At 37.2% G+C, this 144,179-nt stretch overlaps 2 protein-coding genes and 1 non-coding gene across 4 annotated transcripts; 1 reads left to right on the top strand and 2 right to left on the bottom strand.

The window, feature by feature from the left end:
- Positions 1-38,316: 38,316 nt before the first annotated feature.
- Positions 38,317-54,566, top strand: KCNMB3 (potassium calcium-activated channel subfamily M regulatory beta subunit 3). Its single transcript, XM_045850796.1, has 4 exons — positions 38,317-39,391; positions 47,088-47,279; positions 50,511-50,709; positions 51,876-54,566. Exons 1-4 carry the CDS (start codon positions 39,249-39,251, stop codon positions 52,272-52,274), a joined length of 933 nt encoding a protein of 310 aa, XP_045706752.1. The 5' UTR covers positions 38,317-39,248; the 3' UTR covers positions 52,275-54,566.
- Positions 54,567-55,450: 884 nt separating this feature from the next.
- Positions 55,451-143,099, bottom strand: PIK3CA (phosphatidylinositol-4,5-bisphosphate 3-kinase catalytic subunit alpha). 2 transcript variants are annotated; one of them, XM_045850795.1, is made up of 22 exons: positions 142,670-143,099; positions 100,910-101,153; positions 91,322-91,749; positions 90,565-90,774; positions 89,002-89,252; positions 85,028-85,273; positions 84,057-84,142; positions 81,096-81,201; positions 80,436-80,588; positions 80,211-80,345; positions 74,635-74,759; positions 73,666-73,747; positions 73,197-73,361; positions 72,641-72,744; positions 71,258-71,429; positions 68,545-68,651; positions 67,778-67,899; positions 66,888-66,966; positions 63,198-63,368; positions 62,513-62,630; positions 62,254-62,405; positions 55,451-61,516 (listed from the first exon to the last, which is right to left on the bottom strand). In XM_045850795.1, the coding sequence occupies exons 3-22, from the start codon at positions 91,671-91,673 to the stop codon at positions 61,246-61,248; spliced, it is 3,207 nt and encodes a 1,068-aa protein (XP_045706751.1). In that variant the 5' UTR covers positions 91,674-91,749; positions 100,910-101,153; positions 142,670-143,099; the 3' UTR covers positions 55,451-61,245. The 2 variants fall into 2 exon arrangements, with proteins under 2 accessions (XP_045706751.1, XP_045706750.1); XM_045850794.1 differs by lacking the exon at positions 100,910-101,153 and having other exon boundaries at positions 142,670-143,098.
- On the bottom strand, positions 105,761-105,862 carry LOC123827603. The gene has a single exon (XR_006787263.1). It is a non-coding gene; the product is annotated as a U6 spliceosomal RNA (small nuclear RNA).
- Positions 143,100-144,179: the final 1,080 nt, after the last annotated feature.

Genomic DNA, 144,179 nt, shown 5'->3' with positions numbered 1-144,179 from the left:
TTTTTTTTTTAAAGCAGACCCTTTAGCATTTTTTGCAGTGTTGGTTTGGAGGAAGTGTATTATTTGAGCCTTCTTTTGTCTGGGAAACTCCTTATTTTACCTTCAATTTTAATTGAGAGCCTCGCTAGATAGAGTACTGTTGGTTGAAGGCCTTTCTTTTTCATTACTTTGAATATTTCTGGCTTATCTTTTTTGGCTTGGAGTTTTTCTAATGAGAAGTCAGCTGCTAGTCTTATTGGGGCTCCTGTGTATATTAGTTCCTGTTTTTCCCTTGCTGCCTCTAAGATACTCTCTTTGTCTTGGGATTTTGCCATTTTAATTATGATGTGTCTTGTAGTGGGCCTCTTTGGGTTCCTCCTGATTGGGACTCTCTGTGTTTCCTGGATTTGTGTGACTTTTTCTCTCTTCAAGTTAGGGAAGTTTTCTATCATTACTTTTTCAAACAGGTTTTCCATCCCTTGCTCTTCTTCTTCTCCTCCTGGTATCCCTATTATACTGATATTATTGTTTCTTGTTGTCCTGCAAGTTCCCTTAACACCTCTTCATTCTTTCTGAGTCTCTTTTTCTTTTCTTGCTCTTTCTGGGTGTTTTTTTCTACGTTGTCCTCCAGCTCGCTGATTTGATCCTCTGCTTCATCTAGCCTTCTCTTGATTCCTTCTACTTGTTCTTCAATTCAGAAATTATATTCTTCATTTCCTCTTGGCTCTTATTGATAGTTTCTATTTCCTTTTTCATGTTGATATAATTTACAGTGAGTTCATTGTAGTTTCCCTATAGTTTTGGTAATTCTCTGTAAGCTCATTGAGCTTCCTTATAATCATTGCTTTGAACTCAGTATCTGATAGTTGACTTGCCTCTATTTTACTTAGCATTCTTTCTGAGGCTTCCTCCTTTCCATTCATTTGGGGTTTGTTTCTTTGTCTTCCTATTGTTTGTGAAGCTCTTCTTGTTAGACTCAGCTTCCTAAATTGATCTGTTCTGACTCCCTGAGTTTGTGATGTGAACGTCTATGGTAGGAGACCTGTGAGATTCAGTGAGGCAGTTTCCTTGATCTCCTGAACTTGCTGCTTTTGGGATGCCATTTATGTTGGCTCTCTGGATGTAATTGGGTTTTGATTGTTAATGGGTCATTCTTTGGTGGGTCCTTCCCTCCAGCTGGTTGACTGAGGGTCACTCTGCCCACATCTTGTATGCTGTTGTGCAGGTGCTGCCAGAATAAAACCACAAAGCCTTGGGAACAAACCCACATCCACAAAAATATCTACCCTCCACAATCTCAGTATCAACAATAAATGAACCAGTATTAATGAGTGCATAAAGAGTTTACGACTATTATAAGAAAGGAGAGAAATATAATAGAAATTCTAGTGACTTAATGTACACAAACTTGCTGGACAAGAAATGAATGTTAAAAAGCTATGCAGGAAAGAAAAATATTGCTAGTCATGGAGAAGACCGCAGTGGATTTCATCTCGGTAGCCTCTTGTATTTAACACTGTTTTTTATTTCTGGATCTACCTCTGGTGATGTCAAATTTGACCCCATCTGACCTTAGGCAGCCTGCTCCGAGTCTGCCAGGGACCTGCTGTCTACGTTTGTTAGCATAGACAAACAGTCTAGATTAACAACTTCTCCTGCAGTTGTTAATCTTGTCACCCAGCACTCAGTAGTCAGGCTTAATCACCACAGAGCTGGGGTAGAGTCTCTTGCCGGTGAGGCTATTGTTTCCTCTCAAGCTGCTGCTGCTCGGGGCAGGAAGGGAGCTGTCTGCCTGAGCACAATGGCTGCTGCCGTTTGGGGGATGACTCAGTGCTGGCACCCCTGTGGCTACTCTCTCTGCTCTCTCCTCAAAGCTTCTGTCCCTAGTTTCTCCTTAAGTATCTCTAGTCCACTCTGTCCCCCCTTTGCCAGGGATCTATGTCTGTGGCTGTCTCCTTCAGTTATTAATCTAGTCACTCTGCATTCAGTAGTCAGGCATAAGTAACACAGATCCGGAGCACAGTCTTTCGGGGGTGGGGCTGTTGTTTCCCCTCAGACTGCTGGCGCTCGGAGGGGAGTGGTCTGCCTGAGCACTATGGCTGCCGCCATTTGGAGCATGCCTGAGCACCAGGAGCCTTGTGGCTACTCTCCCCACTCTCTCCCCAAAGCTTCCGTCCCCAGTCTGTCCTCAGGCATCTCTAGACCACTTTGTTCCCGCCTTTGCTGGAACCCCAGGTAAGCAAATGAAGATTTGTGTGTCGGCCCTTTAAACGGCTCTTTGCATTTCCAGCCTGCTGTCTCTGATGGAGAGCAACCCTGACGCTTTTCACCACCAGTTGTTACCTGTGTACTTTTTGGACTGTGATGTTCTGGGCTGGGGATCCCAGCTTAGGGTTTACACCCCATTCTTCTCAGGGGGATCCAACCTGCTGCTTAATTATCCCTCCGGCACTGCTGCCTGTGGGCACCCAGCCAGCCCTCTCAAGACTCCACCATGGGCACCCAGCCAGCCCTCTTGAGTCTCCACTACACTTCTTACCAGACAGGTTGTGCCAAAGCTGACTCTTCTGTGTGCCTGAAGTTATAAGGCTTCTCTCTTGCTATTGTTCAGTTGTTTGTTCTGGGTAATTTCTCCACAATTTCATTGTAATTCCAGAATGGTCCTGGGAGGAGATTAGTGTGGCTTCCATTCACTCCTCCACCATCTTGCTGACCCAATTTTGTTTATCTTTCAAAGAACTAATTCTTAGTTTTGTTAATCTTTTCTATTGTTTTCCTATTCTCTAATGTATTTCTGCTCTAATATTTATTTAATTATTGCTTCTAATTTTGGGCTTAGTTTGCTCTTTTTCCAGTTCTTTGAGGTGTAATGATACATTATTTATTTGAGATTTTTCTTTTTTCTCTTAATGTAAGCATTGATAACTATAAACTTTCCTCTTTGAATTGCTTTTGTTGCATCCCATAAGTTAGAACATTGTGTTTTCATTTTTGTTTGTCTCAAGACATTTTTGATCTCTCTTTTGATTTTTTTTTTATCCATTGGTTATTCAGGAGTATGTGTGTTCTTTAATTTCCAAATATTTGTGAATGTTTCAGCTTTCTTCCTTTTACTTATTTATAGTTTTATACCACTGTGGTTGGAAACAGATGCTTGATATAATTTCTTTTTGAATTTGTTGAGATTTGTTTTGTAGCCTAACATATGATCTATCTTTGCAAATGTTCCATGTGCACTTGGAAAGAGTGTATGTTCTGCTCCCATTGGGTGAAATGTTTTATTTAAATCTGTTAGGTCTATTTGATCTACAGTGTTGTTAAAAAATGCTATTTCCTTATAGGTTTTCCATCTAGATCTATCCATTGTTGAGAGTGGGACATTAAAGTCCACAAGTATTATTTGCTTTATATTGGTTTCTCCACTCTCTGAAAGGAGAAAGTTTCTATGAAACCTCTTGTAAACTTAACTGGTGTAAAACAAAGGGTATACCCTGCTTTCTGAAAATTTTGTTCACTTTGTCCTTATGAAAGACTTACATTAGTACCTGTTTTCACTAAGTGAAATAAATCCAAGGAGGATTTTTGTTTTTGTGGCAAAAGTCATTACTGTGCTAATATAGGTATATAGGTCCTTCAATATTGACTTTTTTTTTTTGGAAAATTGACTCCTTTATCATTATATAATGACTGTAATTGGGGTTTTTTTGGCCCATTTTTAGCTTAAAGTTTATTTTAGCTGAAGTCTACCCCTGCTTTTTTTTATTACCATTTGCTTAGAATATCTTTTTTTTGTCTCTTCATTTTCAGCCTATGTGTGTCTTAAAAGCTAAAATGAATTTCTTATAGGCAGTGTATCATTGGAGTTTTTTTTTTAAAGCAATTTATACCAGAGGGAAAAGGGAGTGGGGTAGGTAGGAAAGAGGGATAAATGGTGATGGTGTTGGAGTGGTGAACACACAAGACAATATACAGATGATGTGTTGTAGAGCTGTATACCTGAAACATGTATAATTTTATTAACCAATGTCACCCCAAAAAGTTCAATAAAAAAGCTATTCATCATTCTCTTCCTTTTGCTTGGAGAAACTTAATCCATTTATGTTTAAAGAAGTTATTGATAGGTAAGGACTTACAGATGGAGCTTTGGTTTTCAGAATTAATTTGTTCCAGAAGACTGTTCAAGAAGCAATTTGTTCAAAAAACTGAATCATTTTTTTTCCCTATTAGAAATTCAGGTATCAGCATGAAAGTGTTGTTAAGAACCAAAGTTTTTTCAACAACTGAGACATTTTTTCTGTGAACAACTTGGTCAAGAACCAGATTGTTCTAGATGGGAGATGTTTGAGACCAGAGGCTTGACTGTCCTATTTCTATCTTAATTGTTTTCTGTCTGTTTTGTAGATCCTTTGTTTCTAGCTCCCTCTCTTGCTGTCTTCCATTGTACTCTAGTGAGTTTTTATGGCAGTGTGCTTTGACTCCTTTATCAAAATCTTTTGTGTATCTACTTCAGGTTTTCCCTTTGTGGTTACCATGAAGCTTAAAATACCATAAAACATTATATAGTTATCACATTGAATTTTGAGTTGGTAACAGTTGTTTATACAATGCATATCATATATTTATGTTTATGCTACTCACTGGGGAATACAAAGTTGAATAAAAGAAAGCCCCACCCCTGAGAACCTGATAGTCTTTTGGGTTAGACAAATGTTCCCTGAGCTGGGCAGTGCAGGGTAGGAATTGCTTTTTGGAAGATTAGTAAGAATCAGCTTTGTGAAAAAGAAGATTGTTGGCCAGAGGGCATTCATATACAAAGGAAATGAGAAGCAAATATGGTTTGGTATTTCTGGAAGAAATGTTTATAATTGAAGTTGGATGTGTTTTAGACTGGAGAAATGGACAGGGACCAGGTCTGTGAGGATTTTGTTAGTCTTACTAAGGAGTTTAGACCTTTTTTCTGTAGCCAGAAAGAAGCCATTGATAACTGGTGGCATAAACATCAGATTTGTATTTTAGTGGTGACTTCTAGCAAAAATGGTGTGGTTGCTTCCCTGAAGGTAGAGAAAAGAATTAGAAGCTATTGCGTTGTCATGGATGAGAGATGGCAAGGACTTTGAAACAGGGTAGTTAGTGTTAAGGACAGAGGTACAGAAGATATTCAATAAATATTTAAGAAGTAAAATTGTCAGAACTTGGTAATAATAGGACATTTGGAGGTAAGGGAGAGGGAACAGTATAGAAAGGATTTACAGTATCTGGCTTGTGTGACCAATAAGAGATATATTAACTGGCATAGGGATTGCAGGAGAGGAGCAAATATGGTGGCAAAAGAGGATGAAATAAGTTTTGGTCTTTTTTAGTTTAACATACAGTTGGAATGTAGTAGGTGGGTCTAACATTGTGTAGAAGGGACTGGATCTGGGGATATACATTGTATTGTCCATGTTCAAATGTCATGGCTTATATGTCTAGTATAGTAGATGCTATGTCAGATTTACTCATTCATGCTTTTTACAGTGTATTTTCTGCCATTAACACTGTCAAGAACATGTTGCAAGTAATAGATATCCAATTTGAACAACCTTAGGCAAAATCATTGGTTCACAACAACAGGGAAAGAGAGAATACAATTTGTGGCAACCTCAGAGAAAGAGGTCAACAATATTACAGAACTTAAAAGTAGAGACACTAGAGTTAACTAACTTAGCAGACCACAGAAAGTGGAATTCTGTCAACATTTACCAGTCAGAGATCACCAGGAGCACACCTGGAGTTAAATAAAGTTATATCTACTTAGTTTTTCTAAGCAAGGGAGACCACACTCCAGAGGAATCTTGGAATCATCTCAGTAAAGGAGAACTGAGAAGGAATTCTTAAATGGTTGTGTTTGTGCTGCATATTTCTGAGAAGGGACTAAGGAAGCAGTGTATCATCTCTGGATGGGATATGGTTGAGAAATGGGGGAATTTCAGATATTGGATATCTCGGAAAGAATTTTGAGGAGAGACCAGAGGAATAAAACCAGACCGGGAGTGTCCTTGTCAACAAAGCAGCAATCACTTAGAAGGAAAGATTGTTAGTCGTTTTTGCAGCTGTGGTATGGCCTTGTATAAAAATGCTGTTTATGTGCCCTTGTCCATGTCCTTGGAAACATTGTTTATGTTCTGTTAGGGATATCACAGCCTGATTACCAGCAGGGCTGGTTTTTGTTTTCTCAGATCTGACTGAGAGGGTAACTCCATGAAGCAAGCCAGTTTTCACAGCAGTATCCTGGAAAGGGCCAAAAAGACGAAACAGGCATGGGTATGAGTCTGACTGAAAATTTGAGAAATTCTATGTGAAAATGAAAGTCTGTGTAAGAAAGGAGTTAGGCCTTATTATGGACTGATTGCTTATCTCCCCCACCCCCAAGTTTATGTGTTGAAATCCTAACCCCTATATAACGTGATTAGTAGGTGGATCCTTTAGGACATGATTACAAAAATGGAGCCTTCGTGTTTGGGATTAGTGAGTAACCTTATAAAAGATACCCCAGAGAGCTCCCTTGTCTGTTCCACTGTGTGAGGACCCAGTGAAAAGACAGCTTGCAGAGCAACGGGCTCCTGTTGTGTATTAGAAGCCTAATACAATGATTTAACTTAAAATATGTACATGCATTACTTTGATATTAGCAAAATGTTATTTTAAACATCCATAATAACTGAGAAAGCAAGGTAGATAGGTGGAAACAACTGGAACCATTAAATCTCCCCCTCTCTTCTGCATCTCTCTGTGCATCTGGTTAATTTTCCCTCACTATGAATCAGAGTTATTGGTGCTCTATGGGGTGGAGGAATGGGGCGGCAGTGGGCTGTGGCTACTAGCAGACACATCGTAGCTAGGGATGGCTCCTAGCAGTTCTGAACTCATTATTCTCTTAGCTTCCCTAATTGAGAGCAAAGGATTTTTCCTCTCAACTTCACTTAGTAGAATGACTTATAGGCCCTGGCCAGGTAGCTCAGTTGGTTAGAGCATCATTCTGAAATGCCAGGGTTGCAAGTTCAATCTCCTCTCAGGAAACATACAAGAAGCAGACAATGAATGCATAAATAAGTAGAACAACAAATTGATTTCCCTTTTTCTCTCTCCCTTTTTTCTTTCTCTTTCCCTTCCTATCTCTCTCTCTCTCTCAAAAAAAAAAAAAAGGACTTACACTTTTTGCTCAGTGTCTCTTTTCTGTATCTGTGAAGGCTGCTATTTTTGTCTTTAGGATCCTTCCTCCCAATGTAGATGTACTTAGTGATTATTTGTAAATAAAGATTTTACTTGCTTGTATTTGAAAATATCTCATTTTCCAGAACAACTTGGAACCTCATAATGCTTTCCAGTGGTAGCAGCTGCTATTACTATTTTGGTAAGGAGATAAAAAAAAAACCCCAAATAGATTAGTGACTAGTTTTCTTACACATGTTAACAAAAACACCTACCTCTGTAGTACTACATCCTGTCTAGGCAGGAGTTGATCTTTGTTATTCACCTGAGAACTTGTTAGAAATGCACAATCTCAGGTCCCAGAATCTGAGAATCACTGTGTCAGAATCTGATTTATTAGTTTGGAGTCTGGGTGTTTTTTAAGTTTCCCAGATGACTAAGTTGTTAACTAGCACTCTAAACAAATAAATCGTAATTCTATGCTTCCTTATTAATATTTGTGACTGAGTTAACAGTGTCAGTGTTTCTCAAAACTTTGTGTGCATATAAATCACTTGAGGCTCTTATTTTTAAAACTTTTTTATTTTGAAATAATTATAGATTCACAGGAACCAGCAAAAACAATACAGAGAAGCCCTGTGTACCTTTCATGCAGTTTCCCCCAATAATTATATTTTGTGTAACTTTAGTGCAGTGTCAAAACCTGGAAATTGATATTGGCACAATGTGTTTGTACAGTCCTATGCCATTTTATCACCTGTGGAAATTCCTATAACCATAACTGCAACCAACATACAGAACTATTTCATAACCACAAAGATCTCCCTTATGCTATTCTTTTATAGCCACATGTACCCCTTTTCCCCAATTACCATTTAACCTCTGACAACCACTAATCTCTGTATTTTTTGTCATTTTGAGAATGTTATATAAATGGAATCATACAGTATATGGCCTTTTTAAAATAAAGACTATTTATTTTTAGAGAGAGGGACGGGAAGTAGAAATAGAGGAAGGAAAACATCAAGGTATGAGAGATCAGTTGCCTCTTGCACAACCACAACCCAAGCATGTGCTCTGACCTGGAATCAAACTGGTGACCTTTGGCTCTGTGGAACAATGCAGTCAGGGCAGTATGAGGCCCTGAGGGCAGTATTGTGACTGGTTTTTCTCATTCTGCATAATGCCCTTGGGATCAATCCAAATTGCTGCATTCAGCAGTAGTTTTTTTTTCCATTTTCATTTGGAAATAATTATAGATTCACAGAATATTGCAGAAACAGTACAGAGAATCACTGTGTACCTTTTACCCAATTTTCTCTGATGGCACCATCTTACATATTTATAGTATACTATCAAACCCAGGAAATTGCCATTGGTACAATCTACAGACCTTATTCAGATTTCATCAGTCGTATGTACACTCATTTGTGTATGTGTGTGTCTGTGTGCAGTTCTATGTGTATAGATTCATGTGACCAACCCCTCAATCAAGATTCAGTACGATTTCATCCCCACAAGGATTTCTGGCTTCCCTTTTGCAGCCACACCCATCCGCTTCCCTCTTTCACTCCACCTCTAGCCCCTGGCGATCATTAATTTGTTTTTCGTCTCAATAGTTTTGTCATTTCAAGAATGTTGTGTAAAAAATTTTTTTAAAAGACCTAAAAAAGAATGTCATATAAATGAAATCATGCATATGTAACCTTTTGAGATTGACTTCTTTTTTCCACTCAATATACTGCCCTTGAGATTTATCTAAATTGTTGCATGTATTAATGGATTGTTCCTTTTTATTGCTGAGTGGTGTGCCATGATATGGAGGTACCATAGATTCCTTAATCATTTATGCATTTCAGGACATTTTACTTTTTGTTTTTTTCAGTTCGAGGCTATTAAAAAGCAATCTACTATGAATAATTATGTACAAAAATTGTGTTAAAAAAGCCTATTGTATAACCACTATGCTGTATACCTGAAACTAATACAAAATCATATTGAATGTAAACTGTAACTGAAAAAAAAACCCCCAAAAAAGAAAGAAAAAGCATAGTCTTTAGACTAAGTAAATCAGGATCTCAGGTGTGAAGCCCAGTTATAGCAACATGTTTAAAAGTTTTCCATAAAATTCTCATGTACATCAAGTATTTTAAAAACCTAATTGTGCTTTAGAAATCTGCAAATTCTGTGAAAATTATTTATTAGCAACAGTTATTATTTTGCATCTGCCAGATGATAATCACTGTACTCATTTAAACCTCTTAATAACCCTTTGGAATATTATTTCTATTTTTTATGCATCCATTGGTTGATTCTTGTATGTGCCCTGACCTAGAATCAAACCTGCAACATTAGCATATCAGGGTGACATTCTGACTGGCTGAGCTAACCCACCAGGGCTATTCTTTCTTTACACAGGAGAACACTGAGGGGCGAGCAAAATGGATGAAGGTGGTAAAAAGGCATAAACTTCCTGTTATAAAATAAGTTCTGGGGATGTAATGTACAGTGTGGTGACTACAGTTAATAATACTATATTGCGTACTTAAAAGTTACTAAGAGAGATCTTAAAGGTTCTTATCACAAAAGAAATTTGTATCTATTTCTAGTGATGGATGTTAACTAGACTTATTGTGATTAGTTCACAACATACAGGGGTGGGGAAAAGTAGATTTACAGTTGTTTGTATGGAAAAATAATAGAATAATTAATAAATAATAGTACAAAAATAAACTCTGTGTTTTGTGTATGCACAGCTGTAAACCTATTTTGCCCATCCCTGTATTCATTGAATCATTGTTGTACACCTGAAACTAATATATAATTTTCAATTATATCTCAATAAAAAATAAAACCATCTTTTTCTTAGAGATGTTGATAAGCATCCTGAATCTTAAATTACTTGTGGTTCAAGAAAAAATTTTATTAGATATTTTCTTTTTTTTTAATTCAGAAAATATTTTAGGATAAGACTGCAAAGAATTTACCAGGGGAAATGTCCCACAAATCAAGGATCATAAAGGAAAAAGGATTTTGCCTTTAAAAAATATCTTTTGGGGCTTTTGGGGCTTTTGGTCAAGATGGAGACATAGGTAAACATGCTTCACCTCCTCACCCAACTACAGAAAAAATTACAACCAGACCTTAAAACAAATACCATCCAGGGTTGTCAGAAAATCAAGCTGCATGGAAGTCCAGCAGCCAAGGATCTGAAGAAGCCACATTCACCCAGATGGGTGAGAGAGGCAGAGATGCGGAGAGGTGCAGGGATGTGGTGTGTGGGGAGGCAGTGGAATGGGCAGTCCCGAATTCATGTGTGGTGGATAAAATCAGGAGGGACACCTCCAGAGTGAGGGATCCCAGCCCCTGGCCAGACTACACTGCCCAGGGTTCATTCCACCACCAGGAAGATAAATCCCCATAACTTCTGGCTGTAAAAACTCGGGGCGGGTGGGTCTGGGCAGTGGAAGAAACTGCCAGATTTTCAGGAGACTCCTCTTAAAGGTCCCACATGGAATTAGGGCTTACACAGATCCACCCCCTCTGGGATTCAGCAGTAGGGCAATTGCTGGAAGGCCACCAGTGGCATATGGGGAGAAGATGAAGTGATGGGAAATAGGGCGAGTGCCGAGAGACGGCTTCCTCCTGGATAACCCCCAGAAGCCAGGGAGTAGCATTGCCCCCTCTCTGAGCCCTCTCCCCACACAGAACCACAATGCAGTGAGGTGGGTTACTCCCTGGACATTCCCTAAGGCTCTGTCCTACACAATTTATAGGTGGCTTTTCTACCATAGACCACACTACTAAGATAGGGAGTAAAAGTAACTCTACCTGATACTTAGAAACAAACACAGGGAGGCTGCCAAATTGAGCATACAAAGAAATATGGCCCAAATGAAAGAATAGAACAAAACCCCAGAAAGAATGAAATAAAATGGAGATGGTCAACCTATCAGATGCAGAGTTAAAAACACTGGTTATCAGGATGCTCAAGAACTCATTGAGTATAGCAACAGCATAAAAAAGACCCAGGAAGAAATGAAGCTTACATTAAGTGAAATAAAGAAAAATCTACAGGGAACCAACAATGGAGGGGATGATGCCAAGATTCAATTTAATGATTTGGAAAATGAAGAAGAAACAAGCGTTCAACCAGAACAGCAAGAAAAAAAAAGAATTAAAAAAATGAGGATAGTATAAGGAACTTCTGGACATCTCCAAAAGTACCAACATTTGAGTCATAGGGGTGCCAGAAGGGGAAGAAGAAGAGCAAGAAATTGAAAACTTATTTGAAAACATAATGAAGGAGAACTTCCCTAATTTAGTGAAGGAAATAGATATGCAAGTCTAGGAAGCACAGAGAGCTTCCTAGGCTTCCTAGACTTCCTAGACTTTGGGTCCAAAATAAGTTGGACCCAAAGAGGACCACACCAAAACACATCAGAATTAAAATACCAAAGGTTAAACATAAAAGGGAGAATATCTTAAAAGCAGCAAGAGAAAAGCAGAGAATTGCCTACAAAGGAGTCCCCATAAGAATGTCAGCAGATTTCTCAAAAGAAACTTTGCAGGCAAGAAGGGACTTGCAAAAAGTATTCAGAGTGATGATAAGCAAGGACCTACAACCTAGATTGCTCCCAGCAGCAAAGCTATCATTTAGAATGGAAGGGCAGATAAAGTGCTTTCCAGACAAGGAAAAGATAAAGGGATTCATCATCACTGAGCCATTATTATATGAAATGTTAAAGGGACTTATTTAAGAAAAAGAAGGTCAAAGCTATGAGCATTAAAATGGAACAAATTCTCAACTATCAACAATTGAATCTAAAAAACAAACTAAGCAAACAAGCAAAACAGAAACAGAATCATAGATATGGAAATCATTTGGAGGATCATTTGGGAAGAATGGGAGAAATGTGCAAGGGTTAAAAAACATAATTGGTAGGCACAATGATGTTGAGAATAGTATAGGAAACGGACAAGCTAAAGAACTCATATGCATGACCTATGGACATGACTAAGGGAAAGGATTGCTGGAGGGAATGGGGGTACTGGGAAGAAGGGGGCAAAGGGGGAAAATTGGGACAACTGTAATAGCACAATCAATAAAATATATTAAAATGTAGTAATTTCAGCTACAGTCTTCAAATCACCCTTGCAATGTGTTATGGGTTCATTATTCTTGGAATAGCTTGAACTGAAGCAGTTGTACTTGTTTTGGAGATTTTACAGTTAATTTTGGCTACTGTTTGGAAAAGGCAGGCTTTCTGTGTAGATACTAAGTATAGTTTTTCTAAAACAGGTGTTTATTTTGTCTTGAAAATACCACTGTTCCCTGGCTGGTGTGGCTAAGTGGAGTGAGCTCTAGCCTGTGAAGTGAAAGGCCACTGGTTCAATTCTCAGTCAGGGCACATGCCTGGGTTGCGGGCCAGGTCCCAGGTTGAAGGCATATGAAAGACAACTGATTAATGTATCGCTCACACATCAATGTTTCTCTCCCTCTTTTTCCTCCTCCCTTCCTTTCTCTCTATAAACAAATAAATAAAATCTTAAAAAAAAGAAAATACCACTGTACTTGTTTTACAACATTTGTATACATGTAGTGACATTAATGTTGAAATTAAAATTAAATTGTATAAACATAATCTAAATAAAGTACTCAAAAACAAAACAAAACAAAAAACCAGTATCTTATGCAGTTAGACAAGATTGGGTGCATTCAGGGTGGTAAGGTTGTAGACTATCTTATGCAGTTAGAAGCCCAGTAAACTTAATTGCCATGTGAATAATTCAGAAAGGCAAATTAACAACAGTTGGAAAATTTTTCATCCTTTATGGCCATGCAGCTCAAATGATATATGAAAAAACAATAAAGGAAATGATCTGGGACTGCAAATGGCCACATTCATTGACGAAGCTACCTATCTAAAGTGTGTGGAACAGAAGGAAGTGATGGAGACAGAAATCTCTGAGCAGATGCTTGGCAGGGCTGTTTTAATGCTTGGCAATACCAAATGCCAGAGATGGTCGGGAGCATGGAAACCCATTGAATAATTGATTACTGGCCCATCAGATGCACAGAGAAGGGGGGTGTGGGGAGAGAGAGAGAGAGAGAGAGAGAGAGGGAGAGGGAGGGAGGGGGGGGGGAAGGAGAATAATGGCATCAGCCTATGTTGTGAAGTTCAAGATTTGAGCCTGCTTGATTCTTCCCTTCTTGTCCACCTGTCCTATGGATTTCAGACTTGCTTAGATAGCCCCCATAATCTAATAAGCTAATTCCTTATAATACATCACACACCTGGGCATGCACACTCTGAAATGGGAAGGATTAGTGGAAGAAATGATTTGGGAATTGGGAATCAGGAATATTCTTTGGGACATGTTCAGTTTGAGATTGCTTAGGCCTCTAAACGGAGGGGTCAGTCAAGTAGGCACTTAGATGGCTAATGAACACAAGAGCTGGTGACAAATTTTTCAAAGTCATGATAACAGATGCTTATTTTAAACCATAGATCTCATGAAATTGGATGGGATCACCAAGAAAGAGTTTATGTAGTGAAAATGAATGGACCCTTGACTGAGCTCTGGATGGTCCAGCATTTAATGCTCCAGCTGAGTGGGGGACATCAGAAAATACACGAGAGAGGAGGGGTCCATGAAAAAAGAGGGAACCAGGGGAGTGTCATGTCATAGAAACCATGAGAAGACTCTTTCAAGAGGGGAGAGGCCAAATGAGTCTAATGCTGGTAAAAACTGTTGTGTACAATAGCTGGCCATTGGGTATAATAATAACAATAAATTAGTGTTGACACAGTTCATTTTGGAGTGCTTTTATAACATTTGGAATGTCAGTTTCTTCTCACATGAAATGTTGGGAGGTAGTTATGGTCATTACTACCCCTCTTTGCTGAATGAGGAATGTAAGCTCAGATTTCTGGGTAAAGCTCAAGATTAAATTAGCTAGTTATGGCAGACCTGGGTTAGAACCAGATTTCTTTATTCCAGCTCAATTCTCTGATTGTAAATCTTGGTTGTCATAGGGATCACCTGTGGGGCTCTCTAAGCATAAAGATACCTGAGACATACCCCAAATATTTCTATCAAGGAACTCGGGGATAAGGGCCATGGAATGAGCATTGACAAGAAAATAAATGCAACTCAACAGGTAGTTCTAATGATAGGCCAGGATTGAGGATCACCCAGTCTATATGTATTCAGAGTAACTTTTAAATTATACTTCCTAGGACTAAAGTGTATGCATGGTTTGGCTAACCTAGTTTTGTGGAAACTTTCTTGAGCCTCCTCAGGGTGGAAATGCAGGTTAACCTAATAAGTTAATGCCTTAGTTCAATGATCTAAGGTGTTTTCTTATAATTAGTCTCCTGCTTCTGAACGGAGAAAGCATTTCCCAAAAGACAATTTTTTCCTTTGTGATTCAACTTCTAAATTAAACTTAGTTGTATCATCAGGTGAATTTCCATGACCAAGTCCCCCAAGCTGAGAATCACTTAGTGTAGTGAGAGATGGAATGGATGAGAATGTGTGGAGATGGTCATCTGTGAGTGTATGAAAGGAAGATAGTGTCCAAAAATGAGCAATGTTACCTATGATGAAAGAGAAAACTGTGCTACGTAGGTAATTTATAGCAGGGATTAAAACTTATTAAATTCTGAGGGTTTTTTTTCTAAAATTTTTGCAGCCCATGCTTACTCCATGACTGGCATTCCCAGCTCTTCTCTAAGAGGTCTTGTTGTCCCTCTTTTTCCTGGGAGTACAGTCAGTCCAGACCAGAGCAACCACATGACTACCCGTGTTTAGACATGACCCCTTGGAGGGATCCTCTTGCGTTTGCCTATCATTTGTTATTTGCATTGTCTTTTCCCTTCTCTTTCTCTAAGAGCTGGCTGCACAGTAAAATTATCCATGAGCTTTAAAAAAACACAAAATGATGCCTATGTCCCTACCTCCAGGAATTTAATCTCCTCAACTGCATGAGTTTGAACTTCTACAGTAGCCTCCCCACCTTTAGTCTCTTATCAAACTAATCCATCCTACATATTCCTGACAGGTTAATCTCTCTGAAATCCACCTTGATGAATTTAAAAGATTAGAGATTAAAAATTATCTGCTTCTTCACATCACATACAAAAATTAACTCAGAATGGATCAAAGACTTAAATGTAAGAGCTAAACCTATACAATTCTTAGAAGAAAACATTAGTGTAAACTTTGTGACCTTGGGTTAGACAATGGTTTCTTAGATATGACACCAAAAACACAAGGAATAAGAAACATAGGTGAATTGGGCATCATTAAAACGAAAAACTTTTGTGCCTCAAAGGACACATCATTTTCCACAGATTGGAAGAAATTTTTTTGCAAATATTCATCTGATAAGAAACTTCTATCTAGAATATATAAAGAACTATTACAACTTAATAATATAAAAACAAATAACCCAATTTAAAATAAGCAAAGGAAGAGACATTTCTCCAAAGAAGACAGACTATGGCCATAAGCACAGGAAAAGAAATTCTTCAACATTAGTTGTTTGGGAAATGCAAATCAAAACCACAATGAAATATCACTTTATACCCCTTGCATGACTATAATAAAAAAGATAGATAATGACAAGAATTGGAAAAGATGTGAAGAAACCGGAACCTCCACACATCTAAAATAGTGCAGTAGCTTTGGAGAATAGTCTGACAGTTTCTCAAAAAGTTAAACATGGAGCCATATGACCCAGGAATTTCATTCTTGGGTAAATATACCAAGAGAATTGAAGACCTACATCTATACAAAAACTTACACCCAAATGTTCAGAGCAGTTTATTCATAATAACCAAAATGTGGAAACAATCTAAATGTCTATCAACTGATGAATGGATGAATAGAATGTGTTATAGCCACACAAGGGGATATTATTCATCTGCAAAAGTAACTGATGTACTGACACATGCTATGACATGGGTGAACTTCAAAAACATGCTAAGCAGAAGCAGCCAGTTCCAAAAGACCATACATTGTGTGATTGCATCTATCTGAAATGTCCTAAATAGGCAATTCTGTAGACATAGTAGATTTGTGGGTGTCTAGGGCTGCAGGGGGAAAGGTTATTAAGAGGATGGTAGTTAGACGTGTGGGGTTTCTTTTTAGGGTAGGAAAAATGCTTTAAAATTGATTGTCATGATGGATGCCTAACTCTGTGACTACATTAAAAGCCATTGGATTATACACTTTAAAAATGACCTTTTGAGTGTTTGAGTGCCTTAGCCTGGTTTTCATAACTATCTACCATTAAGGCTTCTCCTCTGTTCAAACTTCAGACTTACCTCCTTTTATTCTCCTCCCTGCACAGTACTCGGTGACAGCCAAACTGAACTTCTCAAGGTTTGTCCAACAAACCTGGCACTTCGTTTTCTTTTTATAATGCCCCACTTGCCCCTTCTGCCTGCCACGCCTAATCTGCAAAAGTCCAAATAGCAGGGTGAAAAAGGTGAAGAGATTAAGGAAAAAACAAAACAATAGCAACAAAAAAACCTCATAGAGTCAGACAAACAGTATGGTGATTACTAGAGGGAAATGGGTAGGGGAGGTAGAAGAAGGTAAGGAGGGATCCATAGTGATGGAAGGAGACTTGACTAGGGGTGGTGAACACCTGATGCAATATACAGATGATGTGTTATAGTAACAAATAAAATTTTTTAAAAATTTTAAAACCTGTCTAATTTTACTAACCAATGTCACCCCAGTGAATACAATAAAAAAGTTAAAATAAAGTCCAAATGAAATGCTGCCTCCTTCATGTCTACCCATCTCAATTCCCATATTTTTGCTCAATCTTCTAAGTGCTCAGGTATGATAGAATGCAGGCAAACCTGCCCCCCCATGACCTTTTATTCCTTTGGTGACCTTCACTTAATTGCTTCTTAATTATTGCAAAATATAGTTAATACTCCTTTTTGGGGGCAGAGGAACAGTTGAAGGTACAGATATACTTTTCATTTTACTTAAGCTGTTTGTAAGAATGCTCATATGTTGAATAGTGTGTATTAAGAATCTGACTATCAAGGTCAGGTTGACCCAACCAGAACACACTGAGGGTGAGAGAAAGCTTGGAGTGAGTGAATGAGCATTCCAGATGTTAACTTGTAAAAGCTCCCATTTTTTTCAAGTGAGCGGGGCAGCAGGCACACAGAAACCATTCCTGAGCTGGGAGTCCTCCCACGCCAACTGCTGCTGCCTCACGGGTGGCCTGTGCACCTGGTTGGAGGCAGCTGTGGGCAGCTCCCAGACGAGAGAGGAACCGGAGGACTCACTCCCAGATTGCTTTGCCTGCAGTGTTCTTCTCTTCCTTCCCTCCTCACTTGGAAGGGTACTTTCCAGGGAATGGTATAAAGTTCAAGAGGAACCTAATTATTTGTCCTTAGTCACGTGTTAATTTTGGAAACAGAATTCTAAGAGGGGAAGCAGAAATATAAAACCCTACCTGAGCATTAGAAAGAATAGTTGGAGTATGACAAGTATGCAGTTTTGGGGTCCCAACTTTTATCTTTTATGAAAACTTGAGAATATGAGAATTGTTTTCTTTGAATTTATCTTTCCACTCTAAATGTTCCTAAATTAAGATTTTATAAAATTATTTAAGTCTCAGGTTAAGGTAATCTAAACTGAAGTTTGCTCAATGTCCCAAAGCATTATAAGTTTTAAAAATTTAACGTTACCTAAGTAACACATGCTGTAGTAACAAATTCTAACACTAAAGAATCAAAAATTATCAGTGTCTGGGTTGTGTTACACCATTTAGCTTATCCTGTCTTGTGTTCTGTAAACAGAGAAGCAGTATATATAGCCCTGTGTAAAGGCTTTGGGTGGGATAGACAAGTTGAAACTCTAGCCAGGGTGTTTTCCTTTGGGTAAATTGCTTAATCTCTCTGAGTCAGATTCTACATCTGCAATTCTCCTTAAAGGATTGTTTATGAGGATTAAATGAGATAATAGTGACTAATGATTTAGCATATAGTGTTTTACACCAGTAAAGTTTCAACAATTGTAAGCAAACTAAAGAAGTTTATACAGATGTTCTCTTCTTTACTCAGTTATGCACTCTCTCAGGACAGCAACCATGTAACCATGTCTTCTTCAGTTCCCACAAAGCCTAACAGCAGTAGAGGCTCAACAAATGTTTGTCCAATAATGAATGAATGAATGAATGATGGTTTGTTGGAATCCTTAATATAAATGAATAATAAATTTTTCAACGGTGAGATTTTGTTTTGCACTTTTTCCTTTCTCCTATATGGTTCTTTTTTTTTTCTGAAGTCATTTTGCTTATTTGTTTTATATAAAATATGAATGAACCTTCCTATGCTCTGGATGATTCGCTTACAACTGTTTCCTCAGAGGGTAAGGTAATTACTATTTTCCCTTCCTGCCTAGTGATGGAGTCTCAGAGGACACAGGAACTGACATGTTACAGACTTTGCAGTGAAATTAGCACTAGAGTGTTTAGTCTTCACAGTAATAGAGTTAATTCTTTTTTTAAAATTCTAAGCCCTCTTTTCTTCTGCTTTTCATTCATGTGCAGGACATCTGTTAGATAAAAATCACCTCCAAAGTTCTTATTTCTTCTCAAAGAAAGCACTTCCCCCACAAGAAATGGTATTTCAAATAAGGAACATTAAAATGAATGGTCAAGGTGAAAGGCTGAGGGAGATGATTGATGGTGTTACTTAGTTTGCCATATCCCGCACTCCTTTAAAAATATTTTTATTGTAAAATATTGCACATTTGTTCAGAAGCATGCATTAACCTATTTGCACAGCTTAACAAATATTTATAAAGCAAACACCCATGTAACTGGTACCAAGATTAGGAAATTAAACATTGTGAGTACTTTGTTCCAATCCATGTATCTGTTTCTTATCCTGACCCCTGCCCAGTTATAACAGTATAACAGTGTAAAGGCAACTGTTATACTTTTGTTAAGATAGTCATTTTCTGGCTCTTTTTTTATAGTTATACCACATATGTGTGCAATATTTTTAAATATTGTGTTTGCTTGTTTTAGAACTTTGTATAAGTCATATGGTGAAGTATATTTTTTTGTATCTTGCTTGTTCTTTTGGAGAGAGACATCAATTTGTTTTTTTTTTTACTTATTTATGCATTCATTGATTGATTCTTGTATGTGCCCTGACTGGAGATTGAACCCACACCTTGGCATATTGGGATGATGCTCTAACCAACTGAGCTACCTGGCCAGGGCATAAGTTGTCCAATTGTTGCATGTAGTTGAAATTTATTAATTTTGTTGCTGGATGATACTCCTATATAAATATATATTTTTACCCGTTCTGCTGAAAATGGGTTGCATCCAATGTATATTTTTATATATGTATTCTGGTTTATATGTACACATGTTTCTCTCAGATATATGCCCAGGAACATAATTGCTGCATCACTAGGTATGTATATCTTCAACTTTGTTAGACTACAAAGTTTTTTTCCCAAAGTGGCTGTACTGATTCACAACCTTACCAGCAACGTATGAGAGTTCCAGTTGCTCTGCATCTTTATCAATAATACTTAAAAAAAAAGATTGTATTTATTTACTTTTTAGAGAGAGGAGAAGGGCGAGAGAAAGAGAAGGAGAGAAACATCGATGTGCGAGAGATACATTGATTGGTTGCCTCTTGTAGGTCCCCAACTGGGGAACTTGGGCCACAACCCAGGCATGTGCCCTGACTGGGAATTGACCTTTTATTTTATTTTTTATTTTTTTTAATATATTTTATTGATTATGCTATTACAGTTGTCCCATTTCCCCCCCTTCACTTCCCTGTACCCTGTATACCTTCTCCCACCCATATCCCCTCCTTTAGTCATGTCCATATGTCATACTTATAAGTTCTTTAGCTTCTACATTTCCCATACTATCCTTACCCTCCCCCTGTCTATTTTCTACCTACCATCTATGCTACTTATTCTCTGTACCTTTTCCCCTTCTCTCCTCCTCCCACTCCCCTGTTGCTAACCCTCCATGTGATCTCCATTTCTGTGGTTCTGTTCCTGTTCTAGTTATTTGCTTAGTTTCTTTTGGTTTTGCTTTAGGTGTGGTTGTTAATAATTGTGTTTGCTGTCCTTTTACTATACATGTTTTTTCTTTATCTTCTTTTCTTAGATAAGTCCCTTTAACATTTCATACAATAAGGGCTTGGTGATGATAAACTCCTTTAACTTGACCTTATCTGAGAAGCACTTTATCTGCCCTTCCATTCTAAATGAGAGCTTTGCTGTATAGAGTAATCTGGGATGTAGGTCCTTGCCTTTCATGACTTGGAATACTTCTTTCCAGCCTCTTCTTGCCTGTAAGGTCTTTTTTGAGAAATGAGCTGACAGTCTGATGGGAACTCCTTTGTAGGTTACTGTCCCCTTATCTCTTGCTGCTTCTAGGATTCTCTCCTTCGTTTTTACCTTGGCTAATGTAATTATGATGTGCCTTGGTATCTTTCATCTTGGGTCCAACTTCTTTGGGGCTCTCTGAGCTTCCTGGATTTCCTGGAAGTCTATTTCCTTTGCCAGAATGGGGAAGTTCTCCTTTATTATTTGTTCAAATACGTGTTTAATCCGTTGCTTTTCCTCTTCCCCTTCTGGTACCCCTATAATTCAGATGTTGGAACGTTTAAAGATATCCTGGAGGTTTCTAAGTTTCTCCTCATTTTTTTGAATTCTTATTTCTTCATTCTTTCCTGTTTGGTTGTTTTGTTTTTTTCTTCCTTCTGGTCGACTCTATTGTTTTGAGTCCGTTTCCTTCCCATCACTATTGGTTCTCTGTGCATCTTCCTTCATCTCTTTTATGGTAACCCTGCATTTTTTCATGTAATTTGCACCCAAAATCAACCAATTCTGTGTGCTTCCTGATCACCAATGTTTTGAACTGTGCATCTGATAGATTGGCTATCTCTTGGTCGCTCAAAAGGATGAGCCCTGGGGCATTGATCTGTTTTTCTGTTTGAGACATGTCTATCTCTCTCTCTCTCTCTTTTTTTTTTTTTTGGTCTGGTCGCTCCTGTTATGTATGAGGGGTGGAGCCTTAGGTGTTCACTGGGGCTGGGCACCCCAGTCGCTAGATTGTGACGTTGTATGTGGGGGCAGGGGGGGGGGGAACAATGGTGGTAGCTCCGCTCTCCTGGGACCTCAGTGTCTTCCCTGGGATCCTGGGCTGTGCGCTCTGCCCCGGTCCACAATCGCTGCCTCACCGGGTCCGCCAGCTGCCGCTCGCCTACTCAGGGTCCACCTGCTGCGATCCTGCTTGCCCTGGATGCCTTACAAGCTCCTGGTTGCCTTATGCACCCACTGCTCTCTGCTCTCCGTGCCGAGACCCATGCTGCAACCCGCGCCCAGCTGCTCCTCTCTGCCCCTTCTACCGGTCTGGATGAACGGGTCTACTTCAACTTCTTGGCTGTCCAACATCCATTCAGATAAATTCTCTATCAGTTCTGGGTATTATTCTGCCTCTAAATTGTTGTTGTTCTAATCTTGGTTGTGCGTGGAGGTACGGTGCGTCCACCTATGCCTCCATCTTGCCGGACGTCTCCAAAGTTCGGAATTGACTTTTTAATTTGCAGGCTGGTGCTCAACCCACTGAGCCACACCAGCCAGGGCACCAATACTTTTTTTCTTTTTCAGCAATTCTGGTACCAATATAGTATATATTGTTGTGGTTGGAATTTCCATTTGAATTTTCATGATAACCAGTGGGATTTAGTACCTTTTCATTGGCAATTTGGATTTCCTGTTTTGTGAAGCATTTGTTCAAATCTTACTCATTTTTAAATTGGACTGTGTGCCTTTTTCTCAAGTAATTTGTCGTGCTTTTCCTGTCATGGGTAATATAGGTGGATGTTGATAGAGAGTGGAGCTCTGTGGTCATGTTACCCAGCCTCTCAGAAAAATGCCAAACGCAGCTTGTTATCGCGCGTGCGTGCGTGTGTGTGTGTGTGTTCAGTCAGGTCTCCTTTTCAGATGTTACCTCCAGCTGTTCATGAGTTTGCTGCCCTTGAGGCTGGGCAAGAGCCTGGGTGAGATTTGAATGAGTGCCATCGAAGGAGAGCACAGGAAACACCCTCCCCTCACCTGGTACAGGAGGTCATCTCATGGAGGACACCAAAGGTCCACTGCCCTGGGGAGCCCTCCAGGTGATTATTACCTCAGAGCAGTGTGCAGAACTGGTCTCAGAAATCCCCCAAACTGGTGAGTCCCCTTCAGTCAGTGCTTTGAAGACAGTTAAATTCCCATTAAACCCATTAGTTCATCTGGAAGCTAGTGTTGACTTGGAAATGAGATAAATGAGAAGGGGATTTTCTGAAAGAATCCCCTGAAGAAATGCATTTTCCCTTCCTCCAAGTAAAGATAAAATGAAGGATTACAGAGAAAGTAGGAGAAAGTTGATTACAGTTTCTAATAAATAAGCTGCTGGAGCATTTCTGCATATCTTTAAACACTGTTTTAAAAGAGCTGCCCTGGCTGGTGTGGCTCAGTGGGTTGAGCACCAGCCTGTGAACTGAAAGGTCTCAGGTTCAATCCTTGTCAGGGCACATGCCTGCATTGCTGGTTCAATCCCAGGTCAGGGTGCATACAGGAGGCAACCAGTTGATGTTTCTCTTTCACATCAGTTTCTTCGTCTCCTTCCATCTCAATCTCTCCCCTCCCCCCCCTTCCTTTCTCTCTAAAACCAATAAACATATCCTTGGATGAGGTTTTACAGAGAGGGGAAGGGAGGGAGAAAGGGAGTTGATTGGGATGTGAGAGAGAAACATCGATTACTTGCCTTCTGTATGCACCCGGGGCAGTGAACCCACAATCCATTTTGGTTTGTGGTACATACAATGCCCAACAGTTATACCAGCTTGGGCTTGGGTGAGGATTTTTTTTTTTTAAATGGAGTTACAGCCCTTGGTAAGATCTACAGAGGCAGGGATTTGGTTGTTTTGTATTTACCCTTGTTTACCAGAGCCTAGAGCAGTGCCTGGTGCATGGCAAGAACTGAAATACTCATTGAATAAATGAATGAACAAATGCTTTTTTGGCACTGATGAGGATTAGTAACAGAAGGAAACAAAGATGATGCTTATTATTATGTGCACACATGCAAGCACACTCACTCACTACTTTAACTTGCCCGTGTTTGAAATTTTCCAAGGGAAAAGATACAAAACTTCTGCATTTTTTAAGAGTGCATGTAAATAACTAATGAGTATGAGACTAGTTTATAGTCATAAAACACAAGCAATAAACTTAAAGATCTTAGTTCTGGAGGGCAAAACTACCTTTTCCCTCTTCTATTAAGGATTCTCTGACTTATAAATGCCTAATATAGGCCCTGTACATAAAGATTTTCAAAAAAGTATGCAAAGGGTAAACATTGTTTCAACAGAGTTTATTTGGAATTATAATTTAATTCACTGCCTATCAACATATTTGCATCATTTTTTGCCTGTTGGAAATAAGCCCTGAGGTGGCAAGTGCAGGGGCGGGGCAGCATCCCAGTCATCTTTGGGTTCTCAGGGCACATCACCTGGAGTACAGTGGAACTCAGTCGTGTTGGTTCAAAGCCTGCATCAGTCCTGTAAGGAAGAGTTGAAGGAACTGAGGGTGATTAACCTGCAGAAGGAGAAGTCTTTGTAGAGGAGACAAGATTGCTCTCTTTGAATATTTAAAGGCCGTTAACCTGTGGCAGAAAGAGAGCTGAATTCAGACCCTCTGTGGCTGGTCCTAATGGGCAGATTTTTGTCATTTATCAACAGAGGAACAACTTGATCTTAAAACCAAAACAAGAAGAGAAAAAAAGTTTTATTCCTTTTCTGGTTTTATTTTTTCCAAAGCATTTAAACAAGGTATCTCATTTCCTCCTATTACTCATTCCCTTGTTTTCTCCAAGGTTCACTGTATGCATTCCCTGATTCAGCAGAAAAAAACTCCAGCTCCCTATCAGTACATCTATCAGTGTACCTTAGAGAATGACAATTCTCTCTAGATTATTACTCACATATTTCAAGGCTTTGAGTTCCATGGCTACAGTTAGTTAAGAGTAACTGACAGTTCTCCCTTTGTCTATAAAAATGAGATCTAGGAGTAGGACATGTGGTAAGACATAATCCATTTCAGGACTACCTAAACCCTCCAGAGCATGGCTCCTGATGGGGGTCACGTTGCTGAGGATGTCTTACAAATCATTGTGAAAAGTCAGTCTGTACTGACAGCGCTGCGTCTGTTGTGCTTGGTGTTATTTGTGCATAATCAATATGTGAGGTCTCTTGGATTAAAAATATTAGTTTTACCTTGATTTTTGTTTGGTTAACAACTCAATTATTGGGCTGTTATACATCAGTGTTTTCTACTTTAAATGTAGTCCTCATTTCCTGTTTGGAAAGTGCAAGTAACATAAGGCAAGGGCTATCACTTAGAGAGAGAGACCCAGCACAGGATTAGAAAGTGTTCCAACTGAGGTCTTCTTCTTATTTCTTATAGAATCTCAGGTAAATTGCTAAACTGTTAGCATCTCATTTTTTTCTCTGCACAAAATAATGTTAAAAAGAGAAATTTGGCATATTCTTCCCATTGAAAGATGGAGATATGCTAAAAATTCTTGGCATGTGGCCCTGGTCAGGTAGCTCAGTTGGTTAGAGTGCTGTCCTGATATCCCAGGATTTTGGGTTTGATCTTCTGTCAGGGCACATGCAAGAAGCAACCAGTGAGGGCATGAATGGATGGAACAGTGAGTCGACATTTCTCTCTTTGAAATCAATAAATAAAATTTAAAAACATTCTTGGCATGTAATATTAAATTGTCTCTGAAAATAAATGGTATTAAAATGACTAGCTTTGAGTCATTAAGTCATATTTTTTAAAAAGGAATCTTTATTAATACCTCTAGCTTTTCTTCTTCTTTTTTTTTTAATACAGATACAAGGTACCTGCCTGTAGGGCTCTCAGTGGCTGAGGTTTATAGAGTGAATCACAGTGGTGAACCAGGAATCATTATGGTGCACTTGTCTAAGAAGAGAGAGGGCTGGGATGGGAATGTGGTTAGTTTGAGGGATAACCCCCCAAATACCAGAAAATCCACTCAAATAGCCCATTAGTTCAGCAGTGTCTTGCTACCCATGGTATGGTAGAAAAGTCAGTGTTAAGAAGCTTGGGTTAGTTCAGGCTCAACTACCAACTGGCAGTAACCCTGAGCAACTCACTTAACCTCTTTGGGCTTCAGTTTCTTTGTAAATCTAGGGATTTGGATTAGATCTACACCATCTAGTATAGCAGCCACCAGGCATGTGTGACTATTGAGGATTTGAAACTGTACCTAATGCAATTGAGGGAGAACTGAATTTTTAACTAAACTTTAATGAATTTGAATTTAATTCAAAACTGAAGCAGTGTGAAATATTTCTCTTTTAAACACAACTTCATAACTTTGGTATGACAGTATTTCACTTTAACCACTGAGAATTTAGCATTCTTATTGAGATGTGTTAGAAATGTAAAATGTACACTGTGTTTCAAAGAACATATGCAAAAGTCTGTAAATGATCTCATTAATAGTTTTTATATTGGTCACATGTTGAAATGGTAATATTTTGGGTATATTGGATTAAATCAAATATATTATTAAAATTAATTTTACCTGTCTCTTTTTTACTTTTTAAAACATGGCTACAAGGCAAATTTGAAATATAGCTCGTATTATATTCTGCTGGTCAGTGATAGGCCCACTTGTCAGCTGTGTGATGCTGGGCAAGTTACTTAAGCACACTGGGCCTCAGTTTCCTCATTTTAGAAGTAGAGATAAACTTCATAGGGTTGTTGTAAGGGTTAGATGAAATAGTACATTTAGTGCCAAGCAAAGTACCTGTGATCATGCTGAAATAAATTCTCCCAAACGTCTCATCTCCCTGATTGCAATTTTTAATGCCCATGAGGACCAAGAAAGAAACCAGGGCATGAGGGGCTCAGCACAAGCCCCAGTTCTTATACAGAGTCAAGGTGAGAGGAGGTTTAGGTGGTCATGGGGGATGTGGCTTCGTCAACACGAGCCAGCTGTATTCCGGTTTGATCCTTGCGGTGATGCAGGTGCCCACTTTCTCCCTTTCATGTCTCTTTCTCCCTTTCCCTTTTTCTTTCTGCCCTGTCTTTGTAATGATTACAGTTGCCCCTCTGATGGACTTGGTACTGAGCTTTTCTCTCTAAAAAATAGGGAGAAATCACCAGTGGAATTTTTTAAAAAAGCATGAAATCACATTTTGGGTTAACTCCTTAGCATTAGCCGGCCCACTGCAGATTCCTGGGAAGAACACTTGCAGGTTCCTGTGGACACTTGAGTTGCCTGCCCTGTAGGTTGTGGAGCTCTAAGGCCAGCCCTGCACTTCACTACTGCCCAGGGTCTGTGTTTGGGGAGCAGATCTGGAAGCTAAGAAGTGTTCCTTTGACTTGGTAGTAATAGCTTTCCCAAAGCGTTTCCTAATGCACAGGAAAACAGCAGGCTGGAATGCCAGGGGCGTCTGGTCCTAAGTCTGCTGCTCCCATAACTGGGGGAAGCTGTGAATGGCAAGCAGGGTGGATAGAGCCACTTTATTACTTGACCAGATTCCTACAACCCCTCACATATACCTTTATTCTTGTACCTATAATACATAATTATTCCTCTACACCTCTGTCATCAGCGGGAACATGAATGCCTCTGGAAGTATTGCAAACTCCCAGGGACACCACTCACTGGGTAGCTGGTATGAATGGTATCTCCAGGAGGTGTGCAGTGCACAGGCTGAGCAGCCCCTCCACAGCAACTCTTCCTGGGTCTGGGGTGAAATGGGTGGGTAGTAGTTAGCTTTGTGCATCTTTCATCCTGGCATTGGAACAGTGGAAAATTGTAGCGGTAGGGAATTGTAACCCACCCTACCATTCTTTGATATCATTCCTGAAAGTGTGGACTCTGATTAATATGTGGCTTATAGATGAGCAGCATGTTTGTGTAAGAGTCCTAGAAACTAGTTTCAAAATATATAGACTCCAACCTTTAAACATCCCAGCTCCAGGAGATTTGCTGACCTTCACCCATGGAGCCAGGATGATGTGAAGCTGGGTTGACTAAACCAGGATGACACATTATAGGACCATTGCTTGCCTTATCAGAAGAGACTGTGCTTATCTGCACATAGAGAACTTGTCAACCCCCTCCCCTGATCTGTTTGTTCTGTTTTCCTCTTCCTCCTCATAAAAACCTCTGCCTTCACTGAGAGGTAGAGATGGGCTTTGTGACATAAGTACCTCATCTTCCAGGGGATGGGCTTTGAGATGTGAGTCCACCATCTTCCAGATGGTCTGCATCTACAGATAAACCACTTTCCTTTACATTAGTACCTGCCTCTCTAGTGTTGGCTTTCATAGTGTCAGGTAGCCCGACCTGTGATTTGTTGCAGCATCAGATGCATGATAGGTGCTCAACAACTATTTTTTGAATGAGTGACTCTGGCTTTACCACTTATTCTAAGTTTATTTGACCCATTTTCCCAATCTGTGGCTCTTTTCACCTAGTCAATTATCCTATTTTTATGAGGTTCCCCCTCTGCACTTTCATCCAGGAGAGTGCTTCAGTTAAAAGATTTATGTTATTGATGTTTCTTGTGCATCCAGGAAAACTTGCAGAGAGATGAGCTCACATGTGCAGGAAGTGGGGGTATTCAGGCTGCTTGGTGCAGTGGGGGTCTTGCCTGCTGTGGTGACTGAGCCTCGAGGGCTGGCTTGTTCCATGTTCCACCCACTTTTGGAGAAACAACTCAGTGACTTTCTGGCCTCATTTTCAATGTCACAGATGTGACTCTGGAGAAAAAACTGTTTACATCTCCAAAATGTGATAGTGCTGAGTTTGGATCACAGCTGCAGAAAACCAACCAGAAACAGATACACAGGATGTGAACAAAGTGGGAATGTATTTCAACCATTTTCCTAATTTGGAGGAGTGGGACTGTGGGTGGATTATCTGTCTTGGATTCTTCCGACTTCTAGACTTAATACTTCAATGAGGGAAAATTTAGCCCTGGATGCTAATGGTGCCAGGGTGGGAAAGCTCCCTAATGGTGCCCTCTCTCCCGAGTGTTTCCTGCCCAGGCAGATCAACAGTCATTGAGTGCTCACTGTGCGCTCAGGTTGGGCTGGCCCCCAGGATTTCTCACCCCCAGACCCTCCCGCCTCAGGCTATGAGCCTTGTGTTCTAGGGGAAAAGAAGCCACAACCTCTTACGGTTTTGAACAAGGTGAGCTGCCCAGACCTGAGTTCACCTGATCTGCTTCTAGATTACCTAAAAGTCACATAAAGGTATTTAGAAAATCTTTTTTTCTTTTTTTTTCTGACAGAACCTGGCTTTCAAGATCTACTGTGCTGCAGCAGACCCTAAGTCACACATTTGGAGATCAGAGACTGAATAGTGAGTCTTTTTCTTTTAACTTTCCTGTTGTAAAAACCCTGTATCCCCCTTCTCTTTGCCTCGGTGCCCCAGAGAGCTGTCTGACTAGAGAAAGATCACACACATGGAAATGCCACAGAGAGAAATCCATTAGTAGATTTTTTAAATGTTTTCTGTACTAACAGAATTCATGTCTAGGCAAAGTGTCTCAACATGTCCTCAACTTCCCAGAGGACAGGGATGTTTCTTAGAGAAACTGCAAAGAGACCCAGCACCAAGCGTTAGGATATGAGAATGTGTTTTCCCTCCAATTTCCCAGGCGGTCTGTGCTGTTGTCTTACACGTGACCCCTCACTTCACCCATCTCAGTTAGCTCACCCAAGACAGAAGCACAGCAGGGCACATACCAGGTTTGTGAAATCAAGCTTCTGTAGTCCTCCTCCTGACGAATCAATGAAAATAAATTGTGCTTCTTAATGAAAGGTTCGTAAGAATTGACAGGCCATGTTATAACATACCTTTTGAAAAAGGGAATACAGGATCCAGGGCTTAGGATCCAGCCCAGGATTATGACTTGAGGGGTTTCCTTTTTGAAATTGGCAGGAAAATATGGCCCAGCCATTTCAGCTTGGATCAGCCAGAGAGGGTAATCCATGACGTCACCGATCATTTTGCCCATGTGGCTGCGAAGCCAGGCACCTAACTGTGTATTTTGGAAACAGTCTACTGTAACATGTCCTGAAAGGAAGGCCTGTTTCCTTGCTGCCAAAATAATGGGTGTCTAATAATTTAAACTTGCCGATACAGGCAGATGGTTATTGGCCTCAATTTATTATTAAAAATTAGCACAAAGAGAAAATTTGCTTTCTAGATTATTTGCTCCTTTATAGATCATTAGGCATTTAAAGGTGGGTTCTGTGCTCTTTGTTATCTTTAGAAGCTTGTGACTAGGTCAGGTTTTCTGTAAAGGAAAGCAGAGAATAGAAATGTTTACTTTATTTAATATTTTCATGGAACTCCTTCCTTTTACTGAAATGGCTCAGACATCAACTCTTTTTCAGAGACAGATGGCAGAAACTCAACTATGTCTAACTAAGTAGAAAGTGCGTTCATTGACTCTGTGACAAGGAAGTATAAGCAGGAGGGGAATAGCTTCAGGCAAAGGTGGATCTCAAGGTCCAAAGGTTATCATCCAGGCAACTTTCCACCCGGTACCTTCCTGCCTGTCCCTGAGGCGGGCTCCCTTCCTGCTCTGGGTAAGATGGGTGGCAACAGCCCTAGGCCCATGCTCCCTAGCTTAGCCACCCTGAATGAAAACAGATGGCTTCTCCTCCATTGTCCCAGCATTATCCTCAGAGACAACTCTCGTTTTCTCTGCCTGGGCCATGTGTTCATCTTTAAACCAGTCCCTGTGTCTGAGCGGGGTGATGGGGGAGAGCACCTGTGAATCACACAGCCTGGGCCAAGTGCTCATCCCTGTGGTGGAAAAGGCAGGCACTAACCTCAGAAAAAATTCCTTTATGTCTAAGTAGCTTTAGTTCAGTCACATGCCTATTCCTTAATCGCACATCTGACCAAAGGATTGTGCACATCTGATCGGCCAGGCCTGAGTCACCTGTGTCATTGATGTGAAGGGGCAGCGGAGGCAGGGTGTGCCACAGCAAACCCAGGCACTGGCAGGAGGGAGAGTAGAAGTTGGCTAGCTAAAACAAAGAATATTAGGAGACTTCCATAAAGGCTGGCATTTCTCATTTAAATCTTTTGAGGTTGGATTTGTTTTTTTCTTTTATGCGACACTATATCGAGATCTCAGAAAATGTAAGTTCCCCCTAGTTACTAATGCCTATGTTTATGAAGAGTTTTTTTTTTAATCCTCACCTGAGGATATGTTTAGTGATTTTAGAGAGAGAGGAAGGGAGAGAGAGAGAGAGAGTAAAAAATATTGATGTGAGAAACATCAACTGGCTGCCTCCCATACGTGCCCCAATGGGGAATGAACCCACAACTTAGGTATGTGCTCTGATTGGGGATTGAACCTGTAATTTTTTGGTGTGTGGGCCAAAGCCCCAACTAACTGAGCCTCATGGCCAGGGCTAGAGAGAGTTTTTGATTTTATAAAGCTCTTCCACCAACCCTTATAACAACCCCACGAAGTCTGTAACTATTCTCATTTCATTGGTGAGGAAACTGAGGTACATAGAGGTTAATTATCTAACCTGATGCCAGTAACCAAGGAGCCAGTGCTCAAAGCCAGGCTGTTTGATTCTATGGTCCTCGTGTTTTCCGCTCTGCCCTGTGAGAGAGAACACTCAACAAAAGCAGTTCCAACATGAATAGGAGCAGGGCGAAGATTCAGGAGATAGTTCAGAGGAGTTAGCAACAGCCTGTAGTGACTCACTGACAGTGGGTGGAGGCAGAGGTGGTGGTGAAGGAGAGGGGATGACTCAGCCTTCCAGCCCTCTCCTTCACCGATGGGCAGGACTGATGGGGTGGATGCTGCTGCCATTAGTGACTGATGGTGTGTGTGCTGCTGCCATTCAGATAGAGCTCACAGGCAGAGATAATTCTCAGCTTCTCAACTATGTTCCCCTTCCCATTTCGGTTCTTGAGCCATTCCTGATGAGAACCAACGATAACCACCCCCTTCTTCCTATGCCGTTTGATACCTGGTGGGGTTCCTTCTTCTGGCCCTGGGATCCAGCGGTCTACCTGGATCTGGCTTCATGGTAGTCCAGGGGTCTAGCCTTTATGTCTTCTAGGACTTCCTCTAGGACTTGGGTTCTTTTGTTGCCAGTTTGGACCCAGGGCTTGATGATTTTGGTTGGGAGTCCTGGTGTTGGGGTGGCCTGAGTTTTAGTACATAGTAAGCTGCCTCAGTTTCCCTTTCTTAGTCCTAACACTTTGGTGCTGCCTTAAGGACCAGTCCAATGGCTGGGGACACCAGTGGGCCCTGGGCGTCCTACTTTACTCTCGCAGTCCCCTTCTGACTTTCTGGCAGATTGATTAGGGCCCACATGGACAAATATCCCTCAGTGATGAACTGTCATCCTGACTCCTGAAGATCAGCCACAGCCTGGATGCCCCAGAGCGTTGCTCTGCTTGACTATCTGAATGGCTGGGAACACTGGGCTCCCCTCCTCCAACACACTTAGTTTATGCTTCTCCCGCTTGGGTGTCCCTGCCGTGGTCATCAGCTCCACTCTTGTTCCCCTTGCTGATCAAACTTTTCACACCTTGGAGCTTTTGCATGGGCTGTGCTCCTGTCTGCAATGCTCTGCTCCCTAGCCTGGCTGGCTTTTTCTTACCACTCAGGTCCCAGCTTACAGGCCATGTTCCTATTCAATGTTGCCTGCCCTCTTCCCATCTCTTTCTTTGGAATCACCCCATTTCTCTTTCCTCATCACACAGATAGATTTGGAATGGTTTTATTTGGTATTTTACTGAACAATTCTTGATTGCTGGGGCCACATCATGCCTGGTTTATATCAGGGGAGAAGATGTGATGGATTGTGTGTGGGCTGAATTCGAGGGCCAGCCACTTGGGCTATCCAACTCCCTCTGCCGGAACTGTCCTCCTGGCAAAAACTCCAGACTCACGGATTCAGCTCAGAATCATCCTGTCAAAAACTTTCCCTTCCTCGACCCCCAAAGCAGTAGTAGCCATCCATTCTTCCTTGCTCTGGTAGCACTTCTTTCCAATCTTTAATTATCCATCTGTCACTTAACATTATATACTTGCTTACTGATCTTCCCCCCAGTTAAACTGTGGGCTTTTTGCCTTTGGATCTCTGCTGTCTAATACTTAGTTATGGTGATTTGTGTAGGAATATACAACTTGGTGAGTGCGTTAGTAAGCTGGATGCATGAATTTGTGATGCAAGAGATAAGTCAGGGATAGATAATTAAACCAACCAATTTAATAGCTATTTATCCAACAATCACATCACTGAAGAAAGAAGCCTTTGAAACTTTGGTCAGTCATCAGCAGAAGAGCTCACATTGTTGTGATTGTGTCAGGTTAAGTTGATCCGAACCATTCTCCTATCCACATGCTCTTATTCACAAGCCTAGGACAGAGGTCCAAAGAGTTATGTGTCCTGACCCACTTGGGATGACTCCAGAGTCATGGATCTGATGTTCTCAGCTCTTGAAAGACTCTGCTTTCATCTAGCCTGAGTTATAGTCACTAGCTTGTGTGAGGCCAGCCTCATTAATCACAAAAGTCTGTGCCGGGAGGGTGCCCACCTCACTCTGCCCACGTGTAGATTTAGTGACGCACAACATGAGGGTTAGCTCAGGATCCTTCTGTTCACTCTCAGTGCATTGATCATTTCATTCTGTGCATCCCTTGAGCCACTGTGTTATTACAGATTTGAGATCCAAAAACCCAATTCATTTGATAATTTTGTGTAATGCGATTCTGAGAATGAAATTTTAATTGTAAAAGGAAATCAGTTGTTTATTCACCAGCCATTTGTAAGTTGTGTATTATATCACAGGCTTGTGTGAGGAGCTGAGGGCAGGATGAGTAAGGTCAAGTCTTTGTCTTTGAGGAGCTGGCAGTCCTAAGGGCAATGCAAGACAAGAGGGTGAAAGACTTCAGGCTGATTTGGTGAGGGCCATGATCAGGTGAAATCTTGGGGAAATGAATGCAACCTGGTCAGGCAGAGGGTGGGCGGCTGGGAGGGCACAGCAAGAGCAAGGCAGGAAAGCATAGACAGGGAGTGGCCCAGGGCCTATCAGAGCATTGTCTGGGCCATGTAAGGTACTTGAATTTTAAGCCACAGGCCAGTATTGTTTAAATTGTATTTGGAGAAATACCTGGTCTGTGTGATAAGTACTCTTACATGGTAAAAGGGTTTCCTGGTCAGCCAAATCTGGGGAAAACTGATTTAATAAACAGTATTTTTGCTGTTCAGTTGGCACCTGTTTTATTGAGCACTGAGCTCAATAAAATAGCCACTGGCCCCTGTGATAGGCAGGGTCCAGTGAGAGGGAGGGTGAGGCAAGCTACACAGAGAGAAACAACACGCATGGTCCCATGCTCATGGGGCTTGCAGCCAATGAGGAACGTAGGAATGAAACAAATGGCCACAGGTGATTTGTTAAGAATTTATGAGTAAGAAAAGTCCCAGAAAGGAGACTGTGTTAGAGGGTATAGGATAGAGTGGCTAATAAGAATTAACATCCTTTCAGCCCATGCCATGAGTCAGATATTGGACTAAGGGGTTCACAGTCATTATGACATTTTAACAAAGCTAATCGAAGGCAATATGCTAATGTGCTTTTTGCATTTCCTAGTGTTGGACATGATACTAGGGCACTTTCCGAGTGGATCTGACCACAGGACTGTCCCCCCTCCCCCCAGAGCATCCTTTCTATTGTGTGGTAGTTTCAGCATGGGGAGCCACTGAAGGGTTCTCATCTGGGGAGAGAGAATGTTGGGTTTAATGTTCCAAATGGTAGAAAACATTTACTTTGTAATCCTGGTGACTCAAAAAGGGGCCAGAAACTTTAGAAAGAATTTAAGTGTCCTCAATCTTGCCAGTGAGTAAAAATTACCTTTACTTTTCAAAATACTGACCTCTTAAATCTGAGTTTCCTGGAAAACGGTCTGTATTTTTTAAGAGCTCCTGAATACGTGGGGAACTGGTAAAACTGTTTGCCTCTGGAGACAGGAGGAAAACACCTCATTGTCAAGTTGTGAGCCATGGTTATGCATTCCTTAATAGAAATAAAAAAGTGTAAATGTAAAAAAATCTCTGTGGGTAATCCAGATGTCCTCAGGATTGAGAGCCACTGTAGAGTTGAACAGTGGATTAAGAGAGTCACATGAGAGAAGTAATTAAAATTTTCTATTATAAGTAAGGTGTGATAGAATAGATTTGATCATTTCGAGGTTATTAACCTTAAAGAAAACAACTTTCCAGTGATGGGGTAGAAAAGTCAGACCATGAGTTGTTAAGGAGACAGAAAAAGGGGGAGCAGAGGCCAAACACTGTCAGCTGTCTCCGGTGGGCAGCAGCAGCAGGGCGGGCTCTTGGACCCATGGCCCTCTACTCCCTAGCTGACTAACTGTGGCGTTGGGATGCCCCTCTGTTCCCCGGGTTCCTTGTTGTAACGCAGGAATAATATCAGTTGCCTTAGAGGGTGACTGGGAATAGCCCCCAAATGAGCTGACTGAGATGGGCCTGCAAGTCCACTTGAGTAGACTCATCCCATTTGACCCAGGAAGGGGGCGGGCACACTCTATCGGGGGTCTGGAAAAGAATATGTGGAGTCAAGCTTGAAAAAGCTTCTTGAGTCCTAATTGTTCACTTTCTTAAGAAGGAGAGCAGTGGTGTTCAATCCCCTCAGACCCAATGTCCCTTCATACAAATACTTGACTACCCTGAAATGAGATTCGTAGATGAAATAACCTATCTACATACATTAAAAATAATATAATGCCCAAGCTATTGTATGTAGGATAAATTAAAGTAGGTTGCCATTAAATTTGCGATTTTCCATGTGAATAATTGTGCATGGTTCTATCCATAGCACCGTGAGGTACACAGGCGCTGATGTCTGTATGGACAATCAGCTTGGATGTGACAGATGGAAACCTGCTTGTCTGTGGTATTATATTAGCAACTATATCAAACACCATGAACGGCTTTGCTGGTGGTGACTTTCTAAAATGTAAAGAACTTTTGATAAAAGTTCTGAACAAAACAAGTGTACATACATTTCCCCCAATCTACACAGTAGACACATTTTTGGGAAATTCAATGGATATTGAAAACAATGCAGACTCTTGAATACAAGATATTTTGTGTGTATATGGAAAATGGAGTTAGGTTTCTGGCTCAGGTCATTATAAACAGGCTTTTCATTGAGACGACCGTCCACTGGAACACAGAAAGTTCCATGGCACTCAGGGCAGCCCTTTGTGCCGGCGCTATCCTGTGCCCTGCAGGACCTCTGCCCCAGTTGGCTGTCCACTCACTCTGCTCATGCTGGCAACCAGGAAACCCCACACACACTTCCAACATGCCCACCAGGGGGTGGCACTGTCCCCTTTGAGAACCACTGCAGTGGGACATGTGACTATAATTGCATTCTACCTTGGGAGACGCACACTGAGTGCTCATTGAGTAGAATGATTAAGAATCTTGCAGATCCTCACAGCCATGATTTTGAACTTTAGTTCACACTGTGGACAGGCTGGGGATATAAATGGAAGCTCTAGAAAGGGAAAGCCAGATGTTTTAGTCTTTCAAGCCTAACCCAGTTCCTTGGAAGTAGCTCCCTTTTAATGCTACATACCAGTGATTTTAAACCTTTTTCTCTTATGATACACATAAACTAATAACTACAATTCTGTGGCACACCAAAAAATATAATTCTTGCCGAGCTGACAAAAAAAAGGCATAATCTTGATTAATTCACACCAGACAGCTATTGTTGTGTTTGCTGTTATTTTTTAATGTGACAGTCTAAGGGAAAAGAGGTCAGTGACCCTGACTAAATAAATAGTTGGGTATTGCATGTTTTAAAAATTCATGGGGCACATTAGTTGAAAATCACTGCTATGTAGAGAAAGAACATGTAAAGACTTAGACCCATGTTTGGCTAATAATAAGAGCTGAATAAATGTTAGTCACTAGTATGGTTACTCATCAGAGCAGGAAGAACACCTGCGGGGAGGTGATGCTGGGATCTCTGACACATGCCAGTGTCGATTTGATTGGCAAAGGTGGCTGGAGATTGTCATTAAGATTAAAAAATAAAGAAAGATTCCATCAAAGACTCCGTAAGTGGGTGGCACAGATCATACTCTCTTGCTGTTTTCTTTCCCCCTGAAAAGAGAATGTAAGATCAGGTATGACTCTATTGTTGATAGTTTAAGCTATTGCTTACATCAGCAAAAACTACTCATACTGGGATGATGGTTCAGTTAGGGGTTTATTTATTCTCCACATACAAATACTCAGAGACATGTAAAGAACATGTCTCTTATATACTTTATATACTTTTTGGTTGTTGTAAATGATCTGTGCATCTGTAAACTTGGAAAGAGAAATATAGTTCTCTTGGAACGTGGAGAATTTCAGCTACAGAGGCATTCTTAGCTCTAATAAGAGTGAGTAATTGACAGAATGTGGAAAAAATGAGGAAGTAGTTTAAAGAGGTGGTTCTTGTTTTTCTTGAGTAAAGCATCTATAAAATGCAAAAGAAAATGATTGGACTGTGGAGTCAAGAATTCATGAAGCCAACATTTTGCAATAACATCCCTTTTAATCTATAAATCTCACGACAGTTTATGGGCACTAATTAAGTTTCACCATACTCATACGTCTCACACTGAGTTTTATTTACTCCCTTTTTACTGAGGCAGACCAAGGCAGAGAATGTTTAAAGAGTTACTTGAAGTTACAAAGCTGAGATTTGAACAGTGCCTGGAGACTCGGGTCCAGAAAGGGAGGAGGCCCACATGGTGGCCTGACAGTTCACCCCTGGCTGATGTTCTGTGGAGCAGGAAGTGATATCCAGCAATTCTGAGAAGGAGAAATAAGCTAGGAATTTGGGGAGGGTCTAGGAGACCATGAGTGGGGACCAGAGATCCCGATGTGCAATGATGGTACAAGTACCTGGTGGCTCTTGCCACCACATTACTGTCTTAGCTTGCCATGTTCCTGAATGGACACATGGGATTACAACTTTTAACAACCACTCTAGGTTCTTCTTGAGAGGTAGGCTTCAGCAGAGTCTGTGGGTGGATGGGGCTTGCAATAGAGGAGTGAGGGGAGTGGTCTGATATTGGTGGACAGAGAGACTAGTCAGTTACCAACCAACGGAGCACTGGGGAGAAAATCAAAGGGCAACAGGCTGTGTTCCTCCTTCTCATTTGCCATCTTGGCCTTCTTTCTTTATTTTTTTAAAATTTTATTTATTGATGAGAGAGAGACAGACAGATGGACAGACATTGATTTGTTCTTCTACTTATTTATGCATTCATTGGTTGATTCTTGTATGTGCCCTCACCGGGGATCAAACCCATAACCTTAGCATACCAGGATGATGATCTAACCTGGCCAGGTTGGCCCCTCTTTAAAAAGAAAGAAAAATAAATAAACAAAAACAAAGCACAGGCTCGGTCTGAGATCAGTTTCAGGTGGCTAATTGGAACAGCTACACCTGAGACATATCCAGGGCCAGACTTGTCCAGGACCCAAAGTAAATCCATCTGGGCCTATCAGAACTTTTGAACTGAGACTAAAATTAATTTAAAGTAATGCACTTTCTCTCTCCATACTACCTGAAGGTGACTTTTTAAAGATGATGCATGCATATTGGAACTATAAGAATCATAAGAGGGGAATGACTGGGAAGTCCCAGCAAAGGCAGGTGCAAATTCTGCGTGCCTAGTAGGGGTCTCACAGGCTCCAAAATTATTATATTTCTGAGGTTAAATCAAATACATAAAAATAGCAGTAAATCATTCATTTCTTCAAAGAGAGTTACATACCAAATTGCAAGGGAATTTATTAGCACATCTAAATCTGAAAAAGAAAAGTTATTATATATTTACAATGTTAAGTTGCAAATAGGAGGCAGAAGACAAAAAAATTCTGTTTGCAATCAGTTTTTATTCCAAATTGCATTTTATTAAAAACAAGTAGTTTACAAAGGGCCTAGTCCATAACTGTAACAGAAAAATAATACAAATCAGAAGTAGGTAAATTATATATTTCCATTAAACAACATTAAAGTAGCTGCAAGTAACAGTTAATACAGCTATATAGACAAGGATGTTTTGTAGATGAGATTATACTTAAAGTCTTGCTCATGCTGTTTAGGAAAAGGTTAAGATAATATTACCTTTACTAAAAAACATACAGCAAAAGTAGTTGAGCTAGTATTCTATCATCCACATTCCAGTAAGCTGCCATATAATGGTAATTGATGTTTATGATTTGAGGGTTATTAAAAGACCCCCAAATGCCTTTTAGGTTATCAAAGAAAGATAACATAGCATTTGATAGTTTTTAAAGCTTTGACATAGCTTTAAAGGTAAGTTATTTGATGGTCCTTTGGGCTTGAAAATTTGGGAAATCACATATGGCATAGAAACATTCTCTTCATCGGAACATGTATTAACCAGAAAAATCCATTCTCTAATCTATTGCACCTTAACAGACAACTTGTGAAAAAGGAAACGTGGCCAGGGCAACACATTTCCTCTTTTTGTAAACCTTAAACTGAGTATGTCTGTCCTCACCAATTATATAGGGTCCCTTGGGCCTCAGAACTTTCCACAAGTGGTTAGGTCTCTATGGTGATGGACCTGGCTGCTGAGGCAGAACACAGGTGACGAGGCGGGGGCCAGGCACTGGGAGACCGTGAGGAGTCTGGCTGCAGAAAACCACGGAGGGGCTTCTTGAGCTTCTAGAGCTGACTGTTCAGCCTTGTTTGGAATTTGCAGAGCCACAGGCAGGCCTGCCCTGACTTCCCACGAGTCCAGCAAAGCAGGCACCACCCACCATCAGGTGGCAGCTTTGGAGGTGGGGGTGCTTTTGATGGCTGCCCATGCGGGGCACTGGTGGCTCCCTCTGGGACCCTGCTTCCGTTGATGCTTGAGATCATCCTTCCTGCGCCCTCAGAGGCTATGATTCAGGTGGAAGGGTTCCATCTTGCCCAGCCCCTTGGTCTCATGCAGCCTTTCAGCATCCCCATTCAAATTACACTCCAGGGTGGCCGGCAGCGCCAGGGGAGGTAAGTCACCACCAGAATCTCTCAGCCTGTAATGGGAATCTCGCTCAACAAGTGGCTGGAGGAAGAACAGCCATGACAAGTCTGGTTGTTGAGTTTGGTCATCATCCTCTGAGGGTGCCCACTTGCCGCTTCCCAGGGGGCACTGGAGGCTTCCCCGGCAGCAGTGATGTCCGGGAGGCTGCATCCTTTTTCCTTGGTTTCCTCCTCCAGGTTGCACGGTCTTGGAGGCCAGTGACCTTTTAAACTCCTCTCTGGCTCCCAGGCACTAGAACATGGCCCAGCACATAGTTGGTCCTCAGTAAATATCTCTTGGTTGAGTGAAGGAATGAGGAAGTGACTGCCAGCATCTGGTCCCATTGCTGAAGCCTGCTTGGGTCTTGGAGTCACAGGCCTGGATTCACAGGCCAGAGCTTTACCTAGCTCTGCCACTTAACTAGCTGGATGGCTGTGAGCAAGTCGCTTAACTTGTCTCTGCCTCATCCCCTGGTCAGTGAAATGGAGATAGTAATAGCTTTAGCATGCTCTCTGAAGTATTTCATCATACTGTCTATATATTTTAGCCATTGTTTTTAACCATCTTAAGGGAGGAAGTGAGGTATCTTCTTAAGAGGGGAAGTGAGATAGTTATGCTATCTTAAGGACCTCTTTTCTCCCTAGGGGAATGCAAAGCACAGGGTCCGAAGGCCTTGAGCTGCACTCTCTCTGCTTGTTCCTGAGTTTGGTGAGGGGGGGGGGCAGTCAGAAGCAGGCACCAAAATTGAGAGAAGAGCAATGCCTGAGGGTATTGGAGGAATGGGACCTGAAAAACTAGCCAGCTTATTCCTGGGAGGGGTCCGTTTCACAGCCAGCTTTACTCACTCCAACCAAAAACCTGACGGTTTGTCAGCGGAGTTGGGAGCTGAGAAAGTGGAAACGATGAAGATCACCATGGTCATCACATTACCCACTTCCCCTACCCTTCAACTACACTCAAGGGTATTAGAGAGAAAGAGTGCAGGAGAGTGAGATACAGGGGTTTGGACGGATGTGGGAGCTGGAAGAGGAAGGAACAGACAGACCACAGAGGAAAGAGATACAGGCAAAAACACTTCTCTCTTAAAAAATGGAACTAAGCTTTTGTGAAAAGACAATTGAAGTGAATCACTGTATGGCAGAAGATCAAATGACAGACTTGCAATGGAACAAGTTTTAAAGCCTCGTCCTTAACACAATTAACCAGACAGACGAGCAGCTGTGTTCTCCCTGCAGCAATGGTCTCCCATTTTCATTTCTGAAGTCCATGACTGGATTATTGCTTTTTCCACTTACCAAACTCGACAAACCTCATTGACTTAGCCTCATTCACTTAGCTGTTTCAAAAGAAGATGTTAAATGATTTTATAATTAAAAAAATAGAAGGGGGTTTAAGAAAATAGAAGGGTAAAAACAATTACCCAAATCTCTTCTGCAACACAAAGTAGAGGGAAATATTAATTTAACATACACATTGCTTAGATATTACATACAGGTGTGCAATGAGTGTCAGATGAATTATCAAGCTTTGATGAACTGTGGCATCTTTCTAAGGAACACGTTTATTTATCTTTATTGTGTTTTTTCCCCCATTACCATTAAGCCCCCTTATACCCTGCTCCCCACAGCAATCACCGCACTGTTGTGTGTGTCCACGAGTCCTTTCTGGAACCCTTTTTGCTCCAGGTACAGTGTAGCAGGGAGAGGCTGCTGGAATCTGCAGGGATCACACCCCAAGAAGCATGTTCAAACCTTTGAAACTGAGTTTGCCTCAGGTTAAGCCAGGAGGCGCCTGTAGCAATGTGTAGTATCAGAGAATGCGAAAGTCAGTTCTGTCTGCAGGGGCAAGGACAGAAAAGGGGTGGGTTCTGCCTTGACTGAGTAAAACATCTCCAGGTAACACAGTGGTTACGGGAGATGTACAACTGGCAAAAAGGAATAAAAATGCTGTTTACTTATCTCTAGCTGGAGAGCAAAATTAGATCATTCTTAAGTGCTTTGAGGTCCTTGGATGAAAGGTGCTTGTAAATACCATACAGTTAATTACAGGGATGTTTATGGTCTTGGAAAACTTACTCAACAATAAGGAAATGGTTAAGGAAAGTATGGCATATCCAATTGATGGAATAGTATTATGTAGCCAACAGAAGTGTTACAAAGAATTGCTACTGACATGGGAAAGTGCTTATTAAGTTAAATGAAAAAGGCATGATTAAAAAAAAAACAACAACCCTGTATCCAATGTGATCTCATTCTATTTAAAGCAATATAGAGGAGGAGAATAACCCACTTAGTGAACAGTCATTACTTCTAAGTAGTAGAATTGTGAGTGACTTTTCTTCTCTGTTTTTTGAACTTCATAAAATGAACATAAAAACTACTATTACTTTTATGAATTCTTTGACATTTGTTGAGGCTTTTGTTATGGCTCAATTTGTGGTTAGGTTTCATAAATGTTCATACATGTCTGAGAAGAAGATATATTCTGTAGGGAACGGTATTCTACGTTATCATTGAGATACAGCTTGTTGATTGCATTGCTGAAATCTGTTTACTTCCCGATTTGTCTGGTTAAGCTGTAAGTTACTGAGGGAGTATGTGAAAATACCTCATAACCTGATAGTGGATTTTGTCTATTTCTCCCTGCAGTTCTGTTAATAAGACAATGCTATTAGGTGCATGTAGGTTAGTATTAGATTTTTCAGGTGAATTTTTAAACATTTAATTAATATTATTACCTTCTTTACTTAAAGCTTTTTGATAGACTTGGACAAATTTCAACCTTTCTGTATGTGTGTTTTAGATGCATCTTTCATAAAAATTATGTTTAAATCTAGTCTGACAATCTTTCTCTTTTAACTGGGTCATTTAATCCATTTAGATTTATTGTCATTACTGGTGTACTTTGATTTTTTCTATCACGTTTTTTGCTGTCTACTTATCCTGTCTTTTCCATGGGATTTCACCCTCTTTCTTGATGTTTGTTTTTTTTTTGGATTGATTTTTCTTCCCTTCCATTCTTTTTTCCTCTGCTAGTTTGGAAGTTAAGTCACCTATTTACACTCTCTTCGTGGATACTCCAGAAATTTTAGCACACAGCCTTGAACTTCCCAAAGAGAAGCCAGTGTCTGTGTGTTCTGTCAGAAAAGCGTCAGGCTTTCAGCACACACACTGGCACCCGCTGCACGTTATCTGCTTTTGTTACGTATTTATTTTTTCTTTTAACTCCATAATGATGGTGATAATTTTATTTTAAAATTTAAAAAGAATTTAAATTTAAATTAAATTTAGATATTATTTTATAAAGTCAATATCTTTTTTTTTAACTCCTTAATTCCTCTGCATTTCTGTTTAAATCTCCACTCTTCTATCTGAATTGTTTTCCCTGTCTCAGGTAAATACCTGACCTTTTCCTTAGTGAGGTTCGATTGGTGGTCAGCTCAGCTTTGCGTGCTTCTGAAGTGTCTTTATTTCATACTTACTCTTGAGGGATTTTTGCTCGGTGTAGAGTTCCGTAGTTACGTTCTCTCAGCATATCAACAATATTTCTGTCCTTGCTGTAGAGAAGTTTCGGCCTATCTGTCATTCCTTTGAAGTTAGTCTGTCTTTCCCTCTGGCTACTTCGAAGCTTTGAAGCTTGGGCTTGTCTCAGTGTCTGTGCAGCGTCTCTGTGATGTGTGCAGGTGCGGGCTTCTTCTGATTTTATCTCAATGGGCTTCTGGAATCTGGGGACTGTGGCCTTCATCAATTCTGGAATTTTATCATCTTTTTAGAATGCTACTTCTGACTTATTTCTCTTCTCCTCTTCCTGCAGTTCTGAAAAGGCTTTATGTTAGACATTTGCTATTTATCGTTCATGTTTCTTGACCTCTCTGCATTTGCTATTAAAGACACCTCTCTGTATTATAATCTGTTTTGCAGATCCCTCTCTCTGTTTACTAATTAATTAGCTTTTCGGATGTATCTAATGTACTGTTAGATCTTTCCACTAAGTTTTTTAATTTCAATGATTTTATTTTTTATTTCCAGAAATTCTATTTGATTTTTAAAAATACTACATTGGGCATATTTTAGAGTCCTGGGCTCTTTCTGGTATTTCTCATCCTTTCTTATTTCTTTAAGTATATTATAGATACAGTTTTACATGCTGTCTAAATATCTGAAGTGTTTGGTGGGTCTAATTCTGTTGTCTATTTTTTTTCACTCAAAGTCCCTTGCTGTGTGTGTTATGACTTTTGAGTAACAACACATACTCCTTGAAACTTTATAGGATTCCTTTGAGGTGAGTTCCTCTAAGGTATGTATTTGCTTCTGCCAGCTGCCAAGGGGACAAATACTTGTGACAACATTAAACGTAATTGTTAGGTTAGGATTTTTGAATTTCCTAGGTAGTGTGAATTCAGGCTAAAATTCTCTTGAGGATCACCTTAAAGTTACAAACTCTCAGGGGAGAGATTATAATCCTCCCCTGTCCCATTCGAGTTTCAGGGTTTGAGGTGGTTATTTCCAGTTTATTCTTACACTGAGTGTGGGGTCTTTTGAGGACCGTTCTAGCTGAGCGGTATATTAAATCCCATACCTTGGATGGGCCCAGGGCATTGTTTCCTGTCCTCCTTTGCTCTCCACACACTGTGATGCTGAAGCTCAGGGTCACCAAGTTCTGCAAATGCCCTCAAAGTAAAAGTTTCCTTCTGTCTACTTTCCTCCCTAAGTTCCTCCTTTCAGAGAGGTTTTGTCCTTTGAGTATTTCCAACTTTTTTAAAAAAGCTTTGGCCAGAATTTGTAGTTGTTAGCAGTTAGAGTGGGTGTCTAGTCCACCATCTGAGTGAAACAGCTTAATTACTTTTACAATAATAAAGATGTATCTGTGTATTCATTCTTAGTGATTATTTTATGTTATCCTTCCCCCAAACATGAATTAACTTCTTCACAAATGATCAGTGAGGTTGTTGACTTTTCATAAAGCCTTGAAACAAAGTGGGCAGAAATATTGGAAAGAGAAAATACAGTCTAGTATTATACGACCAGGTCTGTCTTATTCCTAAATTAGATCAGAATTAGGTTATGCCAGTTTTGTGTATCATACAATTATAAATGGGTTTGTTAAGGCAATGCATCGGAAATGCCAGAGAGACTTCACAATAAGCTTCTTCACACATGGCCTCCATGGTCCATACAGGAAACCTCCAGGATACCTTATGCTACAAAGCAACTGAAGTCCACTCCCAGAGCCCCAGGGAAAATGCAGGGTGCTGGGGGTGGGGTGGGGGGGCTGGGCGATACTGGGAGTGTTACCCAACAATCTATCCAAACCTTAATCTGTCATGTCTGTCGATACATTGTAAAATGTACTGGCTAAGATTTCATTAATTTTTTTTCTCCTGCTCATTCTCTGAAGGTGGAATGATAGAGAGTGACTAAAATATGAAAGGAGACTAAAAGTCCCCCAACCAGGTCCTTGATCCCTGTTGCGCGTGGGTCACCGGCCAGCAGTGACCACGGAACGCTGTGGATGGCTCGACAATACGCGAGAAAAAACAACACATGCACAGAGACAAACTAGTTTCTGTGGGGAAGTAGGGACGGAATGGCCACCCCCCCTAGTGGGGAGCGCGCTGATTTACCGTCCATACCTGCTTTTATTAGGCTCATTTTGCATAATAATTCAGGTAAAGTACAGTACTCATTAGGGGAAGTAAGGAACTATAGAAAACAAAGAACTCTGCCAGTCTATTGAGTTGGGGGTCAAAGAGCTGTAAGACTGAGGAACAAACTAACTTCCTCCTAAGACCCTTCTCATTCAACTGAGAGCATTCTAAACAAAGAAGGTTTCACAGTAATTTACATGTTCTTTCTTAGGCCTGATCACCCCGGGAAATCCGCACTTCTCAGTACTGAGCTGTACCACCCTGTCATTGTTTTAGGCTTAGGTGGAGCAAGGGAACTAGGGCAACCAAGAGATAAGGAGATTTTCTCCCAGACGCTGAGAACTCAGGCTATGTCAAAGCCGAGGAGCGAGGGTCCATCACCCCCTTTTTGCTGCAGCCCCCCAAGTCCTTCTTTTGGGGGGGCCTCCCAAAAGTGATCGTGCCTGGCTTAGGTCGTTCCCCCCGTGGGGAATCTTACCCGTCTTTGGCTAACCGACCAAGCTTTTTGGGGTTCAGCAGCAGAAGCAGCATTCCTGCCAGGAAGACAAGCTTTTGTCTCCTTGCTGGCTTACAGTTCCAAGGGCGTTCCCTTAGCCTTAGCTAGGTGGGGGTTTCAGCCTCTGATACCAGTCAGGGAGGTTCCCAACAGATCCCCAAAGTATCACTAACCACCGAGAGCTGCCATCTCCGGAGGCAGTGCCTCCAGGTGCGGGCTCCCGAAGTATCCTGGATTGTCTGACATCCCCCTTACTCTCTTTGGAGTTTGAAGATGTTGCCAGTATAGAGGGAGCCAGGGAAAAGAAGGCGAAGGGTGGGGGATCAACTATAACATACGCTCTGGGAAGAAAAAAAAAAGAACAAAAACAAACCTAGCAGTTCCCTTGACAGGGTTTTTGCTTGGCTCCAAAATTTAGATAGCATTTATGTAGCTGAATGGAGCCTGACTCTCTCCCATTATAGCTGCATTTGTTTGGCTTAAGGTTTTGCTGAGCCTCTCAAATCGGAATTACCTTCGGTCCTGAATTACTTTCTGAGTAGGGGATAGTGAATAAGTGACCGGCCGTCGGAAGTGGTGGTCCTGAGGCAAATGGGAGGACACATTGCTGTCCTCAGCAGCAGCCTCTGCTTGGGCCGGCCAGCTGTTCACAGGCAGATACGTGGACCTTGTGATGCTTTCAAAAGTCAGAAACCAGCATTTTTATGAGATTTCATGATTTTCAGAGTGTTAGTAACTAATCACACATTAAAAAAACACACACACACACAGCCAAACAAAATGCATTTATGGCCTGGATCCTGTCCATGGGTCACCAGTTTGTAACCCTTGTGTTGGACCTTACTATTCACTATACACCCCATTGTGAAAGAATTTATTACATCCTTTGCTGCAGCAGAGCAGGGAGAGGGAGGAGAGAAACGTAGGGCCACTCATGGACGGAGAAGTGGGTGAACTGGGAGAAGACAGCAGCGAAACCTTCATCCTTCTGAGGGGACTGGGCCTTGGGCCGGAAAGACCTATGGCAGCTATGCTGTCCTTCCAACAATAGCTGGATAGGAAAGATCAAGTCAAATCCTAGTTCAGGTTGCTGCTAGTTCCAAATGTGAACGTTTTGAGTCATTCTTTCCAAATGAAATTCATAAAAGAATGTTAAAAATACTTTCAGAGGCACATGCGATAACCCTGAAAGATAAGCAAGTTCATACCATTTGTTTACATAAAACAAACGAAAGCTAGTTTAACAGGTAATTCTTTCCTAGCCATTGGCTCGACAGGTCTCTGAAGACTTCCACCAGGCAAGATTCCATAGTGTTGTTTGTTCCACTCAAGAAAAAAATTTGTAACACATCATTTTAGCATGTTCAGAAAAGACTTTTCACTAAGCCCTGAATATGGGATCTCATTGTGTTGCATTAAATCTGCTCACAAACCTTAGGTGGGCAGCAAATGGGATGATCCCTCCACCCGCCATGGGCTGGTAATCGTTCCGACTTCTTTATAAGCCTATTGAAATATCTCTTTCCCATTTTCACCAAAGGACAGCCTTATCTGCCTCAGGGAGGAAGAGAAACACAGACCACAATGGTGGGGACCCACCGGATAGGCAAAAGCAGCTGCCTTCCAGTGCTGGAGAGGACCGAGCCATGCTGCTTGGGTTCACAATGATGGGCTTCTCAGTTCTAATGTTCTTCTTGTTTGGAATAACCATCCTAAAGCCCTTCATGCTCAGGTAAGAAATAGAGAAAGACAGACCCAGAGTTTCCGATTCAGATGAGATGCAGGCACAATGCGCAGGGGAGGGGAGTCTGGCTTTGGTTTCTGCAGCCCCTCTGACTGGAGCAGAGGACAGGGAAGATAGAATCACTTGTCCCTCCCTCAGTGCGGGAGACAGCTGGGTGTGGAGGAAGAGGTGGTAAGAAAGTGGAGGATATTTCTTTGCTGCTCCCCAACTCCAATCTCAAAAATACTTTCAACAACTAATCCACAAATTAGGTATGCATGTAGGCGATACATCCTTCCTTTAACACACAGGGAAGGTGCAGTGAAGCCTTCTCTACGTGAACACAACAAAAGTTTTTGAGTCTGAGTTCTTTGAGTTTGACAATGTCTACCTGGCCTGTAGTAGTTGCTCAATAAATATTAGTTTTCTTCCTTTTCTTTTAATTAATTTCCTTATTAGATACATGTAATAGTAGTTACCATTTATTAAATAGATAATACATGACAAATATACTATGTTTTATCCTATTTAAACCTACAACAAACCCATGATGGAAGCATTAGTTTAATTTTATAAATGAAAAAGCTGAGGCTCAGACAGGCCAAATAACTCACCAAGGCCACTTAGCCAGGAAAGAATCTGCCTGTCATTCTGACGTAAGATAAGAATTTCCTAATACTTAAATGAAGTTCCCTGCAATGGTGGGGGGGGCGGGGGCGGTGTTTTGATTAGGGCCGGGAGAGGAGCTGTTCAACTTTGGAGAATGGCTCACATAACAGGAAGTACTTTGGGGGAGGGCAGTGCTGGGAAAGCAAGGGCCTGGGGGAATGGGAAAAGGGAGGCCTATGAGTTCAGTGAAAAGAAGTCATAGAAGAGGAAGTGGGTGGCCTACTTGCATTATTTATTAGAGTCATCCCCCACCAATCCTGCATTAACATTATTAGGGTAATGATGTGGAAGTGACCATCCACTATAGCACACAGTGCCACTCTTAGAAGGGTCACGGGGCATTTTCTATTTGGTGTTAGCACCAGAGAATGTTCTGCTGCTGACCAACTTGCTTATGTTTATTCAATGGATACCAGCGATGCGATACCTGGTTGTGTTTCCTTTATTGCTTTTGCTGTTAAGAAGCTCAAAGCCAAGTTTCATTTCTCATAACTATAAGGGATCTTATGATCTGCAGGTTACATGTTTGAACTTCACTCTTGACTTCATTCTAGTTTTCTACTTTCCTTTTCCTGTTATTCTATTTTATCTACCTAATTTCTATCTGATCTGTATTACATATGTCTATGTAAACTGAATAAATATGTGTGTGCACACAGAGTACTTTTTAAAGAATGTGATGTATTTGGGAGATGGTTTAAGGATACTTTTTGCAAATTGGCATCAAGCTGTTGCTCATATTTAAAAAACATTTTCTAAACATTTCTGGAAATTACTTAATTTACTGAATGCTTAAGAGTGGTGAATTGTCATCTCTTGCCTTGCAATCTTGTGTCACCAGAGATAAGCTTCACTCCATAAAAGATGATAGTTAAGAGGCTTAGGTAGCTTATACCTACCCCAACTCCCTTACACCCTCATCTCTCAGTCAAATGATGGATTTTGTCTATTTGTAGACAAATGAACACACAATGCTATTGAAAGTATGCCCATTTTTTTTCAGCCCTAAATACACCCCTGGCTCCACTTGGAAGGCTCTGGCCTGGCCCCTGGGCATAGCAAAGAGTGTCCTGCTCTCTGTATTGAAGCTTCCTGAAATCTTCCAAGACGGTTTGAGTCATCCTCCATTTGTCACTTAGTTAGGATTTAGAGAGCTTAAGTTCTAACACAGATGAGCAGGCAATTCTAAATGTTTTTTTAAGACGCCCAGTCTAAATAAGTAGAGAAACTAATTTTGTGAAAAAGCAGGCCGGTGCTAAACCTGTGAAAGAACTTTATTCTCCATTTTTGCATTTTCACTTGTCCGGCATTGTCTTCTTCTAGGCCACATCCAGTGTTTTTTTTTTATTTTTAATGCCTTAAGATCGTGTTAAACTGCACCATCTGTCTCAGGTTTGTTATATTAAGAAAGCAAAATGATGACTGATGGTCAAAGATCTTAATGAGAGTGCAGTATGAACCTGGCTAAAAATGCTTTTCAAATATTGACTTTAGGATTTGCTACTCTAACTTCTTGTTTTTAAGGCAGCTGGAAATAAACATAGGGACCCACTCTGAGGTGAGTGTGCATCAGGAGCTTGCCTTACACATTCAATCAAAGCACATCCTCTTACCCCCACCTACTTCATCTTGGGCTTGTTCTCTGATTATTTTGCACCTACATGTCCTTTCTCTTCACCACCACCTCAAAGTCTTCATGGGCAGTGATTTTGTCTGCCACTTCTCATTGCTGCTGTGACATTCTGTGTATGTCATACATATGCAAATTCTCAAGGAATGTTTTCTAAGTAAAAGTTAATTCAGTCCAACATCGACTGAGACTTGACTATATGAGAGGCATTGTGCTTTAAGCTTTGAGGAACGTCAAGGTGAATAAGATATAGGTCCTGACCTCAAGACATTACCGAGAGCAAAAACATGGTAAATTTTCTAATGAGAGATTTCTTGCATGATTTGCATTTGCCTGTTTGGAAGCACAGCAGGTAAATGTAAGTGGAATGGTACTTCATTACCAGAACTTTCGGAGGCTGCATTGACTAAGAGTCTTGTGGCTGGACTGTCTGCAAAGGATGCATTTTAGGATGAGGCATGAGAGATCATTATTTCTGAGTGTATGTGAATTTTGTTGACTGCAGGATTTAGGGTAATATCAACCAAAGTATGGTTCTCCAAATACATGTTCCTTTAAAACTGTTCCATAGACAGGGATTCCTGGGCTTTAACTTATATCAAGTGAATCTGAATCTCTGCGAGTGAAGTGTGGAAAACACATTTTAAGAAATTCTTCATTCTAACACTCACTCAGATGATTTTGAAGTTTGAAAACCATTGATCTAAAGGTTGGTGTAGTGAGAAATGTGCCTGGAGGGTCATAACTGAGATGAACTTGGCCTTTGCTGCTCTTTAGCTCCTGCCCCCCATCCTCCATGCTCCCTGGTTATTTATTGTGTGCCTTCTGTGATCGTCGTCCATTACTCAACACAGACAAATGTCCCGGGTTACCACATTAGAAATACAGAACTATGTTTTCCAGAGGGTGAAGATCATTTATTTAATTTTTTCAAATTGAAGCACTCAGAGAGAAGAATCGAACTGCACTATCATCCATACATGTATCACGGATGACTGGTTGGACTGTTCTTTCACCTGTGGTGTGGATTGCCAAGGTCAGGACAAGTACCCTTGTCTTCAGGTGCTTGTGAACCTCACCCATTCAGGTCAGAAAGCTCTCCTGCATTATAATGAAGAGGCCGTCCAGGTAAATTCCAAGGTAATGTTCTAATCACAAAGTTCTGGTTACAGCAACCCTTTCACACCAGGCTGTCCCTTGCACGATGCAATACGCACAGCCATTCCTAGGGATGAATCTGTTTCCTTCCAGTTAATGTTTTGAGAGTGGTCAGATCAGGATAAATGAAGCTAAAAGCATTGCTGGAGGAAAAATGGAGTAAATAGAAACGGGAGACATTATTCCAATTTCACAAACTTGTGTCTGAAATTTACAGGCTGAAGTCATTTCTGGGAAGTCTTACTTTTGGAAGTCCCACTCCCTGTCATATCACAAATGGTAAAAGGCACCACAGTCCACTTTAAATCAAGCAAGTGATTTTTGTCCTCAGAGAAATTTAAAGGAGTACTGTAATTTTGACTTTAGCTAGTTACTCAGCTGGCTCATATAAAGTGTACATCTACATCTATTGATCAAAGCTGAGTTGTATGAGACTACTTGAAATGTGACACTTTGCTGCCTTTACTTAATCACTAATTTTAATCTGATGATTTCTGTTCTCTATTTTGGATGCAATAATTTTTAAGGTCTCCAATATTTTTATAGGCCATTGGCACACTGCCTGGAGTGCCTAGTGGAGGTCATATTAAACCTCAAGCTTTTTTTGAAAAAAGACATCAGCTGATAGAGCTCCCTTATCCCCTGGTTCTGCCTCCCAGGAACCAGAGCCCAGGCAGGGCCCCTCTCTGTGGGCCTAGGACAAAAGTCTCAATATGCTAATCCTTTAAGGAATGATTTTACTACAGGAAATCAAGACAAAGACAATAAGGAGATTGATAGGTGTTGAAAGCACATAGAAAGCTCAACCAATGTTTGTTGAATGTCAAATAGATTGAGTTATTGTCCAGGAAGAGACCCAGTACCCACATGTTAGGAGCGTGGTCCTTATGAGGTTGGTCATTGCCTATTCTGCAATGTCTTTATTCTAAAAATACTTTCCCACATCCCTGCTTCGTGCCTGGGAACGGCCTTTCCACTGTGTGCCCTCCTGACAACCCCTCCCTGTGAGCTAATAGATTTGTTTCATCATCTTCTGAGGCTGAAACTCCCCATCAATAGCTTCGCTTTGAAGCTTTCAGAATTAAAACTGGGAAGTGCTTGATATCAGGAAGAGTGTCCTCATCTTTCTTCTTTCTCCATATTCCTAGTGCTTTTACACACCGAAGTGCCACCAAGATAGGAGTGATTTGCTCAACAGCACCCTGGACATGAAGGAGTTCTTCGATCACAAAAATGGGACCCCCTTTTCATGCTTCTACAGTCCAGACAGCCAATCTAAAGATGTCATTCTCATAAAAAAGTACAGCCAAATGGCTATCTTCCACTGTTTCTTTTGGCCTTCGTTGACTCTGCTGGGTGGTGTCCTGATTGTTGGCATGGTGCGATTAACACAGTACTTGTCCCTGCTGTGTGAACAGTACAGCACTGCATTTAGGGGAGAGATAGGTGGTCAAGTACCTTACAGGGAACAGCATCGATTCAAACTGTGGAGTGTGGGGAGAAGCAAGGGGAGGAGCAGAGAAATCTTAAGGTGGTGGCCAAATTGAAGTCCTGGCCTTCAGACACCTGGGACTTCTGCACTTGATGACTTAATTATACTTGCTTGCAAATTAGCCATGAGAGGCAGTTAAGTACGAGATGGGAATGAAAAAAAAAAAACAACAACCCCTATAAAGTCTCGTATGTATTCTATTTATCTTATAAATACCTACAGATTCACCATCTTTTCTACTCCCAATCTCTTTCCACATGAACCAACTTTTTGTTCTCACGTGGTAAAATGAGCTCAAGGTAGTTGTCCCTCACCTAGTTTCAGCTCTAGCTAGAACTTGTCAATGTGGAAATAAATGATGAGGGTATCTAACCTACTGAGCACTGAACCACCAGTCTAGTTCTATGCAGTATAGTTCACATTCAAATATATCTCAAAAAAATTCCAGATGAAGAGCAGTTCATTCACTAGAGGAAGATAGTAACCTGGTAATCTAAAAACGTGGATCTGCCATTTTACTTCACCCTTCATGGTAGGGGGAAGCCCCTGCCTCGAAAATTCACTAAGTTTAGAGTTATTTGTACCTAACTTGACTATGTACCATGTGATTTTTCTTTCAGCAGTATATTTTTAGTTAATTATGCATTCTGTAAGCTCCTGCTGTTCTTTGTGCACATTCTGGTGAGAGTGGGGGACATGGCTAGAAATGTGTTGTGAAGTAGGGGTAAGCTGTATTGGATGGAATGTAAGATTCATCTCAGGTAATCTGCATTGTAGAAGAGTCTCATGTGGATCCTCAGCAACTGTCCATACATTAATTGAGGAATAAACCGTGGGTATTAAATAATGAAAGTCACAAGACTCTCCCAACAGATTCTTTCCAGATTAAGCTGAATATGAGTTTAAATCCTGTTCTGAAAACCAACATGCTTCAAAGTAGCTTTAAAATTTTACTAAAAAATTACTTCACGGACAACAGAAAGAATGGGACTTGAAGCATCTAAATGTAGTCAAACCAGAAACTTTTATCCTCAGCCAACTTGTTCCTTTTTAGAAATTAATTGTAAGTCACAAGTTACCAAATAAATAGAATAATCAAACTGAGCAACATTGACTTGACCAGTAATGAACAATTTTGGTGTTTTCTCCTCTTTCTGGTGTGGAGTGGCAGAGAGAGCACGTGTCTCAGAGTAAGAGTTACTGGAATTTTTTAGGCCATAATTACAACTTTTCAGAATGTATCCTTGGGCACTTTGGCTGAATTGTTAGAGCCTCTCTTTTCATCTCAGAGGGTTATTTTAGGGAATAAACAAGGTAGAGTATGTGAAACATCTAGTGCAGTTTCTGGCACCCAGTAGAGGTACTTAAAAATGTTAGTAGATAACAAAAATATCCTCCTAAGTTTCAATATTCAGTCAGCTTTATCCTTCTCCTGACTCTATACCCAAAGGAAATGCAATCAGTACCTCCAAAAGACAGCTGCACTCTCACGTTCATGGAAGCATTATTCACAATGGCCAAGATATGGAAATCACTTAAGTGTCCATCAGCAGACTAAAGAAATTGTGGTTCTAGATGTGTAGTGTATGTATATACACATACAAAGGAATATTATTTAGTCTTAAAAAATGAGATCCTATTTGCAACAACACAGATGAACTGGGAGGGTATTAATTAAAATAAGCCAGACACAGAAAGGAGAAAACTGCATTTCACTTGCATACACGTGGAATCTAAAGAAGTCGAATCCATAGAAACAGAGAGAAGTATGGTGGTTATTACCGGTAGGGAGGTGGGGGAGATTCGGTTAAAGGGTACAAACTTTCAGTTATAAGGGGAATAAATCTAGAGATCTAGTATACAGCATGATGACTATAGTTAATATTGTCTCAAATACTGGAAATTTGCTAAGAGTGTAGATTTCAGGCGTTTTCATCACATACACAGTAACTGTGAGATGGTATGTTAATTAGCTGGACTGTAGTAATTTCTACATATATCAAATCATTACATTGTATACCTTAAATACATACAATTCTTATTAAAAAGAAAATGTCCACAACATGCTGTATAAAAGGCTGTGGTAGCACTGGCTGGTGTGGCAGAGTGGATTGCGTGCTGGCCTATGAGCCAAAAGGTCGCTGGTCGGATTCCCTGTCAGGGCAGCTGCCTGTGCTGCGGGCCAGGTCCCTGGTTGGAGTGTGTGTGCAAGAGGCAACTGATGAACGTTTCTCTGGCACATCACTGTTTCTCTCCCTGTTTTTCTCCCTCACTGCCCCCCCCTTCCCAAATTCGTAAATACATACAGTATTTTAAAAAAAGGTTGTGGTAAACTCTTTTGTATACCAAAGACTTCCCTGTAATAAAATATATGCATGTATACAATTTTAAATCATTCTGCAAATTGAGATTCTGTAGTTTTCTTACATTAAGGGTGTATCTCTATTCCATTTCCTAATAAGTTTCGCACCCATCTAACAATATGCAGTTCTCGGGACTTTTCTGCTAAGAAATTCAAAACCACTAATTTGAAACCCAGAATGTGTAAAAGTGTGAAACGTAAAGTGTTGCAATCCTACAGTTTTCCATGAGTATGGTGGCTAGTTGGTTCATGTCAGGAAAGAGAGACATTATGCTTGGAGAACAAAGTCAATTTAGGACAATGTTAATTCAAAGGCACTCAAGTCACTTGACAAATAAAATTTAAGCAATCATTTGCTGTTAATTGCTTAGAAGTACTAAATGTCAATGTCCATGTGCATTGTGGGTCAAAGAAGAGCTCAGACTTACCTTTTGCAAGGCTTATATGAACTTAAAGCAAAACCAGTTTGCTTCTAACCTAACTTCTTTTTTAGGTTCTGTTCTTCAACTAACTTAAATAAAAAAGTCCATTTACACATACAAACACATTTATACATGTATGTGTATACATATATTTCTGCTTAAAATACAAGAATATAAATTTTTATAGTTAAAGGAAGTTAATACTTAAACAGATATTTCTCTGATATTCATCACTTTACTGGGGCAGAAAAACTGGCTTTTAAGGCATAATAGTTTCAGGTTTTCTATCAATGTTTCTTAGTCATTATTGAGAAGAACTCAAATTCAGCTAAAATCTAATTATTAGCAACACTGGTTTGCTTTTAAGCATTCAGAAGACTGCAAAATATAATTACCACGATTTTTTGTTTAAAATATATAGTACACTAAGGATTGTTTGGACACAAGTCAAAGTAATTTTTTTTTTTAATAAACAGCGTGATGTTACAGACTGCGAAGTTAAAGAAAAGGCAGACATTGACAGTTTCTGATGAGCACAAACAGTAAGTGCAGCCGCAGGCCAAACTTCTTGCTAGGAACAGCAAGACTGGGAAGAGGTCTTGAACGTAGTGACACTGTATTATTCTATAGTCTCAGCACAATAACACATGCATCTTGCTGTGTCAAATATCTTTTGGGCCCTCATTAAGTGAACATTTAAAAACACTTTTCTCCTAACTAATACAGTACACCACAGGACTTCAGTTCATTGAATGACAAAATATAGAGAAATAGATTTGCTACAGTAAATGGGGCTAAAAAGGGTGGTGGGAACTACTTTTTAAAATTTCCAAAGTCAACATTCGCCGTGTTAGTAGTCTTTTGGTTGTGCCACAATTCCCAAGATGTTAAAAGTGTTATGTTCCAACAGGATATATTCTTTTAGATTTCATTCAACCTGATTAAGTTGAAGGACTGAATCACATAAACCACTGATTGCATTTGAAACTTAGGTTCACCAAAGACATTTCTAGAAGTCAGATGAAGGCCAACTTCTCCAACCACTGTGTTCTTAGGAACATAAATGAAGTATGGTAAGGGGCTTTTCTTGTGAAATCAATGGTAATGATCATATTTAGAAATTTACACTGGAATTAACAAGTTTAGTCTTATTAAAGATATTTTGAGAAAATACCAAAGTTGGTTTTCTTCCTCCTTGCTAACCTAGAAGAATTAACAAAAATAAGAATCATATAAACATGTACATGGCTCTTAGCATAACCATAATATTATTGTAGTGGCAGATGAAATACGATTTGATAAATTCGTAGACTTAAATATCTCACAAAATGCATAAAAAAAGCCCCTTTCCATATTGACCAACATGAGAAACGGAGTCTATGGTTGGTAGTGAGTCAGTTACCCAACTACGCTAAATGTACAAGAAAATTTCCTTATGGCTCATAACTGTCACTTTATGCTAGCTAGCATGGCTGTAATGTTAACATACCTAAAATATGAACACAGCTAAGCAAAAGGAATGGTGCTGCACTGATAAAAAGAAGTGCAAAACTTGAATCAAGTGGAATACTTGAGTGAAATAAGCATATTTAAAAACTAACATCCCAACTTGGGAAACTCCTAGTAAATTCTAAACTCTTCTGAATTTTAGAACCTTGATGTTTACACCTTTTATAAAAGATGCCTCTTGACTAGAGCTAGCAAGCAGTGTGTATACAAATAGAAATGTGTGCAAATACACACACACTAATTTTACTAATGATCAAGAAAAGAGAACACAACTAATTTCAAATATCGAATTCAAGAACCTAGTACCATGAACCTCCTAGCACTATTGCCTTTTTGAAATGGCTGGAGAAATAATCAAATTTTTAACCAAATTTTTTTCTTAATGTCTCCAAAGCCATTAACAAGAAGGCATGCCAACCATGACTTTGTAAATCTAAAATACAGTGCTTTACAAATTTCTGTAATATCAGAGCCTGAAGTACTGAATTGTGACTCATCTATTTTTTTCCTTATTAACCTTCTGAGGTAGAGTTACCAATCCGATTTTATCAGGACCATAGGTATCTTGAGCTAACCACTAAATGCTTTTCAGAAAGTGAACACAACTTCTAATAGAAAAGAAAAAAGGCTTCCCAGGCCATGGCACATAAGATACATGTACAATCTTTAATGTAATAATTAAAAAAATGGTTTGTGTTTATATTTAAAAAACAAACAGCCCAGCTGTATTATTCTGTCACCAAGAATTATTATCTGAGTATCCTGTCAGTGCTGAAGTGTTTAGTTCAGCCTTCATAATCCCATCCTCGATGAAGAGATGATTCCCTCGTGGTATGCACAATATACTCTCACATCTTTGAGTCTTCTCTAGCGCCCAATCTGAGCAGGATATTAAGAATGTAATTCATTCAAACAACTCTTCCCTGTTTTGCTCCCTCCCTCCACATTCCCCTCTTCTCAATTACATCTGAAGTATGAAAGTTGTTTTTAAATAGTAGAAGCACCACAATCCATTAACACCACATATGGCCTTTAAACTGAAATACTATAGTGATGTCTTGGATGTCAAAATCAATTTTTTAAGGTGGATTCTGAGTGTGTGGGTCCAGCCCAGGTCTGCTGTTGGTGCAGACACGGAAACAAAAGAAACATAACATTCAGAAAAAGTTAACCTGCTGGCTTTAAAATAATGCTAGAAATTAAATTTCTTCAAAGAGCTGGCAAGCATGGGCTGTTGGTCAAGATATGAATTAAATGGATTTACAAAATCATTAAGAAACAAATCCAAGTTTATATGCTATGAAATTTCCATAGTGCCTTTAGAATAGATAGGCTGCTCATAATTTTTTTATAATGCCAAATCACGCACCTTTTGATGGAAAAAAAAAATACAGATGGACTGTGTTTTACCTATGTGAAAATTACCAATCCATTTAAAATAAAATCTAAGAGGGTATATACATTCTAATCAAGTCATTGATTATTTTCCTGATTAATAAGAACTACACTTTACACAAAATACTTTATCAGCAGCTGTTTTCATCAAAAAACCAATAGTCATAGTTTCACAGTTGAAAAAGTTACACATTAAAATATTTTACAATTCATTGTATATTCACCAGGTTCCCATTTCCTAAAGGGCTTATAATATAAAGCAGAGTAGAAGGGAAAACCTCAAAGTTGATTACTTTGACACTAAGTTTTACACAGGACACAAAGAACCACAAAAAGCTTAGGTTCTACCATAAAATAGATACCAAGTTCCATTCTTGATTAAAAATTCCAATTAGAAACATCTTTTGTTTAAAAAAAATCCACAATATGATTAACAGATTCAAATTAACAACAGTCTCAAAATCTTTAAAATAAACAATTTTGTATAGCTGAGAATACAACAAAAAGTTAAAGCATGATTTTCAAACAGTTATTTCTTCCTAGATGTGTTTAAAATTAGGTTTTACTTTCTTTAAACCTGTTTTCTACCCCCTCCAAAATAGTCATTGACGGAAATATTGCTGAAGTGACTAAATGAAATTGTAGAGCCGACAGTCAGTTACAGCACATTCAGTGACGGATGGTTGGCCATAGGAACTGATCAATCGGAACTGATCTCTGATACTAAAGTACCTTGAAGTGACTACACTGTCACTGATTTGAAACATACCCCGGTCACCCATGCGGCATCTAATTCAGTTTTTGGTTCTTTGCCTTCTGAGAACTACTTGTCCCTTTTTTCTTATTTTTAATGCTGTTTGCTTAAACTCTGCTTAGATTTATTTAAAATTTACTTTGCTTTTAGCTAGACCACTTAATCTATATTCTTTATAAAATTTGTCTACACTTCTCAGACAGACTTAATTTGGTTGTAATAACTCTTGAAAATAAATGTCAATGATTAAACAAAGTATGTGGCATGTGTTTTAATGGTGGAGAAGTCCCCTAGGGAATAGTCCCCTAGGGAAAGGGGACTATCTGAACTGATGTGGAAAATGCTAAAACTGTATCAATTTTATGCAAGGAAGCGCACAGATTTTTTGGCACTCGGGTAAAACATGGTTCTCTGTTAAAACTTCAGTTTCCACCATTGAAGTTTCAGATTTGTACCATTTCACTGAATTTTCCTGTAATTAATCCCTGATATAGAAGAGACTGGGATGCCAGTATGTATCATAACTGAATAGATCTAAGACACAAAATGTTAATCATGAAGTTTTAATAAGTTATGAATCTTTTATATCTGCAAAGGAATCCATTAGTTTCTTGCTTAAAACAGTTTAAATTCCTCTTAACCATTCCAAAACAGTTTAGAGAAATAAATTCTCCTAATCTTCAAATTTATTTTTCTTGTTGGCAATATTATATACATGCTTTAATGAAGTACCTAAATCTCCGGTAATTATGCCCTTTAAGGGATCTAAAATAGCCAAATATTAAGAATATTTGTATTAGAGTCCTTCTTCACTATTCAAGACTTTTACTATAGGTAACTGATTTAATAAATGAAAATTTTTTTAAGTGATGCTGTTTCACTAGAGAATACAATGTGCACTCTTTATAAAGTTGTGTTCCAATAATGTGCCTAATCTAGAAAATTGTCAGTAAATTATTGCACTTTTTCTGGTGTGGCACCTGGACATTTGCTAAAGCTATTTCCTAGGGCATTAATAATTCATTTCAAATACTGAGTGAAATACTGGATTCTGGAGTGATAACTAGCATTAGCCCCTACATCTTGGGTTAATATTTTTCAAAATGTTTAAGAATGTATCCTGTACTCAAATGCAATTTAATAAAGTTGGAGAGCGAGCCCTGATCACTTGGAAATGGGACATGATCTTAAAATGGTTTAAGGTCCTACTTTTATTGTTGAGATATTGGATAAATAGGCTAAGATGGTAAAAAGTTCACGGTTTCTATTTCCCCATATTATTCATGAGCATACCTCAGTAGAGGGTTTAAGCATCAGGAAGATACTCTAAATTTTATTAATTTTGGTAACTGATTTCATATGATTGAGGAATTCTGAACTATAAAAGAGGATGGAGGATGGGGGATTCATTTAAAAACAAAGAAAAGGAAAAAGAATAAATTTTAATCTGTTTCTTTAAGTAGTTATTCACTAGTACTGGTATAAATGAGATAGTGCCTGGCCTTACCCACAGACCAAGAGAAGAGCTGATCATGCTGATATGAACAATAAAAAATTTGGGGTGCAAAACAATGCATGACTATGGGACAGATCATGAAATAAAGAATATATATTAATGATAGTTTCTATAATATAAATAGCCTTTAATAAAAAAAATAATCTTTTTAATAACATTAATACTCACTTCTATTTTCTGGAAAACATGCATGAAAAATGTATTCAATTCATTTGCAAAAAGAGAAAAAAATCAACCTAAGGTGAATACTGTACAATTCTGGAACAAGAACTATTCCTGCTCATTCTTTCTCTATGATGACTATTTTACTTTATGGGTGCCCAGAACTTCCCTGGGAAAAAAGAATCAGATTCTTGTAAATACTGTCCAGAAAAAAAAAAAAACCCACCAAAAAACCACCCTATAACAGGTCTCATTTGTGACTGCTTCCAAAACTTTGCAGATTAAGACCCCAAATCATCAAAAGGTTTGATTTATTAAAAAAGGAAAGTCTGGTGAAATCTCAAGAGTCTCTTCCACCCCAAGCATTTTTCTTCATTAAACAAGGAGTCAAAAAACCCACTTCAAACTATAAATTGAACAGCAATGAAAAATAAGAAATTTCATTATTTCCAATCTTAATGTAATTTAACATCAAACTCCAGTTTACTTGGACCTAATGCAATACTAGACTTTGTGTGTCCACATTTCAAAACAGAATATTTGCGAGTCAAAAAAAGAACATTCTTTTTCCTTCTCTATCATTTCTATACATTTTGCGTTTTTTGTTTTGTTTTTTAAAAAAAGATACAAACAATCTTCAAAGTTTACCTTTTTGGACTTAAGGCATAACATTAAATTGCGCATTATTCTAAAGCTTAATTTTGAAATGAACTAGTTTAGTGCTATCAAACCCTGTTTGCGTTTGCATTATTTAAATTATATAGTATTTTATTTCTGTTCTTGCTGTAAATTCTAATGCTGTTCATGGATTGTGCAATTCCTATGCAATCAGTCTTTGCCTGTTGACAGTTATTAACAGTGCAGAATAGAATCCAATATTGAGCTTTCAGTTTCTTAGTTATCATTTCAGTTCAAAGCATGCTGCTTAATTGTGTGGAAGATCCAGTCCATTTTTGTTGTCCAGCCACCATGATGTGCATCATTCATTTGTTTCATGAAATATTCCAAAGCCTCTTGCTCAGTTTTATCTAAAGCTAGGGTCTTTCGAATGTATGCAATATCATCAAAAGACTGCAGTTCTGGCATTCCAGAGCCAAGCATCATGGAGAAGAGATTTATGAAGAGATTGGCATGCTGCCGAATAGCTAGATAAGCCTTGTAACACATCTCCTGAAACCTACAAGTAATAAGAACAGTTTGGTCAGTATGAAGCAAATGGCGTTAATACCTTCAGGTCTTTGCTGGAATGTCACATCATTAGAGAGGCCTTCTTGAACAAAACTATAAAAAAACAGCATGCCTCTCCCCTATCCCTTCACCCTACATGATAAAGTAAATTCCATGAGTCCATAAGGACTTTGTTTAACTGCTTTATCACCAACCTACAATAATGCCTGGCACATTAGGAGTTTAGTAGGGATTTACTAAATGTATAAATTGATCCATTTAAGGGTCAGTCTAGGGTCAGGACTGAGTTATAGATAAAAGCACTTTTAAAACCTTTTATAAAATTTATTTTACGATTTAAGATAGACTACTGATATAAGGTGGTAAGAAAAATTATGAATAAGCATGGTAATTATAGTTGACTGAATTCTTCAAATTGTATGACTAAAAATGTCTTAAGCACTATATATTATTTGTCAATATAGAGAAGGTGGAGTCCAAATATTTAAATAGCAGTATATAAAAGCTTTTAATATATTATGAAGTTTAAGAATCACTTTCCTTTAATGGACTAAATAAATTTAAAAAAATTTTTCTTTACCACATCACACAATAAAAATATATTAAAATAGTTTATGCTACAATGTTAATATAACATATATTACTTAAGTTGATTGAAAAATATCAATCATTTCTGATACAGCAGCAAGAATTCCTTATTTTGTGTTTTTAGTTTCTTGAGCTTACCTCTCGAATTCTCTTGTCTTTGTGCATTCTTGGGCTCCTTTACTGATCACTATTAAGAAATCTTGTGTCAAAACAAATGGCACACGTTCCCGTTTATAACCAAATTTTTTCTTCTTGTGATCCAAAAAGTGTCCAAAATCTATATGAAACAGCTTTCAAAAATAAGAAATTAAGTTATAGTTTGATAAATGCAGAAGTACAATATGCTGAATTACTGAATTTAAGAACACCAAAATTTTTAAAAAGAGAAAGCTATTACTTGTCCATCATCTTTAACCATGATGTTACTATTGTGACGATCTCCGATTCCCAAAATGAAGGTCGCCACACAATATCCAGCACACGAACGTGTGAACAGGTCAATGGCTGCATCGTATCTACAAAGAAGAAATAAACTCTTTATGAGTACTGTGGAAATATAGAGTGACCCAGTCCAAACTGGGAAAAGAGGGTCAAGTCTATATTAAAACAATGAAAATAATCACTGACTTTAGGGGGAAAAAGTAATTGTTTCCAAAGATATGAGAACTGTTGAGATTCCAAAGTTTTCAAATGTTTCTAAGGACATTTCTAGAATTCTCTGATCAAAGCACAATTCTTATTATAGTGAAAAATACTTTTATGCCACTAAAACGAAATTTTCCTAATTATTGTAACAATAAATTAGAAGCAAAACTTTAACATGCAATGTTAATTTTTCTTATAAAAACAAGCAATAAGAAAAACACCTTTTAGATATCTAAGTTGAATGTACAGGATTTCACTAAATTATAAGCAATTCTGATCATTTAAATATAAATAATCTCAAATATGTCAAAGGTTGAACATATTTTTTCCCAAAGTAAGTGCAGTTGTTTTCTCTTGTCTAACTCAGAAACATACTGAACCATTAAAACATTTGTCTAACAAAAACTTAAATAGGAACAAAAAAATAATAAGCTCACATTTCTCCTTTGTTCTTGTCTTTGAGCCACTGATGGAGTGTGTGGCTGTTGAACTGCAGTGCACCTTTCAGGCCCCCTTTGCACTGAATCTGCATGATAGTGTGAGAATTTCTCACCACCTCAATAAGTCCCACACAGTCACCAATTGACAGACAACCGTAAGGTAACATTCTGAAAAAGGATCGAGACACTTGCAATCAAATAATGGAAATTTAAAATAGCAAATATTTTAATAGGTTAATTCAGGAATATTCTGGTATTTGCAAATTTGTCATGTTACTCACTTAATCTAACTTTAATTTTCTTTTACTGTAGTATGACGTTCTTAGAAAAATTCTCAAAATTACCTGCCATCATTATTATAGCCTTCAATTGAGAAAGCATTTAATTATATATCAGAAAATCATTAAGAAAATTATTGTGGCAATTAAAATTTCATAAACCTTTGAAGCTGAAAAACGTGGATGAATTTAAAGATGTTTAATTGACATCTAAATATAATTGAAGGCAGCAGTTTCAAATTTTTGGTCTCAGGTCTCTTTTACACTCTTTAAACTACTGGGCATCTACTGATACTAGAAATTAAAATGGAGAAAATAAAAATTAAAATATTTATTAATTCATTTAAAAATAATAAACTATGGTAAGATAATATAAATAACATCTATTATAACACAAAAACTATATTAAAAGAGTAACACCGCTTTTCATTATTTCAAATTTCTTTAATGTGTGGCTTAACAGTACTATGCTGAGTTCTCAGGTATGCTTCTTTAATCAATCTCATGCAATATTTTAATGGAAGGAAGCATATGAAGGAAATCTGCCTCATACAGAATATACAGTATGAAAAAGGAACATTATAATAGCCTTTTCAGATAATTGTAGATATTTTTCTTTGATACTAGTGCAATACTTGACATAGTTTTTCGAGTTGCAATATGGAATCTGAAACCATGTCAATAAACTTTTCATACTGTTACATTAAAATCCATTTGTCTGTTTTGCCTGTGAATGGAACTTTTACCCATGTAGGTCTTTATATGGGTCCTTCGGAAGATATTATTGTGTTGTGGAGGTCTTTCAAATGTTGATACTTTTCATTATACCAACTAAGATCACAACTGTCAATACAGGAGTAGGCAAAAATAGGTTTACAGTTGTGAGTATGTGAAACAGAGTTTGTTCATGTATTATTATTATTATAAATTATTGTATTGTACATCCCAACAACTATAAACCTACTTTTGCCAAATCCATATTACCACTGATCTCATCAGAAAAGTCTTTTAATTTGGTGGACGGTGTTAGGCTTCTACTGGCGGATACAAAGTTGTTTGTTTTTTTTTTAAAGATTTTATTTATTTTTTATTTTTAGAGAGGGGAGGGAGGGAGGGGGAGAGAGAGAGAGAGAGAGAGAGAGAGAAACATCAATGTGAGGTTGCTGGGGGTTATGGCCTGCAACCCAGGAATGTACCCTGGCTGGGAATCGAACCTGGGACACTTTGGTTCCCAGCCCGCACTCAATCCACTGAGCTACGCCAGCCAGGGCAAAGTTTTTAAAATTCTAATATTTGCTGGAAAGCTTAAATTTGACAATTAACAACAAATACTGTAAGTTGTTCTTCTTAAAGAGAGAGGCTCATATTGTTCATTTTCAAGAAAATGTCTACCAAATACCCATGTCTGAATAACCACAGCTTGTCTATTAGTTATTCTTTAAGTAAAAATGGTATTCCTGAAAAAAGTAGCTAGTTCACCTCAAAATTCAAGTAACCCACAAATGCCTTCCTTGATACAGCCATACTTTGGTGGTATGTGGCAGAAGTACTTTATGGGTACTTCTCATTCGGTACACAGAATATTGAAAAGGACATGCACTAAAGGGTAGGGATAGGAGGGTTTAAAGAGAAAAATGAAAAAAAAAAAGCAACTGATACCCAAGTTGGCACATAAGTACTAAAGTATGGTTTTCCTTGCTTTGTTTTTCTCATAAACTACTGTCCACTCTTTTGCCCTTTCTAAATAAACAGTCTATACTTATTTTCATTTTCTGATTTAATTCCTTATAGCCTAACTTTTCCACCTACCACTTTACTTACTTAGCAATTTTTAAAGCTAACCATGAATCATCAAATTGAAGGGCATTTTCATAGTCCTCATGCTCTTAAATCCCCTGAAGTACCTGGTACTGTAAGTTGTTTGTGAATCTCTCCTCTCTTTGGGATTCTGTGAATCACTTACTCGGGTCCTCCTACTCTTTTGAACATTTCTCCTATGTAATCTTTTCTTCTAACTGCTCTGGTAATTACAGGAATTTCTTAAGGTTGTACTCCTGCTCATTCTGCCTTATTTTACATGTTATTACTGTTGAATATGCTCCTAGTTTAAAGAGTCACCTAGTCCTGTCAGGCTTGTTGGTGGGGGAGAGAAATCAAGCAGAGTTACCATAAACCTGAATTAAGTTTTGCCAAGTATACATAAAAATGTTATGATTTTATTTAAGATAAAATTTTACTTAAATTTACTTAAGTTACAAGAAAAATATTTAGAAAATATTATGGCTTAAAAACTTCCCAACGATCCAGCTTACTTTCCAATAAATAACCTAAGTTTAACTTTAGAAGCTTTTTTGCACAGTCACTGATTTACAACTAAATGCTGTAATTACCAGAGTTTTATAGTTAAATCCTTTCCTTTACTCTCTAGTTCTGTATTATCTTTTGTATTCTACTCTCTGGGCGTGGTAGTAGCAGTGGCATTTGGATGTGTTATGATACAGGAAATTGTACCATAAAAGGAAACTTGGTTTGTATAACAGGAGTAGTTTTTGGAAAGAAGCAGGGATCAAGCAAAAAGAATTTGGAGTTAAGAGTTAAAGTTGATAACTCAATTTTGTGATTTGGCAGGTTACATTAGATGTCCATTTTCCTTCTTTGCAATAAAAGGGTTCTACTACTTGTCACTGATATACTTTTATATACTAGCTATTCTTAATCTATAAGAAGCATACAAACAAACCTTCATCTACTCTGTGCTGTACCTGGAGTTGATCCCTGTCTCCTACACCCACTTACAGACAGGAATGCTTCTGGAGAATGGCCTTTGCCTGAATGACTCTAGATTTGCAACGTAAGAGAAGGACAAACCATTAGAAGCAAAAATCACTAGATGACGACCCCTGAGAGAAGCCTTGGGAGATAATACTGATTAACTGTGGAAGGCTGGCCAGAAATCAACAGAATGGTAAAAACTGTGAGATTAGTTGCTTTCATAAATTTTCCTGCAGAACTGATTCAAGATTTGAGGATGTAGAAGGTTTTAAAATTAGAAAATTTATATTATAAAAAAAACCTTTCTTCTAAACTCTTAACTTGTGAAAGAAAACAGGGGCCTTCTGTGTCTTCTATGTCCTGTTCCTAAATAGTGACACTCTGGAGGCAGGTGCAGTCTTGACCAGCTTATAGGAGATAACTCTTCTTAGCTAGCTGAATCTCATTTAGCTATTCTACGCCAAAGAAGAGGACAGCAAAGGAAAGTACCATAGTGGAATCAACTAGTGTTCATTACTACCCGATACATTTCTTTATAGATATATGGCTCTATATGCTTTGTACTTAATATTTATTAATAGTTTACTTTTTCAGGATAGGGTTCAACAACACGCATGATGCCTTACTGGTTACATACCGAAGATCAAGACCTTGATTTTGCCAGATATTTTCCATAATGCGAATAATTTGAAGTGTCAGCATGTCTTGCCGTAAATCTGAAATTCAAATAATATGTATCACCACTTAATGCCATAAGTGAAAACTTGGGCATTATGTCATCACATTATTTTCAAACGATAAATAAATAGAGCTGTATTTACTCTTCAAAATAATCTATAAGGAAGCAATATTTTGATTCTTTAACCCATTTCTAAAGTATCTGCATAAACTCGTCTATATAATGATGTAGAATAAGCTATTTTACAAACATTTTAAATTAAAATATTTAAAGTTCTTATTTTTCTGAATCCTTAACTTTGAACATGTTCATATGAAAATATCAGGCTAACAGAATTCAGTGCTGAAATGTCATTTCCCAATGGAGACCCGTAAGTGATCCTCCCACTGCTCCCCACTCAGCCTCTTCTCCAAGTAAATTAGGACTTCCTTTTATATGATTTCTTGGCAGACTACACTTTTTCTTCGTACCATGGTTGTAATTTTATGTTTATAATTATTTGTTTTACATCTCTCTTTTCCCTGTTAGGCTATAAGCTTTAAGAGGGCAAGAGCTCTTTTGTTTATGCTTACAACCCCCACTGTCTAGCACATCAAATATTTATGGAATAAATGGATGCTCTCACAGCTGAACAAGTGTTAGTCAGAAACTGATTTAAGCTTTCTGATTCTGTATCAGTACTTCTTTTCAATAATTATATATACATACTCTAAAGGTTAACATCTGCTTAATATTATCTATTTTACCACAGGCATATTCTGTAAATAGTCTTCATGGTTCATAAATAGCCAGTATATAAAAAGATAGCTAAATTTATGCATCATAAGTTCATTAATATTCTTCCTTACCATCCCCATTTTTAAAGATGATCTCATTGTTCTGAAAGAGTAACTCTGACATGATGTCTGGGTTCTCCCAATTCAACCACAGTGGCCTTTTTGCAGAAGACATAATGCGACACTCTTCGAGCCTTTAAAATAGTTAAAAACTTTACTAGGCATCTTTGCTTTGTTATTGTTTTATCCTCAAATTAACTTTAAAATACATATATAATACAGCTTTCTGAAGTGCTATGAAAATTTAAAACTTTCTATTCAATTTTATGAGCTCATTTCTAAGGGATTATAAATAGAAAATAAATATTAAGCTTAAAAATGTCTTACATAATAGCTTATGAATTTCCAACAAATATAGTGATGCATCATTAGTTTTACAGATATTACATTCCATTTCTTATCCTATGATACCAGAAATTCTGGCCCAATAGTGTTTTAAACTCTATTATTAAAGTAGTAAAACTCATTCTGAATAAATGCAGTTCTGAACTTAAGAAAATTTTACAACTCTTACTTTGCAGAGTAGGAGAATGGGAGAGGGAAGCACATACAGGGTGGGGCAAAAATAGGTTTACAGTTCATATGGAGAAGAATATAATAGTTAATAAATAACACAAGAATAAACTCTCATATTCAAAACTGTAACCCTACTTTTGCCCCACCCTGTGTAACTGAGCATTATTCTAATTACAATGGGTATTTTTGCCTTTATTAAGATTTTTCTCTCAATAGGGTACTTATTTAAATATATCAATAGAAATTCCAATAAACTACCTTACCTGAGATTTCCTAACTGATGAGCAGGATTTAGAGGAGACAGAAAGCCCTGTAGAGCATCCATGAAATCGGGTCGCCGCATTTGCTCAACTAAAAACTTCATCTGTACCTGATTGATGAGTATAATCATGGTTAGAGGCTGATTTCATAAAAAGTAAAACTAACTGCTAATTTCTCTTGTACAATAGAACCTCAGTTTTTGAATCTCTATCTTGGGCTGGTAGATTTCTAGTTGGGAGGGTTTCTGTAACACAGAGCAGCACAGCTCAGGCAGAGAGGCAAAGAGTGGCAGCACCAAGCACTTTCCTGTGACAACTCTGCATGATGACAGAGGCAATGTTTTGGCTCTAGGACAGTGTGTGGTCAACCACAGCAGGTCGGTGGCCAGTTTTTGTAAATCAAACTGCATTGAATATAGCCATGCCCATTCATTTAGACGTTGGCTGCTTTCACACTAGGATAGCAGAGTCAAGGAATTACAAGAGTCTGCATGGCCTGCAAATGTAAAGTATGTACTATCTAGCCTTTAAAGAACATCATACTCACTCTCTTCCTGTTGGGTAGAAAAGGTCAAATGAGGCTAAAAGGAACTGTCGGGAAAGGACTTGTAAAAATGTTTGTTATACTGAGCCTTACATCATACTCAGGTTCTAGTATATAGTTAGAAAAAAAAATCCCTTTTTTAATCAATTCAAACCAGAGCCCAGACTGCTGAGTTATCATGCAATAATTGCCATTTTATTTTAGAAAACCTCTATCTACTGAAAATTTAAAATGTGAGTAGGGAAAAAAAGTTTAGGACCTAGGAATTCACAATAAGTTTATTTTCATGCTGGAATTTTAGTAATAAGGTTCTCTCTCTCTCTCTCTCTCTCTCTCTCTCTCTCTCTCTCTCTCTTCTCTTTACTCTGTACAAGTGGATAAATAGAAAATGTAGTTGTCACTGGCTGGAGGAGTTCTTGATCATGTAAAGATGTTTCTTTTTCTATCTCTATAAACCCTAAGGTTAGTATGCTGCTTCCTACATTTTATCATTGTTATGATAAAACACAAAACACACAAAGTAACTGCTTTTAGTCCTATGACTGCATTTTTTTATCACTTGAGTTTCAGAGAAGAAAAAACTTTTTTAGTTTGTGTATTTTTAAAATAAATTTTTCTTTTAAAATTACAGTTGACATACAGTATTACATTCATTCAGATATACAACTCAGTGACTAGACATTTATAAAACTTATGAAGTGATTACCCTGATAAATCTCGTACCCATTTGACACCATGCATAGTTGTTACAATATTACTGACTATATTCCCTATGCTGTACTTTACATCCCCATGACTATTCTGTAACTACCAAATTGTATATTTAATCCCTTCACCCTTTTCAATCATTCCCCCAGCCCTCCCCCCTATCTGGCAACCATTAAAATGCTCTCTGTATCTATGAGCCCATTTCTGTTCTGCTCATTCATTTTTTTTTAATGATTATTTTCTTTAGGTTCCACAAATCCTACGACTGTTTTTTTAGTTCCCTATCATAATCCCATTTAAACCAATAGTAATCCGAGTAATGAACTGCATGTTCCTAATTAATCCATGGTATCACAGCCAATCTATTATATAAAAACTCCAGCTTAGAAAAAATACCTACATTTAGAAATTTAACTAATATCTAGTTTCTTTTTCTTACCTCAGTTTACAATATAAATATAACATACTTCATTCTTTCAAAGCAGTCTAGTCCCATCTTGCTCACAATTCCAGTATCAGGAATAGTACAATTATTTTTTAATAACCTATATTTAAACTTATATACCACAACTTTAATAAAATCAACTCAGTGTCATTTAGATTAAAACAGTAACTTTCTTTTTAAAGTTTTTTTTAAGCAACATTAATGAAGATTTTGGAGAAATTAATTCAGTATTGTTAATTTACATTCTCCATCCTTTGGGGACTCACTAATAAACTAATATATATTTTTTTCAGTTTCACTAGAGATGAGGTGTGATTTCACTTTTTACTATGAAATACAGTGGATTAAATAAAGGATGAAGAATAGCAAAAGGTCATAAAAAATCTTCACAATTCATATTCCTCAGTAACACTAAGCTACTGCAGATGACCAAAGAGTGTGACATATTTACTGAGTGACTAAGGGTCCATTTTAAACTTAGAAATGTAAAAACTAATTTTCATTCATTTTCAAGGTCATTACAAAAGTGTAATACATAACACAGAATAGGAAAATTATTTTTAAAAGTGAGGGTTATATGAAAAAAAAAAAGAAAGAAGAGAACTAACTTTTGGGGGCACTTTCTATGTTCTTGTGATTGTGACAGATGCTTTGCATATCTCATATAATTTAATTCTCACAACAACCCTATGAGGAAAGTATTATTCCCATTTTACAGATGAGGAAGATGAATCTCAAAGATTAAGGTGTCTAACATTACACAGCTGAGAACCAGTGAAATGGATCTAAATCCTAATATACCTGATTCTATCAATCAGGATTTGCATATACAGTGGTGAGCAAAAGTAGGTTTACAGTTGTTTGTATGGAAATAATACAAATGAAAAATACAATAATTAATAAGTATCAACTATTTGCATACTCACAACCGTAAGCCTACTTTTGCCCACGCCTGTATATTAGGCTCTCAACCCTCTTCCACTGCAACAATCTCAAAAACAAACTGAAGAGTCACATACCTTTTGTGTTTCATCCTTCTTCTCTTGCTTGAGAATGTCAGTTAAGTTGATGAGCTTTTCCATAGCCTCAACTTGCCTGTTCAGGTGCTTCAAATACATCCCACACGCACGACAATAGGATTCCAAAAGCAGGCCAAACCTCTGACTGACTGTTTTATTGTGCATCTCAGATCTAGAAGAACAGTGCAAGATTTTTTTTAAAAAAAGGAGTCTGTGTGTGTGTGTGTGTGTGTGTGTGTGTGTGTATGTATGGGCTTAAATGAGTATACATATCTTTCTTAAGAAAGTAAAAAACTAATTTTCTAATTCAATAAATATTATAATCATACTAACAATAAAATGATTTAAAACCTATCATTTAGAAGCAAAACAATCAAGGGTTTCAGGTAGTTCCTGCAAATGTTAATTTAATGAACTAGCTCCTAGGTTTATTTCAACTACTTTTTATTAACTAATCTTAGTACAAGATATATAAACATGAAAAAAGGGAAAGTAGGTACAAAAATAATAAAATGAACAGGAAAAGAGTTAAGAACTCAGTGAGTATTATTTGATTCTGCTGGCATACATACTCCTTTTCTATATTGTCTCCGAATTTAAGTTATTTTAAACCTAGCTTCGAGGTTTCACTTTTAATTTAACATTTAAAAACTCATGTTAATTTAAGTAATAGATATATCTTATTCTATAAAATATTTTCTATTCTTTTTTTAAATCCTTTTTTATCCTCCCCCAAGGGCATGCTTACTGATTTTAGAGAGAGGGGAAAGGAAGGAGTGCGAGAGCGAGAGGAACACTGATGTGAGAAACAGCTACCAGTTACCTCCTGTACGTGCGCCCTGACTGGAACCTAACTAACTGCAACCTAGACATGTGTCCTGGCCGGGAACTGAACCCACTACCTTTCTGCTTATGTTATGGGATGATGCTCCAACCAACTGAGCCACACCAGCCAGGGCTCTTAAATTCTTAATTAGTTTGTTTCTAGTAAGAAACCAGAGATTTTTTGTCATTATTCTTCTAAATTCCAAGGTAAGACTTTTCCCTTTATTTTGCAGTATTTTAATCCACACATTAAAGTGAAACCAAATATACCATTAATCAACATTAATCCAACAAATTTAACTATGTTTAAAGTAGAATAAAATCTTTAAAAATATTTCAGCTCTCATTCTTGCAGAAAATTCAATTTTGAATTTTACCACTTATTTAATGTTAAAGAGGAAAGGCTGAGGAGAAACTCACCATTGGCACAATATACTTTCAGCATGGAAGACTTTTCTAGATAAACAAAAACTATAGTATATAAGTATGTATATTTACACATATATTAAGAGAGTAATATATATCTAAAAAACTTAATTGGAAAATAATTTGACTTACTTTAAATGCCAAAAGAAAAAGTGCCCAATCCTTTGATTAGTCAATGCTTTTTTGAGTAAAAATCTCACAAGCAGATTATCCAAATACTGTTCATATTTTAGGACCTATGTGTTTAAAAACAAACAAACAAATATAAAAACAACTCTGCATAAATCGGGGCCAGTTTTTGCACAGTTGGATTTAAAAACAATTTGTTTAGAAAGAAAGTAAATACTACTGCTAACAAAACTGATTTTTAAAACTGAACGAACAAGCAAAATAAACAGACTCATAAATAGGCTGATAGCTCTGGAGGTGGGGCTCGGTGGGATTGGGGTGGATGGAGGGATTGAGAAAAAAAGAAATAAAAAGAGAAAGAACTCATGGATAGGGACGATAGTATGGTGATTGTTGGGGTAGGTGGTGGTGGAGGCAGGTCAGGTAAGATAAATGGTAAAGGAAAAAACACAATAAAAACTAAAAAAAAACTTTTTTAAAGCATAAAGCAATACTGTAGGTTTTGGAAGCTGCATGAACTTAGAATACAACATTATTTTTCTATTTTATGCTATTTTACCTGTACTAGCTGAATTAGGTACTGAGAAAGTTTGTCATCTGTTAAATATTTTTCTAGGCATCGAACAGCAAAACCTCGAACCATAGGATCTGGGTAGTTGCAGTCCAGAAGCTCCATAGCCTGTTCAGGTTTGATTGGAGGCCAATCTTTTACCAAACAGTACATCTGTGTATAAAGCAAAGAGAGTTGTGAATGAACCTTTTAAGACATTGTCTTACTTTCTTATTTTAAAATTAGTTTAGATAAAGGCCTCCCCCTGCCATGATTTCAGTACTTAAAATGTCCAATTCTAATTAATTTTATTAGTGGAAGTAGTGTGAATGGTATTTTTCTCTACTACATTACCATTATCAATTAATTTAATACAGTCCATTTCATCTCTTATGTATGCAGACTTTCTGAGAAAACAGTTTGAGCAACATACCTATTCTGTGCAATAGTTATCCAGTAATCTCAAATATGTGTTTACCTGAGCTACTTCATCTCTAGAATTCCATTTAACAGACAGAAGCAATTTGGGTAGAATTTCAGGGATAGTTACACAATAGTGTCTGTGTGGAAAAGAAAACAAAATAAAAGACATTCTTGCATGTTATTCAAAAGACCTAGATATCTAAATTTTCACTATGCAATCTTTAAGAAGTTCCAAACACTTTTAAAACTATTTACCATTACTAGCCTTACTTAAAATCAAAAGAAAAGAGTGTTTACCATTTTGCTGCACATATATGTACATACATACTTAGATACAGTTATAAAGGCAAGGAAGGCAAAAGAAAAATCCAAATGGAAGATAGGTACTTAGGAAAAATCATGAATTTATTTTATAACACTCTTTTTGTAGCTTCTTTTCTTCACTCACTAGGCAACGTGAACCACAAGAAGAGTCACTATTTCTACCGTGGTCACTGGAAAGAATTTATGTGTTGATGAACTTGCTGTAGAAATGCAGTACAATTGCTTTATTTAAACAAAACTTGCCACATAGTTGGATAGTCTCTTCATAAATAAAAATAAGACATTACACTATTAGTTTGAGGAAGTGTAAAAGAAAAAGGAAAATGGAGGGAACTCCTAAAGAATGAAATATCTAGACCAACTAAATTGATCTAAAATAACAGGCTGTTTTTTTGGATCTTGAATTTTATTAAAAAACAAAAATGAAAACCAAGTCCTAAAAAAAAGTCTTATCTACCTAGAATTTAACAAAAAGACTTCAAGGTGCAAAGTTAGTACCAATGTGGAATGATTTTGTAGAAATATTAATCTATATCTCCAGCTTTAAAAAAATATTGTTCATAATACAAAGTCATGTAAATTATACTTTATTTAACTTTAATAGGTATGGTAGAAAAAAGGGCAAGACCAGCCAAAGTCAATGCTTTCTTTTCTTCTGTAACATAAGAAAGAAACAGAGACTCTTCATCTTAACACTTACCTGTGGCTCCATAGAAAATCTTTCTCTTGCTCAGTGATTTCAGATAGAGGATCTCGGGTACAAATTGCTCTGAGCTGTTCTTTATCATTTTCCCTTAATTCATTGTCTCTGGCTAGTCTGGTACTCTGTAAAATACAGTAATATTTTATATGATTTTCTTTGCTGATTTTTTCACCCAGGATTCATTCATGAGTGATCTACACACAAAAAGAAAACTGTCAATAAACTTTATGTTGCTTATTAACTGTTATGAAACAGTTTACTATTCCTATTTCAAGATTTTATTTTAGGGATAGAGAAAAAACAAGACAGTATTTATGGAACAAATCCCATAACTGATTTGGTTAACATTACCACCAACCGTAGAACAGCAACTGCCAAAGTTAGTCAGGGCTAAGATGATTGGAATACTAGGGGTAGTAGTGAATGATTTCCCTCTTTTGCTGATGAGGACCCTTCATAGTATTCTAACTAACCAGCTAATGTTTTTGTAATATGAAAACATAAAATAGAACTTCTGGCCAAGATGGAGGCATAAGTATATCTACCTCACACAGCCAAAAGAAGGACAATAAAAAATTTAAAAATAAAAAAATACCAAAACTGCCAGAAAAATCAAACTATATGGAAGTCTGACTACCAAGGAGTTAAAGAAGCAGCATTCATTCAGACTGGTAGGAGGGGTGGAGACAGGCAGCCAAAGTGGAGAACACTTGCAGCAAGGTAGTGGCTGGCAGACCGGGTGGTCCCACATTTGTAAGCAGATAACCGGGAGGAACAACTGGGGAGCAGGACAGACCATGCAATCCAGGGTTCCAGCTCGGGGAAATAAAGCCTTAGAACTCCTGGCTGTAGAAATCATTGGAGAGACCCACAGGGTCCTAGAACATATACAAGCCCACTCACCCAGGACTAAAGGACCCAATTTACTGGTGGGTAGCAGGGGAAGTGACTGAAAGCCAGCTGAGAGTCGAGTAAGCGGCATTGTTCCCTCTTGGACCACTCCACCATATATAGCACCACAACACAGAGACTTGGGTTGCCCCACCCTGGAGAATACCACAGGCTCTGCTACCTACTACAAAACAGGAGCAATGAGAGGAAAAACCATGAACCAAATGAAAGAATAGATCAAAGCTCCAGAAAAAATACAACTAAGTGGTAAAGAGAGCACCAACCTATCCGATGAAGAGTTCAAAACACTGGTCATCAGGATGCTCACAGAAATGGTTGAGTATGGTTGCAAAATAGAGGAAGAAGTGAAAACCATGCAGAGTGAAATAAAGGAAAATATACAGGGAACCAACAGTGAAAGGAAGAAAACGGGACTCAAGTCAATGATTTAGAGCAGCAGGAAGAAATAAACATTCAACCAGAACACAATGAAGAAACAAGAATTCAAAAAAATGAGGAGAGACTTAGGAACCTCTGGGACAACTTTAAATGTTCCAACAACTGAATCACGTGGATGCCAGAAGGAGAAGAGGAAGACCAAGAAATGGAAAACTTACTTGAACAAATAATGAAGGAGAACTTCTACAGTCTGGCAAAGAAAATAGACTTTCAGGAAGTCCCGGAAGCCCAGAGAGTCCCAGAGAAGTTCCAGCCAAAGAACACACCAAGGCATATCATCATTAAGTTACCCAATATTAAAGATAAAAAGAGAATCTTAAAAGCAGCAAGAGAAAAGGAAAGATCTATCTACAAAGCCATTCCCGTAAGACTAGCAGCTGATTTCTCAAAAGTAGCCTTGAAGGCAAGAAGGGGCTGGAGAGAAGTATTCCAAGTCATGAAAGACAAGGACCTACATCCAAGATTACTCTATCCAGCAAAACTATCTATTAGAATGGAAGGGCAGATAGAGTACATCCCAGATAAGGTCAAGTTGAAGGAGTCCATCATCACCAAGCCCTTATTATATGAAATGTTAAAGGGACTTAGAAGAAGGAGATGAACAAAAATATGAACAGTAAAATGACAACAAAGTCACAACTATCAACAACTGAACCTAAAAAAACAAAAAAAATCATAAACTAAGCAAACAACTAGAACAGGAACAAAATCACAGAAATGGAGACCATATGGAAGGTGATCAGTGGGGAGGGGGGTCAGGGGATAATGGGGGAAAAGGTATAGGGAATAAGAAGCGTAAACGGTAGGTACAAAGTAGACAGGGAGAGGTTAAGAATCATACAGGAAATGGAAAAGCCAAAGAACTTATATGCATGGCCCAGGGACATGAACTAAGGTGGAAGAATACTGGTGGGAGGGGATGCAGGGTAGAGGGGAATAAAGGGGAGGAAAAAAATGGGGCAACTGTAATAGCATAATCAATAAAATATATTAAAAAATAAAAGATAGTAAAATAAAATTAAAATGTAAATTCTTTCATAATCTTTGCCTGAATACATCCGTATAGTCAGTTAAGACATTCAAATTTAAAAAAAGTAAAAATAAATAAGAGAAAAAAGAAGAAGAAATACCTCCATTAAAACCATGTACATTGCATGCTTGGAAACTAAAAAGAAAATATAACTTTTGGTATAATTCCAAGATTCCAAGCAATACACTTATTCCCTTTAAACATAGCTACATTAACTATATAATGAATAATTATGAACTCATATTAATGTATTATAAGGAACAATTATATATACCTTAGAAAGGGTTACACATATTCCAAATGGCTAAAAATGAAAGCAAAAATCCATACTTCCAGGTTTTTATACATTTAAACATTGTTAATTTATCTAACAGCATCAAGAAATATTACTGGCACACATTCATTAAACAAATATTTATTAGAACATTTATTGTGTGCTTTGTCTTGTTCTTACTTTTGGGAGCCATAAAACTGTAAAAGAACCTGTACTAACCCAGTGTCCACTACAATGGAAAATTTAATAAACATGTAAGAAAAATACTGGAGAGCTGACTTAAATACTATGGCTAATCTAACAGAAAATGTCTGAGTGACTACTTCAGACTAGGTGTTCACAAACAGCCTCTGAGAATGCAATAATTTGTGATCCAAATGGCAAGGAAGAACCATCCACAAAAAGATCTGGAAAAACTGCAGATGGAAGGAAAAATGCAAGTGTCTTACAGGGAGGATGAGTTTGTGGGAAGGCCAGTGAGCCTGAAGCCCAGTAGATGAGGGAGCAGAGTGATAAGATCCCTGTTTAAAGCATGTAAAATGTGTAGGTCAGGGTAAAAGGTTTAGATTTTATTTTTAGTGGAAGTCATTTAAACAATGAGTTGTGATTTGATTTACATTCAATAAATATTGTGCTGGGCGCTCTGTAGAAGGAGGGAGACCAGTCAGGAGGCTACAGAAAGAGTTCAGGTGAGAGATAATAAATGTTTAACCCTCAATTTACCAGGAAAAGTAGTCATTACCATTTACTGTCTGGGTCCATGACCTCTTAATTCTTTTATATCATTTACTTATTTTTATTTGTTTATATATTTAATATAGAATAACTTAGAGAATAGAGTGATAATTAAAAACAATTATATGACACCTTGATAAGAATTTAAACATAGTAAAACCAGGGTTACAATCCAAAATAAGCAATATCCTTTGAACGCAACTAACTGCTTGCTCATCAACTGTCATGCATGAGCCTGGAACATGACCATCTTATAAATCAGGGGTGTCAAACTCATTTTCACTGGGGGCCACATCAGCCTTGTGGTTGCCTTCAAAGGGCTGACATAATTTTAGGACTGTATAAACGTAACTACTCCTTAACTGTTAAGGAGTTGAATTACATTTTGCCCTTTCAAGGCAACTGCAAGGCTGATGTGACCCCTGGTGAAAGTGAGTTTGACATTCTTGTTGTAAATACTGAGTCTGGATTTCAAATACATTATCTAAGAAATTCTAGCTTATCATTGCTTCTGGTTCTTCCTATACCTATAAGTCAAAATGAAGTATTTTTGAAAACTTTGATTCCTCATAATATTGTCAGAATGGTCATCTTCTTTGCCATTCTATTTGTAAATTCCTATTTACAAATAGAAATTTGCCATGTTATTTATAAACATTTCTATTTTTACATTTACAGATACCAATCAGAACAATGGAGCCAGGGAATTTTAAAATTTTACATCACCTTTTTCCTTCCAGTTATAGCTATAACTAATTGGACAGGAAAATGTCATGGGAATGCTTATAAGTATTTCAACCCCAATTTAAAAATTAAGGAATTCCTGTTCAGTTATAATGGAATGGTTGAGTAAGATGCTCAATATTTATTAAACAGTAACATTAGGTAGGTTATTTAGATTCTTTAAGCCTGTTTCCTCACTAGCGAAATAAGAATTATAATAGTACCTACCTTCCGAGAGATGGCTTTTAAAATTAAATGGGATATGTGAAAAGTGATTGGTATGGCATTTGGTACACAGTAAGCACTTGACAGATGTTAGCGATTGTTATCAAGAAATTAAACTTACAGAAAAATGGCTTAATTTTTCAAGAAAATCTCTTCTTAATATCCAAAAAGTTAACTGTACTTTAGTATCTGACTAAACTCAGTAATTTTACATTTATTTCTACTTAGAATACCTTTTATGTATCTTTGAAAGTGCATAGACAGGAAGGGTAAAGGTTATATTATTATTGAGTTTACAAAAGGTACTAGTGAACTCCTCATTGAAAGTACTAAGTGCTGGACTGCCGGCTGCCCCTGGTGCTGCTGTTATTGTACCCGGGAATGTATAAAACACGGTAGGCATATGTCAGTACCTCTTGGCCCCATATTCACTGGTTGGTCTATTTATAACTTATAACCAGGCCAAAGAAAAAGTAATAAATTTGAATATTAGAAAAACAGATAACAAAACCCAAAAATATCTCCTTTTCTTAGCACTGACACCTTTGTCCTTGAGAAAAAAGAGTTAATGGTCTTTAAACCCAGTTATACTATGGTTCAAATGTTATGGCCAAGATCAGACAAGTAGATCAAAATTTAAATTCTATATATATACACTCTTTTCTAGGGAATCTGGGCTACGATGGTGAAGCAATTTCCTCTACTTCCAAGCTTACCTAACAGTACATTTATACTTTGGTTCAATTTCAAGATTACTATTTCTGAGAAACCTTTTCTGAATCCAATATTAGCCTTTGTCTCCCATTCCTCAGTCAGTCATTCTTACTGTACTATCGTTTTTTCCTTCATGGCATTTACCATGATCTATAATCTTATATTTTTCTTTTACGTGTTTAATGTCTATTTTTACCATTAGACTGCATACTAAATGGAGGTCTCTTTAGGTCACACCTTTATTACCTGCTACATATCACACAATATATACACATACATAGAGTTGGCATTCAATGAATGTTTGTAAATGAAGGCAAGCTAGAGCTGTGAAAAACTAAGAGGCAGAGCTGCAGTAAAAATATTAGCACATAGAGAATTTTATTATATTGCATTATTCCTAGAGCCTATGCTAGCTATGCCAGTGTAACTAAAAACACACGAAGCCTTTTCCATACAAAGAGTGTGTACCCAAATCCATTGATTATGATTAATACTTAAAAAAACTGAAGTGATTTTCCTTACCAGTCCTGCATGGGAATAACTAAATCCTGCTTCTCGGGACACAGACCAATTGGCATGCTCTTCAATCACTGACATATCTGGAAACTTGACCACACTGCTGAACCAGTCAAACTCCAACTCTAAGCATGGAGTTTCCTAAGAGATGGAGTAGAAGTTATTATATATACTGTGTTTGACTGTCATAAAAAAGGAAAAAATTCTAATTTATAATAATAAAAAGCTTACTTTATTTGGATTTGATCCAGTAACACCAATAGGATTCAGCAAATCTTCTAGTCCATGAGGTACTGGCCAAAGATTCAAAGCCATTTTTCCAGATACTAGAGTATCTGTGTAATCAAACAAGTTTATATTTCCCCACGCCAATGGACAGTGTTCCTTAAAACAAAAAAACAGAAAAAATATTCACTACTCTGTGGATTAAATTATTAACTTTCAAAAACACTTTTCTTCCCCAGGAAGCAGAATTCAACAACTATCTTCATAATTATGTCTATAATAAACTATATTATTTTTGTCCAAGTGTAAGTAAGTTGCTTTCTTTTCTCCCACTTAAAATCACATGTCTTTTCTCTAATTGTTATTAGGAAATATGAACCAAAGGAAGCAAGACAGATATATGCATTTAGTCACTTAACAGGTATTTGTATGTAGTCACTTTGCATGTTCAAAAATTCTATCTATCTGATCTAAGGACATACTCATCATAAATAAATTCTGGAAGCTCTCTCAAAGCATTATTCTATGATACATTTATTTAAAATTTTTAAATATTTTATTTATTTTAGATAAAAATAATATCCATTTCTAATAAAAATTCAGTAAGCAGTATAATTTGGAGTTTCTAAAGGTGAATTGTGAATTGTTTCTTCTAACAGACTTTACCTCTTTAGCACCCTTTCGACCTTTAACAGAACAAATGGAAAGGCAAAGTCGAGCAGCACGAGGAAGATCAGGAATGTATATATCATAATTCAGCCATTCATTCCACCTATGTAAAATTAAAAAAAAAAGAATTTACCAAAAAAAGGGTTTATCCAGAGTATAGAAATGACTCCTACAACCCTTCAAAAGATACATAACTAAAACAAATAGGACTGTGATTGAATGGAAGACATTTCACAAGATCATATTCAAATGGCCAATAAACATGGAAAAGTAGTCAAATCATTTTTCATCCACAAAATGCAAAATAAAATGTCATGGAGCTATCATTATACAAGAGATTGGCTAAAACTATTAAAGACTGATGACACCAAGGGGTGGTTAGAATGTGTAGTAACAGGAAATCTCACATACTGCTAGTGGAGGTATAATTTATACAACCAATATGGAAAGCATAATCTACTAAAAGTGACCTATGACTCATCTCCACTTCTTGGTATAAAATCAAAGAAACACGTGCATTTGTGCATAGACTGTTAACAGATTATTTACAATATCCCAAAACAGCAATCTTAATGTGTAATAGTAAAATGGGTAAATTGGGATATATTCATATAATCGAATATATAGTAAACATATCTGTAAAGAGTCAACTTTTTAAAAAAAAGTTGTTACCTTTTTTAAAAAGATTATAGCAGTGGTTAAAAGTATGAACTCAGAAGTCACATTACCTAGAGTAGAATCTTGTTTGTACTATTTTATTACATGTGCGGCCCTTTGTGTTCTCGTCTTGGAAATGTGAGAAACAGTACCTACTTTCATAAAGTTGTTGTGAAGATTAAATGAGGTAACAGAAGTAAATCAATTGGAAGAGTAATAAGCACATGGCAAAAGCTCAAGTGCTAGATATTGATTTTGAAAACTTTTCAAATGATTTCTTCAAAATCCCATTCTATTTTTGATTATAAATAAAATAAGAATTAACAAGATAGTATAAAAATTCTATTTTTAATTAGCCAAACTAAGGCATAAAAGTTTTTCAGTAAAATAAGTTCTCTATTCTAGTCTCTTTGCTTGATTATGAATGAAGTTAAATATGTGTGTGTATGTGTGTGTGTGTGTGTGTGTGTGTATACATATATATTCCACTTAAATATTAGAAGACATTTAAAATGGCAGAACTTAGCAACAAGAAGGGAGAAGAAATACTGTGGGATTTGACAAGTCCAGAGTAACTGTACTTGGGTTATTTTTAAGTACTTCTAAATCTTTAGACTTGCTCAGAGTTAATGGGAAATATTCTCCATATTTTCTAAGAGAGCTATAACCTTTGTATGTAGTTGTTTATAATACTATGTGAAAAAAGCATGTTTCTTCTTCTCAAGTATACACACACACACCAGTTAAATTCTTTATTATTAGGCAATGGCCTTATACATAGTTCAAATTGTTTCTGAGTTTGGGAGATAACTGGTAACATTTATGAAGAAATCATGAAGTAATTTAGCATATGGGAAGTACAGATTTGGAACAATCAATATCAGTACGAATTTTTAAAATCTTTTCTGATAACTTCATTTTCTTTTATCTCTAATTTTTTTGGGTAAATACAGAAAAGTTAAAAAATTTACTTAAATATTCATACTACTACCATAGAGATTTTACCTTTTAGGCTCGAGAATTCTTTAAGAAAAGATAACCAAATATAAGTGCTTCTTAAATAGCTTCTTTTAATTACATAAAATTTTGACATTTAACTTATATCATTAAGTAAATTTACCTTTTACTTTTACAAAGTTAGTTTACTTTTTGGTTTTTAAACAACTAGAATAAATCTACCCAATACTACTTTGGGGTTTTTGCTTGGAGCTTGTTGAACTTTCTAGATTGTTGGTTTGATAGTTTTCATCAAATTTGGAAAATTTTTGGCTATTCTTTCTCAAGTACTGTTTTGCTGTTCCTTGCACAACCACATCCTCAACCTGTGACAGTCAGGCAGCATGAGTGGGAAATAAAGGTAATCAAGTTTTGTTGTTCTAACAAAAATTTTAAAAGATCTTGGGGTTGTTTGTTGCCACAGCATAAGTTCTAACTTGAATGACATACTTCCTGACCTAATGGTTCAAGTAGAGGGAGGAACTATTTCCCTTCCTCCAGGTAGAGAAGGTTGCCATCTCTTTGAACTTGACCTAAACTCTAGAATGGTGGCCATCCCTAGCAACTTAAGTATAAGATCAAAACTTTCTTTGACTCTCCTAGAATTCAGTCTAAATTCATTATGAAATTTACTTCTGGATGATTTACTAGTTAGCTTGACTGTACTCCACAAAATCCATCTTTAATCTTTAATACTTATTTGAGTTCTCTTAAAATATTACTATAATATTTAGGGGTACACTCTGATCTCAAAGGATTCTACAGAGAGGGAAAGAAATGGCAGAATGGCAAGCTGTTGGATTATACTTTCTCTTATTTCATCATTATATCTAGGTGGTAATAACTTAAAATGTTTCCAAGAACTCTCCCTCTTCCTAAGAAATTGATGTATTTGAATGTCGTATTTAGGAACTCTTGGGAATAATGTGCAGAAAACAGCCTCAGAGCAGTCTGGCTCTGGAACTGTTTGTCAGCTCTCAGTTTTTCTTGGTGTAAATGATAATGGAGATAAGAATAGAACAAAATGCTAGGTTTATGAATCAAATGTGGGGCAAAACTGTAACCATAGTTTATTCTCTCCTAGATACAGTGGGAAGAGAGAATCAGAAAAACCGTACAGATAAAATTTTACAGAGAATCAATAATGATCCTGTGATTTGACAGAAAGTCCTTATGTTCTATATGTAAATGCCTGGCAATTTATATAACGTATAAAACTAATGATATAAACTGTACTACTTTTATTAATTACATTGCTAAATACTAATATGACTTTTAAAGATAGAAATCCATACACTTCCTTACCTGGGATTGGAACAGGGTACTCTTTGAGTGTTCACATTATCACACAAGGGTTCTCCTCCATGGTAGATACCTGTTCGAACATAGATCTAAAACAAAAAGAAATTAAAAAAAATAAAAGAAAGAAAGAAGTATGTGGAGATAAATATATACAAACATACATATATATAAAATACGTACACACATGCCACATACAGTGTGGGCAAAATTAGGTTTCCAGTTGGTTGTATGGAAAATAATATAATAATTAATAAATAACAACACAAGAATAAGCTGTGTTTCACATACAACTGTAAACCTACTTTTGCCCTACACTGTATATATTAGATAGAACCAACATTAAACAATACCAAAATAGTGTAACTGATATGAATAAGAGAATCCATTAGAAGTTTCTGTTCAGATGTAGCTTTTCGGTTCTTTTTTTCTTAAGTATATAATAAGTTATACTGATGCAGATTTTCCATCAAGATTTGTTGCTGTTTTCAGGGAAGTATCAGACTAATAAAAATCAATATAGGCTCAACTTTAGGACAAGTATGAGATTCAGAGCTTTTAATATTTTAGAAAATAGGTACATATACTAAACACTACTTAATACTATTAGAAGTCAGAATACGATAAATATATTAATATTTTTGCAACAAAACAAGAATATTTATAGTAGTGGAATAAATAAAGATAATAAAAAACATTTCTTCAGGTTGGGTCAGGTTTTGCTACAAAATAAATTCTGTAGAACTTCTGGTTTTAAATACTTAGGATTATGAACACTTAGAACTATTGTAATATTGGAATTGATGATATTAGAATTACAGAAAAAGGACAATAAGCTGTGTAATAGCTGAGGTGGATGGGCAGTTTTCCAGCCATCTGAAAACATACTGCAGGTCAACAGTTAATTATTTAGGTCAATAAAAAGTTTATGTGAAGTAATTTATATGAAATAATAAGCACCAAATAAATGGCTTTACCTTGTCAATGTCTCGAATATTTACATTTACATAGGTTGCACAAAGAATTTTTATTCTGAGTGCACTATTTATAACCCAGAGGGATTTTGTAGAAGTTTCTCCATTCATATATGGTGTAGCAGTGGAGATGCGTCTGGAATAAGATGGCATTGTAAAAGAGTCCATTGGTAGTTGTGAGTAAAGGCTTTCCTTAGCCATCAGCATCAAATTGGGCATCCTCCCAAGCATTATACAGCTTCTTATATACTGTAAAAGATTGAGAAGCTGTTTTTCAACAAGGTTTTTTATTTTAAAAGCAACATGTAAGACTATTATGAGAGAATTTACACACTAATATGCAAAGGTGATAAAAAATAAAAAATTGTAGGCTGTATTTCTTGGCAGATGCTATATTTAATATTTAAAATACTAACATTTGGGAGTTAGGTTACTGTGCAGGATCAAGCAAGCACCTATTAAAATATAAATTGTATAAAAAAGTCAGCTTTTGATACTATAATTTTACCTTTAACTATCAAGAAAAAAAAACAAAATAAAAACAAGAATCATAGGATACTCATTATGAAAACACTGCACTATTAAAGGAAAAGCAACATCATTTAGTGAGCTTCTATCATTTTATTACCATATTTTTCAGACCATAAGATACACCTAGGTTTTAGAAGAGAAAAATAGGAAAAAATTTTGAAGCAAAAAATGTGGTAAAATGTTTAATAACATAAATAACATGATATTTGACCAATGTAAATGTAAACAGAACTCAACAGCAGCATTAACAACCATTATTCCTCCGAAATTGGGGAGGGGGGTGAGTCTTATAGTCCGAAAATACGGTGCATCATTTCCATGACAAAACGAGGGTTGGTGTCCTCTTGTTCTTGTGTTGCAATATTTCTTGAGAAACATTTGTTAAAAATTAAAACAAAACAAAAAAACCACAGAGAGGAGACTGATAAAAACAGAGAATATATTTAAAAAATATATTAAAACACATTGGTTTGAACCATGAAGTGGTACTTAGGATAGAAATTTCTAATATAAATGTTACTGTGTACATATTATAATAGCCTATTTTCTTATCCATATGTCTACCACACTGGAAGCAACATGAAGGCCAGAATTATGTCTTGCTTGGTAATACACATTAGTATTTGACATATGCTTGGTACAAGTATGGTTGCTTCTTATAGGTATGTATGTATTTATATTTTATTGATTATACTATTACAGTTGTCCCATTTTTTCTCCCATTTATTCCTCTCAGCCCTGTACTCCCCTCCGACCAGCATTCCCCCCTTAGTTCATGTCCATGGGTTGCACATGTAAGTTCTTTGGCTTGTCCTTTTCCTACACTATTCTTAACCTCCCCTTGCTATTTTGTACATTTATGCTTCTTATTCCCTGTACCTTTACCCCCCATGCTCCCCCATTCCCCTCCCTGATGATAACCCTCCATATGATCTCCATTTCTGTGATTCTGTTCCTGTTCTAGTTGTTTGCTTTTGTTTTTTTTTTTTAGGTTCAGTTGTTGATAGTTGTGACTTTGTTGTCATTTTACTGTTCATATTTTTGATCTTCCTTCTCTTAGATAAGTCCCTTTAACATTTCATATAAGGGCTTGGTGATGATGGACTCCTTCACCTTGACCTTATCTGGGATGTATTGTATCTGCCCTTCCATTCTAATAGATAGTTTTGCTGGATAGAGTAATCTTGTATATAGGTCCCTGCCTTTCATGACTTGGAATACTTCTTTCCAGGCCCTTCTTGCCTTCAAGGTTACTTTTGAGAAATCAGCTGCCAGTCTTATGGGAATGGCTTTGTAAGTAACTGTCTCCTTTTCTCTTGCTGCTTTTAAGATTCTCTCCTTATCTTTAGTGTTGGGTAATATAATTATGATGTGCCTTGGTGTATGCTCCCTTGGGTGCAACTTCTTTGGGAATTTCTGAGCTTCCTGGACATCCTGAAAGTCTATTTCCTTTGCCAGACTGGAGAAGTATTCCCTCATTATTTGTTCAAATAAATTTTCCATTTCTTGGTCTTCCTCTTCTCCTTCTGGCACCCCTATGATTCAGTTGTTGGAACATTTAAAGTTGTCCCAGAGGTTCCTAAGCCTCTCCTCATTTTTTTTGACTTCTTGTTTCTTCATTGTGTTCTGGTTGAATGTTTCTTTCTTTTGCTCTAAATCATTGATCTGAATCCTGGTTTCCTTTCTTTCACTGTTGGTTCCCTGTATATTTTCCTTTATTTCACTTTTCATTGACTTCACTTTTTCCTTTATCTTGTGACCATACTCAACCATTTCTGTGAGCATCCTGATGACCAGTGTTTTGAACTCTGCATCGGATAGGTTAGCTATCTCTTCATTGCTTAGTTGTATTTTTTTTCTGGAGCTTTGATCTGTTCTTTCATTTGGGCCATATTTCTTTGTCTTGGAGCACCTGTTATGTAGTAAGGGGCAGAAGCTTAGATATTCTCCAGGGTGGGGCAACCCATGTCACTATGTTGTGGCACTGTATGTAGCGGAGGGCTCTGAGAGAGGACAATTCCACTTGCTCAGCTCCTGGCCAGCTTTCAGTCTCTTCTCCTGTTACCCACAAGCCAACTGGGTCCTTTTGGTGCTGATTACTGGGTGAGTGGATTTGTGTACCCTCTGGGACCCTGTAGGTCTCTCCAATGAACTCTTCTGTGAATATGGGAGTTTCTCCTGCCACTGCAACCCTCACAGGTTTTTACAGCCAGAGGTTTTGAGGCTTTCTTTCTCTATACTGGAACCCTGGACTATCTCACACTCCAGTTGTTCCTCCTGGTTTATCCCTACACAAATGTAGGATTGCCCATGTCCTCTCTGCCCCTCCTACCAGTCTGAATGAATGTTTGTTCTTTAGCTCTTTGGTTGTCAGACTTCCAAACAGTTTGATTTTTTTTGCAGTTTTGGCTTTTTTTTTTTTATTTGTCGTTGTCCTCCTTTTGGTTGTGCGAGTAGGCAAAGTATATCTACCTGTGTTTCCATCTTGTCCAGAAGTTCCTTATACGTATTTTTTTTAATGTATAGTAATAGTAATAGTATATATTATTTAACAGTAAATCATTAAAATTTTTTTGAAATGTTTAATTACTGCTGGTGTCATTGTCTGGGAGGAGATAAAAATTATGAAATACTCCACATTTCAGTGTTAGTGTAACTGCCACATGTTAATATGTTTGCTTGTCTTTTGTGACAAGGGGCACATATATGTTATTCTTTACACTGCATATTTGAAGGAATACAATAAACCCCTTTAAAATAAAAAGACACATAAAAACTCTGTGCAAATTTCATATTATTTACAATTCCTACTGGCTAATGAAAATATTTCCACTATAGAACTGGAGCTATCTAGAAATGCACATGATGCATTTTTTTTTGCATGCAGAATACCTGAAACATGTATCTTACCTCATAGCACAATTAAAGTCATCAAACCAAATGTTTTTATCTGAATGATAAAACTATTGTTATAACTACAAAAATATTAATCAGCTTATCCACACATATGTCAAATACATAAATATTAATTACATAAAATTTAAAAGAAGAATAGCATCTGTTCTTTCAAATTAAATTTATCATCAATTTCTCAAATTAAATAATTTATCGCATAAAAATATAAACTTATGGCCATAGCTGGTGTGGCTCAGTGGATTGAGTGCTGGATTGTAAACCAAAAGATCATCAGTTTGATCCCCAGTCAGGGCACATGCCTGGGTTTCAGGCCAGGGCACCAGGTGGGGGTGTGCAAGAGGCAACCAATCGATGTTCTCTCTCTTTTCTTCTCCCTCCCTTCCCCTCTCTAAAAGTAAATAAATAAAGCCTTTTAAAGAATATAAACTTATGAATGTTCTTTAATAATAATATTTTTCAAAAAGCATGCTCTAAAGACAATGTGATTATTTTTTAAATTTAAAATTAATGTTTTTAAACTTGTTACTCACCTTATATTGACTCAGAGGATATTTTTCTAAGAAGTATTCATCACATCCACACACTTTCAAAATGTATTTGCCCTGATATTCTAAAACACAGAGTTTTAGTTGTTCAGATGATAGCAACATACTTCGAGTTTTTTTCCTGATTGCTTCAGCAATTACTTGTTCTGGCACACAGTCGTGGTTGATTTTCAGAGTATACTTCTGCTTGTCATTATTTGGAGAAACTATTACCCAAATCACCACTATTATTTGCCCTATAACAAGAAAACATTTTTAGATGCAATGACCACATAGACTTCATTTATCAAGAGACAGACTTTTAAAAGTATCAACTAAAATTATTCTAACTACAATCATAAATGACTTGAAATCAAACTAACTAAATACAGGCAAATCTTCAAATCTAATAAAGCTGCCTGACCATGCCCAAATCTCATGTTTTTTGGCAAACATGCAAAACTGTGACTCTGGTTCATAAGTACCTGAGACCAAGATAATTCCATTCTAAACTGCATGGCATACTTCATGGATACAACCTCTGTGAAGAGTGTCTCATAATGGTAAACCAAAGGTTCAAAAGTGGAGGAGTTTTGGTAACTATGGGAAATAATTATGGAGATTTAAAGAAAGGTGCTCAATCAGAATGAGAAAAAAAGATGGGGGAGGAGGGCAAATAAGATGGATTTTCTTATTTTTTTCCTTCTAAGGTCAATTAAGTCAGGGGACAAGAGAAATAGAAAAATGAAAACCTTCAAAATGGTCTGAGTATTCACAGTATAATTCTTCTACCTATCTAATATGTTAGGACTTTTTCATAAAGAATGTTGGAGAAAATGAAAAGAGTGTTCCGTTTTTAAAAGTAGAAAAGGTTTTCAAATAAAGATGTTATGTTATATTGCATTAAACTACTTTGAATAATATGGGTGAAATAGTAATAAGATACCAACATATTCTAACAGAACTTTAAATATAATATAGTATGTGAGTTAACCTATTCTATAACTTCAAATTAAAATCTTCACTTTGCTATCTTGAAAAATATATTTATTGGATATAAGTTCATTTCAAAAACATTATAGTTTATATACTTTCGAGTGCACTTAATTCTAGAAATTGATATATTAAAGTGTCAAAAGTCAACCTCATTATGATCAGATTTAATTACTGCACTTAACACTAAGAAATGTATTTTTCTTTGGTTCCCTGGGCTTAAAAAATATAAGTTTTTCTAAAATTTCACAAAATGTTTCTATTTATACTTGTTTTCACTTGTAAGAAGATAATCAGCTGTAATGCTACAGCAGTGAATTTTAAACTTGAAATTCTTTGGTTTTATTCTAAGATAAACAATTCACCATGGGAACAGCAACATATGCACACAATTCATTTAATTAATAAAATATTTATTGCGTGTACTTTGCACTCAAGCATAACTTGTCCGTAGAAGCAGTATCTTACTTCAAGAAGCTTGTCATCTAACTGGGATAAAAAAGAGTTTAAAAATATAGGCACAGATATAAGTCTTCACTACAGTAACCAATTATGGTTGTCTGCAAATTTTCTTACCTTTATCTAATTTATTGTAGATGTGCTTTGGCAGTTCTGGTGAAGATTCTACGTTTGGAGGATAGACATACATTGCTCTACTATGAGGTGAATTAAGATCCCTAAGATCCACAGCTTCTTTACAAACATTCAGAATATTTCTTCGGAAGTCTTGTACTTCTGGATCTTTAACCATATCAAATTCACACACTGGCATGCCGATAGCAAAGCCTTAAAAATTATATAAAGAATATAATATTCTATTAAATACATAGTATAAATGTGTTTCCTATAAATAGAAAACTTGGTGTATTTGGAAGATCACAGTAGGGTAAAGAAGTTTCCCTGGGCTTAAAATTTTTTTTTGTGAATACATATAATAAGAGTTGACAAGGACTCAAATATTTTTAATAAAACATATACTTAGTAATTTGGAACAAATGCAACAAACATCCATATCAGGCAGCAAATAGCCAAATCAATTATTTTTTAAAGAATAATTAAAACTGGGATATAACAAATCTAAGTCAACCATACAAATGATACTTCTTAAAACTTTACAGAAAAATACCAAGGTGTTAAAAAATAGTTCCTTAGTCCAATAGTCAAAAAATATTTTAGACTTGTAATAATTTTTACTTCATAATCTATTTATTTAAGAGCACAAAAGTAATTAACTTGTTCAAACAGAAATATTTCAGTAATGAGAACATAAAGTTTCAGTTATTTGTGTTTAGAATAGCATGACAAGGACATTTAGTTAAAAATTATATCATACCAATTTCTCGATTGAGAATCTTCTCTTCACGGTTGCCAACAGGCTCAATTACTTTTAAAAAGGGTTGAAAGAGCCGAAGATCACAAAGTCGTCTTGTTTCATCAAAAAATTCTTCTCTTTCTGCTTCTTGGGTGACACTTACAAAAATGTAAGACGATTCATCTTGGAGAAGTTGATGGAGAGGGTATTTTCTTGCTTCTTTAAATAGTTCATGCTTTATAGTTATTAACGTAGCCTCACGGAGGCATTCTAAAGTCACTATCATTCCATTTGGTAGTAAACATTCTACTAGGATTCTTGGGGGCATCAAGTGGATGCCCCACAGTTCACCTGATGATGGTCTTGGAGGCATTGTTCTGATCCTTTACAAGTTTTACATATAAAACTACTTTAAGGAATTAGATGTGTTGCTGTCCCAAAGCAGAAATCTAAACCAAAGAATGGAACACATATGTTAAAAGAGAAACAACTATAGTATAATAGATTTATAGCATTATTAATTGTAAAAAACTCATTTTCCATACTTCAAATTAATTAGGATAAGTAATAATAATTCATCTTAAATATTTTGATGGAGTTGCTCCAAATTAGGCTGAAAGAACTGACTATGAAGCAGAAATTAGAAAAATCACTTGTATTTAATTATATTTAATAAGAACATTTAATAAAAAATTTTTTATTTGAATGAATTTTTAACATTTGGGTCTTATAAGAAAAAGCTTAGGCTATGGGAAGGACGAATCTTAAGCTGTAACTGAAACTAAAATTTCCATTGCATATTGCCTCTATCCTTCACTTCTATTTTACTGAGCAGAATCTGTGCTGGAAAAGATCTTTAATCATGGGTCAACTGCTCTTGTTTTAAAGATGAGTAAAGTAAAGCCTGGAGAAGTCCAGTCTTTTCCTTTTTCTCCCCTACCTCCACCCTGTGGTAATGAGAAATTACATGGCTTAGTCTTTTTTTTTCCTTAAATCCATCTTTGTAATCTCCTTTTGTGTACTGATTATTATCTAAGTGGTATCTTGGACCATACTGCTTTTAAAGTGTAAGTTAGGTATATAGTTACTATAATATAGTTTCAGTAATGCATTTGCCTTAAGATAAATTTACAATGACCTATCTATTTTACCAAATAACCTAGTCCTAATATTTCTGATTGAAATGATCTGCATATAAAGGAAATCCATTGACTCGGTCAGTACAATGTTCCAAACAACTGTATTAAGCACTTGTAATATTTTTTAGAAACATTAATTACTATGATTTGAAGCCCTCAATTTTGATGTCAACAATCTTGAGAGTTTTTTTCAGAAGGTATTGTCAGCACAAATTTATTTCTTGTTGTTTAATTTATTTTTTCTTTTATTCAGTAAGCTAAACTGTAAAGGTATAAAAAAGGCAAAGCGAGAGACATTAAAAAAACAAAAAAGAAATAAATATTAAGCTACACAAACCCAAAGGCTCCGATAACTTACTATACCTGATCCTCTTACCAGGCACTGTGGACAATAGCTATAAATGACACTTTGTTTATTCACTAAAAATGTATTGGTGCTGTCCCCAGAGCCATGTTAGGTGCTGGGAATATGATGAAGAGTAGACACACGGCCCTTGCCCTCATAAGACAAAGTTGAGTGTGAAGATTATGTGTATATTGGGTGTGGGATAATTAAACTGACAGGAACAACAAAACAGAAAAAATGCTCTCATGGAAAAGTGCCAGATGCTATAAAAGCTCATAGCTGTCACCCAACTCAATGAAAGTTGGAGTGGGCAGGCTTCCACAGGAGGTAACATATAAACTGAATTTTTTAAGGACAAGTGGGAACTGAGTAAACCCAATAAGAGGTGAGCAGCATGATACACCCCTGACTCTCTATGTCATACCCATTAACATCTAATACATCAACAAATTCTGTTAATTCTATCTCCTGAATCTGTCTGCACTCCTTCACTATCACGTTTAGTACCTTGGGTCTACTACTGTTTCCTGTCTGGACTACGGCAAAGGCCTAACTGGTCTCCCTGCAACTAGCTTTGCTCCCTACAATCCATCTGTCACCTCACAGCCAGTGTGGCCTAGAGAGTGACAGGGTCTACTCTGAGCAGCCATTTCTGGTGTGTCAATTCTTAGTTGCAAACAAGTGTTTAAGGTATGCTTCAGAGATTTAACATATAAAAGACATGAGGAATAGAAACAGAAATTTCAAACCCTCACCCCTACCTCTGGAAATATAGAAATTGGAAGACAATTGAGAATATAAAATTATTATTATTAGTTCTTCCTTTTTATTGAATTTATTGGGGTGACACTGGTTAACAATATTATACAGGTTTCAGGTACACAATCCTACAACACATAATCCATACACTGTATGTGTTTTTAACAGTTAAGAATATTTTCTTCAAGTTTATAAGTGACCCACTGAAGTTATACGATTTAAAATATAGTTTTCCTGTATTTTTCAAAAAAAATTCATTGACTAGTAAAAAAACCAGATGGATTAATCTGTGGGTATAATTTTAGAAGTGACTTTGGCTAAGTTTTTAAAACATAGAAAAAAATCTGAAGAATGCAAGGGAAAATGCCAAATGAATACTTTTAAATGATGATCTGTCTGAATAAAAAAGTTCAAATAAAAACAAAACAAAACCACAAGCCACACCAAAACAGCAGCTGTGTTTATAGTTTTCTTTGTTGAATGGTGCTAACAGGCCTATGTTACGGAATTAAGGGAGCAATTATTTTGAAGAATAAGCAACAACCTGTGGAGTCTCATATGTTACCTGAGAATTAGCAAAAGTCTAGTACAGTAGATTTAACATTGATTCCAATCTTTATTATACTACCATATATTTATGGGCAATTAGTAACTGTGAAATACTCATGATACACTCTTCTCATAGGAGAAAAAACGTGACCATAGCCATAAAACACTGGAGATTCTTGAAGGCAGGCACTGGTTGACATTATGGTAGTACTTACTAAACAGAAGAGAAAGGATGCTTATCTGTCTTCTTACACCAGGCCTTACTCTGTACAAACCACTACCTCAGAGCTCATATGAACAGAAGTGTAGAAATGGCAAATGGAGTTAACATTTACTATTTAGTATACATAATGTACTCAGTAAGGCAATGATCCTTTTAGGGCAAATATTGCCATTTTACATGTGAGAAAACTTAAGGTCAGAGAAGTGAAATTATTCACCACTAGAAAATGTACTTTGAAATTATGTTTAGGTGATTTCAAAGTGTATGCTGCTATTTGGGCTTCAGTTATGGCCAGGTAACACTCGCTGGTGGTAAGTAAGACTTGAATGGGCTCTAAAGTTACATTGGATTCAATTTCTTGCTGCCTCAATTAGTAGTTGTGTGTCCTTGAGTAGTTAAATCTCACTGAACCTCATCTTCCCCCATCCCCGGCCATTTGTTAAATTGGGATAATGGTATATACTTTGTTACATTGTTGTATTAGACAAGATGATATATGAAAAACACATAAGCAAAAGATTTGCCCAGTAAGCACCCAGTAAATGTTAAATATTACTATTAATAAACCTGTAATGTATACCTATAAATAGGGAGCTTTACAAAGCTGTGCGAACTTGAAGAGCTGAAACTTGAAGAAACACTGGTGACGTAAGGATCACTGATGAGTGTGGACCAGTAGTGGGTGGCTCAGAAGCTGGTACTTTTGCAGCTGCTTCTAGTTCCCCATACTCCTAATATTCCCATTTAAATGGTCAGCTATCTATAGCTTAGGTGTGAGGAATCCCTTGCTGTATGTGCCCCACCCCTCAACCCCATGTTTTTGGACAAGTATCTGCTTGTGCTAGGTTTTAGGCTAAATATGCTATGAAAACAAAGGTAAATAAGATAGATGTCTTCCCTTTGGCTGAAGGACTCAGTTTATTGGGGAAAGACAAAACAAAGGAACAACTTTAACGGTGGAAAACTGTTATAAGACAAAACATGAACTTTGGAAAAGTCACAAGAAATCTGCAAGTGCCTAAGATGGTTAGGGAAGGCATCATGGAGGTAAAATTTAAGAAGAACATTGTAGATTAGTAGGGATTTTGCAAAGAAGGGATGGCTTGAACATGGGAAAGCTAGATGAGGAGGGTGTTTTAGATTGTCATGAGTATGTGTGCAAAGTCTAGACCATGAAAGAACGTAGCCTGTTACCAGTAATACAAATTGTTTTTTATTGCTGGAGTCTGAAGTACACGGGAAAAGGCAAAGAGTGTGACCAGGAAGGTGGGGTCGGACAGAGGTAGCAGGGCCACAAGGGTGGGCAGAGTTCATAGTAAGAAGTTTGAATTTTTCATAGTACATCCTAAGTAAAAGCAAGTCTCTAAAAAGTATTTTGAGCAAAGAAATGGCATGAAACTCTTTCAGTTCAGATTTCTTTAAAACTTTGCTTTTCAAATATAGGATATAACCAAATGAACATTAACCAAGTTGTAAAAATATCATCTTAATTCCCTGAATTTGGAGAAAAATCCCTAAAGATAATACGTCAGAGCATATAACATTTAAAGTAAAAGGGCCTTTATGCTATAAATACTTAAATGTTAATAAAGAAAGTGGAATTATCCAAACTTAACTGCATAATCTAAAAGGAAAGAACTTATTTGAAAATTAAAAATCACTATAAAATATTTAAAAACAAACCTGCATTTTGGAGGTTTGAAGTCACAAATATGTATCTGCTAAAAATAAAATACTTTAAGAGTCAAGAGCACTCTATTGAGCTTTTGAGTTCAGAATGCCAGGACTAAATGTCCACTTGCTGACAAATGCCAACTATTCAGCACTCTTAAGAAATACTGGTTTTGCTTATCCTAAATTTTTATATACTACTGATAAGTTATTTTAATGCGGCAATCTTGTTTTCTTAAAAGAGTATATATAATTCATAATTTACCCTTTTTTTGAGGAGTCCTCATTATAAAACTCACTACTGCACTATACTAAAACACAATATAGCAAAGCTCTTTGGTATTATTGAAGAGTCTGAGGATATTTTTGGCCCTAAAACCAACAACCCCAGGTTGGAGATGGTGCTTTTTAAAAATGCTCCCATCGCTATGTTTTCCAGCAGCCAATGGTCATGCTCAGCTGTGGCCAGCCTGCCAGATGATAGTAGCCTCCTTTCTATTATTCATTTCCATTCAGCAACAACACTCGACTACCATTTTGTAATTTTATAAACAAGAGGCCAACAGACCAAATGATGATATGAAAACCTCTCCTGTATGGGCTTGGAAGCACAAAATATGTAACAGATACTTTGCTGATCAGAGATTATTTTTTTTTACATCCTTGTTGGGATATTAAAATTACTATAAAAATTACTGTTTGGGCAGGAGGTACTGAAAGTCTTTGGTTCTTAGAAAGTCTGAACCTGCATTTATTTCTTGGTAAGGGTTGGTTGTGCATCAGCAATCCAAGTGGAGTAAGATGGTTTTGCTTAGCAGGAGTAAAGGTACCTTGAAGTACAAAATAAGAGCAGAAATGAACAGCAGAAAATTGTCTCAAACTCTCCACTGTCATTCGATTTTTATGGGGAAGGTTTCTTAATACATTGGGCAATTTAAGTTTTGAACATTTGATATGCACTCTTTCAGTCCAAGAAGACAATGACATTTTGAGAATTTGTCTTTCGACTCTTAAATTGAAAGCCTTTCTTTACTTAGAAGGGTATTTCTAGATTTCATCATTTAAGGCAAAGTCTGTCAAACTATGGTCCACAGTGAAAATCCAGGCTTTTGTAAATAAAATTCAATTGGGACACAGACAATAATGTGTGTTTCCCTATTATCACTGATGCCTTCGCATTATAGCAAGAGTTGAGCAGGTGCTACAGAGACCACTTGGCTTGCAAAGCCTAAAGTATTTACTGCCTGGCCTATTAACAAAAAGGTTTGCAGATCTCTGATAAGATATTAGAAGGATCTGATATAAATGGGAAAATTTTCTTAGTGCATAATGCCTAATAAGTTATCCTCAACCTTACCTTTACAACTATATTCTTACACATGCAATCTAAGTCATTTGGAGGAAAAACAAACATTAATTTTAGCCAGTGAAGTTAAAAATCTTGAAATAGGAAAGTCTCTCAGAAGTCACTTATTAGATATTTTTCATTGTTGAAAGTTCATTACCTAATATAAAAAAATTTTTGTGGAGTACTCATAAAGTTATTCCTAAAGGTTGTCATTCCTAAACTTCATTTCATCAGTTCTGTCTGACTTCTGTATTTTTTTCACATACTTGACAGTGATAAGAATTTTTCCTAGGTCTCTTTACCCCCCAAATTACTTTTATCATAAAGTGAGATAGTTTATCATCATCTTTGTCATCACTGGATGTGTTCCTTTGTTAATATTCATCTCAAAATGCCGCAATCAAAATCTAGTACAATACTCTAGAGTCAGTATCGCCAAGGCAGAGTACAGAAAACTATGACTTGGATTATGTGTCTATAAATACAGCCTAACAACTACAGAGACCTCTGTTGACTTGATTACTTTAAAACAAACATAAAGTGATTGAAGGGGGAAAATAGGGTCAAATATACAGTGACTAAAGACTAGACTTTGGGTGGTGAGCACACAATAAGATAAACACATGCTAATGGAATATATGAGATCTGTCCAGAAAGTATCCAGACACATAATATGAAAAATAGAGACATTTATTGAAGAAGATAGAAGATACAGGAAACATTGTACATAGGACAATGATGCTTCAATCCTCTTCAAAGTAGGTACTTTGGGACCTCACACAGTTCTCTCAATTGCCATCAGCTGCCCCATTGTGTTTTCCTGAATCTCATCGATGGTCTGAAATCTTTTCCCTTTCAAAGGTGATTTTAGTTTTTGGAAAACACAGAGGTCACAGGGTGCTAAATCTGGGCTGTAATGGGGGCAGAGTAACCCAGGTGATTTGATGATTCACCTGAAAGTGCTACATGAGACGTGATGCATGAGCTGGTGTGTTGTGATAAGTTGCCAATGACCAGTTGCCCATAGCTGCATCCTTCTGAATTATCCAAATAGTTTCCGTGGAGGAATGTTCAAGGTTAAGGCAAAATTTGATGCAGATTTGCTGCTCTATTCGCTCAGTCATTTTGAATGCGACAGACACAGTACACAGTACACATGCTCACCGACTGGCACCTACTGCCCCCACTGACTAGATCAGTAAAGTCATCATTGTTCAGGCATGTGCCTTCCAGTCCACTATCAGGTTACATCAATGTTGTGCAAACTGTTCTTGTTATATTAACAATAGCTGGACTTTTTCTGAGTAGACCTCACATATGTAATATATAGAATTGTACACTTAAAATTTATGTAATCTTATTAATCAATGTTACCCCAATAAATTCAATAAAAAATATACACAGAATATATTTCAGATAATTTAAATTCAGGTTTCAATTTCCAAACTACATTATGTTTATAACAGTTACCTGTACTTAAATATCAATATTATATGTGCACCAGAAAATCATTAAAATGATAAAGTTATGTTGTACTGTACACTTGCAAATTTAGGGGATATCTATATTGACTCCACTAGTACCTTAATCATCTCAAACAGCCACAAATTGCTAAAATAAGCAGGCTGTATTTTCTAGGTATCTACGGTCTATAAATATAGAAGCTTCATAAATGTTTGTTGAATGACCAAAGGTTTCACAAATACTTACATCTGATTTAACTGACACATTTATAAATATGTATTTTTAGATATATTTTGACAAAATATTTCCATCCTCATTCTAAGACAGTTCAACAAGAAAACTTTAACATGTAGTTTTGTGGCTCAGTTTTATCTCTTTCTTGCTCATTAACTAGAAAATAAGATTTCTTTTTTTCAAAATTACCAAATGAATCTTTAGTTTAGTATGATTTAGAATGAGAGAACAAAACTTGCTTTTAAACTTGCTGTAGAAATAGCATGATTATAGTCTGGATTAATAATTCTATGGTTTGATTACTCTCCTTAAAAGTTACTTTAAATATTTCCAGATTTAATTATTCCCTTTTAAAATGTTATCCAGCCTCTTACATGTATTTCTGTGATTATACCTTAATATATTCTTATTAAAATTATCCACATCCATGTTTAGCTTCCTGCTAGACTGTGAACTTTTCCAAGATAGGGTCTTGTCTGATGTCACCATAGTTCTAGAGGATAGAGGAGTAAGTAGGAAACCAAATTGTTGAAATTATCTCAGGGAAAATGTAACAAGGGCCTGCTGAACAAAGAGAAGTAGTACTAGTGACAGCAAAAAAGAAGTGGATGAAGATGCCTTGTAAAAGACAATCAAAAGTATTGAGAGAATAATTGGATGGGAGGGATAAAAAGCACAATCTTAAATTTCATTGCAGTGGATATTCATGGGAAGCTAGTGTCTTTTACTACAATTTTTCTGGACCCCAGTTAGAGCCTCTAAAATTCTCTTCCCCTAAGAGTTACTGAGCTGTTGCTGGAGTGAGTCCAAGGGGACAGCTGTAATATACACTTGCTCTGGAAAGATGTGTATTATCCATTTCTTTCAAAGTGCTGTCCTTCACTGACCTTTACAAGCTGACCATGAGAAAATAGTTTTAACTTATCCTTTTCAGTGATTCAGAGAGACCTTAACAACTTCAGGATGGAAAATCAAGTTTTCATAACTAGCATGTAAGAAAATTCAAATTCCTTTAGTAGGGGATGCAATTCATTTTCACTGTTAAATTCATAGTGTGATTAAAGGTGCTATAAAAATACACTTCAGAGATTTAATGAATTATTTAAGACAAGAGTCCCCTAATATCAGGTCCATGGATGGGCTTAGAAAGGGTCTGTGCTAATAATGGATTTTAAAAAATAATGACAAACAATTAAGATCTAAGTCAGTAATGTCCATACCAGTGTAAATTTTGGTTATCAGTAAATGTGAAGAAGGATTCTATTAAGGTAGATTAAAAGAATCTAGTGTGAATAGCAGAATCAAAACTGGTAAACAAACCTAAGAGGCAGTAATGAAATGCAGTTTAATAAATAATTAGCCTTAGATTATTACATTATAAATTTTAATGAGAAAAAGATGTACTTTCTTTGTAAAATGGTTACAAAGTAGTCTCTTTTAAGTAGAGAGAGAGAGAGAGACAACCCTAAGTTTTTAAGGTTGGCAATTGTATCTACATTTAAGGACCAAGAGTGTATACATTTCAACAAGACAATGAAAACAGAAGGTTAATTATGCATCTGATTGCCTCCATGGAAATTTAACCAATGAGATCAATGAAAAGACTAGCTTAGCAACGAAGACATGCTACTATAAGGGATGGAAAATATGAAAAGGTTCTTGAAATGTTATTCCAATTCCTGCTAAGCAAGAAACTTTAGTTCCCATAGAACATAAAGAGAAAATGTCCTGAAAGATCAACCTTCTACAAGTAAAAGTTTATAAGCAAACTTATTATTGATGATATCCAAAGACTGAGATGCACAGTCCTTTGTAATTCCCCTTTACAAATGAGACCCATGTCCCACATACTTTAGGAATAAAATCCATTTATTACCTGGAATCACACAAATGATGCCAACCACACAGTGTTCCTTTCTTGATTGATGGGTTCACTTAAGAAAAAGTATAAAAGGGCTATATTTTTCAACTTAAAGTCAGGATCAAAACTAACTCTCTCCTCTCTTTTTCTTTCAAAAGCTTGGGGGCTTCACTGAAAGTAACTTTCTTTCCCGAATGAAGCTAATACCATCCTGGACTTGGTTGATTTGTAAAATAGTTATTTCCTGGCTGCTGATTATCTAAGGAGAAAGAAGAGACAAAAGAGTACATCATCCAGGGCCCAGCTAGATAAATTTATGAAGAGTTGAAAAATATCTAGATTAAACATTTTAATTAAATTAAGAACATCTACAAAAAAGGCAAAGTGTCTTCCAGCTTACTTGACTCAATTCTTTACAGACCTGAAGGCAAGATATTTCCTTAAACCACCAGAAATGAGGATTTCTCTCCCTGAAGTTTATCAAGTGGCTTTTCCTTTTTGTTTCTTTCTGCGATAATGTAATGCCTTCATAAGCCTTTCCATGGTTTAAAATACTTCCATTGTTTTCTTTCAAGTCTTCCCACTACTATGGGTGAGGGTGGATGAAGTTTTAGAAAACACTTGCTTCACATTTTCTCTCTTTGTCAAAAATGAACAGCTACCTTATTTATGTTATGGAATGAAGCCAATCTTTATTGAGGCATCTAGTCAAGTACTATTCATTCCAGTGGTACCTGTCCATTGTTCAGACACATTAAAACTTGTCTGCACTCTACTGATAAATTTAATGGTCTTTCTTGACAAAGGCAAATAGGAGAGTCTTGCATACCAACCCTATACTGTTATTATAAGCAAAGTAGAACTTAGTCAGCTACAGGTCTCTCAGTGGAAACTATCACTCTATTTCCTTGCACAGAACAGGTAGTTTGTGTCCAAAGAGAAAGAAAAATAATCCAAAATGTCAATATAGTAGATTTTTCAGTTTAGTCCAGCACAATAAAGATGGAGCTACCAACTTTGATTGGGGCTACTAGCAGACACAATATATTTACTTAAGTGAATCCAAATATAGTTCATAGGTCTCTTTGCTTTGGAATATTATTCTCATTTTTTACCAACTCAACATTCCACACTTGTGCCATCTGCCAAAAGGCCAAGTTAATATGAGAAAATCAGAGACCAATCATAAAGCTCCATCATGGTCTCTGGTCTCCAATAGATTTCCCTATTTCCTGAGGCCAAGTGTCATAAACTGCAGCTATGGTGTCTGTGCCTATGATTATGTGCAACCATGCACAAACAATGAACAAAGACTATATCTGCATATCATTGCAGCAATTGGCTTTTGCAAGGACATTTTCCAAATCAGGTGACAAGGTCTGGACTGTGCTGAAGTGATCATGGTGGTAATTCTGTCAATGCTAACAGGCTAAGGAGGAAATGTATTAAATGGACTCCATCAATTTGCTTTGAAGCAGGCAAAGAGCCTGCTAGTAAATGAATCAAAGACATTAGCTTAAAAATATGGAGTGCTTGGGGAGGGTGTGAGTACTGTTATTTTTTTAAATTTAAATTATATTTTATTATTTATGCTATTATAGTTGTCCCAATTTTTATGCATTTGCCCCCTTCCACCCAACATACCCCATACCTCAGGCAATCTAATACCACTGTCTATGTACATGGTTCATACATAAAACATATTGATCTTTGGCTATTATATTCCCTATGCTATACTTTATATAACCATGACATTTCTGTAACAACCAAACTGTACTTCTTAATTCCTTTACTTTTTTTGTCCAACCCCCTGACCCCCTACCAACTGGCAACCATCAAAACATTCTCTGTATCTATGATTCTGTTTCTGTTCTGCTTGTTCATTTATTATGTTTTAGATTCAACTGCTGATACATATATATTTACAGACATTTTACTATTCATGTTTTTTTTATTTTCTTCTTAAAGAAGACCCTTTAACATTTCATATTAATACTGGTTTGGTGGTGATGAACTCCTTTAGCTTTTTCTTGTCTGGAAAGCTCTTAATCCGTCCTTTGATTCTAAATGATCGTTGTGCTGGGTGGAACAATCTTGGTTGTAGGTCCTTGCTTTTCATCACTTTGAATATTTCTTGCCATTCCCTTCTGACCTGAAAAGTTTCTTTTGAGAAATCATCTGACAATCTCATGGGAAACTCCCCTGTAGGTAACTAACTGCTATTCTCTTGCTGCTTTTCAGATTCTGTTTTTAACCTTTTGCATTTTAATTATGATGTCTTGATGTAGGCCTCTTTGGGTTCATCTTGTTTGGGATTCTCTGTGCTTCCTGGACTCGCAGGTCTATTTCCTTCCTCAAGTTAGGGAAGTTTTCTGTCATTAGTTTTTCAAACATGTTTTCAATTTCTTGCTTTTTCTCTTCTCTTTCTGGCACCCTGTGATGTGAATGTTGGTACACTTGAAGTTGTCCCAGAAGCTCCTTACATTAATCTTATTTTTATGAATTCTTTTTTCTTTTTGTTGTCACTGGTTGTTATTTGCTTCCCTTTGTTCCAAATCATTGATTGATTCTTGGCTTCATCCACTCAATTGTTCATGCCCCGAATAGTTTATTTCAACTAGTTTATCCTTCATTTCTGACTGGATCTTTTTTATGCTGTTGAGGTTCTCATTAAGTGCATTGACCATTCTTATAACCAGTGTTTTGAAATCTACATCCAGTAGATTGCTTATCTCCATTTTGTTTAGTTCTTTTTCTGGAGTTTTGTTCTGTTCTTTGTCTATTTTTATTTTTAAATTTTGCATTGTTTACTCTATTACAGTTCTCCCAGTTTTTTCACTTTTGCCACCTTCCACCCAGCCCACCTCTTACCCATAGTCAATCCCCTCTCCATTGTTTATGTCCATGAGTCATTCATACATGTTCCTTCACTAGTGCCTTCCACTTCCTTCCACTATTTCCTCCTTCCCTCCTTCAGCTGTCAGTCTGTTCCATGTTTACAAGTCTGTTTCTATTTTTCTTGTTGGTTTATTCTGTGGATTATATGCCAGTTATAAGTCAAGTAATATGGCATTTGTCTTTTACCAACTGGCTAATTTCACTTACCATAATCTGCAGTCCCATCCATGCTGTCTCAAATGGTAGCACTTACTTCTTTCTTTTTGCTGTATAGTATTCCGTTACATAAATGTACCATGGTTTTCTAATACACTTATCTACTGATGGGCATTTGGGCTGTTTCCAATACTTAGCTATTATAAACAGTGCTACTATAGACGTTGGGGTGCTTAAGTTCTTTTGACTTGGTGATTCAGGAGTCTTACAATATATTCCCAGCAGTGGAATTGCTGGGTCATAAGGCAGTTCCATGTTTAATATTTTGAAGGAAATTCCACTTTTCCACAATGGCTGCACCAGTCTGCACTCCTACCAACAGTGTACTAGAGTTCCCTTTTCTCCACATCATTGCCAGCACTTGTTTGATTTATTAATGATAGCCATTCTGACAGGTGGCTATCAGAGGTGTGAAGTGATATCTCGCTGTGGTTTTAATTTGCATCTCTCTGGTGGCTAGTGATGCTGAGCATGTTTTCATATGTCTATGGGCCTTCTGTAAGGCCTCCTTGGAGAAGTGGCTGTTCAGGTCGCTTGCCCATTTTTTACTTGGGTTGTCTTCCTAGTGTTGAGTCATATGAGTTCTTTGTATATTTTGGAGATTAAACCTTTGTCTGATGTATCATTGGCAAATATGTTCTCCCATACGGTTAGTTCCCTTTTCATTTTGATGATGGTTTCTTCAGCCATGCAGAAACTTTTTAATTTGATACAGTCTCATTTGTTTATTTTTTCCTTTATTTCCCTTACCCTAGGAGATACACACACACACACACACACACACACACACGCTTCCTGATACTGAATGCACTATATTAAAAAAAATATATTGTGATATAGATATATATTATCAAAAATATTGCTACATAGGATGTTTAAAATTTTATTGCCTATGTTTTCTGCTAGGACTTTTATGGTATCGTGTTTTATATTTAAGCCCTTTATCCATTTTGAGTTTATTCTGGTGTATGGTGTACATTGGTGGTCTACTTACACTTTTTTGCATGTACCAGTCCAGTTTTCCCAACACCATTTTTGAAGAGACTATTTTTACTCCATTGTATGCTCATGACCCCTTTGTTGAATATTAATTGACCATAGAGTCACGGGTTTATTTCTGGGCTCTGTATTCTGTTCTACTGATCTATGTGTGTTCTTATGCCAGTACCAGACTGTCTTGATTAGAGTGGTCTTGTAGTGGGCTCAGAAAAGGAACAGTGGCCTCTGCTGGAACTTCTGTCTGGGAGAAAGCTGCCCCCCAGCTCTCGTCCTCATTTTGGACAATTCAGCTCCTCCCTGTATGCATTTGGCTTTTGAGTGCTGCTCTGCTGGAACTGAGAGGCAGTAAGTCCATGCATGGGCCCTTTAAGAGGAACTGCATGAAACTTTAGAAGTTTCTGTCTTCTAGAACCTCCATCCCCACTGGTTTTTACAGCCAGAAGTAATGGAGACTTAACTTCTTGGCACTGGAACCCAGGGCTGGGGGCATCTAGTGTGGGGCTGGGACCCCTCGCTCTAGAGACATCCTTCCCGATTTTTATCTGCCACATGGGGGTGTGGGACCAACCCATTTTGCTTCTCCACCTCTCCTACCAGTCTCGGTGGGGTTTCTTCTTTTAGTCTGTAGTTGTAGGACTTCCATTCACCTCAATTTCTGGAGGTTCTGAGTAATGGTTGTTCTGTAGTTTAGTTGTAGTTCTGATGTGTTATGCAAGGAGGCAAGCTGTGTTTACCTCTGCTGCCATCTTCACCGAAAGTCTGGAGTATTTCTTGAATGTGTGTATCAACCTTACACAGGGGCTGTGATAGTCTTCTGTTGTCATTCCAATTTTAGTAGTATGTTTTGTGGAAATGGGTACTATTCAATGAACTTTTAATAAAAAACACTAAAAGGACCTTATTTTTAGTTTCATTCATACCAAGGCATAGTCCCTAACAGCTGCATTACATAATTAAGCATCAGTAGAATATAGTATCATGAAAATATATTTTACTTTCAACGTATTTAATATATAACCAGGACTAAATTAGACTGCAAAAATCTGGCTTGAATTTATTGAGTATCCTTGGTTTTCACATCAATACTTAGGTCCCTGACATTTTTGTCCAGTTACCGGTATTTATTTACCCTTGCTATTATACTTCTGCCCCTAAATCACAATCTCAACCTTTGTTTTTGACCTGATTTTTTTTCTTAGAGGTCATTATTGTAATCTCTTCAAGTAATGTTTCCTCTTATACTGTACCTATTGATATATTACTGACATTCTTACAAATTGATATAAGGCAAAGAATATATTGTGAATTTTATGTCACAAAATTTCACTTAAACTAATCACCTAATGTCTATTTTTAATTTATTCATTCCAAATGCCAATTTATTGGCCAGAGCAAGTATTCCCTAGTTTTACTTAAGCAGATAAATCCCTAAAGAACTACTTGCAAATATGTTCCATTTTCTTCAAACTACACTCCAATGAATGTAAGATATATATTATTGTTTCAGTGAACACTACGTAAGTATATCCATAGGTAACAAACACTACATTTCAAGAGGGATGCTATAGCATTGGATGAAAGACATGAAATAAAGTAGAAATTTTATTTAAAAACTTTCTAAGTGATAAAGACCAAACAATAACATTATATTGATGTAATTGTTTGCCATCTGCACCATTCTAATAATAACAGAATATTTCAAAAAAGATTTTATTTATTTTTAGAGAAAGGAGAAAGGAGGGAGAAAGAGAGGGAGAGAAACATTGACATGTGAAAGAAACATAAATCGGCTGCCTCCCACATACCCACAACTGGGGACCTGGCCCATAACCCAGGCATGTGCCCTGACCAGGAATCAAGCTGGCAAACTTTGGATTGCGAAACGATGCCCAACCCACTAAGTCACACCAGTCAGGCCCAGAATATTTTGCCACTAGTAATGGTGAAAAACTTCACTGTGAGCAATTATTGATCAACTTCAATAGTGATTTATCATCCTTCAGTATTAGATCTCTGATAAAAGGATTACTTCACTAAATTAGCAAAATTTGAAGTAATGTAGAAGAGCAAAGAAACATAGATCTTCCAGCAGTGCAATCAGAGAGAGGATAGCTTAATTTTAATACAAGTATCACCTTGCCGAGATGTGAAGAGATGTAGTCCTATGAATGATAGTAACAACAAGGTAGAATCACAGGTATTCTAAAAAATTGACCTTCTTTTTTAAGCATTACACTATGGGCAAGGTATTTCAGAATACACTTAATGATGGGAGAAAAGTATTATTAGATAGTCTTATTTTGTCCTTTCAAACATTTACCATTCACTTATACTTGATGTAGTACAATGTACCAAGTATCTGGGAAATTATAGTTACAATACCTTAAAAGGAGATCAGTGAGAATGACATACTGACATGAATATAATTGTGTGAAAACAGCAACATAAATGACCAATAAATAGAATATTAACATTCGTATTTGCGGATGCTATTATGTCATCAGTTGACCACCTAAGGCAAGCAATTAAACAATAAATTACCTTATATTAATGCAGTAAGTTAAAGGGCTTCCTTAAAAATGTATCAACGGATAGAAACTTTTACACTGGTTATTTAATATAAGCCATTAAACTATTATCCCAAGAACTGCTCCACACTTTATGACTCATCAGCTAATTTTAATAAAATTAAAATAAAGGCACAGAGAGAGATATAAAAAGTCTGAAAAGGGAAACTGAAAAAACTAAAATTCTAAACTTTCCCTGGGGAGTAGTACCTCAAGAAAGGGAATGATTGCAAAGGTTGCAAAAGTAAAGAGATAAAGGAAAATTTCTAGATTGGAGAGAGGTACTATAGGTGTTATTAACAAAGACTTTTGTGGCTGTGCCCAATAATGGTTATTATAGTGATGGACACTTGATGGAGAGTTCTGATATGATGAAAACTCACAGAGCATCTATTAGGGTACATAAAGAGCACACTCAAAGCTCTAGTTCTTAAATTGGAAGAGTAAGTTAAACCAAACTGGAACATAAGCTTTTAACTTCATCTAGTCAATACAAATAATCTCTACCTGACAGATGCTTTCAGACCTAATGAGATAATTTGATACTCTCAAATCAATTTTTTTAAGATTACTAAATGAGTTTATTTTTTAAGTATTTTTAATTGATTATGCTATTACAGTTTTCTCAATTCCCCCCCTTCATCCCCACTTCTGCCCTGCCCCCCCAACCCTCCAGCATTCTCCTCCTACCTTAGTTCATGTCCCTGGCTTGTACATATAAGTTCTTTGAGTCCTCTGTTTCCTATACCTTTTCTTTTATCTCTCCCTATTTTGCGCCTACTAACTATGCTTCTTTTTCCTGTACCTTCCCCCCCATTCCTCCCTTCCCCCTCCCCACTGAAATCCCTCCATGTGATGTCCATTTCTCTGATTCTGTTCCTGTTCTGGTTGTTTGCTTAGTGTTTGTTTTCATTGTTTTTCTTTTCTTTTAGGTTCATTTGTTGATAGTTGTGAGTTTGTTGTCATTTTACTGTTCATATTTTTGTTCATCTTCTTCTCCTTAGATAAGTCCCTTTAACATTTCATATAATAAGGGCTGGGTGACGATAAACTCCTTTAACTTGACCTTATCTGGGAAGCACTTTATCTGTCCTTCCATTCTAAATGATAGCTTTGTTGGATAGAGTAATCTTGGATGTAGGTCCTTGCCTTCCATGACTTGGAATACTTCTTTCCAGGCCCTTCTTGCCTGCAAGGTTTCTTTTGAGAAATGAGCAGATAGCCTAATATTAGGGCACTCCTTTGTAGGTAACTGTCCCCTTTTCTCTTGCTGCTTTTAAGATTCTTTTTATCTTTACTCTTGGGTAACTTAATGATGATGTGCCTTGATGTGTTCTTCTTTGGGTGCAACTTCTCTGGGACTCTCTGGGTTTCCTGGACTTCCTGGAAGTCTATTTCCTTTGGAAGATTGGGGAAGTTTTCCCTCATTATTTGTTCAAATAAGTTTTCCATTTCTTGTTCTTGTTCTTCTTCTTCTGGCACCCCTGCTTTGGATATTGGAATGTTCAAAGTTGTCCTGAAGGTTCCTAAGCCTCTCTTCATTTTTTTTTTTTTTTGAATTCCTGTTTCTTCATTCTTGTATAGGCCCAGTTGGATGTTTATTTCTTCCTTTTGTTCCAAATCGTTGCTTTGAGTCCTAGTTTCCTTCCTGTCACTGTTGGTTCCCTGAACATTCTGCTTTATTTCACTTTGGGTATCCTTAGTTTTTTCATTTTTCAACGAAGCTGAATCAACTCTGTGAGCATTTTGCTTACCAGGGCTCTAAATTCTCCATCAGATAGGCTGGTGATCTCCTCCTCGATTAGTTCTCTTTCTGAGGCTTTGCTCTGTTCTTTCATTTGGGCCATATTTCTTTGTCTCAGCACAACTGATAGATTGTAAAGGGGCGAGGCCTCAGGTATTCACCAGGGTGGGGCAACCCTTTTTGCTGCACTGCCTGTGGGGGAGGGGCCAGAGAGGGAACAATGCAGCTCGTCTCTAGCGCACTTTTCAATGAATCTTGTGTGAGACTGGGAGTATCTACCACTGAGGCAAGCCCAGCTATAGTCCACAGTCACCTCTGAATCTCAGTTTCCCCTTAAGTCAGCCCCTCCTGTGCAGCCTGCCCCCGAGGCTGTTGAGTTGCCATGGTTTTTCTGAGTCATCCGGTGTGGTCAGCTGCCTTACCGGTCTGGGTTGTTCTGGTTGATTTTATCTTTAATTCCTTGGTTGTTGGAGTTCCATGCAGTTTGATTTTCTGGTGCTTTTGGTTGTTTATTGATTTTAGATGGGTTGTTATCTTCCTTCTGGTTGTGTGAGGAAGCGAAGGGTTTCTACCTATGCCTCCATCGTCTCAAACCAATTTTTTAAAAAAGATTTTATTTGTTAATTTTTAGAGAGAGGGAAAGGGAGAGAGAAGAGAGGGAGAGAAATATCAGTGTGAGAGAGAACCATTGATCGGCTGGCTGCCTCTCATGTGTAACCTGACTGGGGACTATACCCACAACCGAGGCATGTACCCCGACCAGAAATGGAACCAGCACATTTTTGCTTTGCGAAATGAGCCCAACTAATTGAGCTACACTGGTCAGGGCTCCCACACCAATTTTCAGAGGCAAAAAAACAAACAAACAAAAAAAACCTTGGAAGTCAGAAATTTATCTTCTGCCATAAAGCCCTCAAAATGATTAGTATTTTTTTTTTTAAGATGAAAGTAGGGGTTCTTGGACATGGACAATAGGGTGAGGATTGACTGTGGGAGGGGGCTGTAGGTAGGGCAGGGGAGAGCAATGGAGGAAAGTTGGGACAACAGTAATAATAAAAAAGGTATGGGTTCTATTTTATAGGATAATTGACAAAATCACAATAATTATTAGCTTAATAGTTTAAAAAATATACTTTCACATCTCTAGAAATTGACTACCATATTTTGTCATGCATAATGCATTCCTGCGTATAACATGCACCAATGGTTTTGGCCCAAACTTTCAGGGAAAAAAATCTTTTGTTTTAATTTTTAAGTCAACTTTTTATTTATTTATATTTAGATACTTATTTTTTGTAGCATAAAGGGTATTATTTTGCATATGGATATCATTATTGCTTTACAGAGTTACATTTTTAACACATAAGCATAAATAAAAGAATTAAAAACATTTACATAGATATGGAATTAGTACTATCCATGTATAATGTGCATCCTTATTTTTCCCTCAAAAATTTGGGCAAAAAAGGTGCACATTATACACAGCAAAACATAGTAATTAAAACTTGTGTTGGTTCCTTTGTTAAAATTGGTTTTACAATACTAGTGTTCTTACCTATCAGTAGTCTACTCACAATAGTATCACTAACACTAAGATCCAAATAATAGTGCTGTTTTTATTACTGCACTTTAGTTTCCACAAAAGCAAAATTCTAAGAAAAACATGAGTCATTATCTTCAGGGTAAAAAAAAATAATGTTTCTTTGATCAGGATATGAAACATTACTGAAACCAGTAATTTAGACTAGAAATTCCTTTTCTGAATAAAAGGAACAGAATGTTTCTTTTCTCCATGTGAATACTCCACAACTAGCAAAACTGTCCATCTGTCTGCTTTTGTTACTCTCCGTATCTGGTGTGTGATGACAGAACAACAACCTTTAGTCTAGCCATTTTCAGTCCCTGTCTTTTGTTTTTCTGTCCAGTCATGCTGTCATTTTCCCAAGACAAAATACACACACACACACACACACACACACACACACACACCCACAAACCACCTCTCCCTGAGTATTTGACTCAGTATCTACTACAAAGTAACTGCAATATACATAGAGAACATTCTAAAAGTGGGTATTTATTTCCATAATATTAAATGTTAAAAAGTTCTCAGGTTCATATTTTATATGTTATCTTAAAATACTTTCCTTATTAAAAGGTTAAAATTACAAAAGTAAGGACCTATGGATGCTATGAATAATTTAAGTCCCCCCCTCTCAAAATTTCCCCAATAAAAGTTAAAATAATCTTTCTATGGTATTTTTCTGGCCTCTGTTCTTTTGTTGGTATCTCTTACTCTGCTACTCAAATGTGGGCATTTTTCATGACATCACTGCTCTCTCAATCTTCAAGGTTAGAACCTTTGGAGTTCTCAACTTCTCTTGCATGATGTCATTTCCACCGATTAAATCAATCTCAGATTCATCACTTTATTTATTTATTTTTTTTGGCCATCTTCTCTATCACTTTTAGACCCTAAAGAGTTCTCATATGGAACACTCCTCTGTCTCTAATTATACAAGTATTCATTAAGCAATTACTATCTATAAGACACTGGCAATTAAAGTGAAGGGATGGCTGATGGAAAAGAGAAGAAAAAAAATCCTATGTGTATACAAACGAAGGTGATAAGGATAGAGTTCCGAACTTCATTATCAAAGCTGCAAGGCAGAATGTAGTAATCACAGGAGAAAGTGTGTGTGTGTTTAAGGGAGTTACCTTTAACGAATGAAAAGGATTTCTCATAAGTACAGAATGAGGAGAAGACTACAGCAGGTTAAGTAGGCAGTATGAACTAAGGCAAAAGGACCTGGAAGCATACATTATTCAGTTTCTCCCTTCCCCAATTTATTATTCACAATGTCACCAGAACTGGCTATCTAAAATACATACCTAGTCATACAGCTACCTAATTAAAATAATATGGTGACTCTTTAGTATTTACAGATTATGTATATCTGAAACTCAAAGTCCTCCCCACAACTATGCTCTTCTCTTACTCTTTTTAAAAATCAGGCTCCAGGTTCTAATCTTACTGGATCAGTCTTCTTTGCCTTTGTAAATAAGATCTATGATCTCTTACCTCTATTTCCATTTGTTGCCATTTCAATCATATTTACCCTTTAAATTCAGCCCAAATGCCTTCCCTACAGTCCCTTTACAGTCTTATTAAAATCTGGCTTATAATTCCAGATAAACTTTTGAGTAATTTTGTTAAGTTCAAAAACAAAAATCAAAGCAAAATGTTGGTATTTTGATTGAGAACCTTTGATTTATACCACAGCTGGCAAACACAAGACCTGCTGGCCGAATTCAGCCCTCCACCTTGTTTTATCCAGCCTGGCACCTTGTTTCTACACAGTGGCAGTGCCAGGCTCTCACTTAACTGCTAAGGAGTAGTTAGTTATATTATATGGTCCTAAAATTACATTTGGCCCTTTGAAGGCAACCGAGAGGCTGATGTGGCCCCTGGTGAAAATGAGTTTGACACTCCTGATGTATACTAATTCAGGGAGAACTGACATTTTTACAAGTTATCCTTTCTATCCAAGTATGTACTTCCACTTATCTAAGTCTATTTTTCAATGTTCCTCAGTAGTTATTTTTTAATTGAACTATAATTAACATACAATGAACTGCACATATCTTGTTAAATTTGATTTTTGATAACTTTTTATGTCATGTAACCACCACACATAAAATGAGATATACAAAATTTCTATTACCCCAGAACATTCCCTCATGCTCTTTCCCAATTAATTTCTCTCTCTGGTCCAAGATAATAACATTTTGATTTCTGTAATTACAGATGACTTTTGGTGGTTCTTGAATCCACACAAGGCAGATCGCACAGTGTATATACTCTTGTGTTTGGTTTCTTTTGCTTAACATACTGTTTTTGAAATTTATCCAGGTTGTTAAAGTATCAATAACTGGTTCTTCTAAATCACAAAGTATTAATCCAAATATACTTGTTTATTTTCCACTTGTTGAACACACAAGGTGTTTCCACTTTTGGCTATGAACATTCTTACCTCAGCTTTTTGTTTTTGTTTAAGTGGACATGTACTTTTATTGCTTTTGGTAAATAGGAGTGAAATGTTGGGTTGTATGGTATGCAGACTGAATGCTTATCCTTTAAAAAAAGCTTGCCGGTCAAGTCATCCCTTGGTTGTGTCTACGAACTTGCAACTTGGATGTTGAAAAGATTCCCACTCTCTGATAAGAGTGGCTCATTATGCCCAAACCATTCATAAAATAGTATAGTTTCTGATGAATGTTTGCTTTCCTTGTGGAATCTGGGTATGTGCTAGGCAGAAGGATCAGCCTCTAATAAACTATGTGTGCGCTGTCTCAGACCAGTTTGCCTGGTTGGCTAATTTCATGTATGTTGTCTTGATTACTTGCTGGGGGAATTAACTATCTTGTGTGACTCTACTGAGAGAGGACCCTTAGAGGCTTGCACCTAGTCTCCCCTGGATGTTTTCCCATACAACTTTCCCCTTTGCTAACTGTGCTTTGTATCCTTTGCTGTAACCATGATCATAGTTACATGCTGAGTCCTCCTAGCAAACCACAGAACCTGTCTGTGGTCTTAGTGACCTGCTGACATATAATGTTCTATTTAATTTTGTAAGAAACTGCTTACTAGTTCTCGAAAGTGATAGACCATTTTTGCATTCTTCCCAGCAATAAATGAGAGCTGCAGTTGCTCTGTATCTTAATAACTATTCACTTTTTGGGGGTTTTTTTTAGCTATTCTAGTGGGTATGTAGTGGTATCTTTACAAATGAAAGGCATAGTGTTTTATTTTGTATTTACTGATGACTAATAACGTTGAAATATTTTTTCATGTGCTTATTAGCTGTTTGTATATCTTCTCTGAAATGTCTGTTTTAGTCTTTTACCCATTTTTATTAGGTAGTTGATTTTTAAAAAGTGTTGATTTCAGAGATACTTTATATATTTTGGATACAAATTTTTTGTCACTTGTAAGTACTGAGAATATTTTCTTCCTTCTCTGGCATGTCTAGTCATTTTACTTATATTGTCTTTTAATGAGCAAAATATTTTAATTTTGATGAAGTCCTATTTATCCAATATATTTTTATGACTACTGCTTTTTGTGTCCTATCCAAGAAATCCTTGCCTTCTCAGTAAAATTTTAAAAGATATCTTCATGTAAGTTTATTTCTTACTACAGCTTATTAAGTTTATGTCTAGATAAGTGATCTTTTTTGTTAATTTTGTGAATGGGTTTTTCTTTTCCTTTATATAATTGGTTATTACTCATAGAAAGGAAAACTGTGGTTTATTTATATATTAATGCTATAATACTGAGAAGCCATACAGAAAAAGATGGATAAATATGACTGCATAGAAGTCTGAGATTTTGATTTGGCAAAGTACCATACACCAAATTGAAAAACCATTGGCAAACTGGGATGATATATTTGTAACCATATGACAAAGGGCTAATTTGGGAGGTAATTTACAAAAAACTTAGACAAGTCAGGAAAAAGATCAATTAAGAAAATATTACAAGTACACAGTTTGCAGGAAGAGAAATTTAAATGGATATGTTAAAGAAAATAACTTAAATATGCAAATAAAAACAATGAATGATACATTCCTATTTTTTACTTATCAGATTGAAAAAAATTAAGCTTGATAAAAGCCATTATTGCAAAGAAGCACTCTCAGATTGTTGGTGGAAATGTAAACTTTCCAGAAGACAATCTGACAATATGATTCAAAAATTAAAATGTACACACTGTTAGACTAGGCAATCCCATCAACAGAAATTTATTATATATATATTTATAAAAATTTACCAGAAAGTAAGGTAAAGAATATTCATTGTAGCAACTTTCATGAAAGCAAAGACTAGGAAGAACAAAAATACTCATTAATAAGAGAATAATTACATAAATTATAGTAAAGCATTCTATGAAATACTATACAGATCTTAAAATGAATGATGTAGATCTGTATGTACTGATATGAAAAGATTGCTAAGATACAGTAAGGAGGTGGGGCAAGGGCTGCAGAACAGCATGTTCTGATTTCAAAATATCAAAGTAAAGACCTTGTGTCTCTAATTGCTCCTAAATAAGGAGAATAAGAAAACCAAACATTGTCTTTGATGAAGCTAGAAAACATCAACCCTAAACCATAATGTATAAAGACAGGTAAAAAACAATGAAAAATGAGGTGACAAATATTAAACTTAAGTGCCTATAGATAAGGAGAAAGCCAATTCTAACAGAACCTCAGAAAGGTTCAGAACTAGGAGATACTTGGAAGTATTAGAATTCCGGGTCCCTAACTTCACTTAGTGTAGTCACTGACTTCCTACCTTTAGAAATCTGAAGGCACAGTTTCTGGAAAAGCTAAACCCAAGAGACTTTGGACTTAAATAGACACAGGTTATAACTAAAATCAGAGATTATGTGAGAGTCTAATGAGACCCAAAGTCCCTTTCCTCAGTATAGCTCTAGACCAGGGGTGTCAAACTCATTTTCACCGGGGGCCACATCAGCCTTGCTGGTGTGGCCCTTCAAAGGGCCGAAATAATTTTAGGACTGTATAAATATAACTACCCTTTAACTGTTAAGGAGTTGAAATTACATTCATCCCTTTGAAGGCAACCAGAAGGCTGATGTGACCCCTGGTGAAAATGAGTTTGACATCCCTGCTCTAGACCATAAGCAGCCCCACAAACAAGACAGTAAATTTTCTCCAGGAAAGGATCTGAAACTGACTAACCTAGAGAAAGACTGTGACATTTAGGAACTTCCTACAGCACAGTCCAGCTATATAAGACCTTCAAACTCAAACTTTCAACCAGCTTTTAATGCCTTTTTTAAAATATGAATGCCAGTCAAGGATCTTCATGCATTTGAAGAAAGTCCCCAACATTAAAGACAGATCAAAACAAAAGTGCTGAAAAACAGAGAAAATGATGGCACAGAAGAAAATGTCAAAGAAACTAATTCTAAGATAAAAAATTACATCATTAACCAAAAGAGAAACCTATAAGAAGAATAATCAGAGAATAAGAGCAGGAAAAAATTCAATTCAAGTGTGAAGTTAAAAGTCAAGGCTATTTTCCAGGAGGCAGAATAAAAAACAAAGAGATAAGTAATAGGAGGGAAAGGTAAAACATTATAAAAAGTAATCCAGGAAGTCTAATATCTGACTTACAGAAATTCCAGAAATAATAATAAAAACAGAGGAGAGAAAATACCAAAACTGGTAGGCAAGAAAAGTTCAAAAAACTGAAGGATGTAATTCTGTAGAAGGACTTATTGAGTACTTAGCATATCAAATTAAAAAAGACCCATACCACAGCACAGTGCCATAGAATTTCAGAACACCAGGCATGAAGAGAAAATTCTAATCACTTCCACCGAGAAAGGAAAACAAAACAAAACAAAATAAAAGACAAGGGACCAGAATGGCACTGCACTACTGAATAGCAAAACTGGAAGTTACAAGGTATTAGAGCAATACTTTAAAAGTTGAGTAAAAATGATTTGCAACCTAGAATTCTACATTCATCTAAAATATCACATAATTGTAGGAGAATGTGACATGTTCAAGTATATACAATCTCAAAAAAATTTACCTTTTGGTTATCCCTTTTCAGGAAGACACTAGAGGATATGCCCCTGAGAATGTGGGAGTAAGCCATGAAGGCACAAGAAATAGGACATAAGAAATCAAGGCTCCAACACAGGAAGCAGGTGGGCAGGCTTTTCAGGATGAGAGCAAAGAGAAGTCTAACCACAATAGCTGTAACACAGACCTAGAGAACAGTCAAGATTAAGTCAGAAAATCTGATGGCTCTAGGAAGGATATCTTTGGAGAATAACCAAACTAATTACCTCATAGGTGAAAGTTTTTACAAAGACGCATTGAAGCCTGTGGGACGACACTCAGTGCTAAGCAAATTTTTTAAAATGAGGCAATTCTTGAATTAAAGCAACAATAACAACAAAGTTTTTACCAGAAAAGATATAATCACACACACACTATTTGCTTCATTACTGAACAATATGTATATGGTCATAATAATGAAAACACAACCTGTGGGTTTAACCACTAATAATTAAATGTATCAGCATGGCACAGTAAGGCAAAGGAAGGCATTAGGAGAGCTAAAATGATGTTATAAGAGAAAGTTAATGGATGTCAAATATTGGTGGGCGAAGAGAGGCAGCATACTCCATTATTATAAGGTGGTAAACACAAGGAGTAGTTAAAACGGTTGAAAGTGGCTTTCCTGAGGAATGGCATGGGGCAAGGCAAATCAGGGGGAGAGGATGGGAAGAAGGATAGGAGGAGAAACTGCTGTTTTTATTAATCTTTCAGTGGTAATTTAAAACCACATGATCATATTGTTCTTATTTCAGCTTTATTTTAGGTATAATTTAAAATTCAGTTCAATGAGTCTCAATGAATACAGTTGTGAAAATTATCACTACAATCAAGTTTAAAACACTTCAATTACCTACTTTTAAAAGATTTCTTCCTTTGTAGTCAACCCCCACTCTCACCCTAGGTACCATAAAACTACTAATCTGGTTTCTGTCACATAATTTTGCCTATTCTTGAGTTTCATATAAATGAAATTGTATAGTCTATAATCTTTTGTGTCTGGCTTATTTCACTTATAATGATGTTTCACCAAACTATGGAATCTACTAGCTAATACTTTATTTAAGATAACTAATACCTGAAGTGGGACTGGCCTGTAGTTTTCTTAGTGTGTGTGTATGATGTGTGCACGCACACCCCTAAAATAGTGTAGTAAGTTTTACAATAGCTTTTAATATACTGAATGTCTGAAACAAGAGTAATGAGGGGAGACTAGCCTTAATAAACATTAAAGCCTCAGTTATAAAAATAGTATGTGTAGTACTGACCCAGAAAGACTCAGGGAACAGAACTAAGTTCAAAAATGAATCCAAGTAGTTACTGCGGTTTTGTGTAAGGAAAATTAAGAATCTCGAGATGCAGGCTATAAGATGTATTATTTAATAGATGGTTCTGGTAGAAGTGACCAGCCATTTGGAGGGGGAAAGAGTTGAACTTTTACTGCTTTAATTCAAGATATATAAAGAAAACTTCAAAATGCTCCTGAGTAACATAAAAGACTCGAAGGAATGGAAAAACATACCACATTCTTAGATGGGAAAACTCAAATTCACAAGTGTTAATTCCCCTTTAAATAATTTATACATTTAACATGACCCCAATAAAATGTCAATATGATTTGTAATGTGTAGAACTTATCATGGTGACACTAGCAATCCAAAGAAAATAGCAAGAAACCCAGGGAAAATTAGGGGAGGGGAAAAAGGGGGAGAGCATAATTATGATGGTCAGATATAGCTCATTAAGAGTCAGTTCCCTAGAATGAATAGAACAGAAAATGCAAAAACAGACACAGGACATACAGGTTGAAGCAAAAGTAGGTTTGCAGTTGTTTATATGGAAAATACAATTAATAAATAATAATACAAGTACTCACAACTGTAAATCTACTTTTGCTCCATCTTGTATTTATATGATAAGATGTCATGGAACAGAGATGTGGGACACTTGAAAAAATTAAGAGTGGGTTCCCAACTTATAATTTCATAAAAATAAATTCTACTTAGAATAGTAAACAAAAATAAAACTATAAAAGTACTGTAAGAACACATGGGTGATCCTTTTTAATATGTGTGAGGAAGTCTTTCCTAACTAAAATCAAGATGACATAAAAAGACATAAGAAATAAAAATTCCTGTATGAAGGTGAAAAAACCATAGGCAAAGACAAAAGATAGACTAGTAAACTAGTAAAAACTATCTGCTACTCATATAACTGACAAAGAAATAGAAACAATCCAATAAAAAGTGGACAAAAGGATATAAACTAAGAGTTCATAGAAAAAGAAATGTAAGTGGCAAATATGTGAAAAATACTCATTTTTAATCAGAATAAAAATGCAAATTAAATGATATAACATTTCACGTATTGGATTTTCAAACTCAAACTGCTAGAAAATAGAGCAAAAAGACATACTGAAAATGGGGCAGAAAGATTTAAGATGACTCAAAGAGGTCCCATGAGCAAATACGTGCTATTCTAGAAGAAATAAGAGAAAAATGAAAGTAAAGAAATTTTAAAAAAATCTCCGTACTTGAGAGACTGACCTGTTTAGATTGAAAGGGACCACTGAATAGAATACATATTAGAAAACTACACTAGACAATAAATGATAAAGATAAGAGCCTAAAAGCTTTCACAGGGGGTAGAATTGGTAATATGTAAAGAACAATGATCTAACACTCTTCTCATCTGTGGCAACAGGAGTGAAAAATTATGCAGTAATTAAAATCTGTTGGAAAGTAATTTGAGCAGGAAATTCTATACCTAGCAAATGATCATGTATAAAGAACAATTAAGGTATTTGTATGGGTTTTACTTCTCATGAGTCAATTCTAAGGCACCTGAGATAGTACCCTAGCTACCTGAAGATGGAGGTCAAAAGAGAGGAAGAGATCATATGCTAGAAATAGTAGAACTGACCCAGTTACCAAGTAACATATAAAAGTTATAAAAAGCAATTCTAGGATAAAGTTTTATATCAATTGTAATAAATCCAAAGTAGAAGATGACATCTGTCTAAGTCAAGTAAAAAGTATTTGAACGTATACAACAGGTTCTAAGCAATGGACAAAAGAATTGAGGAATCATGCTATCTTAATGACATGGTTATTTTCACAATGGGGAAAATGTAAATAAAAACTTTAGGAAAAAATAATCAGCAAAAATGTATGATAAAATCCTACTAAAGATATGAGGCAAAACAGCCCAATTTTGAGCCATGTGTGGAGTGTATGCAAAAAGGAACCATGAAACCTGAATGCTACGAATATTCTTTGTTTGGTTCATCATGTTGAACATACAGAGAAAAAAACCTAATCCTAGAATTCTATATGGTTGTAAGTGAAACATTTTATAATTGTATCAACGTTATTCTTATTAATGCATTCATATTGAGTGAGTACTACTGGTTCCAACTCTAAAAATCTACCTGTAGTCAAAATATAAGAGGATTTAAGTATGGTTACAGAATAGAATATAAATGTTAAAATTACTTGAAAATGTAAAAAATAATTGTATGTATGTGTTGTGGAAAAGTAGGAGAAGACTTGAAAGGAAAACTAGGGTGCTATTATCATTGTCTAGCATAGTGGAGAATCTGGAATATTACTGAAGCTGATGTGATAGAAAATGAAGATCTGGGTATATTAAAAGTAGAATGATAACAACAAAAGGTAAAGAAAAGGAGAATGGAAGGATGGTGAGATGCTAATGAAACATGGTAACAAAATGAAGAAACAGGAACAGAAAATTTCAAAAGTGAAATTACAATCTTCAAGTTTACTTTAATAATTTTCAGTCCAGTGGCTATCATTGAGGCAACTCTTCCATTTCTCACATGCTCCTATTACCAATGTATGCATTTCAGCTTAATATTTGAAAGCATTATCATAGCTATTTGCTTTTTATAAAATTTTGTTTAGACACTGGCTGAGAAGCTCTATTTGGAAATCTTTACAAGATATAACAGTTTTTCAACTGTTTAGTATATTTCAAAGTATGCTACTCTAATTTCCATTTTTTTGACTTCAGTTTTAGAAATATTGGCAGAAAAAGTAAAAAGCTGACAGCTGGGTATAAGGATATTACAAGATGATTCTAATTATCTAAAATGTTTCTTTTAAAAGAACAGTTGCTACTAAATATTTCATTGCTAACATTTGGCTTAAGCCATAGCTACATGTATTCTATGGCATGGTGGATCTGAACTTTGCAGCTGGTGGTTGATTTCCATCAACACCTAAAGACTGAAGTCTGCAGCAAGGTTAACACACTCTAAACTCTGGAAATCAAGCTTTAAAAAATATGATGGAAACCCACTTGAATACTTATACATATATGCCCTCTTGTCGTAAGTGTTGCAGAAAAAGTTGTTAACTTACATAAATATCAGCTGAATTTAAATTTTAAAAAGAAGTATTTGTGGATACCCCATTAGCTATTAAAAATGGTTTTTGCAAGAGATATAAATAAGTATCACAAAGCAGAGTATAGAAGGTTGGATGTAAAAGAGACAAACAGCTTACTAGCCAGTAATAGGTTCTTGTCTTGGAGGAATAGGTATTTTATAAAGTAGGACTGTGATGAAAACGTTTATTAAAGTACCTTCTCCTCCCAAATGATAAAAGATCAACTAATATGTGAGTGGGGGGAATGCTTAAAAGGAGTGTGTGTTTTTGCACATGTGTAATTTTACTGTGATATTCTACCTTCCCTGAGAAGTTCAAAATCAGAAAGGAAGCTAGATTTCTTGGGTGTAAATCTCAAGTCGGTACTTACAAGCTGGCTAGTTGTAGGCAAATACTTAACAATAAAAAGACCTTATTTTCTCACTGAAAAATAAGACTAATCATTCCTTCCTTGCCTTCTTTACTAGATTGTTAAATCACATGACAAACATGTATTAAGCAATTATTATGTGCCAGGATTATGCTAGAGAAACGAGATAAATAAAATGACATTCCTGACTTCCAGAGGCTCATAATCTAATGAGGAAGATGGGTATGTAAATAAGTAAGCAAAACTTACTATGCGTTTGTTGTAATAAATAGAAGATAGGGAAATAGAAGGGAGAGAGCGACTGTGCCTATGAGAGTGAGTCCAGGAATGCTTTACACAGATTATTTAGAATCTCAAGATAGTGTGCCAGGTCGACAAGCTGTTGGGTAGGAGCAGCCACAGCAAAAGGGGCTCTGAGCAGCAAAAACAACGTGAGCACAAGCACAGAAGTTTGAAGCAGTTCAAAATGGCTGGCTTGTAAGGTGTTCAGTGAGGGGAAGATATACAAAACATACTGCATATAGAAAAGTGGGCTGGTACCAAATTATGAGGAGAATTATAGTAAACTAATGAAATTGCACTTTACTCCGAGGTCAGTGTCCCTCAAAATCTTGTCCTGTGATTGCATGAACAAGGATAAAAAATGGGAAGACTTGTTAAAATGCACATCTCCAGGCCTTAGATCCACTGAATCGGGTTTTTTAGGGTCTGGGTATTTCACATTTTGACAGGTTCCCCAGGTGATTCTTATATATCCAAAGCTTGAGAAACAGCAATGCAGGCCATAAGGAATTATTAATCTTTAATTTTTTATTTTAAAAATTTTGTATTTTGAAGTGATATTTTGGCAGCTGTGTAAAGCAATGTCAACTCTCTCTTCCACAGAACCTATTTATTATAGCACATTCACAAAATCCTGCTAGTTATGTGCCTGATAATTTTGGCAGCAATGTGGAAAGTAAAAGAGAAAAGTGGGTTGACTGACTGGGATATTCAGAGATATAGGAAAGAACTAAACTAAGGCGGTGATTTGTGAAAATATAAAGATGGCATCAAGAGACATTTCTGAGAAAGAATACCCCAAATTTGGTGATTAGTTGGGTTTGACTGGTCAGAGAGAAGGGAGTCAAAGTTAACAGAAATTTCTAACTTAGGCAAGTAATGATGTTACTAATAAAAAGGATCATACAAAATAAAGCTGTGAAAACATTTTTGAATTCTGGAAATCTAAGTGTAAGATCACATTAATCAGGTTCCTTTCTAGAGTGCTTCCCACACTTCTTTTCCTAAATTAGATGTGGATTGTATTCTTATTTCTTTCAATGTAAAAGTAACTCATGCTTACTACAGAAATTCATTCACTTAAATACTGACTGGAGTGTCTATTAAGATGTAGCACTGCTCTGTACCTGCTCAAAATACAAGGTATTTTGAAGAACGAGGAAAACAAAATAGTGAAAAACACAACTGAAACAAATATTATTATCATTTTTGGTGTATTCTTTTACAGCTTATCTTTTCTATGCATATTGGTTTATATAGTTGTGCTCATATAGTATAATAACTGTATTTTGCTCTTTTTACTTCAAAAATACTTCCTCAAATTTCTGTAAACTCTTCATAAACAACAGTTTTCTATGGTGACCTATTGCCTTGGGACATATAGCACAGTTTACTTGTTGAATACATAAACTGTTTTAAAATTTTCGCTGTTTATATATATAATGCTGCAAATGGAATTATAGGACTAAGATACGTTAATTTAAAAGGCACAAAAATTGCTGACTTGCTATACAGCGGGATTAAATGAATTTAGACAGCCGACATATATGAGCTAGCACATTTCATGGCACCTTCACCAGCAATACCACCATCAGAAAACAACATTGCTAACGCAAAATAGTAAAGTTGTATCACTGCATTTTAAAGTTTTACTTCTTCAATTACTTGTTAGGGAAAAACCTATTTCCATATGCTTTTATGTCCTCTTTAGTAAATGAACCTGTTATTTCAAGTTCTTTGCTCATTCTTCTCCCTGGGTCTTAGTGCTTTTGAAAATATTGTATGAACACCTCAAAATTCAAAGATAAATATCTGGCTTTCTGCAACTGTGAAGTTGGGGAGATCCTGCTGGGCTGAGGATGTTTGATCTTACTGGCTTCCTAGTCATTCAAACCTCCTCTGAAACCCCTCAGTAAAGTGGTTTGATCCCCCACCCACCAAAAAATAAAGTAGATATAAATATCTGTCTGTTACTTAAAAAAAAAAAACCCAACAAATTCCTAATCCTGGTTTGTACATCTTTTAAGTCGTTCATTTATATTGGGAGGAGAGGGGGTAGGAGAAAAAAGACAGAATAAATGTCATTTGTTTTATTTGAGTCAAATGTAATAACTTTCCCCTCATAAGTCCTTGCACTTCTTTAAAGTTTGAAAAGTATTTCCTCATCCAGATAAATATCATTCTTAAAAGAGATTCCCATAAGAGTATTTAAGTTATCAAACTCTTCAATTTATGTGGAATTTATTTGGGTATATAAGATGAGAATAAGATTTAAATTGACTTTGTATTTCTAACTATTTAACACTCTCAAAAACATTTACTGAATGTTTTTCTTTTTCTACTAACTTCTGATGATGCCTTTATTATACTATTTAGAAGTCTATTTCTGGGATCTTGATTCCCTTTCACCAACTCTACTACCAATGCTTATGTCAATATCCAAATGTTTTATTTACTATAGTTTTATAATATGTTTTGATATCTGATAGGACTCTACAGTTAGTTGTCACTGTTCTTGGTTTTTCACTTAAAAGTCATCTTACTTTTACCTGTTTAGTGCCTTGGACAAAATTAAGAATTATCTCATTAATTTCTCAAATACATTTAAAAATTACAATTATGCTAAGCCTGTAAGTTAACTTAAGAAAAACTGATATTTGTAGTAGTTGGACTTCCATTCAGAAACATGACATTCCTCTGCCTACACCTCTTTGCACTGTCTGCCCCCCCAGCTATGCTCATGTCCAAAAAGTTTTTCGGTTTCTTACATAGGATTACATATTTCTTAGTAACATAATTGTCTATTATTGTGAAAAATGATTTATCTTAAATTATATTTTCTAAATAATTACTGAAAAGTAGAATGATTGATTTTAAAGTATTCATCTTAAATTTAGTTACTCTGTAGTCTTATTACTGTGATAATTTCTCAGTTGACTCTTGTTTTCCTAGAAATGCAATCACATCACACCAAAAATGTAATTGTGCAGCTTCTTCTTCAGTATTTAATCCTTTTCTTTCTAATTCATGTCTTCTTGTATTGGTCAGATGTTATATAATAATGTAGTGAAAATGGGTTTCCAATTGTTTAATAATGATTACTTCTCTAGTGTTTCAACAATAATTATTATTTTAGCTTTTAGTTTGGAATATTTTGTTAAAGAAAGTTTTCTTCATTCCTGGTTTTTAATTAGACAAAAGGAAATTATTAGTGTCTTCTCCATGTTTACTGGTATGATCTTTATTTCCCTTATCAGATTTATTCACCTATCCATTATAAAATTTCATATTAAGCCATCTATGCATTCTGAGAATAATTCCTACTTGGTAATCATAAAATGCACTTAATATATTGTTGAGTTATTTTTACTTCTATTTTATTTATAGGTGCTATTTTATTTGAATTCTGCATTCTTAGTTTGCACAAGTTCATTTCTGAAACACAGAACTCTAGAAAAATCTCTTTCAGTCACTAGCCATCCAGTAACTACTTTTCAGGCTTCTAAAACATGTGGTTTAGCTCTGGCTGGTGTCGCTCAGTGGATTGAGTGTCAGACTGTGAACCAAGGAGTCACCGGTTTCATTCCCATTAGGGCACATGCCTGGGTTGTGGGCCAGGTCCCCAGTGGAGAGCCATGTGAAAGGCAACCGCACATTGATGTTTCTCTCCTTCTCTTTCTCCCTCCCTTCTCCTCTGCCTGTAAATAAATAAATAAATAAATAAATAAATAACTTTAAAACAAAACAAAACATGTGGTTTATTCTATGTCTTGTAATTAGCAGGCAGGTTAGCCATTCTGGTTTTGATGTAGAATTACAAGCAACTGTCCCATTTCACTGCATCAAACCTTTCCTTCTCCCCCAATCTAAGAGAGACCATGTTTTCTTGGGCTGGTACTCATGTCTTCTAGCCAGCTCAGAAGATTGGCACATGGTAGCTCAGCACACAGTTTTATCTTTCCAAGCTCTAGAGAAAGTTCTACTTCACCACACAGATGGGGTGAGAGGGACTGAAACAGATTAGCCAAAGAACATATATGCAGAGCCCACAGACACTGACAACAATGAGGTGGTGAAGGTCAGCTATGGGCAGGGCAAAGGGTGGGACTTAGGAGACATCTGTAAGAGTGTTGAAAGAAAAGAAACAGAAAAAGGAAAGAGAGGAAGGAAGGGAAAAAAAGGAAAGGAAAGAAAAGGAAAGAAAAGGAAGGAAGAAAATAGAATATTCAAAAAGTGGGTATTTGTATAAAGGGAATGAATATTATATAAGGGGTAAGAGTAACATGTACAATAAATGTGTCACATTATTTACATTTTCTAACTTCTAGTCTTTCCATTTCTCTAGGTGAAAAAGCAGAAAGCCACTCGGAGTTTTCATAAAATAACTTCTGCTTAGTATGATTGATTTTCCTTTAGTAAATCTGTATACATATTAAAAAAACAGATGGGAGAAAAGAAAGAAACATAAAGAATGGTAAGTTGAGTGGTCATATTAGGACCAGATATTGTTTGATAGTTGTGATTTCCAATATTCTATTTCCATATTGTTCTAATATGAAAAAGTTACTTTTAAAAAGTAACCCATCTGGGGAATAAAGCACATTTTTCAAAAGAGACTCCAGAATTCTAGATGAGAAAAATATGACCGCTCTATGTATATTTATATTTTTAACATAAAAATAAGCTGAGTGATTAGGCTTTCCCCCCGATTTATTCAACAAACCTTGCGCTTGGCAATGTGCAAGACCCTGGGTATGTGGTAGCAAACAACACAAACACAGTCTGTGGATATACAAAGTCAGTATTTTTCCTTGCAAAATCTTTTAAATCTCCCCCAAAATTACAATGTATACTTTTTTGGTATATCTCCTTGCACAGAAATGTTTTATATAAAAATATTATACATATGGTAATCTAGAACACACAATAAAATTATATATGCAATATAAAAATATATGTAGTATTGAAAAGAGGTGGGTTTATGCACATGCATGCATGTGTAAGAAAGAATGCTCGTGCACAGACAATAGTTTGTTGTGACCATATCTGCAGGTCATCTTGGAAATCAACACAATTACTCATCAAGCCTAAAATAGTTTCTCTTCCAGCACTGGAACAAATTGCTGTTTCTTTGGTTGAGCACTAGAGGCTTAGTATGAGAGGCCATGTTGTATGAACATTAAACATGCCTGAAAAACAGAATCACACTCAACATGGTGGGATTTTCATAGCTACACATTGAGACTAGCTGAGACAACGACCAATCATATCTTTAATCTCATGTCCACTCTGAAACAAAAGCTCAGTAATGGGATGCTACTACAATATTTAAATGATTACTTTCATCAAGGTTCTACTTTTGGCTGAGTACACATAGTTGAATTTGTGTAAATTAAATGTGATGAGACTCCACTGTACTGATTAGGTGTGGAACTTCAGTTTCCTAATCTGTGAAATGGAAAGATGTGTATAGAAGTGTTACTATCTGGATTGAGGGTGATAACATATGCAAAATCCATCACGTTCCCCCTTCCCAGATTCGTGATATTAAAGTTTGGGTTTGAGGTAACTCAAAATATACACATTAATGTGTACATTCAGAGAATAAAGGAATTTTTTCCCCACAGGCTGTCAACTGTAGTTCTTTGTAATGCCACTTTAAAATAAGCAGATAACACTTCAATGCTAGTTGGGTCATAACCACATAGTATGTCAATAAACTCTGTGTCAGTGCCAGTGTCAGTTTCTTCTTTCCCTGTGCACGCCACCCCCGAAAGAGACTAACTTCTATACAGTTTTACATGTATAAAATGTTTAAAAGTATGCTTAATTATTTAAAAGTAACAATGAAAATTTTTGAATAATTATGCAAAAAATTACAGATCATTTCTAAAGCAATCCCCATGTAAATTCATAGCAATATATGTAGCTTTTAAAAGTGGGTTTTATTATTATTACTAGCCTGGTATATGGAAATAAAAACTATGGGACCAATAACTTAAGAAGAACAAGTTACCCTGTGTGTCCATCAAAAGCAATTTAATCAAAACTGGTAAATGGAAGTAAGACAATATAATCTCCTGTATAATTACCAAAAATTAAATATGAATTAATAGTTTCATTTACATAAAGTGCCAACAACAGTACTGAAACCAGGTAGGTAATGCCACAGAAACTTGTATCAATGATGCCAAGTAGCTCATCTTAGTGATTAAGAGACTGAACTGATGAAAATAATCAACACACACAGTTGCTTTCCTTATTTTCACATACATGACTTGTAAGAGTTGTATAATGTCCAGTCAGTGTCAACTAGGTAACAATGATAGTAAGAGAACAAATACTGTATTCAATAAAGACTTGGTAGCAGCTATTATGGGCAAGTAAGATACAAGAAGCTTTAAAACATGACATGAGAATTTTATAAAAATCATATTACATAAAGACTCTGTGACAATATGACACATGTACTGTCTTTAGTGCATGAAGAAAGATAGGGAAAAGAAATACCTAGTCGCACAAAACAATTATTGCTTCAATGGCACAGTACTATTAAGCTATCTGCTGGGGATTTTGAGATTCCAGGAATGGACAGGGAAAATCAACCCATAGGAAGATCAGACTAGGTAGGAAAAGTCATGCATTTATGGTATTTTGCCATGTATGATGTGCACTTTTTTGCCCAAATTTTTTAGGAAAAATAAGGATCTGCATCATACATGGGTATAGCGATTACATACCATGGTATAATAACCCCATGTATAACATGCACAAAAATGTGGGTGCGCATTATATGTGGGTGTGCATTGCATACAGCAAAATATGGTACTTAATATCTACTCGTCCGTTAATCTCTCATTTCTATCACATTTATTTTCCATATGCTAACTTTTCTTAGAACTAGATGCAAAACAGAATTCAGATTTCTAGATCTAGAATAAAACTTTAAAAGCTGTAATGAAACAAAAAGCAAGTAGTAATGTCAAAAAGTTTGTTAGGACCAGAATTCTGGCCAAGATGGAGGCGTAGGTAGATACACTTTGCGTCCTTGCACAACCAAAAGAAGTACGACAACAAATTTAAAAACAAAAAATAACCAGAACTGCCAGAAAATTGAACTGTATGGAAGTCCGACAACCAAGAAGTTAAAGAAGAAACATTCATCCAGAACCGCAGGAGGAGCGAGGACAGGCAGCCGGGTGGAGAGGACTCATGGCAAGGCGGTGGCTGGTGGATTGGGGGTCCCACATTTGCTTGCGGATAAAGGGGGAGGAACAACTGAGGAGAAATGACTGGGGAACAACCCGGGAGCTAGACAGACCACGTAACTCAGACAGATTAAATATCCTGCCCTAAGTAAGAAAACTAGTAATCTCGATAGTCTGGCTCCAGAGCACACACTCTTCATCATTATGGAATTATGAGTAAATTTAGCAGAAGAAAAGAAAAACTAAAGAAGCCTAAGTACAATGACCATATTTTGTGGATTTTCTAAGACTGTCCTGACTTCACATATTCGGTCCTGTTGTCAAATTACTTGTCCCATTTTGGTTGGGAAAAAAAATTATTTGTGTGTATAGATGACATGTTGTAGAATTGTGCACCTGAAACCTGTACAAATATTTTAACCAGTGCCACCGTAATAAGTTCAATAAAAAGGAAAAGAATATTTGCAGGAGGAATGTATTAATTTAAATGTTTGATATTTACACTTAACAAAAAAGACTATATTATGTTATATTTAGTTGTGGGTTAGCAGTTATACATTAGTAGATATGTTTAGTTGTATAATTAGTAGTGTTTGTGAACATCACATGAATGTAAAAAGAGCTGGCTGTTATTGTATAGAAATAGTCAAAATTATTCAAAGTGGTTTTGAGAAAACCTGGAGTCCCATAATATCACTAAGAAAGTTGAGAGTTGGTCATTTGTAGTGAAGAGGATATGAAGAAATGAGTTTCTACACTATAAAATTACTAGAAGTCTAAATTGCTTTGAGTTTTACTACCATGGTAATTATCAGGACAAGTACAGTAGCTGCTTTGAAAGTCCTGTTCAACTTTATCAACTGTTACATAGAGAAAAAGATTACAACTCTCTCTTTCATTAATACTTGAAGATGTTGATATAAGGGTCTCAACTGCATACAATAGCCATTAGACTTTAAGGCTTTAAGGAAATATTCACATGGAAAATAACTTTAAAAAAATACAACATGGACTTCCAGTCAAGATGGTGGCATAGATAAATGTGGTACCTATATTATCCCATAATCACATCAAAATTTTATCTACACTACAGAACAACCATCATTGAGAACTGCCTGAAATCAAACTGAATGGAAGTCCTACAACTGGGGATTTAAAGAAGCAGCCACACAGAGACTAGTACGAGAGGCAGACACATGCAATGGGCTGGTCCCACACCTACCAGTGATTAAAAATCTGGAGGGATATGTTGTCTGCAGAGGTCCCCCCCACAAAGAGTGAGGGGTCCACGTAGCACACCTGGCCACCAGCCCAGGGTTCCAGTGCCAGGAAGACAAGTCCCCAAAACTTCCAGGTGTAAAAAACAGTGGGAATTAAAGCTGAGGGAGATGAAGGACTTCTGCAGTCCCAGGCAGTTTCTCTTAAAGGACCTGTACACATACTTACTTGAACTCACTTTTTCTGAGCTCCAGCATGGGGGCAGCAACTCAAAAGGCACCAGGGACATAAAAGGAAGAAATGAACTGTCTGGCATTAGGGAAAAAATGGGGATGGGGGCAGCTTTCTGCCAGACAAAGTGCTGGCACAGGCCATTGTTTCTTTCCTGAACCCCCCACCAGACGCAGGCAGCAGGCAGGCCATATCTGAGTCTTCATTAACCTGGTTGACTCTGTTTGCCCTGTCCTGGTGATTCCCTGAAACCTCACACCACCCAATTTGCTGGTCCACTCAAGCAGATTCCAGTGGCCTTTCCTATTCAGCTCATGTTTCAGACTTTCACATAAGCTCTTAAACAAGCAGCATCCAACCTCAGTGTGCCCTGTACAGAATTCTCACTAAATGGCCCCAGGCCTCGCACTAGCAGCAACCAGCCTTTACTCCCACCTTGGCCTCACTGGGGCACCTACAAGACCTGCACAAAAAGCAGCCACCTGCAGATCATTTTGTAGCTTGTGTCAGGTGGCCCTGAGCAGAACATACGCAGTGACTGACCTTCGCCTGTACCTCCTGGGAGGCCCTAGAGCCAGTGTACCCACTGGACAACTTCAGACTATGTTGGAGGACCACCCAACCACCTCCACAAGTGACACACTCAAAGGGCAGACTCAGCAGGCACCACAGACCAGATGCACTAAGTCATGCTCTGTGGGGTGGGCCCCTGCACAACTGATCCTCCACGGTGGTCAGTGGTCACAGCCAGTCCTTGCTGCCAACTGGCCTGGAGGTAAACCCCTCCCACCGACGTGCCAACAGCAATCAAGGCTCAACTACAACAGAAGGGTGTACACTGCCCACACAAGACGGTACACCTGGAGTGCCCAGCTAGGGTGACTGGGGAGACAGTGCCACTGGAACCTATTGAACACCTACTACACAAGGTCACTCTACCAAGCCTGGGAGACAAAGCAGCTCTACCTAACACATAGAAACAAAAACAGGGAAGCAGCCAAAATGCAGAGACAAAGAAAGATGGCCCAAAGGAAAGAATAGAATAAAACTCCAGGAAAAAAATGAAACAAAATGGAGATAAGCAATATGCTAGATTCAGAGTTTAAAATAATGGTTATAAACTTGGCTGGTGTGGCTTAGTGGACTGAGTTCTGGCTTATGAACTGCAAGGTCACCAGTTTGATCCCAGTCAGGGCACTTGCCTGGGTTGTAGGCCAGGTTCCCCGTTAGATCGTGCGAATTGCAACCAATCGATGTATCTCTCTCACATTGATGTTTCTCTCCCTTTTTCCCTCCCTTCCCCTCTCTCTAAAAATAAATAAATATCTTTAAAAAATTAATGGTTATAAGGATGATCAAGGAATTCGGTGATAACATCGACAGTATAAAAAAGGACATGGAAACCATAAGAACCAGTCAGAAATATAGGACATACTAACTAAAATGAAAAATAATTTATAGGAAGTCAACAGTAAAGTGAATGAAGCTGAGAATCATATCAACTATTTGGTATACAAGGAAACAAAAAACGCCCAATCAGAACAGCAAATAGAAAAAAGAATCCAAAAAATTAGGACAGTATAAGAAGCCTTTGGGAAAACTTCAAATGTACTAACATTTGCATTATGGGGGCGCCCATAAGGAGGAGTGAGAGCAAGAAACTGAACACATATTTGAAAAAATAATTACAGAAAACTCCCCTAACATGGTGAAGGAAATAAACATACAAGTCTAAGAAGCACAGAGTCCCAAACAAGATGAACTCCAAAAAGCCTACACCAAAACACATCATAGTTAAAATGCAAAAGGTTAAAGACAAGGAGAGTATCTTATATGCTGAAAGAGAAAAACAATTACCTGTAAGGGAGCTCCCATAAGGCTGTCAGCTGATTTCTCAACACAAGCTTTGCAGGACAGAAGGGAGTGGCAAGAAATATTCAAAGTGATGAAATGCAAGGACCTACAACCTAGATTACTCTATCTAGAAAAGCTATCATTTAGAATCAAAGGACATATAAAGAGCCTCCCTGACAAGAGAAACCTAAAGGAATTCATCAATACCAAACCAGTATTACATTAAATATTAAAATGGTCTTCTTTAAGAAGATAAAAAATATGAACAATAAAATAAATACATATCTATTAACAACTGAATCTACAAAACAAAATAAATGAACAAGCAGAAAAGGAACAGATTCACAGATACAGAGAACATTTTAATGGTGGCCTGATCGGAGGGTAGTTGGGGGAATAGGTGAAAAAGGTGAAGGGATTAAGAAGAACAAATTGGTCGTTACAGAACAGTTATGGGGATATAAAGTATGGCATAGAAAATATAGTCCGTAATATTGTAATAACTACCTATGGGGTCAAATGGGTACTAGATTTATTTGGATGATCACCCAGCAAGTCATTAATGTCTAATCACTAGGGTGTACCCACCTGAAACTAATATTGCTTGTGAACTGTAATTTAAAATGATTTAAATAAAAAGTAAAATAAAATATTATTATTATTTATAATTACTGTAAAGATGACAGTTTGAAAATATAACTTTTCCTTCCTCTGCTGCCATGTATAGTTTGATTTCAGATTGGGCTTCATAGCAGTGCCTAATTCCAATCTTTTTCCTTACAATTTTTTCCATTGCTGTTTTACATTTGATGACATGCTCTATAAATCTACATTCACGGAAGAGTAACTTATTTAGCAAAAAAAACTCCAAGGTTTTTTGCACTTGCAAAAACATTAACTTCCTAAGGAAAAATAAGCACAATTCACTTGCTCTTAGGCTAAAGGCAGTAAATTGTTTCAAAATGCAATAGTACTTTCAGTCTAGACCTGCACTAAGTCTGTGAGGAAAGTGCTTGGAAAATAACAATTTCTCAAAGAAAACTAAGCCACAGAAATATGCTTAGCTTGTTGAAAATGAGTACATGCTCCAAATACTTTAAATATTATCTCATTACCCTAACAGTTTGCTGGTTAAAAAATATTCAAAAGTTGAAGGTAATTTGAACATTTATAGAAACATTTACAGAAACAGCAAATCAACAAAACAACAAAGCAAACACCATTATTTTCCAATTAAGGATAGTGATTTTTGTCAACTATATATTTGTCGGAACAACGGGGGACACATCTAGGGGAAAAAAAGAGGCTTATTATGCCTCTGGAAATATGTTTCTAACATTACAACACATTTTCTGATAACCATTTAGTGGGATGGGTTATCCAGGGAAATTACAGAACATGTTTTCCTAGAAGTCTTTAACGAGGATGGTCGCCAGTGGCTATTAAGAGTCCTGTGACAGGTTTGCCGGCTTTTATAACCCTGGCAACTGGTGTGCAATGGATGACCTACTCTCAATGCCTATCAGTCATTAAATTGCTCTCAGTGCTACTAAGCAAAATGGTCATGCCTGCAAGAGGTCAGAATCCCTAAAGCCACTAGTGGTTTTAGGACAAAAAAAATAAATAAATAAATTCCAGTCCATTCATTTTGGGTGGCAACTTGTCTTGACCACAGAACTTAACACAAGAGCCTTAAAATATGTGCACATTTATAAACAGGCAGACAAAACTATTTTAGCTCTTGAAAATACCACAAACAGATAAACTGTCCTTTCTCTAAGGAATGGCTTATTTTTATCTTCCCTGAAATCAGAGATAGACTTTACAGTACTAGTAAGCTCAGAAAGTTTTGGAGCTGTAAAGATCCTTAGAAATTTTGCAGGTGAAGAAGCAAGTGCTGAAAGGTTAACATCTAAGGCTAAACAGCTAGTTAATTGTTCAATACAGAGCCCATATTTTCAGATTGCCAATCTAGTACTCTTTTCACCGTAGCATACGTCCTCTCCTTAACCTATCAATCTTTGTAAAAAATGTCTCCAAATATCAATAAAGACACATAACCAGTTAACAACTTATGGAAAAGTATTTTTAATGTATTTTATTGATTATGCTATTACAGTTGTCCCATTTCCCCCCGTTATTCCCCTCTTCTCTGCACACCCCCTTCCACCCATATTCCCCCCCCGCCACCAAGGTCATGTTCGTGGGTCGTGGATTTTAAGTTCTTTGGTTTCTACATTTCCTACACTATTCTTAACCTTCCCTGTCTATTTTCTACCCACCATCTATGCTACTTATTCTCTGTACCCCTCCCCCTCCCCCACTGATAACCATTCCCATGTGATCTCCATTTCTGTGATTCTGTTCCTGTTCTAGCTGATTGCTTATGGTTTTTTGTTTGTTTGCTTGTTTGTTTGTTAGGTCCAGTTAATAGCTGTGAGTTTGTTGTCATTTTACTGTTTATATTTTTGATCTTTTTCTTAGATAAGTCCCTTTAACATTTCATATAATAAGGGCTGGGTGATGATGAACTCCTTTCACTTGACCTTATCTGGGAAGCATTTTATCTGCCCTTCCATTCTAAATAATAGCTTTGCTGGATAGGGTAATCTTGGATGTAGGTCCTTGCCTTCCATGACTTGGAATACTTCCTTCCAGCCCCCACTTGCCTGCAAGGTTTCTTTTGAGAAATCAGCATATAGCCTAATATTAGGGCACTCCTTTGTAGGTAACTGTCCCCTTTTCTCTTGCTGCTTTTAAGATTCTCTTTTTATCTTTAATCTTGGGTAACTTAATGATGATGTGCCTTGGTGTGTTCTTCTTTGGGTGCAACTTCTTTGGGACTCTCTGAGCTTCCTGGACTTCCTGAAAGTCTATTTCCTTTTGCCAGATTGGGGAAGTTCTCCTTCATTATTTGTTCAAATAAGTTTTCCATTTCTTGGTCTTTCTCTTCTCCTTATGGCACCCCTATGATTCAGATGTTGGAACATTTAAAGTTGTCCTGGAGGTTCCTAAGCCTCTCCTCATTTTTTTGAATTCTTGTTTCTTCATTCTGTTCTGGTTGAATGTTTCTTTCTTCCTTCTGCTCCAAACCCTTGATCTGAGTCCTGGTTTCCTTCCCGTCACTGCTGGTTCCCTGTAGATTGTTCTTTATTTCACATAATGCGAACTCCATTGCTGCCTGGGTCTTTTTTATGCTGTTGAAGCACCCAGTGAGTTCCTGGAACATCCTGATTACGTGTTTTGAACTGTACATCTGATAGGTTGGCTATCTCTTTGTCACTTAGTTGTATTTTTTCTGGAGCTTTGATCTGTTCTTTAATTTGGGTCATTTTTTTTTTTGTCTTGGCGCGCCAGTTACGTATGAGGGGTGGAGCCTTAGGTGTTTACCAGGGTGGGGCAACCCACGTCTCTGCGTTGTGACGCTGCACGTGGGGGAGGGGTCTGAGAGGGAACTAGGCCATTTACTCGGCTCTCTGCCAGCTTTCAGTCACTTCCCCGGATACCCACAATCAAATTGGGCCCTTCTGGTGCTGATTCCCAGGTGGGTGGGTTTGTGTACATTCTAGGACCCGGTGGGGTTCTCCAAGGGATTCTCCTGTGAGGCTGGGAGTTTCTTCTGCTGCCGCCTCAACCCCCACAGGTGTTTTCAGTCAGAGGTTTGAGGCTTTATTTCCTGGCACTGGAACCCTGGGTTGTGGGTCTGTCTCGCTCCCCAGTTGTTCCTCCCGGTTATCTGCACAGTAATGTGGGACTGCCCAGTTCCCCAGCCACCACCTTGCCACTGAGGCCTCTCCGCCTGTTGCCCAGCCCCACTCTTCCTACAGGTCTGGGTGAGTGTGTCTCCTTTAACTCCTTGGTTATCAGACTTTCATACAGTTCGCTTTTCTGTCAGTTCTGGTTGTTTTCTGCTTTTAAATTTATTGTTGTCCTTGTTTTGGTTATGTGAGGAGGCACAATGTGTCCACCTACACCTCCATCTTGGCTAGAGATCGAAAAGCATTTTTATATACTTCAAATCTATACTTACTAAATGATCGACTAAGATGGGCACATAGAAATTTACTTACTTTTCAGATAAAGAATAAAGCTAGTAAATGACAGAAAAGTATTTTGATTCCCAATTATGACTGTATGTCAAAAATATCAATGCTTTCTGGTCACCTACATTTGGGCACCATACTAGGTGCTAAGGATATAAGAATGAATACAGACTTTATAAGATGTATGTCTCCACTGAGTCTCATTAACTCCTGGTGAATTAGGCAAAGGAGTTGTGATCAGACCAGAATGGTTCTGTCCTGATACAGATTTTTTTTCATATCACAACACTGACTGCTTTGGTTTCTACCTCACAAATATTTAAACTTGTAAGTGTACCAGGTACATATGGTCTATAAGAATTTTTACTATTTTTTTTTTGTAATACCATGTTTATTTCAAATGACAATGCTGGACGTGATACAAAGATTCCTTTGTTTAATAATTGCAATTATGTGCTAAAAGTTACTAAAACTTCATCTTTTATGAATGAGTGTGATACAGATAAATTATCAAGATAACTACTAAAATTATACAGAAGAAATTAATATTTAATTGTCAGGCCAAATATGAAACATGTTATTCTTGTATGAGGTATAAATTTAAAATAATGATTACTATATATACATTATTTCTTAAATAATTTTATGCAATTTGGGATTATTTAAATTGCATTAATTAATTTTATGAGTTACTTAACAAGCAACATATTACAATTCCTATTGTATCCATGCAGAAAAAGAGGCAAAGATGTGACACAGCCTTCCTCCTCTCCCCCACACATAAACACAAAGTAGCAGTTTGGGATTGGAATTTAATCTCTCAGCTATCCAGAACAGAGCTCTGTAATCCATACTAAAGACAGCTTCATTTAAAAAAATGTTAAATTTGAAGAAAAGGCTCTAAACTACCACTTCTATTACTTACAAACCCTCTTGTGGAACATTTTAACTTTAAAGTCCTGAAACTGAATAGTTGGAGAAAGAAAAAAAGAACACCTAAAAATGCCTTTATCATGATAAACTGATCCATTTAATGAAGGATTAACTGTAAATAATACATACAGCTATAAAACAGTCAGTATATCTAAGGTTGAGTTATCTCTAGGATGATGGCTCAAGCCTTCAAGTTGAATCCTCAGACTTTACTGTTTTGCCTCATAGTTCGTTTTTATACTCTAATACTTCAGCTTCTCCTATTCAAAGTTTTTAATTTTTATTACAGTATTTTCCCCTAAAAGGTTGCTAATAAGATTCCCTTTAAACATATGCTTAAGGAAGAACTCATGCAAGCCAATTTGATTTATACAAAAATTAGACTGATATCAAGAAACTTCAGCAGAGATATTATTACATTGTGTGTAAGGTTATTCTCTATTACCAAATAAGTTAAAGGTAAGACAATTACATAAAATTAAAAAACACAGCTCCCAAATAGAGAAAAATATTAACAACTTCAATCCGTTAATTGTTATCTGAAACTGCTAATCTGACATAAAAAACAATCTCATCTTCTGGAACTGGTCCTGACCAGAGGTCTATTTCCTATATCTCTTGGAAATTATTAAATAATGGTTCCTGAATTTTAAGCTTTGGTGGACAGAAATGTCACCAAAATTTCTGGGTCTTTTAAAATCTGTTTCCTTCTTTTGGAAGTCAAGTCTGATTTTAGTTATTTTTGGAGATGGTGTAAGGTCATTAACTTAGACTCTCCTCTCCCCCATTATGTATTATAGATGTAGACTCTCCTCTCCCCCATTTTGTATTATAGATGTATTGATAGCTTGAAACTTGCTATGCTGTTATGGTTCAAACTTCTAGGCATAATTACTTTCCAAGTGGGTTGACTAACACCTTGGTGTTTGACAATGGAATGCAATTCTGATAAAAAGAACTAAAAGCCACAAGGATTTCTGGTCACTAGTAACACCTGTAATGCTAGCTGTCAGCAAAGTGGAAAATTGTATTTATTACACAAACTGTGTTTATCTCAGCTAAGTTCAGTCATGAGTTCTAATACTCTGAAGCAGAAAGGAAGTGAACACTTATTAAATACCTAATGCAGGACTAAACTCCCTTATCTATATATCTCATTTAATGCAACAACTACTCTATTGAGTAGTAATTACTCCCATTATACAGAGAGGACACCTGTCCAAAGTAATTCTGCCAGTAGTATGTAAGAGTCAAGGTTTGAATTAAGGAGCTTCAAATTCCCAAGCCAATATTTTTAGTACTCATAGTATTTATTTTTATTTATATTTACTGATGTTAGAGAGAGATGGGAAGGGGAGGGATTGGGGAAAGGCAGAGAGTGAGACAGTGAGACAGACAGACACACACACACTCACACAGATTTCTCGTTCCACGTATTTATGCACTCATTGGTTGAATCTTGTATGTGCCCTGACCTGAGATGGAACCTGTAGCCTTGGCAGATCAGGACCCAACTGAGCTACCCAGCCAGGGCTGTACTCAAGATTTTAAGGCTAGAACATTAGTACCACACAAAGCACCAGTCCAATTCCTTTGTGTTGCAGATGAGAAAACTGAGATCCAAAGACAATGAGACTTGCCCAATTACACAACACTTGTGGTGAAACTGGGATTTGAATTCAAGTGCTCTGATTTCCAGTGCACGTGCACGTGTGTGTTTGACATTGAGCGTGTCACTCTTGTTATAATTTGCACATAATTTATAACATCACAACTGTCTCCAAATGAAATTCATATGTGTGGCAAGTTCAGGGATGTACGTTTTTAGTGACTAAAATTATTAAATGTATTTGGCAAGAATAAAATCTTGTTATTTATAAATTATTACGTATTGTAAAGAAGCTTGTTGCCAATATGCTTATTTGGTTAATAAAATGCCTATTATATACTAGCTACTGTGCTTGGCAATTAGAATACAACTATATACAAGAAAAAAGGAGTCCCTATTTACATTCTGGTGGAGGGTAAAGACAAATAAATAGGCAATTATAATGCAGTGAGTCAGTGCTATGATGGTGGGAGTACAAGAAGCTGTGGGAACAGGAAGCAGGAACACCTAACCCAGACTAGACTTTTCAAAGGAGGTAATAGGAAAGATGAGTAGGAGTCGTCAGCTAGTTAAGGATGGAATATGGAGTATACACATATTTCAGGAGGACCTGGAGGAGGAAGGGGAAATGTGTCTAGACAGAGAAGGACAAAATCATACAGGTCCCTGAAAGCAGGGGTTTAAAATCTTGTCTATTAGGATTACCTGGGGAACTTGAAAACAAACAAAACACAGATGTCTGGATTCCATCTTAAACCAATTAAATCAGAATTTCTGGGAATGAAACCCTGACACTAGTATTTTTAAAAAGCTAATTAGATGATTCTAATATACAGACTGGATTGAAAACCACTGTTTAAGCTATATAGTAAACTAAAAATATATTGCAAATAAAAGGTTATCTTAAGTAACTAAACTTCTGTGGGCCCTACTTTCTTATCTATTAAAAAACGGGAGGAGAAGATTAGAGGTGGCATGATATTAGTGAAAGGAGTCGGAAAACATTGGCTTTTGTCAATGACTCTGTCATCTGACACCTGTCTGAACTTAGGTTAAAATATAATTTCTCAGAGATAATAATCCTGCCTTGTTTGTGGGGTTGTTGTGTAGCTCAGGATAAATAATACTTAATAGAACAGCTTGAAATTGTGCTAATAAAATATATACAAAGATATTCCAAGATTTAGGCTACTCAAGTTGCACAGTTTTTAAGACCATATTTTCACCAGAGATGAAATCTTTTATGATGCTTTGTTTAAAGAAGCACCCTTACCTTGGCATTCAAGATATTAAAATAATAAAATAACTGATCCTTTAATGCTACTCTAGTTGCTAAAGAGATCAAATGGGATTAAGATAGCTCTGCTCAAATAAACAAATCAACAGAGTAAATGCCTTTTTAAAAATGGTAACAGCAAATATTTAAAAATCTTTACTCAATAAAGGGTACTAATAAGGAAAGTTACACACGAAGTAAACTGTTTTAGAAAAAAATATTATCTATATTATTATTTAAGTATTTTATTTATAAATTTATTTTTTTTCAGGGAATACTTATTTGGGATGGAGAGGATCTTATCCTGAAAGGAAGGAAGCTCTGCCTCCAGAAGGACTGTTCCATACACAGAGCCAGGCACAGCCACTGCTCTTTTACAGTCTCCCTTTTGTATGTATCTACCCCTGTGAGAATATACACTTCCATGTAATTTTTCAGTTTAAGTACAGCATTTGTACTTAGCGACATCTCTTTAATACTATATCCAATTTACTATGTAAAAACACTGTTCTACTCTTTTAATTCAACTAAAACTGATAGCAGTGCCTTTCAAACTTTATACTCATAGCCAATGATAAAATCCTGTTAATATTCATTTATTTTCTTGCTATTTTCACTATGATGCTATTACTATTATAATGTACTATCATTTATTTAAATTACTTAATTTACGATGGTGAAAAAGTCACAAGAAACTTTTGAAAAAAGTTAATGATGAAATTTTATTTAATTTTAAAAACACGAAATAAGAAAACTTAAAAAAACCAAACGCACACACACAGCTGGGCCATGATCAGATAATTTTGGCTGATGACACTGCAGAACAGTTATTCCGATATTTAAAATTTTCCAGAACATGTGATGTATAGATAGAGATCTATGCTGTCAATCAGAATTCAAAAAATCTTAAAACTTGAACACGCAGACATATTATCAAGTTCTTATGCTGCAGTTATATCGAGTCCATTAATAAAGACATAAAGTGTTTTAATTTATCCAAATTAAGTTGGCAACATGATGTCTTAAGTATTTCGAGATCTTTTCTTATCCGGCAATTCAGCACATAAATTTTGTACAGTGCAATATAAGCAAATAACCAAAGGATCTACTTTCTAAGGAGGGAAACATGCAACCACTATTGCCCGCAGTGGTTCAAAAGTAGCCTTAGATCCGACTTGAGTTACCAGGAGTTTACCGACCCGAGTTTTCTAGGGGTTCTCCCAGGCTTCACAAACTACAATTCAAAACATCATCACGCCAACCCATGTCCTGCATGTACATAAAGGCGTAGCGCTAAAACGAGGAAGCTTCACCAAAAAAAACGAAATCACAGCTCCAATTCATTAACGAATACGCAGGCTGTTTTCTAAAAGCTTCCTCTTGCGCTCCCCTTACCTTTCACGTAGCTATGTAAACAGCCCCCCAATTATTGACATTTAAGAAAGTAGCTTTCGATTCTCAAGTCTGGTAACTAGCCACCATCACCACTATTCGTTTAGCATCCTAAAATAAACCATTCGAGCCACGGTCACGGGCGAAACACTCAGAGCTATAAAACCGGCATCGCAGAATACTTAGTAGAGACACAAATCACGAGACAATGTCTCAGGTCTATGAATGAAAGATCCAATAGGTTTGATTGCCACCGTCAAAAGGGAAAAAACAACCTCGAGAGGAAGAGTGGGAGGGGAACTGTGGGGTGGGGGAGCAGTTTTCCTTCAGCCCCAGCCGGGCGATTTAAACCCAGTATGTTGCAAATGCAGGGTCGCCAGGCTGGCGGGGCCGGAGTCCTCCCTTGGGCATGACAGCCTGTTAGGACCAGCTCACGGCTCCATGCGAATCCCTCTTGTTGTGGTGCTGGGGGGGGGGGGGGCAACCGGGCAACCCTGCCACCCGCGGGCGGGTGGGCGTGCAAGGGCGCGGAGATCAAGCTACCGTGGCTGGGGCGGCGGCCCTGGGCGCACTTCCTCAGTTACCAGCCGCCCATCACCAAAAATGGGAGAGGAAGGAAACAAGGAGCGAGCCAGCGGCCACAGGGAGAAACGAGGGAGCCCTGGTCTCTGCATTTGGGTGAGGCCAGTGGCAGGCCGGGGAGAGGGAACAGTACTCCCAGGCGAACTCCGCTGCGGCCCGACGCTGGGAGAGACAACCGGCGATTGGCCCCCGCCCAGTACCGCGGGCGCCCCGCGAGTCCCCGGCACCCACCAGTCCCCATCCCGACCGCGCCCGCTCCCGGCCAGTTTGCGCTCTACTCACGCTCGGAGCTCCTCCAGGCTCCGCGGCTCTAGCCGCATCGGGGTCCCAGTACCTAGGGCGGCGGCAGCGCCGAGGGAGAGGAAAGCGGGCGGCACGGCCCCCGCCTCCTGGCCCCTCTCCCCCGCCGCTTCGGAGCTGCCCGGCTGGGCCGAGCCCTGCCTTGCGGGCGGCCCCAGCCCCAGCGGCGGCGGTGGCGGCAGCAGCTCGAGACCTCAGCGGCCGCAGCGGCGGCACCGGAACTGCCGCTTTCTCCTCGTTCCTTCTCCTAGCTAGCCCCCGTCACACACCCCCACCCCGTCTCCTTTCTCTGTCACCCTTGTTTTTTTTTTCCCTTTTGTTTCCAGAATAAACTTTATTGGTCTCCTTTTCCGCTCACATCGTGTAAACAAACAACGAACTCATCCCCACCCCCTTGACTCCCCCCTCCTCTGGCAGAGGAGGGTAGGAGTTGAAGAGGGGCAGAGCCTATGATGCCCCGGAAGCAGATGTGCAAAAGAGGAAGTAAAATGCGGAGACCAGGAGGGGAAGTGGGCAAATAGAGTAACAAAGTGCTGCTGCGGCTGCGCCTTGCTTTTCCGCCCGAAGTTCGGGTGGTGTTGGGGCTGTTTTTCGGGCGTGCGTACGTGAAATGCTCCGTGTTTCGTAGTGATGCGGTTGCGTGTCATCCTAGGGCGGCATATGTGTTGTATATCGGTTTCTACGAGCATCAGGCAACGTGGGGTACAGATAAAGAAGGGGGGGGTACCGGGAGCAAGTGAGTTCACCCACTTTAATGCCCATAGAGGAAAGGAGATATCCTTTTCTTTGGGGGCGAGAGAATGGGGCACGGTGGCTAACCACAAGTGGTTATAGATACTAGAAAGAAGGCCTTTTACAAAGCGTTCTTCTGCCAACGTAAAGTTAAGTTCTGGCCCGTTTTAAAATAGCAATGGACTGCTTTAGCCCTGTGCAAGCAATCCTTTGACTCAGGGGAGACCTTTTGCAATACCCTCCTCCACCCCTTCTGTTTTTTTCATATTTGAATCAGCTTGTAAGATTCAATTCTGACATTTCATAAGGTGTGCTGTTTTTGCGTAGTTCCCGCGGAGACTTCAGAAAAGCCATCTTGGCTATAGATCAGATTCAAGGTGGTGCTTTGGTACTGCATACCACAGGAACCTCCTTTTGCTTGAGAACCCTGTAATGGGACCTGTTGCCTTTTGAGATCACAGTAGATTAGGGCTTTCTTTACTCCGTGTTTCTCCCCCTAGTGGTCTTTCATTGTACTGAAAAAGCATAGGATCTGTGGTACAAATCCTCAAACCTTGTCTCTCCCTTGAATTTTGAAGGAGTAGAGAGGACTTGAAAGTGACCCACCCCAGAAATGTTACCGTCCAGCAGAGCTAAAACCTGGCACTGCTTGTTCATACCCAATCATAAATGAGATACATATCTCTGTGTGCTCATAGTTTCATTTGATTGTATTTCTATATTGTATTTTTTATTTCAAAATTTAAAAATTTTTAAAAAC

The sequence above is a fragment of the Phyllostomus hastatus genome, unplaced genomic scaffold (assembly GCF_019186645.2).
Source record: "Phyllostomus hastatus isolate PE091 unplaced genomic scaffold, TTU_PhHast_1.1 phas_contig_86, whole genome shotgun sequence".
Taxonomy (NCBI): domain Eukaryota; kingdom Metazoa; phylum Chordata; class Mammalia; order Chiroptera; family Phyllostomidae; genus Phyllostomus; species Phyllostomus hastatus.
This window is presented reverse-complemented; position numbering and strand designations above follow the sequence as displayed.

Coding starts and splice junctions, on each gene's coding strand:
- KCNMB3 (XM_045850796.1), top strand. CDS start 39,249: ATGCTTGAGATCATCCTTCCTGCGCCCTCAGAGGCTATGATTCAGGTG. Junction 47,280..50,510: donor CTAAAGCCCTTCATGCTCAG/GTAAGAAATAGA, acceptor TTCAAATTGAAG/CACTCAGAGAGAAGAATCGA. Junction 50,710..51,875: donor CCGTCCAGGTAAATTCCAAG/GTAATGTTCTAA, acceptor CCATATTCCTAG/TGCTTTTACACACCGAAGTG.
- PIK3CA (XM_045850795.1), bottom strand. CDS start 91,673: ATGCCTCCAAGACCATCATCAGGTGAACTGTGGGGCATCCACTTGATG. Junction 89,253..90,564: donor CTACAATAAATTAGATAAAG/GTAAGAAAATTT, acceptor TTCTTGTTATAG/GGCAAATAATAGTGGTGATT. Junction 73,362..73,665: donor CTAGAGATGAAGTAGCTCAG/GTAAACACATAT, acceptor CTTTATACACAG/ATGTACTGTTTGGTAAAAGA.